This window comes from Balaenoptera borealis, assembly GCF_965194805.1.
Source record: "Balaenoptera borealis genome assembly, chromosome: 1".
Taxonomy (NCBI): Eukaryota; Metazoa; Chordata; class Mammalia; order Artiodactyla; family Balaenopteridae; genus Balaenoptera; species Balaenoptera borealis.
The window spans coordinates 58,045,994-58,190,172 of record NC_138860.1 but is presented as its reverse complement, the minus strand read 5'-3'; the positions used below and the strand labels follow the sequence as shown (position 1 = coordinate 58,190,172).

Below are 144,179 nucleotides of genomic sequence, written 5' to 3'. Positions count from 1 at the left end.
CTAGCGGAGTGAAAGACTGCTGGTCCCAATCCCTTCTTATGTATCCAAAAATATTGGCCTCGCTCGTGACTTTCATTTAGCCAAAGTGGACTGAAGATCCAAGAGCTAAGAGCATCCTGCCAATGAAAGCTGCCCCCCATCTGCCTGCAACCACTTCATTCTCTTGAAGCCTAGGGAACACTGGGTGACAGGCATGTGCAGTTGGTTTCAGGGTTCTCCGTACCAGCCATACATTCAATCTGAGTTCCCCTTAAACCTGAATTTTTTCAGATCTGCCTCACAAAGGATAAAACACACATACACGTGCACACACACTCACACACAATTACATGCCCTTCCCTCAGCAGGAATGTTTATTTTCTGATTCTACAGGACAGTGTGATAAGATGCCTTTCATCAATTTATTAACCCTGGGAGTGTATTTCAATTACCAGTATAAGAACTAGACTCAGTGTACATAGATCAGCACATGATGTTCTGGACAGACCTCGTTCTTGCCCACAGAGTTCATCCAAGGACAGCAGTGTTGGAGGTGGGACTTCAGAGAGAGTGCTTATGGAGCTGAAGCTTGGTAGATCTGCAGTTGATTCCAGTCGCAACCCTTCTGAGCTGAGCTTTGCTCTTGTATGTGCTCTCTGAGGTCAAAGAAAAATCCTAGGAGCAAAGAGACCTGCATTCAGACCCTAGTCTTGCTAGACAGGTTTGGCCGTATTGTTGAAACTATCCGGGTCTCTGTGTTCCCACCTTTAAAACCAGAGAAACATTTTGCCCTCCCCCACCCCCAAGAGCCAGACACTCAATACAAGCAGCCTTCACCTTTGACTGACCCAGAAAACCTGCTGACACTGCCCCAGCCCCACTGGTTTATACAGTTTAGACACGTCCCTGTGCTGCGTAGCCTGTGGACATGCTGCAAATACCAAATGGCTGACTCATCCCAGCGAACATCACTGCCAGTGACTCTAACTCATTCTGTTGGTCATGACAGTAATCTCTAGTATTTTTCTGGATTCAGCTAAACTTGATATGTCCTCGATAATTATTAGTGAGAACTAAGTAAATGGAGAGAGCCTATCTCTATTAAGTGATGGGGTTTCTTCTGGATTTGTTTATCTTGACTTTGGCCTTGAGTCCAGAGTTCCATGAAACTCACAGGCTCTTGTCCATAAACACTGGTAGAGCTGCTAACCACCTGACTTAGGTCTACCACCTGGCCCGGTGCTGAGATATGGCACAGAGGGTTAGGATTAAGGAGATCTGGGTTCTGGTCCTCAGTCCATCATGACCCTGGACCTGTTTCCTCTTCATTACAGCAATGACACTGAACTGGGTCCTAGGTTTGTGATCTTGTGACATCTCTTAGCTCTCATTCAGCTGGACTAAAGAGCTTCTTCCAGAGAATTCAGGACTCCAGTTCCCTTAGTCATTCAGTGATTTCCAATGGGAAGATGCTATTTTATGCACTGATTTACTCTCCTTCACAATGAGTATTCTCGAAGAGTTGAATATTAACCAACTTTTTGTATATAAACTCATATTCAAAGAAGAAGTCAGGATGGTAAGGATTTTAAGGAGCCCTAAAATAAATTATTTCATAAAATGAAGGTTCCTTTTGAAATACAAGTACTTTTCCACTACTGCAGCCTTTCATAAGATCATGTTTGTTTGAAGAGCAGAACCACATACGTGTCCCTGAAAAGTCTTCTGAGAATTGAATCCTCTTTTCCCTTTGACCCATGTTACAACTCCAGACACACTTTATCTTCATTTATAATTTACTTGGCAATGTCTCCAAATATTTGAGTTATGTTTCTAAGCACTCCTTTCTGGCCTCTTTGACAAGATTTGTAAAAGCTTAAGTTGGTGGGGGCTAAGATGGTTCTAGTAAAAGGGATTCTCATGTGAATTTTGAAGCTGTTTTATAAGGTTAAAGAAGTCTTTGGTGACATTGGTTATTTTGAGTAGATTTAAAAAATAGACTCTAAGGAGCCCTTGTCCTTCCTTCTTACACTGTCCTCCAGAGAGCGTTCGCTACAGACTGCCCATTCTGGGCCCCAGAACAGCTGTCTTCCGTGGACTGCTGTCAGGTGCCTACAAAACTCTGCAGGAGATGCAACTCTCTTCCTTGCCCAGAAAGGAACCAGTGGGCAAGACAATGAGGCAGTGAGTGGTCGGAGCTCATCACCTTCCAGACTCTCAGAGAGAAAGCATCCTCACCAAGCCAGTTTCTGACACTAGTGTCTTCTCATCACTTCCTCTTAGCATGAAAAAGATGACTCAGTTTTGCCTTCCTAACTGTTGCTAGAATTCTAGCTCTTGCCATTGTCTTATCACTCATTTCTCCTAAAAACAAAATGGTTTAACATCCATGATTATAAAGATGTGTTGATTAAAATGGAACATATTGAGTGTCATTCATTTTATTTTGCTAAAGCTTCTTTATAATAGACAACATCTTTCTGTTTCTAAGACATGAATTTTCTGTGAAAATTATTTCTTCCTTCAGGGCAGGGGGCCAGAGATGGCCCCAGGAGGTCCCTCATGAATTCAGCCTAATAAGAATAAAAGAGAGAAATGGAGGTCACCCTTCTGTCCTTATCTCTGTCAGTTAACTCTGATAGATGGCAGAGGATACTGGGATGCAGTAACTGGAAAATGACCGGTGATTAGCTGTTGCCACCCTTGAGGACAGGAACAGTGTCTGTCTTGCCTTCCTCATGTCGCCTTCTTTAGTGCCTTGCATATAACAGATGTTCGTCTAATCTGTGTTCAGTCGAATTCAAAACAAATACTTGTATTTTGTAGTTTGGTTACTTTAGTTTGAGGATATATATCTCCAACTCTGTTGTAGTCCATGTGTGTGAGGGAGACAAAGGAAGAGTCTAGGCTTGTAACTATTATATTTATGGGCACACATGCTCCATGCCCAGCTGTAGGAGGGCTCGTATCAAAAAAAAGGTCCAGGACTTCCCTGGTGGCGCAGTGGTTAAGAATCTGCCTGCCAATGCAGGGGACACAGGTTCGAGCCCTGGTCCGGGAAGATCCCACATGCTGCAGAGCAACTAAGCCCGTGCGTCACAACTACTGATCCCGCGTGCCACAATTACTGAAGCCCGCGCGCCCAGAGCCTGAGCTCCGCAGAAAGAGAAGTTACCGCAATGAGAAGCCCGCGCACCTCAACAGAAGAGTAGCCCCCTTTTGCTGCAGGTAGAGAAAGCCTGCACACAGCAACAAAGACCCAACGCAGCCAAAAATAAATAAATAAATTTATTAAAAAAACAAAAAGGTCCCTTCCATTGCTTAGGAGGCAGTGGCCTTATGGAATCTCTAGTTCCTGACTAAATGGGCACTGGGCCAACATGTGAGAACCAACCTCTGTGCTGACTGTGTTTGAAGAATGGGATTCAGAAATATCTAACAAATGGCCTGGCGACCAAATTGACCTCATTTCTTGTGCGCACGTGGGCACACACAGGCACACAGACACACACACAAACTCCCAAACCAGAAAAACTTGCTTGATTGCCCTATATTCCTGGTAGGCTATGGATTCTTGGTTTCAGTTCATTTAGAGTTCAAGAATTCCAAAAATAGCACGCACTGCCTTTCAAGGTGAAGGCTATATGCATGAATTATGATCCCATTTCAGATGATTGTCAAAGGACAGACAAATCACAGATAAAAATGTTTCCTTCTCTTTTTTTTTTTTTTTGCAAATTAACATATCCAGTAAAAGGATTTGGGGCACCTATACCCATATGTTAGGGGAGGATACAAGCCCCTGGCACAATTATTTAGAGCTTTTGAGGTAATCTGAATATTATGTACCTAGAGAGATAGAATGCTTCCTAAATCTCCTTAAGAAGTCTTCATCTAGAATATTTGGGTGTTTCCAAACTCTCATCAAAAAGCATAACATTATGGTGTTTCCTAGTGTTCTAGCATGGTGACTGAGAATGATGGTCTATATCAGCAGTCCCCAACCTTTTTGGCACCAGGGACCAGTCTTGTGGAAGGCAATTTTTCCACGGACCGGGGCAGTGGGGCGGAGGGAGGGATGGTTCAGGCGGTAATGTGAGGGATGGGGAGCGGCGGATGACGCTTTGCTCGCTAGCCTGCCACTCACCTCCTGCTGTGCGACCCGGTTCCGAACAGGACACAGACCGGTACCAGTCCACATCCTGGGGGCTGGGGACTCCTGGTCTGTATCATGGTTCTTAAAATTTTTGATCTTAGGAACATTTTGCACTCCTAAATAGTGGGTTATATCCACTGACAATTATCATATTATAAATTAAAATGGAGAAATTTTAAAACGCAGAAATACACAAGTACACCTTCCAGTTTCTGTCAGAGTGATAACATCATCACATGTCATGTAGCCTCTGGAAAACTCCACCATACCCTTGGGAGGCAAGAAAAGTAAGAAAGGTAAATAACATCTCAGTGTTATTATGAAAATAATTTTGCCCTCACAGAAATCCCAAAAAGGATTTCAGAGACTCCAGGGGTCCCCAGACCATGCTTTGAGAACATCTAGTATACAGCATATACCCTTGCATCTTCAGCCTTCCAGGGAAAGGGATGCCAGGATGCTTTAACTCACCTACCTGAGAAATCTGGTCCCTTGGCAGAGATTAGAGAGAAGGCAGCAGCAGGTTTTCAAAATTTCATGGTATTGACTTTTTTTTTTAATTAATTAATTAATTAATTAATTTGGCTGCATTGGGTCTTTGTTGCTGCACACAGGCTTTTTCTCTAGTTGCGGCGAGCAGGGGCTACTGTTCCTTGTGTTGTGCGGGCTTCTCATTGCGGTAGGCTTCTCTTGTCGTGGAGCACAGGCTCTAGGTGCGTGGGCTTCAGTAGTTGTGGCACGCTGGCTCAGTAGTTGTGGCTCACGGGCTCTAGAGCACAGGTTCAGTAGTTGTGGCGCATGGGCTTAGTTGCTCTGCAGTGTGTGGGATCTTCCTGCACCAGGGCTCGAACCTGTGTCCCCTGCATTGGCAGGCAGATTCTTAACCACTGCACCATCAGGGAAGCCCTTCAGATTTATTTTTTAACATGGATAATCTTGGGTAGACTTGTTTATTTCAAGGCTAAAGCCAGATTTTGCTGTTATAAAAATAAATGACGCTTGTTATAATAAAAATCTACAGACATGAGTCAGACTTACTCCTACTTTTTAACTTCTTTCACCCCAACAGGGAACTTAAAAAGCAAACAATCAGCACAGTTCTTTTACTGCCAGAAATGGAGAGAAATTCTGTATTTAGGAGAATCCATGCAAAAAATCAAGTATGTAACACAAAGCCATTGTCACCTCCAGTCCCCAGTTTAACCTTGGGAAATCCCACAGGCCTTTACTGCCTCTGCCCTCATCAGGGTCCCTCATCTTTTCCCTGGCCCCTGACTGTCAAAGCTCATGGGAGGCCTGTCAAGGGTCTGTTGGCTCCTGGGCCCTGTGGTATTACACATTAGAGCTGCCCATCTACCTGAAAATGTGCAAGAATCATATAACTCCAAGGAGCAGAATTGTAACAGGGTTGGAAGAATGACCTTGTCTCCTCCTAAGGAAGCCCCGTCTAGAATGTCCCGTGTGGATGTAGCTACTCCAGTTGGAGGAGGTCTGAAGGATGAGGACGGCCCTGCCCAACAGAATACAGAAGATTTCCAAGAAGAAGAGGAAGCACAGACTTGTTTCTGTTAATAAATCTATAAACTACAGTCTTAAGAATCAAGATTGAAGACATGGATAAAACTTAACTAATCTCTAGAAAAAACTGAAATGATCCATCACGTTTCAACCATGTGCCCCTCAAGCCCATCTTAATTTCGTACCTTAGTAAGTACTGTCCCTGTTTCATACGTATAATTCTTGCCTCTCTAGAAGAATGTGTCACTTCATGAGGATGAGGACAATATCTCATGCTCCCACCATATCCCCATGGGAGCTACCCAGCCACATACGCAAGAGATACTTCGAAGGAAGAAAAGTCCATTTCTCAGTTGCTAAGCAATATGAAAAAATAAGAGGTGAGATCCTTGTATTTGGGGATCTGAGGATACAAAGGGTTTAGGTATTAGGACCCTGTCTTTGACTAACTTATCATTGGAGACATAGCACACATATACACAAATGAAGAGCATGTGTACAGGCCAGTATGGGAATAAGCATGAGTTACTCTCCACTATAAACTGAACCCTGGTGATTGCAGCAATAACGTTCTCATAGCACCAACCGTCCAGCCCTCTGGACAGGAACAAAGTTGCAATTGTGTGACCTCGTCAGGAAAGTTGGTCAAAGGAGAAATAGACATATTCACCCAGGCACGATGTTACCTCTTGTTCTTTGCAGAGTCTTTGGCAAGAGGTTTAACTGCCTGGCCAGTGGAGTGCAGAATGGTGAAATAAGGTATTGGCAAATGTTTGCAGTTTCGAGGAAAACTTGTTCCGAAACCTCTTGGGATTGGCCTCCCCTGGGTCCTGTGTAACAGTGAGTATCCTATGGGATGTCACATGGCCAGAGAGTCAGTGACTTTCAGATCCCTTGCTGAGAGTCTGAGAGGAGCAAGGAGGAGGACGGAGAGGAAGACTCTCTCCTTGCTTCCCAGATTCTCACATGGAGAAAATTACATGAAGAGTAAGAGTGTCTAAAAAACAAGAAAGATGCTGGGTAACATTAGTTGGCTCTTAGGAGTGGAACTGAACGGCTAGAGGACACAAATTGGCAGAAGGAGATTTTTCATAGTACACCCTTCTTTACTCTTTGAGTTTTAAACCACATGAATGTTTCATTGACGCAAAAACAAAAATAAGAGGAAATGAGAAAAAGAAAAAAAAAAATCCCTTCAAAAGTTGCCAGGGGGATTTCTAGCTTTGGAATTGGAAATCTGATAAACTATCAACATAATTACTCATCTTCCTGACAAACAGACAAAGGAGTCCTACAAGGTTCAGGCAAGCATCCAGGTCAAAGATAAATTTTATCTCTGGCCCTTGGAAGTTTTGCTACTGAAATGCTAGTTCTGGCAAGTAGTAACAAATGTCTCAAGCTTATGTAGCATTTTAAGCTTTTCAAAGCACTTTCACTTATTTTTCCTCTCTCTTTGCATCAGTTCCCCAGTGTTCTCCTTACATTAAACAGGAGCAGTAATGATCCACCCAAGCTGTCCATTTAACAAACACAGTCCTTTCCTGGGCACTGCTACTAAAATGCTTCATTTTATTGTAACAAGTGCACCTGCTTCTTTTTTATGGCACTGCCTACATGGGACTAGTCTCTTGCACAAAACCCTTGAAATATTTGGTGGCATGACCATGTTCTCCTTAGTCTTTTTTAAAGTAAATGAATAATTAATTATGTAATTGAAGTATAGTTGATTTACAGCATTTTGTTAGTTTCAGGTGTACAGCAAAGTGATTCAGTTATGTATACACTTTTTTCCCAATTCTTTTCCTTCATAGGTTACTACTGTGCTATACAGTAGGTCCTTGTTGTTTACTTATTTTACATACAGTAGTGTGTACCTGTTAATCCCAAACTCCTAGTTTATCCCTTCCCCCACCTCCCCCTTGGTAACCTTAGGTTTGTTTTCTATGTCTTTGAGTCTATTTCTGTTTTGTAAATAAGTTCATTTGTATCATTTTTTTAGATTCCACATATAAGTGATATATAATATTTGTCTTTGTCTGTCTGACCTACTTCACTTAGTATTATAATCTAGGTCCATCCATGTTGCTGCAGATGGCATTATTTCATTCCTTTTTAATGGGTGAGTAGTATTCCATTGTACATTTGTACCACATCTTCTTTATCCATTCATCTGTCAATGGAGATTCACTTTGCTTCCATGACCTGACTATTGTAAATAGTGCTACAGTGAACATTGGGGTGCATGTGTCTTTTCGAATTAGAGTTTTTGTCTTTTCCAGATATATGCCTAGGAATGGAATTGTTGGGTCATATGGTAGTTCTATTTTTAGTTTTTTAAGGAAACTCCATACTGTTTTCCATAGCAGTACACCAATTTACATTCACACCAACAGCATACAAATGTTCCCTTTTCTCCACATCCTCTCTAGCATTTATTATTTGTGGACTTTTTGACCCTTAGTCTTTTTTAAACTTATGATCCCCAGGTTCTTTGGCTAGTATGATGTGGCCCAGTCTTCCTCTCTGGACCTACCCCAGTGCCACTCAAAACAAGGGACCTAGAGTGGAATCTAAAACTCCAGATGTGACCTGGCCGGATGTGGCTGTGTGACCATCACTCTCCCTTGTTCTGGATCTCCTGCTTCCAGAAATGAGACTAAAAGGGCATTAGTTGTCCTAGCAGCTGCATCACTTCATTCTCTCACATTGACTTGCCACCAACTAAAGCCTTTTTGTCCTTTTAGTGAGAATAGCTGTTCTGACTGCTTTCCTCAGGCTGCTAATATTTAAAAAAACCTATATACATGACTGTATTCTTCCTTATTAAGGTTCCCCTGGCTAGATTCCAGCCATTTTCAAATCTAGATTCCATCAATCATTAGTCCTCCCAAGTTTGACTCTCTGGTCCTGTGTCTTCCTCTCAGTCTTTGATACAAGCCTTGTCAGGAGCCAAACCCCATGGCATGACTCTAAAGCCCTCCCTTTAGACCAGTGATTTTCAAGGGCCTTTTCTTAAATCTCTATTCTATTATGAAAACATTAAAATATACAGAGAAGTAGGACTCGTAGCACAAAGAACACCTATGTATCCTCACCTAGGGTCTACAATTGTCAATATTTTGTCACATTTCCTCTACTTACATATTGTTTAGCTCAATCATTTAAAAATAAAGACACAGGACATTTTACCACTAATAGTTCATTTTACCACTTGCAGTTCTGTACCCCACCCCCGCAAAATTCTCCTTCAAAGGATAACACCTTCATCAAAAGTAACAAAAAATGAACAATAATTCCTGCTTGTTTTCTCCACTTCATCCATATTCAAATTCCCCAATTTGTTGCCAACATGTCTATCATGGCTTTGAACAAAGCCAAATCAAATCAAGGTGACACATTGCATTTTGGGCTCTTTTAATCTAAAAAAAAGATACCTCAACTTCTTTTTTTCAATGAATTGCCTGTCAAAGAGACCAAGATAATTGTGTTTTAGAATGCCAAAGACCTCTTTAAATACTGTTTGTCTTCATGTTGGTAATCTCAAATGCTTGCTACCAAGTACGGGCCATTTATTGAAAAATTACTAATTTTTCTTGTCTATTAATCAAATCCCTATGTAACTACCAATAAGAACTTCAGATAAGCATGAGATAACACTCTGACCATATCAGGTTGATAGAATCACAGGGATAAACTCGGAATTGTGATACTTTATAATTGTGTAACTTTGGCCGAGTTACTTAACCCCTGTGAATCTTGGTCTCCTGTGTTCTATAATGAAGATAAAAGTATCTGTCTCAATAATAAGAGCAGCATGTACACTAAAATTGGAAGGATACAGAGAAGATTAGCATGGCCCCTGCACAAGAGTGACATGCAAATTTGCAAAGCGTTCCATATTTTTTAAGCTAAGCTCATATGTGTATTTATTAGATATTGCAAAATATCCCTTTATGAGAGTTTTCTAATTTATATTATCACCAGAAATGTATGCAAGTGCCTGTTTCCCTCAGCTTCGACAACAGTGGTAGTAGTTTTTATTTTTAAATCAATTTTAGAGAAATTATGTAATTTCTCTGTGTAATTGAAATTTGTATTTCTCAAATTATGAGATCAGACGTGTTTGCAATATGTTTAAGGGTCATTTTTATATATTTTTTTGGTAAATTGTTCAGCTTTTAAACTTATTTTACTATCATGACCCATTAATTTTTTTAAATTAATTAATTTATTTTTATTTATTTTTGGCTGCATTGGATCTTTGTTGAGTATGTGGGCTTCTCATTGCGGTGGCTTATCTTGTTGCGGAGCATGGGCTCTAGGCGCACGGGCTTCGTTGTGGCGCACAGGCTCTAGAGCGCAGGCTCAGTAGTTGTGGCGCACGGGCTTAGTTGCTCTGCAGCACTTGGGATCTTCCCGGACCAGGGATTGAACCCGTGTCCCCTGCATTGCAGGCAGGTTCTTAACCAATGCACCACAAGGGAAGTCCATGACCCATTAATTTTTAAAGAATAAAATATTTAATTAGCCAAATGGCACAAAAGAAAAAATCCTGCAAGGATTGATGCAATAGCACTCATGGTTTCCATTTAGAGTCTCTGACCGCAGGAGCAAACAAATTTTCATTTAACATTTGGAAAGCTGACTTTTTAAACTAACATTTATCAAACTCTTACTGTATGCTCATAAATGATCAGCTGAGCACTTATTGTGTCCTCTACTACATGCGGGACACTGTGAATTCACATTTCATCTTTACAGCAACCCTACAAAATAGGTAGAGTTATTATCCCCATTATATGAATGAAGAAATTGAACTCACAAATGTTAATAAGTTTGCCAAGTTCACACCAAGCTGGGAATTGAACTGAGGTCTTTCTGAGCATGTAGTTGGAGCTCTTTCCACTACCCTACTCTGCCTCTTTGATTGTAAGCAGTGCCCAGTTCTTATTCAACACAGTATATCTAATATTTCCTTGCAATCAATCACATCAACCTTGTTAGAGTTAAGTTCAAAGTAGCAATTCCTCTGTGGAATCTTCTACCTTCTGAGGGATAAAAATGGCTCCAAGCCAAGCCAAGCCAAGCCTCATCTTGGGTTTTCCCAGGGTAGGGAATGCCATGTGCTTGCTCCAGGCAGAGACCTCTGTTCTCTCAGCCTGTTGTTGGCGTGTGTCATGTGCTTGGAATGGGAAGCAGGCCCTGGCATGAAACTCGCCCACAAGGATAGACAAGGCTTGGGCGGTGGATGATAGAGGGTAGGAAGGCAGACTAGACCCAAGAGTGTGGCAAAGTCAGTGAACGAGTCTTACAGCAGTCAGCCCTGGTGTTCTAGTCCACAGCTGGAGCCCAAAGTGGAGCACAGCAGCCGTGGGGAGGGAGGCGGAGGAGTGTGTGTGGAGGAGAAAGGAGGCACTTGAAAATGTCAAGGGCAGGAGTTCATCATCTTGGAAGTCTGGTTACCTATGGCAAAGCCCCATAGTGGAACAAGGTTTGAAGGGCTGCCCATAGAAGGGAGTCTGGCTAGAGCAAAACTAGAAAGCCCAGGGATTCCCAGGAGGAACATATCATGATCTATGGGGGAGGAGTGCAGTTAGAAAGTGCATGCAATATTTCAGTATTTTGCATATACACATATTTAAAATAAAATATTCTTATTGTGTTAAAATAGAACATAATGAAAGTAAATCTGAACAAAGTCTTTTTAGCTGGTGAGGATATTCAGAAACTTAAGACTCTAGCCAAAAACTATTAGTTAACTTTTGCATATTAGTGACTTTCGAGGAGGTTGTGAAATTTTTATGCTAAAAGAGAGGGCATCAGTTTCAATATTGAGAAACCTTTGGAAAGTAGAAGAGAAATAAGGAGTCCAGTTCTGGGGGCAGGCTTTGTTGCCCCCAACGGCAATGAGTTAGCCTAGGGCTTCCCTGCATTTGCTTTATTTAATTAATTAATTTATTTATTTTATTCTATCTACTTTTTGGTGCAGTGATAATTTCTTCTTATACCCATTCCAAAGTGGAATTAAAGGAATATGTGTGTATGGCCAAATAATCTTACTAATAATCAGACCTGATCTTTAAAATCTTGTTATTGTAATTAAACCTCTTGGTCTAGGATCCAGGGGGAATTGACAATGCTGTTCTTTGATGCCCTTTGTGAAGTTCCTGGAAGGGAGTTATTCTTTTAATATGCATATTAAAATTTATTCTCTAACTTGTGTTCTCTAACTTGGCTGAGAACCAAACAAAAGAAAATAAGCTTGCTTCTATTTTAGCAGAGACATTTGAATTACAAGAAATGTAAAAATCATTTTTCTCAGTAGGAAAAGAAAGACGATTTTCTCCACTCAATGGACTATTAAATTTTAGAATCTCATTCCCTGAAGAGGTTTAAGAATCTGGTAGATGGGCTAGATCTGTGCAGTCCATGAGTTCAGTGGGGACCAGATGATCTTTGGTAACAGGGAACAGTTGGGGTCACTCTTTCAGTCTTTGGGTTCCACACTGAAATGAAGATTCACCAGCACTATTTCTAGATTATTTAAAACTAACAATACATAAATTATTATAATATATAAATATAAAAACTCCTATAAAGGTAAATGTGCAACATTTTGAGCATTTTATATTATATTAAGACTTTATTGCTTAAAGGACTTTAAATAAGGTAAAATGAGATTTTTTTCCTTAAATTGAAAGAAAAAGGAAAAAGTGAGAAAGGAGTGAGGAAATGGAGGTAGAAAAGACCCAGCAATCCCACTACTGGGAATATACCCTGAGAAAACCATAATTCAAAAAGAGTCATGTACCACAATGTTCATTGCAGCTCTATTTACAATAGCTAGGACATGGAAGCAACCTAAGTGTCCATCAACAGATGAATAGATAAAGAAGATGTGGCACATATATACAATGGAATATTACTCAGCCATAAAAATGAACGGAATTGAGTTGTTTTGTAGTGAGGTGGATGGACCTAGAGTCTGTCATACAGAGTGAAGTAAGTCAGAAAGAGAAAAACAAATACAGTATGCTAATACATATATATGGAATCTTAAAAAAGAAAAAATGGTTCTGAAGAACCTAGGGGCAGGACAGGAATAAAGACGCAGACGTAGAGAATAGACTTGAGGACACGGGTAGGGGGAAGGGTAAGCTGGGACAAAGTGAGAGAGTGGCATGGACATATATACACTACCAAATGTAAAATAGATAGCTAGTGGGAAGCAGCTGCATAGCACAGGGAGATCAGCTCTGTGCTTTGTGTCCACTTAGAGGGGTGGGATAGGGAGGGTGGGAGGGAGACACAAGAGAGAGGGGATATAGGGATATATGTATACATATAGCTGATTCACTTTGTTATACAGCAGAAACTAACACAACAAAGTAAAGCAATTATACTTCAATAAAGATGTTAAAAAAAAGAAGTGAGGGGTTCTCTGCTTATATAGCTGCACAAAGGACAGGAGCAATTTTTCCATTGATTTAAAACATTTCTTTTTGATTTTGTTCATTCTAGCAGTCATTACCGATTATGAAGATAACCCAAATGAATGAATCTGTAACCAGTTCATAGATATGGTCATTTAAAAATTTTTAAATCCAATTTATTTAAGCTGAAATAAAATTCACCTATTTTTTCTACTCCCCATCACCCCTTGCCTCTTTTAGCCATCAATCTGTTCTCTGTATCTATGAGTTTGAGTTTTGTTTTGTTTTGTTTTTTCAGATTCCACTTAAAAAAATGAGATCATATGGTATTTGTCTTTGTCTGATTTATTTCACATAGCATAATTGCCTTGTGGTCCATCCATGTTGTTGGCAAGATTTCATTCTTTTCATGGCCGAATAATATTTGTGTGTGTGTGTATGTAATTTCTTTATCCATTCATCCATTGGTGGACACTTAGGTTGTTTCCATATCTTGGCTATTGTAAATAATGCTGCAATGAACATGGCTGTGCAGATATATTTTCAAGTTGGTGTTTTTATTTTCTTCAGATCAATATCCAAAAGTAGAATTACTGGATCTTATGGTAGTTCTATTTTCAGTTTTTTGAGGAAACTCCATACTGTTTTTCATAGTGTTTGCACCAATTTACATTTCTACTAAGAGTGCACAAGAGTTTCCTTTTCTTCACATCCTTGCCAACACTTGTTATTTCTTGTTTTTTTGACAGTAGCCATTCTGACAGGTGTGAGGTTTATCACATTGTGGTTTTGACTTGCATTTCCCTGGTGATTAATGATGTTGAACATCTTTTCATCTACCTGTTAGTCATCTGTATGTCTTCTTAGGAAAAATGTCTTCTCAGACACAGATTTTTAATTGGGTTGTTGGGGTTTTTTTTTTTTTTGAGTTGTATGAGTTTTTTTTTTTTTTTTTTTTTTAACATATTTTGGGTATTAGCTCCTTATTGAATATATGATTTGCAATTATTTCTCCTATTCAGTAGGTTGCCTTTCCGTTTTGATTATGGTTTCCTTTGCTGTGCAGAAGCTTTTTAGTTTGATGTAATCCCACTTGTTTAATTTGCTTTTATTACTTTTGCTTTTGGTATCAGATTCAAAAAATCATCACCAAGCCAGGTGTCAAGGAGCTCACTGCCTATGTTTTCTTCCAGGAGTTTTATGGTTTCAGGCCTTACGTTCAAATCTTAGTTAATGTTTGGTATGGTGTAAGATAGTGGTCCAAGTGTCATTCTTTTGCATGTGGCTGCCCAGTTTTCTCAGTACCAATTCTTGAAGAGGCTGTCCTTTTCCCATTGTATATTCTTGGCTCCTTTGTTGTAAATTAATTGACCATGTATGCGTGGATTTTTTTCTGGGCTCTCTGTTCTGTTCCATTGACCTGTGTCATTTACTTTAATTTAATTAAATGAACATTCTGTGAAAACCTACTGAGCAATAGGCATCGTGTTGGGTGCTGTAGATCCAACAGTGAAGTTTTCTGCTCCTGAGAAGTTTGTGATCTAATTGGGCAGTAGAGGTAGGTTGATAGATAATCACAATGAAACGTTAGAAGTGCTGTGATAGAGGTATGCACAGGGTAGTAGGAGGGGTGGGGAAGGGAAGAAAGAGTTTCCTAGGAGAATTGTCCATAAGCTAATTTTAAAGAGCACTCGATATTGGATCTAGTGCAAAAGGACAGCCTCTCAGGGGGTGAGGAACAATAGTGGATATATGCTTGGGCTCTGTACTCACGCTGGCTGAGTTTCCTCATCTGTAACACCAAGATAGTAATATACCTTATAGGGTTACCATACATTTAAAGGAAGTAATTATGTACAGCACCTTAGCACCTAGCTCTCAGTAAACATAAATTATTAATTCACTTTAAATGCAGTATTACCTGATGGATCTGAAATTGTGTTTGGAGGGCTCTTATTTTAGGGTTAATTATGTGCTTAGAAGTTTTTTTTTTTCCTTGTAGAATATTACACAAGAGTCAACAGGGGTGATGTATTAAGGAATTGATAAATTAATTAGAAATGTGGCAGTGTTGGGTTTTTTTTTGGCTGCTTTGGGTCTTTGTTGCTGCGCGTGGGCTTTCTCTAGTTGCATAAGCGGAGGCTACTCTTTGTTGCGGTCCACGGGCTTCTCATTGCGGTGGCTTCTCTTGTTGCAGAGCACGGGCTCTAGGGCGTGTAGGCTTCAGTAGTTGTGGCACACAGGCTCAGTAGTTGTGGTGCATGGGCTTAGTTGCTCCACAGCATGTGGGATCTTCCCAAACCAGGGATCGAACTCGTGTCCCCTGCGTTGGTAGGCAGATTCCTAACCACTGCACCACCAGGGAAGTCCCACAGTGTTGGTTTTAAAAGGAGTTAATAATGTTTAACAAGAAGGTACCTCAGCCCAATCCAGCATTTGCTCTCATTCATTCATTCAGTACTTGAGTTCCTATTGTGTACTCTATGGAAGGCTTACAAAAAGCTTCCAACATAATACTTTTCTGTAGAAACTCACAGTCCAATGAGAAAGACAACGTGGAAACAAAGCATTAAAACACCATATGATAAGTGTGATCATAAAGTCATGTGCAAAATACTGGTTATGACATTATTTGGATTATTTGGCTGTGTAGTACTTAACTGAATAAGCTGGAGAAAAGCATTGTCAGAACTGAGTCTGAGAAAGAACAATGGCAGCTGAGTGGAAGGAGGAAACACCAGTTGGAAAGAGATCAGTTAGAGGCTTTTGCAATAATCCGGCAAGGTTGGTAAACCTTGGTAGTTTCTAACTGAATATATGGTCTGGCCCTAGGAAGAGAGATCTGGACTGGGGGGTCATGTCTAGGAGTCATCACTCTAAAGATGGTATTTGAAGCTACAGGTACCAATGAGATAATTCAAGGACATGGTGTTGTGGTGTAGTGTGAAAAGAGAGGGATTCCAAGCGGGCAGGCCTGGAGAATGTTAATAAAGGACAAGAAAGAGAAAGAAGAAAGTTAAATTGAGAAGAAACTGGGAGTAGGTGTCCCAGAAACCAAGGGCAGAAAATTTTAGCAAACAGAAGGTTATCAATGGTTGCAAATGCCACAGGGAAGTCAAGCAGGAAAGGAATGAAAAGAAGTCACCAGATTCCATAATTAAGGTATTGGGGATAACCTTAGTTCATGTATTACTTGTTCAACTGGATTGCAGTGAGTCAAAGAAAACAGGAGTTTGGTGATGAGGATGAGAGTTACAAAACACTCTACTGCTTTGTTTCTATGAGTTGCTCTGAAGATAAGAAATTTTGTAAAATATTGTTATGGTTTAGGGATCTCACTGATAGCATTTTTCAAAATGCATCTCTTAGTGTTATCTGAACCCTCTGGGCTCACTCCAGGAAGGCTCTCCTCCCTGCCCTCAGCGCACCCACACCAGAAGCTCAGGACTGCAAAGAGAAATGAAGAGGAACCTGCTCTCCAGCTCAGGGCCCTCCTCAAGCATCCGGCCCTCTGCCTGCTTCCAGTCCTCTTCACTGGAGATGATGTCATCTCCCCTCCTCGCTGACCCATCTGCCTTCCCAACTTTGCTCCCACCTCTAGTATCTCTGAACCTCAGACTGTTTGCTCTGGGCCTGGTAACTGGACCTCCTCAGCGCTGCAAACTCAGGCCTGAGCCCCGAGAACACCCCTGGCAGTGCCAATAGTGGCCCATCCCCTATTTATTCATTGCAGATATATTTGTTAAGCCCCTGGTAGGAGTCAGGTACTATGCTAGGTACTGGAAGACATTGCTGAAGAAGGAAGGCAAAGTTCCTGCCCTTAGTGAAATTTACATTTAGTAGGGGAGATAAAGAATAAAGAAATGTTGGGCAAGGGCCCTCCGGGCCCCCTCCCTTCCAGGGAAAGAACTTGGACCTACACATTTTGAACTGTAGTTACACTTTGTAAACTCTTGGAGCCACTCTCCTAGCTATGCTTGGGCCTTTGACATCTATCCTAAAGTACAAGGTCTCACTAGTATCATATCTCTTCCCCAAGCATTTAGTCTCCCAGTCAATAGTTATAATAATGGTACTGTATCAGTCAAGTCAGATTCTTATTCTTTTCTGACTGACTGTAGAAAATGAAGTACTATTTTCATTTGTTCCTGCATCCCTTTTCAGTGGCTTTCTCCCCTGCTGTGGCACCCTCATTCCGCATACCATCTCACATTCCATTTACAAAGTGCTAGACTTTCTAATTAATCACTGTATGTTACCCTATCTAAGATGCCATCAATGAAAAGATGCACCATTATTTTATATACCAATAAAGAAGGGACTTCCCTGGTGGTCCAGTGGTTAAGAATCTGCCTTCCAATGCAGGGGATGTGGGTTCCATCCCTGGTCGGGAAACTAAGATCCCACGTGCCATGGGGCAACTAAGCCCGTGTGCCGCAACTACTGAGTCCGTGTGACGCAACTAAGACGCAACACAGCCAAATAAATACATAATTTTTTTTTTTAATGCACAAGATGAAGAATCTAATGGGAGACCCCTACATAAAGCTGAGACACCAAAGGGCCACACTTTCCATACAGAAGTAAACAAGAAGTAAACTCACCACACAGAGAGAGAGCAAAATATCTTGCGTGCCTCGGTCTCGGCACCAATGGAGACAGGGTGAATAACATCTCATCTGAGAAATGAAACTACAAGCTGGCACTCATACAAGTGGTCTAAGTTCACACTGCTAGTGTGGCCCAAATAGTCTCAACCTCAGAATTTAATTTGTAGTCGTGTCACAGTGACCAGCAGAAGAAAAAGTAAATCCTCACAACCAAGGTTCTCAATGCCCATATGATGGTCCACCAACTCTAGCAGTAATCAAAATCAGTACATTCTACTGAAACCAAAGGACACTGAGCATCTGGTAGACTTCCTTGTGTAAGGATTTGGACTATAGTCTCTTTCCTGTGAGTTTAAATTATGAAGGTAATATTTCATCTATTGCGACCACTCCAAAATTACAGATGGAGAAACCAAGGTTTATATATAACCGTGGCACTGGGGCACTCATTTAGTGCTCCCCAAAGCTACTTCTTTTTCTCTGAAAGATCATAACTTGTCCATGTCTGGAATCTTAGGCTCTTCCTGGAATGAGGGGGGGCTAGATGGTAGCTTTTAATAAGTATCATGTTGGCATTTACAGACATGAACATAAGTTGCTGGAGCCATGAGTCGTAATGTTGACAGAACCTCACTAGAGACTAATTCTGGGCTCCACATCTGGAAGTTACAGATGCTGGTAAAGGTTTTGAGAGGAAACATAAAAACTGTTGTAAAACAGGAACTAGGTAGGAAGGGTAAAATTCTGGGCTTTTTTTTTTTTTAACCAGAAGGAATTCCAGAGACCATCTAGTGCAGTTCCTCAGGCCATCTGGCAAGGCTGCTATGTAGATCAGATTTTTGCATGGCTCAACCTTTTTCATAAACTCTGTTTAAATGCCACCTTTTCAGAGAAAACCCCCTTGATTATCTCATCTATAATAGCCTACCTACAATCCAGGACGCTGAATACTTTATTCTGCCTCTTTTAATCACGGCAGTTATCACTATCTGATACTGTCTGAAATGATTAGTTAATTGTTAACTTGCTTTTTTTCTCTCTTCTCCCACTAGAATGTAGAAACCTGGTTCAACCAACTCCGTAAACCCAGAGCCAGAACAATACCCCTAAAATAGAAACTCAGAAATATTTGTTGAATGACTGAACAGTGAATGAATCAATGAAGAAAATAAGGACAGAAGCTGTGATTACTTCAGTCAGACAGATAAAATTCCATATCAGGTTTAGACTAGGTTTTAGGTGATTCATTTTCTATGAGCAACTAGCTATAATGTTTCTGTATCACAGCTCTTAGCATAGTGCCTGCCACATACAAGGCTCTCAGGAAATATTTGCTGGATACAAGAATGTGTATCGTATACCCCTTAATGGTGAGCTGCTATAATTACCAGGAAGAGTAATCAGGGAACAACATATAATCTTATTAACCAAAAAAAATATTGGGAAATACAAATAGATTTTATATGACATGAAGATTGAAAGAGATGAAAGATTTAAAGATTTAAAATAACATTTCTAGAATAAGAAGTGGAAAATCATTAAGACTGAGAATGGAATGCAGGGGACTTTTAAGGAAGAAGGAGAAATTCAAGATGTCATGATTGTCCATGTTCCTCTCATCTCCTTTGTTAAGTAACCCGGGGAGGTTATAAAATCTTCTTCCAGGAGGGCTTTAAAAATAAGAGCACTTTCTCCTTGACTGGAGTGCCCCCAGAATGAGGGATAAACCAAGCAGCCTTTCCAACATCTTCCAGCCTCATATACTCTGAATTTGGACCCTGAGAAACTACTCATTTGTAATCCAGCAAACACTTACAAAGTGCCTCTAAGTGCCAGAGAAGAGTCAGGATCCTTTGGCTGCAAGTGACAGAAACTCAATTCATACAATTTAAAGAAAAAAAAAAAAAAGGACGTACGCTTGAAGGATACTGGATTTTCTCCCAGAGCCATAAACCCACGAAAAGGGCAGGGATGTAGCAGACCCTAGGAACCATTGGAGCCAGGAACTTAATATGGTGTGGATTCTTTCTCTACCTTTTCCCTTCTTCCTGGTGTTAGCTTTTTCCTTCCCCTGCTGCAGACTGCCTGTTTCCCAGTGGCGGAAAACCTGACAACAGGCATCTTTTAAGATTTATGCCTTATAGCTTTTGGCCACTGTGGTTCCAAGCTGAAAAATCTAAAAGAAGGCACATAGCCCAACTTGAAAACGCACCCTATCAAATCAAGCAATCAATTATGACCATTGCAATGGGATTAGATTAGAAGTCCATAAAGATAAAGTGGTGGGGAGAGAGAGACAGTTTCTAAAGGAAGTGGGTGGGGCTGAGCAGGCAATACCACATACACTCATTATGATCTGGCACCGTGCTGGACACTGGTTAAAGGTGACTGAGGCTTTATACCCGTAAAACCAAGGTGTCATCAACTACTGAATCACACAAAAATGCTGGCAACGATATCACCGGGAAGTCTGACGCGGTGCTGTGTTTGGGAGCAGCTGAGTCTGGTATCTCTCTCTGAGAAGGCAGCCTCCAATTTCTTTGTAAAAGGTGCATCCTTGTGTCTCCAGCTCAGAAGTTTGACCTGTCCCTTGGAGCTAGTGATGACCGTGGAGGTACAGGTGATGGTTAAGGAACTGGTTTGTCAACACTTGGGAACCTGCAAAAGAGGTCACTATGACACTCTTGGGGGTGAGCATGATGATCAAGTAGAGTAGATGGAGAGAAAGAGAGAGAGAAAACAGGAGAAGAGTGTTGTTAATGGGGTTAATGTCAAATTAACCCCAAACCTCACTTCCTCATAGCTCTGCAAAATCTTCCTCCATTGAGGAATGAGAAAGTTAGGCTCTCCTGGAAAATATTAAGAGGGTAAAGCTTTCTGATCTGGGAATCTCTGATCACAGACTGTCCCTTCTACTCTGTGGCTGTGTCTCCTCAGCTCCTCCCCCCTCCCACTCCCCCCACTGCCCCCCCAGCAGTGCCTAGTTGGAAAGGGGGTATGGGACTGAATGAGCTATTTATGTCCTAGCTTTGTTTCCATGACAACTGATCCTCAAGCATTGCATTTAGGCCCTTATAAGTCACACCTTCCCAAGGAGGACACTGTAGGTTTGCGGAAGGGATGGAGTTGGCTTCTGGTCACATAGCTGGGCTTTTCAGAGATTCTCCAAAGGGCTGATGTATCTTTTAGAAATATTTCTGTTTTCAATGCTTAAAGTAATAGTAATTCTTTCCTAAATGACTTGAAATCAAAATTCTTCACTTTTCCCTTTAGACAATGGACGCAGCCCACTAACTCCCAAATAGGCCTATAAGAACAGCACGGGCTAGAGGATGCCTGCTCATTTGTCAGTCAAATGGGAAAGTAGGAGGAAGTAATGCATTGGTGACAATTGACTCAGCCAGTCAGCCCAAGTCAGGAAGCACCTCTCTTTTCCCTGAACTAGAGTGACTGTCCAGAACTGGAGCATTTCAGGGGAAGAAGTGTGTTAAGATTTCTTGCAAGTTAAGAGACACATGTGGCAAGCATCACAGAGGAGATGGAGGTGTTCAGGGAGATGAAGCTGATAAATATCCGTATTGTAAGAATTTCAGTGACTAACTCTGAGTTCCTCCTTTAGGCTTGAAGGAAGAAACCATGACTTAACCATTTCCCTGTATCTAGCCAGCATGGTGCCTGGTTCTGAGCCGGTACTCAGTAAGTTTTGGTTGATGGATTGATTAAAAGTAACATTTGATATTTGCAAGCATATCTCAGGAACTATGCAGAATCTGGGGCTTCCTAAAAGCACCAAACTTGCTCTCTAGAAGTGAAAGTCATCCTTTTTAAATTTTTAAATTATCACTCATTTAACTCTGATTGATTTTTCTTAATCGTGCTCCATGTTAACTAGGAATTTGATTCCCAAAAACTGGTTCCGAGTGAAATAGAGGAAATTAATTTTCTCTCTCATAATCCTCTAAAGGAGGAGCAACTCATTCTGAGATCCAGAAACTGAGCTGAGGATAAGAATGCCTGTGGATTCCCAGCAAAACTCAAGATTGAAATAAAGTGAAATGCCTTGCGGAGTTATCTTCACTGAGGGACCACGAAACCACCACAGAAACGTAGAAACAGAGTCTAGTCAGCATGGAATTCTCTTTGGTTTCCTTTCAATTTGTAACCCCCCTAGACCTTAGATAATTGAAATCTGGAGTTTTTCACAGTTAGACCTCTTCTTTGTGCATGAGAATTGCTGAAGTAAACTGACTTAAAATTGAAAAACAACAAGGAAAAGATAAGCAATGAGAATAGACATTTGTTAATGAAGAACAACCACGTAAGATGTTTATATTTTAGTGGCTGAGAGCAGGGCCGCTGGTGGCAGCCTGTCTGGGTCTGTGTCCTGACACTACACTTTCTTGCTGCCATGTGGCTTTGGGCAAGACTGTTGTGAGACTGAAATGTATTATATCAAGAAAAGTGCTCAAAATATGCCTGGCACATAATAAGTGCTCAATAAATATCAACGAATCTTACCATTTTGATATTATTTTTAAATGCTTTCTAAGCCACAATTTTAATAAGGCTATTCTCCTGCTTAAAATACTTCAATGGTTTCTTGTTTTCCCCCTAAACTGCAAGTTCTTGAGCATGGCCAACAGATTATTCCAGGGCTGGCCTCTACCTTCTCATCCCCTGCCTCTCCTCTCTGATCAAATCCTAAGCTCTGTTCTTAGGATTCGAGTTCTTTGAGGTGTCTTGTCCTCTTATGTCTCTACACATGTTCTCTTTCTTCTGCTTGAAACACCGTCTCCCTACTGCTCACCTGGCTAATAGCTATTTGTCCTTAAACTAGCCTAGATATCTCCTCTTCCAGGAAGCTCCCTCTAACATAACTAGTTTGGCTTAAGGACCCCTCCCACAAGCTCTTCCATCCCCTTGTTCTACTGCTTTGCATTCCCTAACATACTCTGCTCACATCTTTCCTTCTCTTTCTCTCCCATGTGCTCCTTTGTGGAAAGAAACGACATCTTGTTGTCCAGTGTATCCTCAGCATGTATCACAGAGCAGGTGTTCCAAAAAATGCTTGGTCTCTTAAGAATAGAGGAGGCTTACAAATGAAATCTTCTAGAAAAATCAGCAAGGGTAAAGAACTGAAGCCCACAAGAAAGAGAAATAGAGAAAATCTGTAATTCCCTCACATCTCAACCCACTCCTTCACCCTCACATTTGCAGGCCTGGGATTTGCTCCTTTACTGTCTTCCGTTCTCAAGTTGCCCTGAAGAGAATGCCAGGAGTTACATTCTCATGACCCATGCCTTTGAGGGCTACCTGATCCTGCTTTATTTCCTGTTGTGCAACCACAACAGGCTGTGCACGGGAATTAGGGGGGTTACAAATTGAAAGGAAAGCACAGAGAATTCCATGCTGACTGCACTCTGTTTCTACCTTTCTGTGGTGGTTTCGTGGTCCCTCAGTGAAGATAACTCCGCAAGGCATTTCACTTTATTTTCTTGATCCTCAATGGAAAATCCGAGCAGCCACGGTTTCAGATCCTTCTAAGCTGATTATGGTTCTTAGAGGTAAGGGAACCAAGGCTTTCCATAATCTAGGCAATGCAGAGCTTGTCTTTTGGACTACCAGTACTGGATAAATACTAATCAACTGCTTTTCCCTTTTCTAAGAATCCTAGAGGGCCACAGTTAATCCTTTAAAGGCTCCTGTGGGTGGAAACACCACTCTGTTACACATTGATTAGGCAAGTGATAGCTCAAGGTCATTCAGCAGTTAAGGGGCAGAACTAGGTGGTACTGGGGGTCATATAACGCAAGTCAGTTTCTTTTTCCCTTTGGCATTTTCAATTCTGGACACAGAGCTACAGAATTAAAACCAGAGCAGGGGGCAGGCTAATGAGAAAATTACATATTTGAACAAGATTTAAAAATAAATAAATGATAAATAGAATTTATGGAATCCCTATGAACCTATTCCCAGCAATCTGGAAAGCATTAGCAAAAGCAAATACCCCAAGTTATCCCAGGGAATTACCCTACTATATTCATTTCTTTGGCATGAAAAAACCCCCAAGGATCCGGAGTAAGGGTTAGAAGAGAAAGAGGAAGAAAAATATTTCTAAAGAATCAGGGGTTTGATTTTTCTGCCATTTAGTAAAGATTTTATTTTGAGAAGAATTGGTTACAAGCTTCTGAAATCTCTTTCTTGGGATATTTGATCATGGAAAGTGGAAGAGACTTCAGACTATTTCAATCTCAAGTGTGAATAGATCCAAAGCTTTTCACCTGTCTCTGAAGTAGACAGGAAAATAGTCGGGGAGCTTCTCCAAGTTAATGAAGTCTCTTCTGGCCCAGAGATCATATATCACCTATCATTATGGCTCTTATTCTAGTAATTCTAGTATAAGGTCTGTCATTTAGCAGATGTGCAACAAATTTTGCTGAAAACAATTGTGAATGCATAGCATGTTTGGTGAAGGGATAGTGGTCTCTTATTTTTAGTTCTCAAAGAAAGAAAAGCCCCGATTTATAGCATTTGCCAATTACTGTGGTATAAATACTCCCAGCCAGGCCACTTTCAAGTTACCCATGGCTTAACAACAAGCTCACAAAGTTTCTAGAAATTTAACAACTGGCTCTCGTGATGGGCAGGAGTCAATCCAGCACACCCATGCTTGTGGCAGTATATTCTTGGCTCCCCGTGTATACAAAGGCAGAGCAGTACCAAATGTTTTCAGTATATTTAGCCTTCAGAAGGAAAAGGGGGCTCTAGATAAAGCCAGAGGTAGCTTGGGAACAGAAATTCTGCAGCATGATGAGGCCTCCCACGTAGAAAAGCACATCAGTCGTGTCCTGGGGGGACTGCCAAGGACCAGAATAATTTTCTGTCTTTAGCTTAGTGTGAAACATTGAAGAAGTGCATGTCAAACACGCCTCTGCATTCTGCATGCCTCTTCCTCTAAGCAAAGAACAAAAAAAAAAAACCCTCGGAATTCCCAAACCCTCTTTAATAGAGCTGAGGTTTGTGTGAACAATTAAAAAACACTAATCCAGGTCTGAGTGTACTCAAATCACAGTTACCAATGTAAGATGTCTTTGTAATGTGGGGATTAGACCAAAGAGGGTTATTTCTAATTATCGAAACCAGGAATATTTTTTGTGTGTGATTGGCAATAAGCATTCTTCATCACGATAAATAGATCATTATTTCCATTCTTTCACAGTTTACATCATTCATATAGTTTTTGTTCAAAGTTTCTCCATTTGTCATGCTGCTGAATTAACAGGGTTTCCAGCTCATGAGTGCTTAGGATGAGTGCTTGGTGACAGGTGTTTCTCAGAAACACGTGTATGTAGCCAGTATGACTTCTTTCAGCCAATTCATCCTCTCCACTCTAAGCTCTGGACAGATCTGTAGCCTGACACGGGGGTTCTGGTTATGGATCTCAGGAAAGTAGCTGGGACCAGGTCCCACATGAAGCACACGTCCCTCCTCCCCAGTTCTGCCCTGTCCGTGAGGTGGGAGCCTTGAGTAGAGCCCGGGAAGGTGAGAGCCAGGCCGGCAGGGCTCTTTCAAAACACACACTTCCCTCACCACCTAAACGGGCATTATGTGAAAGATGAGCCCTAGCCTGCTCTCCTATACACAGATTCAGTTAAACATTACTCACCGCAATCTACTTTTTACTCGTCCCTTGATCCTACTCTTGGTCTTTCTGACGTTCACTCTGCTATTGTTCTCTTCCTCCTTTCCTAAGATCATTCTTTGGAATTACCCTGTGTGCTTGGGTTGGCTCCACTCGGTTTAGCCTAAGAGATAACACAGAATCTGAGAAGTCAAGTGGTCTGGGTTTGTGCCTTGACCCCTTCACTTGCTGGCGGTGTGACCTTGGGAAAGTGACTTGACCTCTTTAAGCCTCAGCTTCCCCATACGCAAAACCAGGTCACTACAAGTCCCTATTTTATGAGTGTCGTGAGGTGAAAATGAGGACATACGTGCCAAATTCCCATCAAATATCTCGGTGGTAGACACTTAAATAGGTTAGCTCTCGTGAACATTACTTCCGTCCTTGTTATTATTGTTGTCATCAGTAGAAGTGATGTTTCCATGGCACAACGCTGCCCCAAGTGCCTTGTGGGAGGCCCACACTGCAGCCCCAGAGGTTCCCATGGCCAAGGTCCCTGAGCAAAGTCTTTTTTATTTATTTATTTATTTATTGGCTTCATTGGGTCTTCGTAGCTGTGCGCGGGCTTTCTCTAGTTGCGGCCAGCGGGGGCTACTCTTTGTTGCGGTGCGCGGGCTTCTCACTGTGGTGGCTTCTCTTGTTGCGGAGCACAGGCTCTAGGCGTGCGGGCTCAGTAGCTGTGGCTCGCGGGCTCTAGAGCTCAGGCTCAGTAGTTGTGGGGCACGGGCTTAGCTGCTCCGCAGCATGTGGGATCTTCCCGGACCAGGGCTCGAACCCGTGTCCCCTGCATTGGCAGACGGATTCTTAACCACTGCGCCACCAGGGAAGTCCCCTGAGAGAAGTCTTGATAAACGCTTACTGTGGAGAGATGCTTGTGAAAGTGATGCCTACCTCCAAGCACAGAGCCGGGTGATAATCTGTCCCTTGACATGCCCTGCAAGTTTGTCTTGGATAAGAAAATCCTTAATGACTTTCTGATTTTGCTTGCCATGTGCTTTGTTATTGCTGACACAAAATTACGTCTAGAAAACATACATCTTTTCAAAAATTTAATTTGATAAACACTGACTTCTTAACCTTTAAAATGAATAATGATCAGTGTAACAATGTCAGCAATGAAATGGTTTTATTGTTTGTTCCCCCTCTAAGAAGCTGAACCAGGGATGCGTAAGATGGCCTCTTATACCTCCTGTAATTAAAGATCAGTCTGGAGTCCTGCTTGAAAGCCCCACCTTTTTTCACTTCCCTCCATTTATTCTGGGGAAATAGCCAAGCTCCTGAAATAGGACAGATGCTGCCTGGATTTGTCAGGTCTGGAAGCCCTTGAAACTGCAGTTGAACTCATCTGTCAGGATCAGCGGTTTGAGCTTACCTTCAAGGTCAAAAGTACCTTTGAATTTTCCAAGATACATGAAAAGAGATTCCATATATGCAGTCATGTGCCACCCTATATGTCAGGGAATGAAACCATGCCTTCTAGATACTCCAACAACAGACTTTACAAGAGTCTGAGAAAACTGGAGAAGACAGGAGATGGCCGGGAATAAAGGCCAAGAGGAGCACTTGGGCTTTTCCAATGGGCAGGAAAGGTCACTGCCCAGGGTCGGCAGTGTTAGGACTCCCAGCGTTTCCTGACAGCACCATGACCATTGCATTCCACTCTACCCGAAGCCTGTCTCCACCCTCCCCCCCAAACCCCTTCCTCTAATTCTTGGCCTCCTCCCCACCAGCCTGCAGTCCTGTTCCAATCTTCAGTTTCAAAATGGTGGTGGTGGGGGGAGCTACATTTGACAAAAAGGTTCCTACAAGCTTTGCACAGGGGTCTATATTCCATTTCCCTCAGAGAGTTCTTTTATCACATATTGGAACCTGCCTGTTGCCGTAAGGGGGGCTCAGAGCCCATCCAATACTTCCACTGTCAAGTCGCAAGTCCTCAGCCCTGTCCTTGAGCAGTGAATTTGTATTTTACAAATTCAAATTCAATTTTCTGAAGAACCTTAAGTATTATGACCAGCAAATCTAAGAGACGGAAGGTCGTCAGAGGTCATCTTGCCCAATGCCAGAAACTACAGCCCATTTACAGTGTTCCTCACAGAGTTGTCTGGCCTTTGATTAAACACCAGATGACAGAGGTTGCCTCTTCAGAAGAAAAAGGAATGTCTGAGAAACAGGGGTGGGAAGGGGACTAACTTTTCATAATATATTTTTTTGTTCCTTTAAAATTTCGTCCTGTTGCATTGGTTGCCTATTCAAAAAAAGTAAGCTAGGTATTTTGAAAATACCTTTAGTGTGAGGAAACCCATTACACCACAAAGCAGATAGATCATTCCATTTCAGATGGTTGGAATTGGCAGACAGTTGTTTCTCCTGCTGAGCTGAAATTACTCTTTGTGTGGCTTCTACTTTTCTACCCATCCCTCATAGTGAGTCGTACAGAACCCGCCAACCCCTCTTTCGCATCAAAAATAAAAAAGTCAAATATATGAAGACAATCATTCTACTTTCTTTTAGTCATTTCTTCTTGAAGGACAGAAAGGTCACCCACTTTGCTACATCAGATCTCTCAGCTAGAAGGACTGGAGGAAAAGAAAACTAATTTTAGTATTTATGGGAAAAAAAAAGAAATTGGTCCAGGGATGAGTTTCCCTCATGCTGTCTTGTTGAATCTGGCCTCCACTGCTCACTGAAGGGTAAGGATTGGTAGAGCCAAATTTTACTCCACAATAAAGAGGTAGCTCTGGCTTTACCTTTGCAGCCTGAGGGGAGGGAAAGAGAGGCTCCCTTTGACCGTGGACATTTCCTAGCAGCCTCAGAAAAGTTTCATGAGCTTCTGTAATAGATTGCAAAGCATTTGGGGGCAGGGGAATGCCCGTTTCCACAACACAGAAGTTTTGCACAGGATTTCATCCAGAAGTTTATAAAGCCAATACAATCAGGGGACTAAATTTAAGGGCACTGTTCTTGGATTGGAAAGACAATGGATAGACCTGGAGCTTTGTACCCAATGCCTTTCTTGATTTTTATTATCATTTCAACAAGTATTGTCTCTCCTCCCCACTCCATCCCAAGTCCCCAGAACTGTGCTAAAATACAAAGGAAGCACCAGGATATGTACCCTGCCCTCCAAGAGCATATATTCGTCCTGAGAAGGCTATATGCACACAAAAGCAATGAAGTAAGAATACAAGACCGATTAGACTTGGCCAGAGAGGAACTAGTCACTGGGGCAGCATTCAGCCCATGGAGTCTTTCTGTAGGAAAGGAACCCCTCACAGATTATATGCCTTCCCAGACCTGAATACTGTTCTCATTTCCTCTCTCCTACAGAAAAAGGACCCTACTCACCTATTAGGAAATGACCTTCGAGGTATCTGTCCAGTTGCAAAAGAGGTACGCCCCCCACCTACCCAAATACCTTTTCATCCTGGTTTCCCTTATGGCCAAGGGTACACATTGGGGACCTCCTGACTGGAGTAGAAGAGAAAGTCTGCAATTATGAGGTTTGAGGAGTAGGCGCAGAGAGATTTGTCTGCCAGAGGGATATCTTTAAGGCTCAGATTCAGGCCAGAATAATGTTCACCCCTGTGAGATGGCAAATCCTATAATGTCTCCCTTAGCCCACCTGTGGCACTCCTGAGCCCCTCAACAGCACGGTAAAGCCTCTCTGGAAAGCTGGTGTTCCAGAGCCTTGGCTTACCTTATCAGCCCTGTAACCACGGGAGGAACTAGGTATCTAGAAAGGCATGAAACTGGACAGTGAGGGCTTCTGTTTAAGCCCGTGTTCTTTCGTCTCAGTGCAGGCACACGTCTCGTTCATCTGTCTGCTCTGGCCCGGTTCACACGCTGGCAACATCTCTCTTTGCCCAGCTCAGTCAATTCAGCCCGGCTTTAAGCTGGAGCAGGTCAAATGTGTTCTCACCCCAGTGTTTACCACTAACCAAGCTGAACGACTCAGCAAGTGTTTCCTGCCTTTTATTGTTCTCTTTGAGGGTAGGAATCAGGCCTTCCCCTTGAGGAGGGCCCACAGCAGGCACTGAGCCTGGCGAGGAGAGGGTGGGCATGCCCAAAACACCACTCAGTGAATATTCAGTGATTACCCCCCATCAACCTGGTGCTGTGCTTGGCACTGGGAGATCAGGGATGAATGAGATGCTTCTGCCTTCACGTTGAGAGAGGGAAGCAGACAAGCTAGCAAGCCGCGTGCGGTACCAAGAACCGCGATGAGAACCGGGGCCGGGAGGGCACTGAGATGGGCACCGAATCCAGCCTTGGTGAGCAGAGGGGCTGGGGAAGGGAGTCTAGGAACCGTCGAGGGGAGTCAGGTCCCACCTGTTGAGTAGGCGCTAGGTGACCCAAAGACAGGGCCGGGTGTGCGCTCAGAGAGGAAGTTCAGGAGCCAGTGGAGCCACTGGGAGGTGAGAGAGAGCATAGGTGAGAACTGAATGATGAATCCTTGTATCTCAGAATAGCTTCTTATAGCTGGAAAGTTCTGAAGGTTTAATCATCCGCTTTTCACCCAGTTTAGTGATGGTGATTGATACCAATTCATATTCATATTCAGCCTAGGTTTAACAAAAGCCCTCTGTCCTGATCTGTGAAAGGACAGCTTAAAATGTGCGGAGGTCAGGAAAAGCAAAGGCCCGGTCTCTAACCCCGCCCCTCGAGCTCTGGTAGAAAAACAAAGGCCACTAGCAAGTGTCTGTCATGCTGGAATGCGCTGGCGCAGCTCAGGGTTTGGGGAGCTCTTTCTCCTCTCTCTTTCTCTCCTCTTTTGGTCTGGTGAGCTTGAAAACAGTCTGCATTCTCAGAGCTGCCCCGTCAGGTCGCATACATGACTCCCTGCTTAATCAGGCGCACACACCCGACTGCTTTCCTGCACACATCCTCTTGCAGCCCTCCCCATGCCCACCTCCCCACCGCGCGTGCCCTGGGGCCCTCAGAACTGTGACCGCTCTCGCTCTCCGGAGACAGAAGGTCTGCAAGAGGGGAGCCCGATCTCCTGTGGGAGGACCTAAACACACGGGAGGAGATGTGCACGTGATCTGTAGGTCTTCTCCTTAGGACCCAGGAGGAAGTGGGATGGTTCATCCTCTTAGGCAAATCCTTAAAAATCTCAAAAGAAGGAAAAGGACCTTCAAATCTTTGTTTACACATTACAAGTAATTAACATTCTTACATCTTCAAATGAAAGCTTAACATGGATTATCTCACTCAATCCAAATAATAATCTTATTTATTTATTTATTTATTTTTTTATTTATGGCTGTGTTGGGTCTTCGTTTCTGTGCGAGGGCTTTCTCTAGTTGCGGCAGGCGGGGGCCACTCTTCATCGCGGTGCGCGGGCCTCTCACTATCGCGGCCTCTCTTGTTGCGGAGCACAGGCTCCAGACGCGCAGGCTCAGTAGTTGTGGCTCACGGGCCTAGTTGCTCCTCAGCATGTGGGATCTTCCCAGACCAGGGCTCGAACCCGTGTCCCCTGCATCAGCAGGCAGACTCTCATCCACTGCGCCACCAGGGAAGACCCCAAATGATAATCTTACGAGTGTTTGCTATTATTATCTCTCTCTGTGCCTCAGTGTCTTCATTAGGGATACAATGGCACCTACCTCATAGTCTTGGAAGAATTTAACAAACAAATAATAAATACATTAGAACTGTGCCAACTCTCAGAAAATGTGAGTATTTATCATTGTGAGGTATCTGGGGCACAGAGGCTAAGTACTTTGGCCAGGATCACACAGCTGATAAAATGAGGCCAAGATTCAAATCCAGCCCGTCTGACCCCCAAGCCTGACCTCCTAATGGCAGCGCTATCCACCCAGCGGCTCTGCTCCAAAGAAGGATTAAGGATGACAAGGAACCGGTGACTCTGGGTTTTGCTAGAGAGAAGCTGGAAAACCCCCTTGGTTGGGTAAAATCAGTGGTTCTCAGAATCTGTTCCCAAGCGGCGTCCTCAGCATTTCCTAGGGACTTGTTAGAGATGCATGTTCTCAGGCCCCATCCCAGCTACTGAATCTGAAGCTCTGGGGTGAGACCAGCACGCTCTGCTTTCAGGAGCTCTCCCGGTGATTCCGCGGCACACTAGAACCCCAGAAGCACCGGTGTGGACTCTCAACTCTCAGTTATCTCATACGTAACGTGCTCTTAGGCTCCACAGATGCACGTGGCCCTCAACCACATTATGATGAACTGTCCCTCACCCAACCCCAGGCGGAGGTTTAGAAAAGGCTTAGTGAGGGCTGGCCACAGAGGGCTCGTGAAGCCCCAGCTGCCCTCGGTCTTTTGTCAGAGAGCAGATGGCAGTGGGACTTTCTCACCTTCTCTGATATTCCCTCCAGCAGTTAAAGAAACAATCCTCTGAAGAAACAGACCTCTAAAAATGTGGATTAATTTGGCCCCATGGCCACAGCACATGGAGGCCTCAGTTTTGGGAAACACTAGGTCTCGCAGTGGAGAAAACAGATTTGGTACCCAGGTTTTGGTGGTGGTTATTGATTTCCCCCTAAAATTGACTGAAAGTGGAATTTAAGGGCCAGAAAGGCTAAAAAGTGACCAAATGAATTCTTCCCCTTGGGGAGTGTATCTATGGGGCGTAAGGGTGGGCAGAGGTATAACCGAGCTCTAGGCTCTATAGCATTAAAATCTGGGTGAGAGTTCATAAAATTTACAAAAGTAGCACAATTTCCCCAAGGATCAGGGCAGGAGAAGGGTTGGCCCATGGGTGGGCATGGGGGTCAGGCTCCATCACGTTCTTTGGCAACTTAATATTCTTGAATGTCTTCTACCTGGCTTAGTCTGCAGCAGCAGCTTCTAGAGGGCTGTAAGGAGCATTATCGTGATTCCTTAATACTGTCCTTTTCGAGCACGTACCCTGTGGCAGGCACTAGTCATTTCGCATGTGTTATTAACTCTTTTAATTCTCATAAGTCTTGAAGTAGGTATCATTTTTTCATCCCCCTATTACAGATGGATTTAAAATACTGAAGCACAGAGATATAAAGTAATTTACCTAGGGACAAACAGCTACCCAGTGGTGGAGTTCAGGTTAGAACCCAGGCACTGTTGGAATAGAGCAGGCCCTGCGATGTGATTCCTCCTCTGCAGGAGAGTTTGTGCCCATGCCAGGGGACAAGGTAAAGAAGGAGAGTGGGGAGGAGAGCAGGTCAGAAACACGAGGCCCTCAGCTGATCCCTGAGCCAGATTCCCTCCCTGACACTGCCTCAGCCAACCGCTGCCAAACCAGTCCTCCGGACTGGAGTACGACACCCACACCCTGTTCATCAGAGTCAGGTGGCAATGACACATGCAGTCCTTTGCCGGGAGCCTCCTGAGACAGGTGTCAAAGTCCACCTCCAGCGCTGGAATACACCTACCCCCACTGAGACCAGAGCTCAGGAGGGCACCCGGCAGGGCTTCCCTGGCCCTGGGGAGTTTTGCTCAGGCCCTGCCTGCCTCTCTGCTCAATAGGAAATGGGCTCTGCGCAGGATGTCCTGGCCCAAGGGAAAGGCCTGTCACTCCATGGCGGCTATTTCAGCTGAGGAAGCCGGGCTGACAGACGTAACCAGGTGTTCCCTCACCTGCCCAACTTTCCTAGAAGACAGTTACAGGTTTCTCACTGTGAGTCTTTCTTCCTGGGCATTTTCACAGGGAGGGAGGACTGCCTGCAGGTTTTCTCTGGGGGAAAGGAATTCAAAGCCGACAGGCCTCTCCCTGGGAGACTGCAGCCACATGCCAAAGTTCCCAGGAAATGGCCAGCTCACCAGGTCTGACAAGTGACCTCTCCTGACAAGTGGCCAATCGAGTTTCAAAAGAGCAGTGCCACTGACTAAGAGCAAATTGCCTCTTTTTAAGGAACACAACGTGTTTTTGATAGGTGGGAGCAGACCCCCTTCACTCCTCAGATGCAGGACCACGGAGGACTCTCAAGCCTACTTCTCAGAGCAGGGTATTTGGATCACCCCTTCACAGAGGGGCTGACACATTAAATGGCCCTGCTGACGCGTGAGGGGATTGGCAGCTGGAGGTGGGCGCAGACCCGTGATACTGCTGATGCTTTCTGAACACGGGAATGCCTACCATGGACCACTCCATCGCCGGGCAATGAGTGCTCAGACTTGTAACTCCTGGCCTCCGAACAGTGTGTGTTTTGTTTCCTTGTTTGAAGCCAATTTTAAACTTAAATTGTAGGTAGGGGAAAAAAATCATGTTTTTGCTATTGGACAGTCTAAAAAAACTGGCAAGGATACAAGGAGCCCTTGTTACCTGGACCAGGATCTGAGGAAATGCTTCTTACCCAGAAGAGGACTCTGGAATAAACTGTTCCTTTCACCAGGGCTGGCACAGCCCCCAGTGAGAACTGAGGGAACAGATGAATAAAACCTGAGGGCTGGAAGAGCCAGTGGGGCCTCCCAAAGTTGTCAAGCTCCACCAGGGCCCTCATCTTCCTGCCTAAACCATTCTGGATCATTTAGCCTAAAATCCATCAGTCCTTAAATATCTTTTCCCACTTCCTCAGGGAAGATGTCTTCCTCCGTCCCCAGTTCCCAGAAGTTTCTGCCTTTCATTTTTGAGAGCTTGCTTTTCACCTGGTGTTAAAGATCATCCGTTCGAGAAGCAGGCTGGCAGGCTTCCCTCCACAGTCCGGCTGTGGGCCCAGGGATCCCTGAGCCTACACTGGAAGCACCCCACGTTAACCCTGAAACTGCTGGTGGACTCATTCACTGAGCAAATCTTTAGAGAGCACCTTCTACACACCAGGCCTGATCTAGGCCCTAGAGATAAAGCAATGAACCACACCCTTATCCCTGCTCTCACAGAGCCTACGTTCTATTGGGCGGGCCAAAAAGTTTGTTCGGGTTTTCCATAACATCTTATGAACTTTTTGGCCAATCCAGTAGTACATATAAATAAATAAAACACAAATTTTAAATATGATATATTAGGAAGTGATGATGGCTGTAGAAAAAAGCACAACGGGGTAGGAAATAACCAAGGAGACTGAGAGAGACATGAGGACCCAAGGGGACCCAAATCAGGAGTAAGTCACTGGGTAGGGTTGTCTTTTGGCCTGAATGCCACTGCTCCCCTCACCCCAGCTCCTGCCCTTTTACCAAGAGCTCCTTCTAATGCCTGCCTCTCTTCTTTTGATCCTTCTGTCCCTATCCCTTCCTCCACCACCAAATACCTTGGCTCTTTCTCTATCTTTCAAATTCTCCTGGTTTTCAAGGTCCAGCTCAAGTCCAGCCTTATCGCAGCTCCTCTGAAGTGTACAGATCTGTCCCTTCTCTGAGCTCTGTAAAAACAGTAAGCCATGCAAGTGCTACTTTTTTTTTTTTGGCTGTGTTGGGTCTTTGCCAACTTTCTCTAGTTGTGGCGAGCGGGGGCTACTCTTTGTTGCGGTGCGCATGCTTCTCATTACGGTGGCTTCTCTAGGTGCGCAGGCTTCAGTAGTTGTGGCACGTGGGCTCAGTTGTTGTGGCTCGCAGGCTCCAGAGCGCAGGCTCAGTAGTTGTGGCTCACGGGCTTAGTTGCCCCGCGGCATGTGAGATCTTCCCAGACCAGGGATCGAACCCTTGTTCCCTGCATTAGTAGGCGTATTCTTAACCACTGCACCACCAGGGAAGTCCCAAGTGCTACTTGATCTTGTCTTCTGTAAGTGTCTCTCTTTTTTTTTTATAATTTTAGCAATTTCATGTATCTTTATTTATTTATTTTATTTATTTATGGCTGTGCTGGGTCTTCGTTTCTGTGCGAGGGCTTTCTCTAGTTGCGGCAAGCGGGGGCCACTCCTCATCGCGGTGCGCGGGCCTCTCGCTATCGCGGCCTCTCTTGTTGTGGAGCACAGGCTCCAGACGCGCAGGCTCAGTAGCTGCGGCTCACAGGCCTAGTTGCTCCGCGGCATGTGGGATCTTCCCAGACCAGGGCTCGAACCCGTGTCCCCTGCACCGGCAGGCAGATTCTCAACCACTGCGCCACCAGGGAAGCCCTGTAAGTGTCTCTTTAGTAGCATTCTCAACTTGTGCAAAGCTATAAAAGAAGGAGGCTGAGCTCTCAGCATATGGCCTTGAATATAGGATGCCTTTAGTCATCATACTAAGTGGCTTCAGTGCAGTTTGCTAGGGGAGGACTTCTCTCTCCCTTCCAGGAAGCTGCAGCTTTTTCTCCTCAAGCCTTAACCACTCCCCCAAGCTCTCTCAGCAGAATCTCCATCTGATATGAATTCCCTCAGTTTTCCCTCTCCTCAAAATGTAATTTATATTTTCATCATCTTCCTATTTAAGAAAAATTAGTGCTGACTTTGTTCAAGACTAACAGTTTCATCTACACTTTCCCACCGTGGCTGCTCATGACTCTGGCGTCTTGTTCTTTTCATTATCCAGAAATTCTTGTTCATTCTCTTAAAGGACTGGCTCCTTCTTAGCCTCCCAGCGAGCTGAAGTCTTCCCCATGAAAAATAAGAAAAAGTCCTGATACTTCTTCCTCAAGCTACTACCAAATCATTCCAGAGGGAAAAGTGACTTAGAACATGGACTCTTGAACCAGATTGCCTATAGTTTAAATAATACCAGTTCTATTGTTGCTAACTGTGGGTTTTGGGCAACTTACTTAACCATTCCATGCCTCAGTCTCCTCATCTGTAAGAATGGGGATAATCATAGTAACAGCTATCTCATCATGCAAAGTTGACAATAAAATAAATTAATTGTCAACCACTTAGAACAGTGTCTGACACATTATAAATGCTATGCAATTGTTAATTAAAATATATAATTGTTAAGCACTAGCTATTACTACTTCTTTCATTTCTTTGGTCTTATTTCTTCCTAAAGCTACCATCCAATCTCTTTGTTGCCTTTCATCACCAAATTTCTCAAAAGGATGGCTTACGTTGCAGATTCCCCACTAATTGCCTCCTTTTCCTCATGTCTTTCATTCCTCGATCCACTCCCATATTGAAACCACCCTCTTCAAAGACGCCAATGGCCTCTTAAGCTGCGAATCCAAAGTCTCTTTTCCTTCCATTTGCCTTCTAATATCTGACTTAGAATCTCTTCCTCCCTTTGGAGAAGGCACTCCAGCTTCCCCTCAGCCATCACCTCTCCATACACTCCAGCCCTTAATGCAGGCCTTCCCACAGGTTCTTCTTGGCCTCTTGTGCTACCCTCCCTACCTGGTGATGTAATCCACACTGCTGTCTTCAGTTACTGCCTACATGCCATTGCCTCTTACACCTACTAGGCCTGACATTTCCCCCCTGGGCACCAGCCCAAAAGCCTGACTGGCCAGACAGATAGATAGCCTATCAAATATTCAGTTACAACATGTAAATCTTCTCCCTCTCAGGTGTTGCTGCAAGTCTTTGTTTTGATATTTAGCCTCAAAAGCTTGAAATCTTAGAGTCTTTGCTGTTCTCTACCCCTACATGCCTTTGCATTTTACAAATCAGTTGTCGCCTCCCTTAGCTCAGTTGCTCCCCACGATGACCCTAAGAGCATTATTTGATTAGTGATTTAGTAAGTCTTACTTTAGATGAGTCTTCTTTTCCCAGACCGACAAAATGAGCGTATTTGCCAATTCTTTTAAGAAAGGCTGGTATAACTCTGATTTACAAAGGAAGAAAATGAGGCTCATGAAGGTTAGGTAACTTGTTCAAGGTGTTGGAAGGGTCAAGTACAATAGTATGTGTAAAGGAAGCTTCATAGACCATAAAACATCATGTAAATACAAGGGTTTCATAATTACTAATAAAATATTAAATTATTCCTGATACAACAAATTTGGTAAATGTCATAAGAGAAGTACTAAGTGTACAGAACTACAGAGGGGAGGGAAATCCATTTAGTTCGGGGTAATAAGGATCTTAGAAAAAGATCTGTCAAAATCAGGTGAAGAACATATGGGTTAGATTTCAGTTTGATTATCTTCTAAATGACCAGAGGTGACGTCTAGCAGTTGCCAACCTAATTAGGCCTGGATGGGATGCATTCAGAGACTTTGTCCCTTTCTCCTCAATCTTCCAAGTACTACACTGTCACTAATGATGACCCCCCATTATTTAAGTGATTGAGACAGTCTTAACTTGCAATACTGCTTTCCCCAGACTGGCAAAATGGACATTTTGCCAATTCTTTTAAAGGACTCTTGTGAGGATTAGTGAGATTATGCTTGTACAGGGCTTGAGTTCCTACTAAGTAGAATGCTGAACAAATACTGAACACAGTCATTATTTAACCCAACTGACATTTCTTTTAATAGTTACTCATGAATAGTGATATCTTGAGAACTAGGCCTGAATCTGGACCAGCTATGAGCTGTCTAGCCACAAAAATCAGGGGGTACACCTTTACCTAAAAAGGTAGTCACAGAATGAGATATTGCCAGTCTGCTCTGACAGCTGTAAATAAGTTATGTCACATTTATGTTCAGATCACTAAGAGGTCCTGTTCCTGGTGGGCTGGGGAGAGGCCACTTTCTCTGCCTGAGTGGTCATCAGATGGTGTTCAGTCAGTGCCCCAGCCAGGGCCGCTTTGTCCCAAGATGGCGGACAAAAAAACTAGAAAGAATAGAGCCAATCCCAGCTCACCAACAACTTCACAATCTGTTGAAGATGTAAGAAAGCTTTGTTTCACAAATTGCAGTGCCTGAATTAAAAAGTGAGGATAGGCCTCTCCTAGGTCCCAAAATCTTCCCTGTGGGTTGCAGTGGATGTAAAGGACAGGGAGTGGAGGAAGAGAACTGAGTCACTAACCAGGGAATAATTCATTTAAGTCTCTGGGTTTGGGGCTGTAAGTACTCACTGGTGCCGGCAGCTTTTCTCAAGGTTCTCCTGTTACCTACTTTCTTGAGCACCCCACCCCTGAAGAACACTAACCTGGAACGACAGTATCAAAAGAAACTCCTAAAGCTTAGCCCATAGCAGGACAGCTAGATGGTGGGAGGGTCAGCTGGAGAGGGCCTCATCTCTACAGACAAAGGGGGTGTGAGGAAAGAACCTACAACAAAGTACAGTTGTAAAGTGACATGCTTAACTAGAATTTTTTACTACTTGCTTCCAGTTGAAAAGGAAAACCTAGCCTATGATGTCAAAACTAATGTCACTCACACAAGTATGTAGGCAGCATAACTGACTGACAACCTCACTGCTCCTCTGGACCCTCCACCGTGGTCCTGCTGAGGCCACACTTCCTACGGGTTGCTCCCAGCCGCTGACAAAGCACACAGGGCATAATGAGGCAGGCCCTTTCCTGCAAGACTCTGCCAGTAGGTGACTCTGGCTCAGGGACATCCTATCAGGTTGGCCAAACCCTTCTTGTAACTGTGCTGTAGTCCATGATTCTTCCTACCCATTTCCCCTTCCTTCCGCCTCCCCTTCACAGTTGCCGGAGCTGCCTCCTGGTCTGAAAGCTCTTCCCAGCTTCTCTTCCTTCCCCCTTTAACCTTCACAGGCACCGACCCTGTGAATCTCCTTCACATCTAATCCTCTCTTGGCTCTGTTAAGAGGACCTGAATTAGCACAATCATTAACAATAATATATCTATTGCATTCTCTGTGGAGGGCACTCTACCAAGACTGAGGGATGCAGGAAGCATACAAAGAGATACAGGCCACAGTCCCTACTCTCAGGGAGCCTTTCACTGAATAGGTATCCCACAGATAACAATGGTGAACAGTAAAAAGAAGTATATGCTTCTAACACAATACTGTAGTCACCTATTTACATGACTGTTTCCCTTTCTATATCTCAGTGGGACCAGTGTTTTTTAAACTGTAAGTCAAGACTTATTAGGGGGCTATAAAATCATAACAGCGGGTCACAACCAGCATCGTTTAAAACAAAATAGAAGATACAGAAGGCAGCATACATAATAAATATTATATTGTGAAACTCTTGTGTCTATATATGTATGTGTACACACAAATATATGTGTGTAATGGGCTGTGATGTAAAATATATTTCTTACTGGAACACCATTAAGAAATTTTGGAAGTGAGTAAACTGGACCATAAGCTTCCTGAGGACAAGGACAGTGTCCTTACTCAGGGCCACAGTCCCAGGGTCTGAGCACTCAATATTATATGTAGGCATTCAATAAATATTTGTTGACTGTGTGTGCTTTTGATGGTGAACTTTAGAAGTCAGCTTGACAGGGCTTAGTGGTGCCCAGATAGCTGGTAAAACATTATTTCTGGATGTGTCTGTGAGGGTGTTTCTGGAAGGGATTAGCATTTGAATCAGTAAAGCTGAGTAAAGAAGATCACCCTCACCAATGCAAGTGGGTACCATCCCATCCCTTGAGGGTTTGAATAGAATAAAAAGGATGAGGAAGGGTGAATTTGATTTCTCATTGAGCTAGAACATCCATTTTCTCCTACCTTCAGACTTTGGTGCTCTGGTTCTCGGGCCTTTGGACTTGGACTTGGAATTATACCATTGGCTCCCCTGGTTCACAGGCCTTTGGCTGTGACTCCACCCCTTGCTTTCCTGGGCACCCAACTGGCAGATGATAGATTGTGGGACTTCTCAGCCTCTATAATCACATGAGCCAATCCCTTATAATAAATCTCTTTTACAATATCTATGTGTATATTCTATTGGTTCTATTTCTCTGGAGAAGCCTGCCTAATACAGTGCTGAATAAGACAAAGAGAGTCACTTCACAGAGGAGAGGAAACCTGAGTTAGATGTTGAAAAAAAGGACTGGATTTAGAAAACTGGAGAGGAAAAGCAAGAATAGGCGGGGGCATGATATGAGCAGAGAATCAAAGGTCAAGATGCTCATAATATACTGGGGAGATTGAGTAGACCAGTTATTTTGGCTTAATGCCCATTAGTGTGGAAAGAAATAAGGGAGGAAAAAGAAGTTGGCCTGAAATTTATGTCAAAATGGCCAACACAGTTCTCCAAGCATGTGTTTTTGCAACGATAAGGTGATAAAGTAATCATGATAATGACAAAATCATACCCAGAACTTATACAAGGCATCTTTCAAAGGTCTCAAAGCATGTTACTATGCTGCATTATTCATCTTCTTGATAATTCTGTGAGACAGGTTCAGGGAAGTTATCAATCACCTCTATTATACAGGTAGGGAAACGCGGATAGAGGCAGTGAGAGTGTCTTAATTCCACATCCCTCTAGTGAGCCGGCTGGAGTTCTTTGAAATGCAGTCGCCCCATTTCAGCTACATTTTCTAGGGCCAATCTCCCTTGTTAATGTGTGTCCCAATTCCCATTCTGTATAAGTCTGTAGATGTTTATCTCTTCCAGGCAATTAACTGAACTTAAAGCCACTTCTCCACCTTGTCGCTTGGAAAGGTGGACTGGTTACATCTTCTCTTTTCGTGGCATACAGATATTTCTCACTGACACGTAAAATGAAATCTTTGTGTCTAAAGCTAATAGAGCCAAATGACACAGGGGTTTTAGAGTGAATTTCCAGTCTAATATACATTCATTCTGTTAGTCTACTGGAGTCTTCTGCCTTTGAATTCCATCAATTTCTCACTCTTTAGGCTGTTCTTTTGCCCCTCTCCCCTCTTTCACCAGTGATAAGACATGATACATAATCTCAGATACTGATTACCAAATCTAGTGAAAAAATTGAATGGTCCACAACCTCCTCAGCCTCCAGTTACTGCCTTTTATTCTTCATGGCCCACAGTAACTGATTGAATCTCCGACCCAAGAGCTCCTAGAGACTATTTTACTTACCCTAGGGCAGATGCAAGGGTCAGTTATGGCTTCTCCTGGTTTTCCTGGAACTCTGTTGAATAGCAGCCTACCTTTGACCTCTTCAAGGTCACCTGAGCTTGCCAAGAGTTTCCCAGTAAAATTTTACTTCTTCCTGCTTTACAAAGCCAATCAATATTCCTCCCATTGATTGAATGTAGACCTCTATTGTGTCAGGCTCATTCAGGTTATGTCAACAAGATGTGCAATGACATGACTGGCCATGGCTTGTACTTTATTTCCTAGCTGTCCCCAAGCTAAATTGGCCATACTTAATGCCAAAAGAGCAGCAGAATGTATCAGGAAGGTCATGAACTCTGGAGTCCTGCTAGGTTTCTGGTTCTGCTGCACCTACTTGCTTGTAACCTTTAGATAACCCCTTTGAGTCTCAGTACACTGCTTTAGTCTTTCTCTTCAGTGCCTAGCAGAGTCCTAGACACAAAGTACATCCTTTGTTAGTTCCTGTGGACTTGGTGTAACTGACCTGCCTATAGGACATCGTAGCAAGTTTAAAGCTTCACCTCCCAAACTGTAGCTAGGTCAAAGTCATCAGGGAGCAAAAGAGACAGTGGTCATAGGAATGGTTTTGGCAGCAGCTGAACACTAGTTGATACTTTCTTTCCTCTTCCCGTTCTCCCAGAACTTCTTCCTACCTGATGGAGAACTCTCTGTTCTGGTATTGGAGGGTGGGTCACACTCTCAGGGAAACTCCTGAAGATTATACCAGAGCCCTGTTGCTCCCTTATGACATCAACAGTGACTGGAATAGGAAGAAATGGAAAACTGAAAGAAACACTCCTATCTCTAAAGCTAAGACCATGTGAGAAGGCTGCTAAGGGACGGCACCATCTGGTATTTATATGGGGGCAGTGATGGAAGAGCAGCAAAGATGTTGCAAGGATAATGGCATGGCCCCTCCCTTCCTTACTAGCTCTCCCACAACTTCCCCACATATGTGCCAAGATCCAGGCATACTGAACTACTTGCAATTTCCTGAAAGTGCCTTTTTTTTTTTTTGCCTCTAGGCTTTTCTTTATGCTATTATTCTGTCTTCCTAGATGCCCTTCCCATGTCTGACTTCCTGCTACTTATCTTTCTGGGTGCAGCTAGGTATTAATTTCCCTTCTCTTGTTAGCCTTCTTTCTCATCACCATCCCAGACTATGCTCTTATAAGACCTCCTCCCTATCTTCATATGTCACAAGGGATGTTGTAATTGTTAATTTAAGATCATAATTGACCGTCCCCAGGATGATGATGACAGTGAAATCATAGATGCCATCTACTGTGCTCTGTCCATATTCCAGGTACTATATTTTAAGCCACTAATTCTCACTCCAACCTCATGAAGTAGGACTGTTATTCCCACTTTAGAGATGGGGAAAGGAAGCTTAGAAAGGCTTTGTCTGCCTTTGTACAGTTAATAAGAGGCAGGGTCAGGACGAGAACATGTCTGGTTTTCACCTGTTGGGCTGTGTACAACCTGAAGGCGGGGCCACACCCTTCATCTCTGTATCCTCAGCGTCCAGCACAGTGCCTGGAACAAAGCAGCTGCTAGTAGGCACCCAATAATGTGTTTGATAAATCAGTGAATGAATGGTGATGAACTGCCATCATAGTCAGCCTTGGCTCAGACCTGATAATCTCGATATGTATTTCTTGGCCCTGGATACCCATTTTAGAGAAACAGTTAAGTCCGAAGTAAAAAGATACTTCAAGGACAGCAGCAAGGGAGTATTTTGTAATTTGGCTCTGAGTACATTAGGCATGATTAGACTGGGCTGAGTTACTGGGCTCGATAGCTACACAAAGCAGGTCAAGTATCCAATGAGGAAATGAATATAGATAAACTGTATTTACTCCTAGGAACTCCTACAAAGGATTTAACAGAGTCTAACATTCTGCTGAGGCAGGGCTTTGGGCAAATAGCTTGGCTTTATTTGCACAATAAACAAGTGGTCCCCTGTATGAGCTAAATTTCTCAGCCAGGAAGGCTGCTTGGAAAGCAGATCTGGGCTCAGAACAAGTTTGAAGCGGCTTCTTTTTGTAGGAGAATGAAAGAACAGGTCACTTTTGGTGGAAATAATACACCTGAAGAGAAGAGGCTTAGAAAGGCTTTGTCCACATTCATACATTTAATAAGAGGCAGGGTCAGGATGAGAACACAGGTCTGCCTGACACTAAGCCCAATTTTCACCACTATGTCATTCAGCCGTCCCTGGTTAACCCATCCTTGGCCACCAGCTGATTAGTGGCAGAATGTGGGCTAGAATCTGCCAACTCCTCAGAATTCTTGCTTCTCAAGCAATGGTCCTCCTCTGTAGAGGGCAGACCTCGAGTAACCAGTATATTCTTTAAGCTTCCTTGCGGAACAGTCAAATACAAGCAATTTTCTTCTTCCTTGGGGAAATTCCTCCTATAAAAAAGAAATATATCTTTGTCAATTTTTCATGGAATTTGAATTTCCCATCCTGGCTGGGTCCCAAGCCTCCTTTTTAGAACTGACTTCCAACAAAATTAAGCACAAATGGGTCCTAATACAACAAATAAAAATCCACTTTTCCCCACTTGGGCAAAATAAGAGGTAATATACCAACTGAAACTTCCTATTCTTATCAAGCAGAAAATAAATAGCAATCTCAGAGCATACCAGTTGCCATAATGCTTGTCTTTTCTTTCCAGTCTTCTATGACAGTGGGAATTTCATGTGATTGGATATGAATCTGGAGACCTGACCAATCAGCCACTAAGAATAATAATTTGGAATTTTCTTGACCTTTTAAGCTTTAGACTTTTTTGCTTATGAAATATGGTTATAGCTAATCTACCTACATCACTGGTTGGAACTGATGAACAAATGAGATCATGAGAATTAAAGATGTAGACACCATCTTTTCCCCTTACCCAGTAATCAACATCACAAGTCCACTTTCAAGGGAAGGAAGTGAAGGAACGGGGACTGCTTTTTCCTGGTGAAACCCTGTGAAGAGAGAGGAAGAAGAGGTATATAATGTGGTTTCTTGGCTCACCATCTCCCTGAGTATGAGTCTCAGTGAATCACTAGCCTTTGATACAAGAGAAGCAGGTTTTTTCGGAAACCCTGTAGCATATTTCCCTGCTTCTGCCTGGAACATCAAACATTTATTGTGTCTACCTCATGAAAGACAATGGGCTTCAAAGATGAAAAAGATATAGTCCCTGCTCTCAGAGAAAATTGAAATGGGAAGTGACCCCTAGAAGCTTCAGGGCAGAATGGTTCACAAACAGACAATGGAAAGGGAGATCTTTATTAGTTAATTTTATCAGGGTCAAGATTAATTCTGAAACTTTAGAAGATATGCTTAAACAAAAGCTGAATAATTATTCTCATAACTGGACAAGATGCATCAGATCTCATTTGCTTGAGTGAAACAACAGATCACCCAGAATAATGGAGCTTCTTGCTTGCTTTGGAGGTACCTTCGATTTCATTCCCAAACTTTCTCAGATGTGAGGTTTTGAGAATAATCAAGGTGGAGTAAGACATTGAAAAGCAACAAAATGATAGAACACTGGAAAATAAGAGAAATGGGTAGGCAGCTTCAGGGGAATTTGTAATGGAAGAGGGATGGCAGATCATGGCATGAACTCAACAAACTGTGTATTCACTTTGCAGCAATTATGTTACTAATTAGTGTAAAGGTAATCTAAATGAAAGATTTTAAAAAGCTGACATCTAGATTCATTTCAAGTTTTTTATTAATGTGTTATTAAGTTTGTTTAAATCTTCTTTTATAGTGTCTAAGTATAACCTGGGCCAAGACTAAGTCTGGTAACATTGAATATTGAATGGATAAAGACTTGTCCTTGATCTTCTTCTTCTAAAACCCCTTTTAGTCCTTTATTTCCCTGCATCTTGGGGCACCAGACAAAACCTGCCTACCTAGGTGAGAACCCTGCTGTCTAAACCTCTCCCTGACCTACACACACCATCAGCACTTGCGTTCTGGATCTAATTTCAACATGACCCTACTCTCCACTGAGGAAAAAAACCAGTGAATCAATAGGAGTGTAGAGCCTCCATTAAAGGAGAAAATGGAGCTGGTCCAGAGACAGAGATGGATTTAGAGAGCTAGGAAGGGAAGCAGGGAAGCCAAAGGAGGAATGAGATTAAAAAAGGGGATGGTGAACCATTAGGCCAAATGCTGAAGAGTGGTCTTGGACAACTGAGAAGAGTTGGATTTAGCGATTAGAACTGATGAGCTGAGTAGAATGAGAGGAGAAAAGACAGAATGCAACATGTTAAGGAAAAAAATCAGCCCGTGAAGAAATGGAGACAGGGTTATAAAAACAATGATGATAACCAATGTTTATTGGGGAGCTTAGCTGTGTGTCTAGAATTCCACAAAACACTTGGCATGTATTATCTCCTTACAGAGACCCTATTAAGTAGGCACTATCATTTTCCCCATTTTAGATGAGCAAATTGCAACACAGACTGGACAGTAATTTATGCAAGTTAATTTACTACAATACATTACCCATAATCTGGAGCTGATGAAGCTCAGATCAAACTCAGAACTGTTCAACTCTTGACTGCCAGCTTACTGTACCTCTCAGTCTAGATTTGTTTGATTCAGAGGAAGGAAATAGTTTTATCTGTATCTCATGAGGAGAATGTGCTTTGGGGGAACTTTTTGTTAAGACAGGGAAGCTGTAAGGATATGTGTGAGCAGATGGGAGAGGAGCACTGGAGATGGAGGTTGAAGATATAAAAAGATGAGTCTACTAAATAGAAACTTGCAATTGATGGGATAGAATTTCCCAAGGATAGAAAGGGCTCTGATTACAAACAGCTGGAAAAGTTAACTTACGACATAAGAAAAGGAAGAAAATGCTTACTGGGTTTGATGATCAGGAAATAATTTTGTTTGCAAGAGCTTTAAAACTTAGATTTTACAGAGGAAGTCAGTTGTTAACAAATATTCAGTTATTTCTCAGATGAGTTATGCACGCTGTCAAGTAGAGTCAACAACAGCATTGCCCGTCATTTCTAATTATTTTCTAGACACTGATTATGATGATGTAAAATAATTTATCAGTACTCCATCGTGTAAAATATTTACGTTGCTCCATTCATCTGAGAAATTATATTCCTCAGGTAGTCTCTGGATAGGTAGGGCATGTCAATTGGAATTCCTTTGATTTCAAGGGTCAGGAACCCAACTGGAACTAAGGTAAAAGAGGATTGCCTTGTCTCACACAGCCAGACCCCAGGAAGGACAGGGATGTAGCCAGCCTTGGGAGAACGGGAACATGGGGCTTGAATAGCAGCAGGATTCTCTATCCCTTATCTCCGTTTCTCTCTGCTGCTGACTTCATTCACTCCTACTCCAGGCTACAAGCTGTCCCTGGGTTCAATCTCCATCCCTTCCCTACCAGAAAGAAAGAAAGGCACTTTTCCCAAACTCCAGTGTGAAAATCCCAGGGAAAGGCTCAGAGTGCATTAACCTGGGTCATGTTCCCAACTCATGGGGCCAATCACTGACCAGAGGAGTGAGGTCAGCTCCCGTCCAGACCACTCGAGGCCAGGTGCAAGGTGGGGAAGTTCAGTTCTTCTAAAATAAGGAAATGCTGTTTCCAGAAGAAAGAAACGGTGATGGTCAGAAACAAATAATAAAAATCTACTGCCTAAGTGTAGTCAGTTCTTTTACTGATGGGGAAAGTGAAGCACAGAGGCATTAGAAAATCAACTCAGAGTCTTCTTGAGTAAGAACGGACAATAGATGCGGTTCTTTTTATTAATCTTGCTGCTAAATTATTCTGGCTATCGTGTTAAAAGTTGGATTTGGTTTTGGTCGTAATGATTGCTGTTCCCCAGTTGTATTCTTTGTAAGCAAAGAGCAGTATGTGACTAGGAGTATGTATTTCTGGATATATCCTCAAGAATCAGCTTCCCTCTTCTCCACAGAAAGTAGTAGGAAAATACTGATAAAAAATTTACCTTGGGCCACCAAGACTCTGCTTGATTCAGGCCTGTCTTCACCTGAGTTATTCATGGTGCTCTCAGAAAGAGCCCCACCTGCAGAGTCATAATGAATGAGCTAAGAAATAGGAAACTTCAGCTCCATCTGGTCTGCTGACACAAGCCTTTGAGCTATCATTTCATTTGTCACAGTTCATTTAAAGTGAGGACTTGCTTCCTTCCCAGTCCTGAGAATATAGACATTTAGGCATTCTAGAATATGGACGACATATGTCCAATTTGTATCTCTTCACTTTAAATATTTTAAAGGAATTGGCATATTTCACACAGCTTAAGGATAGTTTTCTCCTCATTAATGAAAGGAATTTGCAAAAGTAATTATTGAATACTTAGAAGTAAAGCAGAACATAAGGATTATCACTGTAGGCAGAGCTCTTGGAAATATATATACATGAAAAGAAGGCAACGTGAACTTGAATAATGCTTATGCCTAATTTATTGTGTGCAGATCTTTGGCTGGAATGCTGAAAGATTCATTGAGAAAAACTCAATTCATTGTTTCATTGTTGAGAAAATAAAAGGAACTTTTCTATTAACCTCCAGATTAGTAAGTACAATACACAAAACATGTTTCTTAACTAGCAGAATGGCTTTTAGGACTAAAATTAGTCCTAATGGATATTTTTCAAGTATTTCCTGTTCTCTGCCACCCACTCATTCAGATTCAGATTCAACTAACTGTTCGTGATTGACTGCTCTGTTCTGGCACTTTGCTACATGCTCCTATTACCTCGTTTGATTCTCACTTCAACTTCGGAGGAGTCTCAGAATTCTCATTTTACAGAGACTTAGGGAAATTAAGAGCCTTAAGTAAGGCCTGATCAGTGTTGAGTGAGGAGCTGGGGTTCTGGCATCAGAATCTGGTTTTTTCCAGATACCATGACCTGTGCTCCTTCCTCTGACCCTTGTCTCCATTTTATCAGAGTCAGTGAGTTGTATCAACATTTAGATATCAAACAGCAAAAGGAATGGGAGTGAGAAGAAAAATATTCTTTCTTTGCTAATTTCAATTTTATGAACAAAAAAATCAAGCCGTTTGCAGATAAATAACAAAGAATAGAGCAACCATAGTTTGAGTAGTCATGAGGCATGATCTAAAACCATCTGTTCTTTCCCATGTCTTTTGCGCGTGTGTCTGTTTGCTTTCTGTAGTGTCAACAAGTTCTCTGTGTGGCAGAAAGGCGTGAAAGATGAAACACAGCAGGTTTGAATTACAGGGTTGTGTGGGTAGGGGCTATCCCCCCAACTCATGGAATTTTATTTACTGATTAAAAGCCTTGTGTAGCATGTGTTCAAAGACAGCTGTGTCTTGGAAGAAGCGATATCACACTGGTGTTATCAGAGGGTCATGTAGCCATGTGGGACCTTAAGATAAACAGTCCTGCACAGTCTGTCCCAGTCAATACACAATTTGCCAACTTCACATGAAATGTCCTTTGGCAAATAAAAAGGTTCTCTTAGGGAAACGTAGGATGGATACATGCTGGTATTTTTACCTCAAATTAAAATAGAGTTATCAAGTGGATTATTAAGGAACAAAAATTAATTATTCCTGAACACATCACCCTAATAATAAAACTAATTTCATATTCTGTGTATTCCCTTCCTGGGGACATCACTGTCTTTAGGATGCATCACTTTGGCTCCTGTAATCTCTTTTGAAGAATGACAATTTGCAAGAGTTGGAATGCCTGACCTTGTGTTTTATTGTGCAAGGTCATGGCCCTCAGCAGTATGGTTGCATGGTGTTTGTTTGTCTTTTTGTGCATTCCCTGGTGGTGTCTAGATGTTCAAACCAACATACTAAGAACAAAATAAGTGTGCTAAGGAAGACCCATTTCTCTGCAGCTGGCTCTCCCCAGTCATTTCTGGTACAAAAGGCAGACCCCAGGGACTGCTTCCTGATCATGCATTTTCAGTTTCTTAAGTAACTGCAACAGGAAGCCATGAGGCTAGGCGTTATTTCCTCAGATGCATTGTTTTTGTCAGCCCATTGCTCCTATCACTATTCAGCTTCTAGCTTTTTACATTTTTAAATAAATCCCTTTTTTTTCTTTAAAAAAAAAAGAAAGGTCATGCTCAAAACGCAACACTCATTGCTGCCAGTAAAAGCAATGAAAAATGAAAAAGATATAGGAGCTCTTCCACTGTTCACTAGGCTTCCTTCGACTGTAGGTCAACCCTTCCGAGCTTGTTTTTCTGGGAACAAGCAGGAGGACAGAGAAATAGCTTCAGGAGGGTCACCTCGATGCACACAAGGTTGCATGACTCACCCCATTTTAATCACTCTTCTCTCCCCCAGCTCCCCGCTCTCTCCTCTTTTTCTCTCTCCCTGTCCCTTGTCCATATTCTCCCTCCTCCCTTTTCTCCCTTATATCATTTTATCTGGTCAGGTTTTTAATATTGTTAGAATATTAAGATTAATGAAATAATACTTGAGTGTTCTGATGACCTCCGAGGAAGGTTCTTTGGATTTCCTCGTTCTCTCATAACTAATGTCTTCTCTGGGAGTAAACTGTTCATCCATCAAGCATATTAGCTCTTCTCCAGCAAGTTAACCATTCATTAGACGATTTTTTTTTTTTTTCAAGATTAAGGCCAAGGATCTGTATTGGCTCCTCGCGGGAAGGAAATGGAAACAATTCCAAGGGCTGCTGTCCTTGGGTAAAGAGGAGAGCAGTACCATTGCGGGGAGGTTGGGGGGGCATTCAAGGCCATCTATAATCTGCCCCAAACTACCTTTTCAGCCTTGCCTCCTACAATCCCCTGACAAGTCTGTAGCCTTCTCTCAAGGTAAACTGAACTTCTTTCTTTTCCCTTAGTATATGAAGCAGGCCCCAGACCTTAGCTTATATGCTCTTCCCACTGCCTGGAAAGCACCATCCCATACCTGAAACATGACAGGCACACACGCAGTGCCTCACATGCTCCTTCTGTCAGGGAAAGTGCATCTATCCTTGAAGGCCCAGTCCTAGGCCCATCTCTTCCTCTGCCTTCCTTGAGTAGCTCACCTTGCTCCATCCCTTCTTTTTTTCTCTGAACACCTACAGCACTTACCTGTGTCAGGCAAAAGTTAATCTCCATGATGAAAACACGCTGGCACTGAAACTGAATATGATGTTCTTGATAAAATTTATCAGGCTTTGAAAAAGTGATGTGTGTGTGTGTGTGTGTGTGTGTGTGTGCATGTGTGTGTCTTAGTGAAGAAGCTGAAGGCTGAGAGGGTGAGAAGAAGAGATGATGAATACAGAGAGAATAACTAGAGAGAAGTGATGAAAATAAAATATCACCTCCTGGTCCTGATCACTTATCTTACAGAACCCATTTTTGCTAGTCCTCTCCCATAGCTGTGCTAATTCTCTCTCTCTCTCTCTCTACTTTGGCCTTCATCCTGCAGCTGCCAGTCTTATAGATGGTAGAAACTCACCAAGGCTTCTCAAACACCAGTTCAATATTTAAAAAAACATCTTTTCAATTTGGAGAGACCACTACACACACAACAACACACACACACACACACACACACACTCCATACCCCAAATGCCAAAATGTCCACTAAATTGCACTTAACCTCCTAAGTGCTGCTCCTTCTGCATCCTGTTGGCCAAAACTAAAAACTGAATAGTTTATATTCTTCTCCCTTCCCTTCTCCAGCCTTTTCCTGAAAGTTCTAATGGTATTAGACCAGCTTCAGGTAGTCTCCATCTCGCCCTGTAGTCTAGTCTGCACATACGCTGAAGCCTTTGACACGTCAAACAAAACCTCCTGGTACTTTTGTTTTCTAGTGTGTACACACATACCCTTATAATGTCGGAATAACATGCTCTGTAAATAAAATGTGAACATTAAAACGTGTTTTTAAGTACCCAATTTTGCTTCTATACTAAAGACATATTTGTGAAAGGTAATGGAAAAGTTGTAGACTTTGTAATACCTTTTTCAGATAAAATCCTAAAGGTATTCATATATATTCATATATATGTATATATATATATATATATATATATATATATATATATATATATACACACATAGCTGTAGCCATACACATGTCAAACTTATGATAATTAATAACTCATGTGGTTTTGAGATGAAAGAACAATGAAACAAACATGGAAAGTATTAGAGATGAAACTTTCCTTCCTTCCTTCCTTTCTCCCCATCTTTTCCTTTCTTTCAATAAATATTTAGTATCTGCTACATATGTGTTTGGTGCTGTAGGGAATAGAAAGATTAAAACACTGACCTTTGCCCTGAAGTCACTTTCAGTCTTGTTAGGAAGATAAGGTATGATGGAAAAGATTATATGATATAGACATTAAAAGATTAATACAGGGCTTCCCTGGTGGCGCAGCGGTTGAGAATCTGCCTGCTAATGCAGGGGACACGGGTTCGAGCCCTGGTCTGGGAAGATCCCACATGCCGCGGAGCAACTAGGCCCGTGAGCCACAACTACTGAGCCTGCGCGTCTGGAGCCTGTGCTCCGCAACAAGAGAGGCCACGATAGTGAGAGGCCCATGCACCGCGATCAAGAGTGGCCCCCGCTTGCTGCAACTAGAGAAAGCCCTCGCACAGAAATGAAGACCCAACACAGCCATAAATAAATAAATAAGTAAATAAAGTGAAACCTTTAACAAAACAAAACAAAACAAAAAACAAATACGAGACCTTTACTTGAAGCAGCCTTCATTTAAAAAAAAAAAAGATTAATACATAAAATGTCATGAAGTAATATGTGATTATATAGCAAGTAAGTGGTGTTGGCAATTAGTGCTACAGTTTTGAGGTAGACATCTTTGTGGGTTGGGTGGTCCCAGCAGACTTCCTAGACGAGGAAGAGCTTCAGATGGGCAGAAAAGAGAAGCACAGGACAATTCTGATGGAGGGAACTAAACTAAGCGGTGGATTAAAAGACTGTACGTGGGATTAAAATGTTGTATTGATAATATGATCTCGATGATGTTTTAAAAACAGATGCTTAGAAAAAGAAAAGACAAGAAATATGGAAAAATACAGTGGTTGACTTTGAGCGGTGGGACTATGGTTTTCTTGGTATCTGTCTATTTTCCAAATTATCTATCATGAACCTAAAAAAAAGAAAATAGCGTAATGGAACCTTAGAAAAGTCATGCATCAATTTCTGTTGACCTTTTGCTCACAAATCTTCTAGTGACAATACAGGATTATCTCTCCTAGCTCATGTTTATAACAGGCTATTCAATTATTTTTCTCACAGAAATGTAGGGGCAATTTCCATGATTAATGTTTTATTTGATATGTTAGGTAACTTTCGTGTTCTCTTCCGTTCCGCATATTAGCCATTGTTCCAGTTATCTTCTGTGTAATAAAATCACCCCAAAACTTAGTGGAGTAAAACAAGGTTTTATTGTGCTTATGGATTCCATGGATCAGATATAAGGACAGGGCACACAGGGAGAATTTGTCTTTGCTCCATGATGTCTGGGCCCTCCACTGGAAGATTAAAAAGTTTGGGGTGATGACTGCCGGAGGCTGGAATTATCTGAAGGCTCATTCACTCAGACATCTGGCAGGGGATGCTGGCTGTTGACTGGAATATAAGCTGAGGCTATTGGCCAGAACACATACATGTGACCTCTTTGTGTCACTGGGCTTCCTTATAATATGGAGGTTGTTTTCTAAGGGTGTGTCCAAGTAAGAGAGAGAACCAGGCAGAATCCATATCCCCTTTTACGATCTTCTATGACATAGCCTTGGAAATCACACGGCCTCACTTTCACCACAGTCTATTGGTCGAGGCAGTCACAAAGCCCACCTCCCCCTCTCATTTCAAGGGGAGGAGAGACAGTCTCTGCCTCTTGATGGAGAAGTAACAAGGTTCCAGAAGAACATGGGGAACTAGACAAATTTCTGTGACAATTTTTAGAGAACATAATCTACCACAGTCATTGTCATGCTTTCTCTTGCAGTTAAGTCAGTTGTACCCAATTATTGCTGAAAAAGCCAGATGAGCCACAGATTTTCAGGCCCAGAGCTATGTTCAATGGCAGAGAGACTCCTTAGTTCAGTGATACCAAGTATCTGTTGCAAGTTGCCTTTCCACTGGAGAAAGGAAGGTCCCACCTTCATCACTGAAATGGTTTCGTTTATAGTCCTGGAAATGCTGTTTATGTTATTAATATGCTGACCAAGACCAGAAAGTTCTGCTGAGAGAGTCCCTGTCTCATTGAAGTTTACATTCTATGTTATATTTACATTCTATGTTATATTTATAAATACATAAAGCCATTACTTGAGTGTGGAAGGACAAAACAGACTCAACAGAGGGAGTTTGGAAAAAGAGCAGAGAAAGAAGGAAAGTGAGTACATGAGAGAGAGAGGACCGGTGGAAGGAGATTTTCTTAATATCTTCCATTCATCGTTGCCAAGTGGGAAATCTTAGTTGATAGCAGTTGGGTCTTGGTCGGCAGAAGATTAGCAGAATGATCTCCAAATCATTCTGCTTAGGCCTGTGAGAAGCATAGGTAAAATAAAAAATGAGACTCTAGCCTTAGGAAGTTTATTTGTCAGGGTGAGGGGTGTCAAAGGAAAATCACATACATATATATTTCACTTTTTCACTCTACAGTGAGAATGTGAGTTGTCATTTAATCAGAGTGGTGCAACTTAAAAACTGAATGAAATTAGAATAGAAATAAAATTTACCAAGTTTCCCTGCAGCCACACTTTTAGTCCAATACAACAGAGATGCTTTATTTAGTCCTGTAAAGGTAATGGCTCAAGGAGCCAAGGGAAGAATGTCTTAGAACAGTGTTTCCAAACTTATTTGACAACAAAAGCCACGGATTAGGTACAGATTTCAGGGCCAGCCTCCTGGAGATTCTGATTGTGTTTCTCGGGTGGGCTTAGGAAACTACATTTTTTATAGAAGATTCTATTATAAGGAAAATTTGGAAAATGGAGATCTAGAAAAAATTGCAATTGACCAAAGAGGAGTGAAAACACAAAGAACTGCTTGTGCAAATAAAAAAAACAGAAGCACAGTTAATTAAATGCTTTGTGCACCTTTCACAAGTTGACTGAATCTATGTCGGCAACACTATAGATAAATACAATAAAAATAAATTCATAATACATTTGTCAAGATATTTCCAGCAAATGTGAGTCTCTAAAAAGTAAGTATAGTTACTCACAATTGTGCAAATAAATGCATCACATTGATGTTTTTAGCCTATAAGTAGGTTCTGAATAAAGGTAAAATTAAAAACATACAATGTTTAAAATTAATCAAAATCATTTTAAAGGATTCAAATTTTAAATCCTCCTCATAATGATCAAAAGTCCCTTTCAGGACTTCCCTGGTGGCACAGTGGTTAGGAATCCACCTGCCAATGCAGGGGACAGAGGTTCAAGCCCTGGTCCAGGAAGATCCTACATGCCAAAGAAGCAGCAGCAAGTGGAGTGAAGACAAACAGTAAGAAATTTCTGTACTGTATCTATATGTAGTTAAAAATTTAAGTGCTGATCACCACATTCACCCTTCTTTCCATCTGGTTTAGTCCCTTTTCTTGTCTCTGTATACGTCTTTTCTCAGTTCTCTGGCCTTTCTTTCACTGATTTCAGGGAACTTTTGTCCTAAATGGCTTTTACTCTAGAAGCATCTAATTTCATTGAGCCTCAGCTGTTCCTCTCTAAGACACATAGTATCTCAGTGTTTTATAACATTGAAAAGAACAAATAACTTTTCAACAAATTCAAAATAAGTCAGAGCTTGCTCATCAAATATCACCAACTTAAATTAGACAAATATTTCTTCTCTTGTGCTTTGAAAGTATGATTTATATATGAGATAAATGACAAAGGAGATGGCCAGAGGGGTTGGCTTCTTTTCTGAGATCTGCTTCTTCTTCTTCACCATCAGCAAACAGAGTATCTGATCTCTATCAGGGCAGGGACAACCTGTCCAGAGTTTCTGTGTCTTTAACCTTTTAGGAATGGGAGAGCTCCTCTTCATCATGCATTTTAGTCCTTGGTGACTTCCTAAATAATCCAAGGATCTGCAAGTCACGTGAGTTATCATGTGCATTGTCAGTGCTTTATAGATTTTATTGAATTGTGAGATTCTGCTATAGCACGGTTTCTCAAGCTGGGTACTTTCAGCTTTTCAGGCCAAATAATTTTTTTGTTATGTAAAGCTGTCTTCTGCATTGTAGGATGTAGCATCCTTGAACTCTACCCACTAGATGTAGCATTACCTCAGTTGTGACAACCAAAAAATTTCCAGACATTGCCAATTTTCCCCCAAGGGAAAAAAAATTGTCCCTGGTTGAGAATCACTGTAGTGTAGTTAAGAGGTGGTAAATGGTGATTACTTAGTGTGAGCCTTAAAGATTATACACACATTTTGATTTTTCTATATATTTTCTTGCCATTCTTTGGCATATGTTATACTTTTGAGTATGGTGGCATTTATCTATACTCTATTTTATATAATTCTTATTCATTTTCTTTTTTATCTATTTCATTATAATATAATTTTTTCCATTATTTTTTCTCATTATATTTACCAACCAAGCAGAAAAATGTCTACCAGTTTTTCAAACGTCACCTCCATGGAACTTCTCTTATTCTCACTATCTGAAGCCTTAAAACAAAGAAGAATTAACACAAATAGAAACTCAAGTGAAGAAGTTAATTTATGGGGAAACAAGTTCTATTTTATGCAGGTAAAATTTGAAGTGATGGTAGAATTAGTGTTATGTCCAGCACCTACTTGAAGAGAAGTTGGGATATAGACCTGGGAGTCAACAGTATAGATGAGAACTGAAATTATGAAATATCGCAAAGAGCGGCGAGGCGCGAACTGGGCGGCGGGCCGGGTCTGCTCGAGCATGTATTCTAACAGAACTTTCTTTGCTGTGATCTACTGAGGATCAGCTCAGGAGCACCTGTTCCTTGCCCTGAATAACCTATTTCCTGGAGTGAAAGGAAAAGGGTGCCTCACATGGGGAAGAATGTAAAATAGTCCCCATCCTTCTGTTGCCCCTACCTTCCTTTTAATTTACGTATTAATCATTTGATACTGCTCTTGGGCGAGTTAAGTGCTTGCCTACTGCAGTGAGAGAGATGAAGTGATTTTATTGTCATATACTAAAAGTGCCATGAACAGATCATTAGAACTGTTACCTAATTATTGCCAGAAAAATTAGTTTAGGATGAATTCTTCTAAAACCAAATCATCCTATGTAGAATTTTTCTAATATCCAGTTGACTTATAGTAAGAATTTTAGAATGAGTCAAAACATTCTGTTCCCTGGGAATACAATTAACAACTAATTCAACTTAGAAGGTTTACAAGGAAATTACGTGGTTCAAAATTGTGTTAGATGGGCACTTTACTGAGTCCTTTTTCCTTCGACCACATGAGTACCAAGTGGCCCACGCTTTAATAACACCTGCTTTGAACATTTCTTACACTAGACATTGTGCCATGTTCCAAGGCACAGACAACTGGAGTCTCCATTCTCCCATATGTCTGGCTGCTTTCTGGAGAAGGTAGTTCTGAGTTTCTGACAGCCAAGACAAAAAGGGAAACACCATTGAGTTATACTTTTATATTTCTTATTTTATAAAAGAAATATCCCTCCGTAGAGACTAACTTCCCTCTTAGTGTCAAGAGTCAAATACATCACCAGAGACAGAAGAAGGAACACATGAGGCCAGAGGCCAGACGTCTCCCGAGCAAAAGCTCGTGCGTCTTCCTCTATACCACCTCATAGAAGAGAACTACGTCAAGAGGCGCTTGGGAAGAAAAGCGGTCAAGCATTGTGGACTTTCAGGCAGAGGGTCCCTAAACTAGCTTCTGAGACATCTTTAGGGGCATCAGTGGCATAAAAATCTCGAGGGGGGCACACTGCTCGTTTTAAAGATTGAGAAGCGGTCACTTTTTGTCTCAGACTGTAGCAACAGACTTGTGTACACGACCACCTTCCCCGCTTTCGGTGAACCTCAGAACTTGGAGCTCCCCCATAAGGAGCCGCAGTTTTCCCTTCCGGCACCACCGCAGCGAACCCAAAGCACGAATCCAAGAGACTGAAGACCAATCGAGCCGATCCCAGTGGAGGAGTCTGGCGGGGAGCGAAATTCTCCCAGAGGCGGAAAAGATGCGGAAGACTTCTCATTCCAACCAATCAGATGAGAGGAACTCTTGGCACACCCCTTTCCGCTAACCAATCAGCACCTAGCTCGATGGGCCCGGCCCACTGACACCCGGAAAACGTCTTTTAAATTTTATTAGTATAGCTTTTCCCCCACCGTCATTCTAGGCCTTCCCACAAACTGTGGTCAAAAAAGGAAAACTGGATGTAACAATTCCAAAGCTGGCCAGTCTTGCAGTGAGAAGCGAAACCACAGACCTCTTCATCAAAACAGTGATACTGGGAAGGATAGGGAAAGGGAAGGGTTCCGGAGAGAAAACTACAGCTCCCAAGGGCCCTTGCACGGACTCGGCGCGCCCTGGGCTAGAGGGCGGGACATCGTACGAAGAAGGCTGAGGGTCACGAGGCTCCTCTCGGACTTCCTGAAGTGGGCGGGACTTGAGATGGGCGGGGCGGTGGCCACCCCCGCCTCTCTCGCTTTGTGTCCTCCTCCCTCTGGCTCAGCTGCCTGAGACGTCGGAGGGGGCGTGGCCCGCGCGGAGGCTCGTGGGGGGTGCGAGCGCCGCGGGATGTGGGTGACGCGTCTTCTTCCAGCTCAGCGGTGTGTGAGGTGTCGCGGCCCCGCCGGTGATTGGTTGTTGAGAGGCTAGTACGCAGCGGCCGTTGGTCGCCGGCAGCACGGAGCGAGAACCGGGGAGGGCGGGGGGGATATGGGGCGGCAGCGGCGGCGGCGGCTGGAGGAGGCGGGCGCGGACGAGCCGGCGGCTGCGGCAGCAACGGCGGTCCCCGGAAGCCCCCTGTGAAGCGCACCCGTCGGCGCCGCTGTGGGCCCCTGGGAGAGAGCGGCCAGCGCGCGAGCCGCTCAGGAGCCGCTCCTCCAGCGCCGCAGCCCTTCGGACTCTCGGTCTCATCCTCGCTCTCCTGCTCCGGCTCCTCCATCTTGGCCTCGGCGGTAGCAGCTGCCGAGAGGATGTGCCGCCTTCTGGCAGGGGGAAGAAGGAGGAGAAGATGAAGAAGTACCGGCGGGCCTTGGCCCTAGTCTCCTGCCTGTCTCTGTGTTCCCTGGTCTGGTGAGTAGCCGCGACCACACGGGAGTTTCCCGTGAGGGGAGAGGGGGGCAGGGAGCGGCCCAGGTCACACCCCCAAATCATCCCAGCTTTTAGGGTGCGGGTCTCCAAGGCTCCGATGAAGCGACAAACCGATTACTCCGTGACTCTCCGGCGGGCTGGCCTGGTAACCCTCTCTGCGGAGGTTTTCGTGGTGCGTTTTGGAATTTACAGAGACTAAGTGGGAGAGGGAGGCGCCTGGGTGCCTTTGTACCCGGTTACCCTGGCCCTTGGTGATGGTGGGATGTGTGGGAAGTGTTCACATAGAGGCTGGGTAAGTTGCTCGGGCTTAGTAGCAGCCACTTGTTTTCATGGTTTGGGAAGGGCATAAGGTATGTCGGATGTGATGTGTTCCCGACAGGCGATTTTAAAAACGTGACTTGTCGTGAAGGTGACTAATGTACGAGCACTGGTTCTCCTGGCCCTTTCTCTCCTAGTCTTTGGCCTCGGGTACACTTGGGGTTGCTGTTCTTGGAGACTTTCGGGAGGCGTTATGAAGCACTTTTTCAAGGGGTAGATGATAAGCTGTTTAGCAGAGAGTGTCTTAGGGTGTAGTGTGTACAGGGGTTTCTGGAAGTGTGGCTTGGATAATGTCCCGTAGTAATGGAAGGATAAGTCCTGCATTTTGGAGGCGGGAAGAGTGCTTTGTCTATAAGTTTGTGGAGTTTCTGTTAGTCCCTGGCACATTTGGGGTTTTTTGAAGGGGAAGAGAAAGCTTGTCAGTCAAAGGATCGCTACCACTGTACTTGGAAAATCCATTCTGCCCTCCGAGGGAGTTTGTTCAGAGATGTGTGACATTTGCTGACTGTAAAGATGCTTCTTCAGTCAGAGTGATTTGCTGTTATATTAAAATCTAGACAAACTAAGTTTCTTGTTTAGCTTATTTCTGCAAAACACCAACAATTTTTTTCATTTATGTGGGTGCCTAATGGATTCCAAAGACACTGAAGTTGTAGAGTTGTTGCTCACAGAAAATAATACGTAAATAAGAAAAGAAAACACTTGCCTGGCTGAAGAATTTTGATTGGCAGGTTGATAGACGTTTTAGAGAACAAGAAATTTGGCCTCTTGACGTTCATTCCGAACCCTTTAATGAGACCAATGTTATCTCACCTTCTGCTTTTTAGTAGCATGTTGGTTACCAAGAAATGCATGTAGGAGATGAGTCCGCTCACCTCATTTTAAATTTAAATTTGTACATGAGATACGGAAACCTTGTGTGTTCATATACACTTCTTTCTGGGGGCTGTTTAGTTGTTTGTAGGTTATATATGTTTTTTCTTTCCTCTTTCTACTTGATCTTGCCCATCTTTAGGCCGTGTATTCTTCATCACTTTCTGAAATGGTTGAGAGGGCAAAGAGGTTACACTTTTCATTCAAGTTTAAAACACACCAGGATCTCTGGTTTTTTTTTTTTTTTAGTTGAAATATACTTGACATATAACATTGTGTAAATTTCAGGTGTACAACATGTTGAATTGATACATTTACATAATGTAATATGGTTACCATTGTAGCAATAGTTAGCATCTCTATCACATCACATAATCATTTCTTTTTGTGGTGGGAATAGTTAAGATCTGGTCTCTTAGCAAGTTGATAATTATAGTACAATAGTGTTGTCTACACCCACTATACTGTGATCTCCAGGACTAACTTATCTACCAGCTGCAAGTTTCTACCCTTAAACATGATTTTAAAAAAATTAATTGGCTGGTGGCAGTGAAATCAAGCATTACGGTGTGGTTTTTAAAATCATTTGCAGATTTAAATTATCCATGCTTCTATTTGTTTAATTTTGGGTTGTCTTTTGCTTAAGCTGACCTCAATATGGTTTCTCAACTTTATTCATTGGAGGTAGTGAGGAGATCATGACCTGTTAGGGGAAAAAAAAAAAATCAGTTAGCTTAGTATTGAAAATAATAGTCATAAAGTTCTGTAAAGTTTGTTGACTTTCACAGTGAAAAATGGTTGTTGAGGGATTAAGTAAATAGTGCAAAATTTAAGAAACTTTTGTTTAAGAAACAGTTGGGTTTGTTTTGAGATTTGTTTGCACTGCCAAATTTTAAGATATTTTAATTGTTCTTTACTGAGGCCGTGGAAAGGCATTATAGGATATTAAGGCTTGAGAATTTTTTGGAAGGGTGGTGATGACATCAGGGAAGAGAAGTGATGTGTAGTGTGATTGGCAAAGGGTATGTTGTGTCTTTTGAGGCTGTTCTTCCTTGGGAAATTGGAATAATGAAATTATGTCACTGACTCAGCTGGAGATCTAACTCTTGCTACAAGATGGTCTGTTAGGTCATTTCTCGACATCTCCATTCTCCCTTATCGTAATGCTCTTGTAGGGTTTGACAAGTTTTGCAAGAGTCATTTTTGTTTCTGTCATTTATAAAGTGTTCCAAGATTTTGTGATCCATTTCTTTTTTAAGCCATACCATTTTGTAGATTTATGAGTGCTATATGTTTATACTACAATACTCTATAGTTTCTAAGTTCCTAAACTCCTCATCCTACCAAAATTACTGAATCTTATAATCACTTTATTTATACTGTCACATATTTATAGATCTTGCTTATGTCTCCCCTCTCCTTTTGTCTTTCCAGCCTGGAGTCCTAACCTTAGATTACTTTCACAAAAGACTCATCCTATCCTTCTTATTATTTATTCTGGTTGCTATTTTTTCCTTTTGCATACTTCATGTGATTCTTTATCAAATAGTACAGTGTATTTTAGGCATAAATGTACTATAGCTGTGGCAAGAATAATTATGATAGCTATTATTTATTGTCAACTATCTCTGACAAACCTGTGGTGTGTACTTTGCACATTTTAGCACCTTTAATCTTCACAACAACCCTATTAGTATTATTGATAATTTACTTTTACATTTTATAGTTAAGGAAGTAGAGAAGTTAAATAACTTGGCTAAAGTAAAGCAGCTATTAAGTTTTGGAGCTTAGATTTGAACCTAGGCCGCCTGATTCATGGGATCCTGACTGCTGTAATCCTTTGTAGGTCAGGAAAACTATATTGTAGATACGGCTCCATCACTTACTAGATCTGCATCCTTGGACATGTTTTGTAATTTCTTTGAACCTTAGTCCTTATATCCTAAAAGTGGGAAAACTAATTCATTCACACCCCACAGGGTTGTTAGGAGGATAACATGAGATAATATATATGGTACATCTTTGTAAAATAGTAAGGGTACATTATCTATATGTTTTATCATAAAATCATTCAACAAAGGTTTTTCTCTTGTTCATTAAGTACCAGATGTTGTTATGGGCATTGAAAATGTGAAAATAGGGTGACCAACTTATCCTGGTTTTAGCAGTGAAAGTCCTAAGTCCCAGGAATCCCTATGTTAGTTTCCTATTGCTGCTGTAACAAGTTACCAAAAATTTAGTGACTTAAAACAACACACATTTATTATCTTACAGTTTTGGGGGTCAGAAGTCCAAAATAAGTCTTAACTGGGCTAAAGTCAGGGTGTCAGCAGGCCTGGTTCCTTCTTGAGACTAAGGGAAGAATCTGCTTCTTGACTTTTTCACCTTCTAGGGGCTGCTTATATTCTGTGGCTCCTTCCTCGGATTATTCCAACCTCTTGCTTCAGTCTTCACATCTACTAATGAGAGATCCTCCTGCCTCCTTTTACAAGGACTCTTGTGATTACATTGGGCCCACCCAGACAATCCAGGATTATCTCCCCATCTCAAATTCCTTAACTTAATCACTTCTGCAAAGACCTTTTTACCATGTAAGGCAATATATTCAGGGATTAGGACTCAGACATCTCTGGAGGGGCCATTATGCAGCCTAGCCTACCCACCTTGGTCCTGGCAAACTAGGAAGATTGATGACCACCCTAAAGAGGAAAAAAAAAGACTTGGTCAGTGCCTTAAGTGGTGGATATTCAAATTTTTTTGTATTCCCCCCATCAGAAAAGCATTGTGCATGAACCTTTAATATGTAATTAATTGTTTATAAGATTTATACATGTGTAAATATGGTATTAGTATATTAGTATACTAATAGCATATTGGTATACATAATAAATTACACAAATTAGATGGTTAAGAAAGATGAGAAAGAAAATAAACAGTCTAATACTTTGTTAACAGACCTTTTTGTTCTTATTTAAAAAGTAGTATGGTGAGAGGTGTGTGATTGACTGACTAGATTATTTTACATCATAATGTGGATGAATAATAGCTTGTACTTAGCGGTGCTATTTTCTTGTTGGCTTGTGCTTGCATTATTATTATCTTTGCAGTCTTTGCAGGAATTTTTTCAAAGCTACTTCTCCATGTTGTGAGAGTCAGTTTAGTTAAAACTAAATAATATAATCCCTAAATTTGGTTCATTGAGCACACATAAACTGCAGTGCCTCACAATGTGCTGGAAGTAAAGCCCCACTGTCTGTGGAACTTCTGTTCTTTCCTCAGATTTCTGACTATATAGTCTCTGCTGTTAATGACCAGCTGACCTTCAGATCAAGTGTGAATCCTTATATTAATCTTGATAAAGCTAAATTAATTAAAAAATAGCCTTTATTTTTTAGAGCAGTTTTAGGTTCATGGCAGAATTGAGTGGAAGGTACAGTTTACCTTTAGTACTTGCTCTCTGCGCCCACACGTGCACGGCTTCCTCCATTATCAGCATCCCCCACCAGAGTGGTTTAATTTATTTTTTACGACTAAAAAAATCTAGTTTTTTCTCCCTGAACCCGAAAGGATCATCTTGGAGAAGCTCATATATAGAGCTAATGAGAAGAGCCTGACATTCAAACAATTCTCATACATTTCACAAATAGTTACCAAAAATAGTTTAAAAGGTCTTTAGAAACTCGAAGGGAAGACTTTGTATTCTAGATAACGGTCTATTATCACTAGCTGTGTGTCCTTGGACAGATTATTTCTATGAGCCTCAGTTCTCATCCATAAAATGCTTTGCAGAATCAAGATGGGAGAATTTTGTTTCAGGCAGAGGAAAGATTCCTGTTGGTGGAGAGAGATGGGAAGGGAGGTTAGAGCCAGCTTTTGAAGGGACTTGATTATTGTGCAGGTGAACTCTGATTTTAACCTGACTGAGAGGATGAGCCAATGAATTAGTTTAAATAGGAGAAACCGGAGAGTGAGGTCAGATTGATCTTTTAGTTAGATCACTAGGGGGATAGAGTGGATTGGAAAGGACAGACTTTGGAGACAGGGAGCCCTAAAGTGGCAGTCATACTAGGAGAGAGTTGATAGATATCCACAATATCTTGTGGATAGATATCCACAAACATTTTGTTAGGTAGAAACATTTATATGTTTAAAATACTTTAGTAAGAAACTAAATACTCTTTTTTGAAAACGTACATGTTGCAGATTGTACTTTAGTGCCAGGTGTGTGTTAACCTGTTTTGTTTTCAAGACCATATTTTAAAGTAGATTCAAAAAATAAAATTGTACCTGTCTCAGGGGAATGGAAATTGCTTTTGAGTATTTGTAGTATTGGAATGTCAATCCTTTGCGACAGACTAGTTTCATAAATGCCGAGTTTTTTGAAAGAAAATTTGATTTTATTTTAGGACTTTGTTTTTGTAATGAATCACTAGTTAAAATTATTTTATATTTTCCGTAAAAGTAACGCCTAGCTTTGGTAGAAAATGTTTTGTCGCATTAACATGGCTCATAAGTACTAAGCTCATTTTATATTTCTTGTTATGGAGTATTTGAAATCGATAACAGGAGAAAATGTGAAAAGTGCTTAAAACAGTGCTTTGCTCATAGTAAGCCCTATTATGTAAGTTCTTATTATTCATTCATCCTGGATACTTTGGCAGAAGTAGGATCCTAGGCTGAGGTATCAGAGTTCAGAAGTAGGAATCCATACATCTGTTCAAAATATCAATATTATTTTGTTGCCAACAATGTATTTGGTGTGGTGGGGGTGGCTGAAGAAGCAGGAGACTTGAGCTCTGCCCTCAGGAGTATACAAGCTGCTTGTCAAAATATAGGTAGGTACTGGTGTAGTGGTGTAGGTACATGAAACTAAGTTAGAGCTTGGCTGTAATCCTTTATTTCCAGTATTAACAGTGAACATTTATTGGGCACTTATTTCTTTTTTTAAATTTTTTTGTACAGCAGGTTCTTATTAGTTATCCATTTTATACACATCAGTGTATACATGTCAATCCCAATTGCCCAATTCATCCCACCACCACCCCCACCCCTGGCCACTTTCCCCCCTTGGTGTCCATACGTTTGTTCTCTACATCTGTGTCTCTATTTCTGCCCTGCAAACCGGTTCATCTGTACCATTCTTCTAGGTTCCACATACATGCGTTAATATACGGTATTTGTTTTTCTCTTTCTGACTTATTTCGCTCTGTATGACAGTCTCCAGATCCATCCATGTCTCTACAAATGAGCCAATTTCGTTTCTCTTTATGGCTGAGTAATATTCCATCGTATATATGTACCACATCTTCTTTATCCATTCGTCTGTCGATGGGCATTTAGGTTGCTCCCATGACCTGGCTGTTGTAAATTGTGCTGCAATGAACATTGGGGTGCGTGTGTCTTTTTGAATTATGGTTTTCTCAGGGTGTATGCCCAGTAGTGGGACTGCTGGGTCGTATGGTAGTTATATTTTTAGTTTTTTAGGGAACCTCCATACTGTTCTCCATAGTGGCTGTATCAATTGACATTCCCACCAGCAGTGCAAGAGAGTTCCCTTTTCTCCACACCCTCTCCAGCATTTGTTGTTTGTAGATTTTCTGATGATGCCCATTCTAACCAGTGTGAGGTGATACCTCATTGTAGTTTTGATTTGCATTTCTCTAATAATTAGTGATGTTGAGCGGCTTTTCTGGGCACTTATTTCTGTTCTAAGTGCTTTATATACACTAACTCATTTTGTTCTAATTAAACTCTTTTGAGATAGACATACCATTTTAAAGAGATTAAGAAAGATACAAAGAAATTAACCAACTTGCCTAAATTCTCAGTAAGCAGTGAGCTGGAATTTAAGTAGCCTGAGTCTGAGCCTGTGCTCTTAACCACTACTCTCTGCTGCCTGTAGGCTGGGAGGTGGCCTTAGGCAAGTTTCTCTACCTTTTCTTTGTTTGTCAATTTTCTTATCTAAAAAATGGGGCTGACTGGATTGGCTCTGCAAGGAATGAATAATAGAATTATTCATGAAGCTTTAAAAAAAAAATACATGCCTACTGCACTTACCTTGGACTTGTGGTTAAGTTTGGGATACTCTTGTGCATTCCAGTCATTACTGCTAAATTAAATGAATTCTGAGATTTTTCTTTTGCACTTTTAACATTCTAAGATATCTGATTTGAACATTAGTGAACAATACAAAGAGCTGAATTGTTTAGTAGTTGCTTAAAAAAGGGAAAAAACTGGACTGGAGTTGTCAAGGAAGACTTGGTTTTAAGAGAAATGACGTGTGGTTCATATACTTTACTTCTGTGGAATACAGGTGCTTCATGAACTGAAATAAGATACACTGGTGCTGCTAATATGAATAGTGACCTTTCCCTAGTTTGTGTGTGTGTGTCTGCTTGCCTGCCTGCGGTGGGCAGATAGTACTTAATTGTCAGGAGAAATGAGAAAGGTTATGAGTAAAAGAAGACGATGTACTTGATATGGGTGGAAGTGATAGTAAGCAGCCAAGCCTGAGTAGAAAATAAAAGCTAAAGTCATCCCTTGGTATCCGTGGGGGATTGGTTCCAGGACCCAACCTTGGATGCTCAAGTCTGTTATGTAAAATGGCATAGTACACTCAGCCCTCCCTCTACCCAGATGTGGAACCCGTGGATGCGGAGGGCTGAGTGTATTCTGGAAATTGTGATGGGTTTTGCAAGCTAAACCAAGGAGTAAGGCAGTAAAGATCAGCAAGAGAAGTGGTGTTTGGAGAGTGTTATTTTGACATCATTGTGTTACAGGAGAAAGGCTGGAGGGATGAATACTAAATGAAAAGCAATTGGAATAGTTGAAGTTTTTCATAACAAGGACTTAACTTGGCAGTAGAAATGAAGAGGGTTCATTGAGCAGAGATTTTCAGGAAGTAAATGATCTGGTTTGGTGATAGGTTGGCAAGTTGGCAATGCAGTACAGAAGAACTGGGTTTTAGTTCGCCTCTAACCAGCTCTTGGTCTTCAACACCGCCTTTCTGTTGTCCATCTCAATGTCAAGAGATGTTTACTGAGGCTTTTCTGTGTGCTGCTTTCTGTGCAAGATTCTGGTGGACAAAATAGAAAAAGTAGCTGCTTTCTTGGAGCCTACTGTGGTTGAGAAAATAAATTCTGGGATCTAAAATGATGAATCTGTGAAGTAAAGTTCAAAGAGAGAAGAGGAGTTAATTTTTTTTCTTTTAACTTGGGCAACTAGAGGAATTGGAGGTGTTAAAAAAGAACTGGAAGAGTTGCAAAGAGTTTTAAAGGAGAAGGAGATGTTAGTTGAGGCGAATAGAATATCCTAGTGGAAACGTTATATAGGCACTTAAATGCAGGCTTCAGTGAAAATGAGATTTGGCTGGAGCTGTCCTCATAGAGGGGATCATTTTTGAAACAGAACCTTTGAACATGGAGTTTCTGCAGATACTTAGAACAAACAAAGGTGACAAGCAAAGTAAAGCTCTGAGAGCGGAAACTAGGGAAGGTGGAAAGAGGTTTAAGGAGGTCATTTGAATGGTCAGCAATATAAAAGTCTCAGATAGCCTGAAAAGCTTGAAAATTGAGAAAAAGGCCTTGTTTTCAAAAGAGAGAGGTGATTGATAAGTTTTTGTGAGTGGAAATAGAAGGTATTTGGAGAGTGGTAAGTGTGAGCTCGTACACATTTGTTTCGCAGCCAGAAGGGATACAGGAAGCTGGAGTAGCCTCATACTTGCATGTTTCAAACCATTCAACCCATTTTGATTTGAGGAGGGATACTGAGGGCCTACTGCAAGGGACTTGAGCATCTGTGGATTTTGCTATCTGCAGGGGGTCCTGGAACCAAGATACCTAGGGACAACTGTTTACACTACTCTGGAATTTGATAAATGAAAGAAGATAAAGATAGTAGCTGATAACAACTGCTAACATTTGAGTGCATATTCTATGCCAGGCTAAGCATTGCACATGCATTATTTCATTTTCCCATTTTACAGTGGAGACATACAGGTTTTGTAATTTGTCCAAGAGAATGCACCTGGGATTAACACTTGGGTCTTTTGACTCTGAAGTCCATGCCCTAGCCACTACACTACAAAGCTTTGTATTTATCTCTTGTGGCTGCTTTCTAAATCAAGAGGTAAATATTGCCCCTCCCTTGTAATAGTTCTTATATTTTTATGTTCTGCTGTAACTAGCCATGACTAACATCATCAGTTCTTAAGGGAATGGATTAGTGTTATTTTCTCACCTTTCTTTTCATTTATCTATTGACCAGAGAGTATTAAATAAGAAATGTAGCACTACAGAAAGATCATAGGCTTTGGAGAGGTAGATCTAGATTTGTAGTCACAAATTGAGTGACTTTGGGCCAGTTAACTTCTGAGCTTTAGTTTACTTGTAAAAGTTAGATTAATATTTTAATCTAAACTGCCTGGCACACTAAAAAAAAGACTGTGTTTTCTTCTAGAGACATCAGATATTTAGGATTGGATTGATCATACTCTGTTTATGCTACCTTCTGTATGGATCCCCCTTTTTCCTCCATTTTACATCATTACTCTTTTATCTTCTATCTTCATTTTCACTCCTATCTCCCCCATGTTGGGCATTTACCCTAGAGTATATTTGATGTGTTTTTCCAGTCGACCTTCATGTATTTACCTCGTATACTTGTGTTTTCTTCCAAAATAATGTTTTGTTTATATGTTTTAAAATTTACATACAGGGTATAATGCTATTAATCTCATTCTTTTTCCTACTTTTTTCCACTGAACACTTTTTTAGAAGCTTGTTTTAGTTACTAGAATCATCATTAAGTGAATTCTACGTAGTTAATGATGTGGCAGATGCCTCAGGAAGGCCTGATGTCGTTTATTCATTCATTCAATGGGTATTTATTGAGCCCTTTGTGTGCAGGCTGCTTCTAATGAGAGACTTTATGCCAACAAATGCATTTGGGAGTATTTGTTCCAGTTGCTTGTCTTTTGCGATCCCAGTACTATAGACGAATTAGGGTGGTTTTGTAGTAAATCTTAATTATCTGGCAAGGTGAAACACTTGTCTTTGCTTTTTTTGTTAATATAGTTATTCTTAGACTGGTTTTTCCATATCATATTTAGAACATTAGGAGCCTTCAGGTTTTTTTGTTTGTTTGTTTTTGTCTTTAGGATTCTCTTTTAATTTTTATTTTATATTGGAGTATAGTAGATTTACAATGTTGCGTTAGTTTCAGGTGTACAGCAAAGTGATTCAGTTATACATATACATATATCTATTCTTTTTCAGATTCTTTTCCCATATGGGTTATTTCAGAGTGTTGAGTAGAGTTTCCTGTCCTATACAGTAAGGATCCTTCAGGTTTTTTTGTTGTCGTTTTTTTTTTTTTTTTTTTTTTGGCTGCGTTGGGTCTTAGTTGCAGCACGCAGGATCTTTAGTTCCAGCGTGCGGGCTCAGTAGTTGCAGCATGCGGGCTTAGTTGCCCCGTGGCATGTAGGATCTTAGTTCCCCGACCAGGGATTGAACCCGCGTCTCCTTCATTGGAAGGCGGATTCTCAACCACTGGACCACCAGGGAAGTCCCCCTTCAGGTATTTTGATAGGAGTTATATTTGAGTGATGAATTACTTTGGGGAGAATTGCTGTCTTTACTCTGCTGTCAGTAGCATTCCATCCATGAACATATTAGATCTTCATTTATTTGTCTCTTCATTTTATGGTCATTATTAGAGTTAACATTTTTTCTCTATAAGTGGTTGTGTAATTTTAAGGTTAATTTCTGTAAATTATTTTATAATTTTTGTTATTGCTAATAGTTTATTTTCTATTTTGTTATTGCTGGGGAGGAAAATATTGACTTTTTTGCTTCTTATATTTTTAAATTGAAATAATTGACATACAGTGAAATGCACATATGGTATCAACTGTATAGTTGGATCAGTTTTGGCAAATGTATACATCTGTATAACTCATACCCCATCAAGGTATGGAACATTTCCATCACTCCAGAATGTTTTTTCATGTCCCATTCTACAGAATTCCCTGAAGCAACCAGTGATTTGATTTCTATCACCACGGATAGTTTTGCTAATTCTGGAACTTTATTTAAATGGAATTATACAGTATTTATTCTGGTGTCTGGCTTCTTTCACTCAGTGTAATGCTTCCAAGATTTATCTATCTTTTTTCATTCATTAGTAATTCATTCCTTTTTATTCTGAGAAGTAGTACATTGTATGAATGTACTACAGTTTGTTTACATTTTCCTGTTGAACATCTGGGCTGCTTCCAGTTTTTGGCTATTAGGAGTGAAAGCTACAGGGGACATTTTTGTACACATAGTTTTAATTTCCCTTAAGAAGTACCTAAAAGTGGAATTGCAAGTGCCGAAACAGATGGATATCGTATGCTTCTGGATATAATACCCTGAGAAAGATACAACATCGCTTATGAAGGCTTCCAGCCAGGAATACATAACCTGAATCTGCTCATGATGAAACATCAGACAAACCTCAAAAAAGGACCATATTATTTCAAAATAAAAGGACTATGTCCTTCAAAATGTCAGTGCCACATAAGGTAAAAGCCAAGAACTATTACAGGTTAAAGGAGGCTGAAGGCACATGAAAAATGCAGGATATGATCTTACACTCGATTCTGTACTTGAGGTGGGGAGAGGGGGAATGCTGTAAGGACACTACTGGGGACATAGATTATTGTGTCAATGTAACATTTACTGAGGTTGATAATTGTGGCATGGTTGTGTAAGAGAATATCCTTATTCTGAAGAAATACATACAGAAGATATTTAGAGATAAATTACGTGGAGTGGGGAGAGAGGGAGGGCTATGTGCTTGCCAGGAGCAAATGGCAAATGATGGAACCAGTGGGTCAAAATGTTAACAATAGGTTGATATGGGCAAAGGGTTTGTGGATGTTCTTTGTGCTATGTTGGCATTTCTTCTGAAAGTTTGAAATTATTTCCCAATAAAAAGTGGGAAAAGAAAGAGTGAGATTTCCTTTTTCTCTGTGTATGGTGTTGATTAATCCACTCAAATTTCTTTAATTATCATCAATTAATTCCAATTTTTGTATACTTTGTGCCAATTTTGTTATTTTTCTAGAAACATCTATTTTTTCTGAGTTTTCAAATATATTAGTATATATAGCTGGTAATATTTTATAATTTTAAAAAATCTGTTTTGTTTGTGGTTATTTCATGCTTTTAGAACATATTTTGTTAATTCACATCACCAACTCTCCTTTATCGGTTTTTCCAGAGGTTTATCTTTTTAATATTTTCGTCGAAAGACTAACTTTTGGTTTTCTTAATCTTCTTTGCTTTTTTTGGTTTTGTTTTTTATTTCAGTGATTTCTGTCCTTATAGTCTTCCATTTTTCTTTAGATTTACAGTTCTTTATCTTCTTGAGTTGAAAGATTAGCTCTTTTGTATTCAGTGTCTCCAAATGTGCTCAGAAGCATAGTTTTCCTGCTGCTGTCTTACCGGCATCCCACCAATTTCGACCTGTAGTCTTCTGCTATGTTTTGTAATGTTCCCTATTATTTCCTCTTTTACCAAAGGATTATTCTGCTGCATAATTTTGTTTCCAGGCTTTAGAATGTTGTTAGCTGTTGCTATCCTAAATGACACTCAAATGTGAATTTTACAAGACTTTTAATTACATTTACTCTGAAAGTTAATACCTTTCTGTATGAATGGTGAATCCATGCCACGTTATTGGGGAGGAATTGGCAAAAAGGGATAAATGTCCTCTTAGTTTCCAGATTCTGTTTTTTGAGTTTGTTTGTGTGTGAGGGGGTGGTGGGTGGGTGGGTGAGTTGGGGAGTAGTAGTGGTGGAGGTGATGGGGCTGATGGGAAGAGGAATGAAAAGTGACCTAATTTCCTATCTGCTACTTGCTACAAAACAGTTCCCCTCAGAACCCTTATTCATTTAATAAATATTTATTAAGCACATAATGTTTGCAGGTTTGGGCTTTGTAGGGAGGGGCTAAAGTATCAATAGTTAGGAATATGGAATTGATTCTCAAAGAGTTTAAGTGTAAGAGAGGATATACATGGCACAGAATCAACTTACAAATAGTAGTGGGGAGTACTCACTTTGAACTGAGGGAGAGTGTCAGGCTCACAGACTGCCATTTATCTTGATGTGATTTGTGGTGCTGAACTTCTTAAAAGTTTTGAAACTCATCAGGCTTGGGGTTTTCATAGTACAGTTTTTGAAACTTGCTTAAGTAGTATGGAATGAGACCCATTTAATCATGCAACAAAGTGCCCTCAGCCATTGTAATGTGACCCACTGATTCTTAATGAGGGGGCATGCATATCTAATTCACCTGGGGGAACTTGTTGAAAGTAAAGACCCCATTATAGTGATTCATTCTTCTTCAGTAGAGTTGGAGTGGGTTTGGGGTATTTCATTTTACTTTGGTGATTTAAAATTTCTTTCTTTTTAAAAAAAATTAATTAATTAATTAATTTATGGCTGTGTTGGGTCTTCGTTTCTGTGCGAGGGCTTTCTCCAGTTGCGGCAAGCGGGGGCCACTCTTCATCGCGGTGCGCGGGCCTCTTACTATCGCGGCCTCTCTTGTTGCGGAGCACAGACTCCAGATGCGCAGGCTCAGTAATTGCGGCTCACGGGCCTAGTGGCTCCGCGGCATGTGGGATCTTCCCAGACCAGGGCTCGAACCTGTGTCCCCTGCATTGGCAGGCAGATTCTCAACCACTGCGCCACCAGGGAAGCCCTAAAATTTCTTGACAGTTATTACTTGGTGATAAATTTTATCTATTTTAGGCTTTTTTTATACACAAAATTAAGGTTATCTTTACAGGTCTGTCCTTAATTAATATCTGTCCTTAAATAGGGACTGATATGTTAGAGGTATTTAAGTGATACTGTTGATAAAGCTGTAATTAAGAGGAATAGGGTAGATAGGTAAAGAATGTAGTCTATATTAATGTCAGGTGTATTCACGTTCTTCAGAGAAATAGAACCAACCATATATATATATATATATATATATATATATATATATAAAATGAGGCGTTGGGTCACCCGATTATGGGAGCTGAGAAGACCCACAGTCTGCGATCTGAAAGCTGGAGACCGAGGAAAACCAGTGGTTAATTCAGGCCAAGTCTGAAGGCCTATTAACCAGTAGAGCTGAAGATATAAATCCCAGTTAAAGGGCAGGAGAAGATGAGATGCCTCAGCTCAAATAGTGAGGCAGAGGAAAAAAGGGCAAATTCTTCTGATTTTTGTTCAGTTCAGGCCCTCAGAGGATTAGATGATGCCCACTCACATTGGGGAGGGCAGTCTACTGAGTCCACTGATTCAAATGCCAGTCTCACCCAAAAACTCCTAACTTTGGATAATGGGATTTGATTATATGATAGTAAAAATTAGGATCATGAGATTTAATGTCTTTTGGCCATCTTCACATTAACTGTGAATATTAGGATTTATACACACATATACACATACACATGCAGAATTCTTGATGATAAAACTAGTATGTGCTCATGGTAGAAATTTAGAAAGTATAGAAAGGAATATAGAAAATAAGGGGGCATAATCTCCAAAATTCTAACACCCACAGTTTTGAATATCTGAAACTTTTTGCCGTCCCAAATATGTGTATATATACACTCACAAATGCACCTACAAACACACATGTGTACACACACACAGCTGAGAAACAATGCAAAAGTCTATCAATAAAGAAATATTTAATAAATAGTGATATATCTATATGAAATTTTGAATAAGTAATATATTCTTGTGGTTCAAAAGACATAGAGTATTGTAGAGTGAAGAATATCCACCTATTATCCTGTCACCCAGTCAGTCACTCAGTTTTCCACCCTGGAGGCAACCAAGGTGGTGCTTTTTTTTCTTTTCTTTTTAATTCTTCCAGAGAAATTTATGCACATACAGGTGCCTTTAGTACACATATGCACACATGGTAGCATACTATATGTATATATTATTATGTACTTTGCTCTTCTCTTTTTGTTTTTTTTTGGTTTTAATTTTTATCAAAATGATGTATTCATATCAAAAAGTCAGATAGCTCTAAAAGGATTTTGTTTGCTTTTGCAAATAAGCCATTCCCTCATCCCTCTTTCCCCATTATATCTTTCAAGGAAACCACTTTCACCTCTTAGCTGATGAATTTTATGTTTACCTCTTTGTCTCTAAAATAATTGCTTTAATGTCAGTTTTAGGTATTTTACTACAGATGATCAGATTCTCTTAAGCACATGCTAGTAATACAGTTTAGTCATAATTTGGGTTAGATCAGTATTCAGTGTTTATATTATTACTATAAATGATACAACTGAGCTGTGTAGTAAAACATGATTACTTTTCCCTTTTCTGTTCTGCTTTTCCTTTTTCATGGTACTAATATTTGACTTGTTATGTTTGCTTATTTTTCTATTTAATTACAAATTATCTACCAGTTATGTAAATCTGTTCTTGAGATTTTCAGACTCATCAGTTGTGCTGTTAATTTCATCCTCCTAAAGAAGACCTCTTCCAGAGCTTCTGATGACCTCCCATTTAGTGTGGTTGCCCTCTGTTCTTTGTGTACGTACAGCTGTCATCCTAGGAATTCTCTTTCCAGTCACCCTGGGGATTCCCTTTTCCTCTCTCATCTCACTACCATATTGTTGTGATTATTGTGGTTTCTTAGATGTCTAGTTTCCCCACATTAAAATCTTCTTGACTATTCTATTTATATAAAGTTTAGAGTCAGTCTGTCTAATTTTTTAAGTTTCCTTTTTTGCCACTTCAGTATGTGGTTTTCAGATCTACCATACATATTACCTTAAATTACCTTAAATGTTTTGAAATATCAATAGTTTAGGTAGCTTTACAGTTATCTGTTCTTAAATATTTGGTAGAATTTAGAATATCATTGGCATCTGATGCTTTCTGAGGAGGTTAGCTCTTTGACAACTTTCTCTGTTCCTTTTGTGATAATTATCAGATACTCCTTTTGTGAAGTTTTTCCTGTTTTACCTTCATGAGATTCATGATGCCTTACTTGGAGTGCTGATAACACTGTTTATGGTTTTCTTAGGGCATTAAATAAAAAATCTTTGTCTTACGTACATTTGTCTTCATCATTAAATTGTTAAGTTCTCAAGAGCATTAGGATAAGAACCATCTGTTTGTTTATTGCCTCAAATTCTAGTCCAGGTATGGAATATGTTGGCTTAACAACTTTTTTTTCTTCTTTCTTTCTTCTTTTTTTTTTTTTGGTGGTGGTGACGGTGGATGTTTTACAGGCTTCCCAGTTGGCATGTATGTTGCAAAGAGAGTTCTTCAGCTTCATCATACTACTCTCAAGATGACAATTGTGCACTAGAAAATGAAGATGTACAATTCCAGAAAAAGGTACCTTAAATGAAGTTGAAGTTGTAATTTGTGTATTAGCTTTCTAAGACTTCCTCAAAACATTTGGAATAAAAGTATTTCAAAAATACTATGACATAATTTTTGGTGGAGATTTGTAATTTTCTTTGCTATAATATGAGGAGTTACTCAGGTAATTCTGAAATTAATGTGACTCTGAGATATTTATATATTTATTCTTATTGCTTATATTTGGAATGTTGTAATAACATCCTTAGTCCTACAGTAAGGAGAAAAAATAGTGCCTATTCAGAGAGAAAACCAGGGTTCTCTTTTTAATGCTTTAACTAGTTAAAGGGTTTCTAAAGAAACCCCAGTCTTATGAATTAAAAACTATTAGAAATGAGTATTATAGGGAAAGTCTGCAATTAGTGGCTATGTACTTTGTTTTATATAATTGTGTGGAGTGAATAGACAGAGTCCAAAAAATCTGATGGTGTCTAAATAATTTATTATTTTATCATTTTAAATGATGAAAGGTGAGCTATCATTTTAAATGATGAAAGGTGAGTATTGACTTTAGCTAGATTTGGCTCCCCCCTGCCCCCAAATCAATATACTTATTTTAAATTACAGATGTAATTTATACCCACTATAAGATATTCATATTTATATCTCATTCCCCTCCTCAAAGGAACCACAATTTACTGTTTCTTGTGAAAACATTCAGACCGTTTTCTGTGGTTATAGATATATCATTTTGTAGCATACAAATTAATGTTTTAATTTTTATTAAAAAAAATATTGTACAAATTTATTTCCCCTCTTCCCCAGTAATATCTCATGGATACCTTTGCATGTTACTGTATTCTTCTGAATAGCTACATTTTTATTCTGTCATATGGGTGTATCACAATTTATTAAGCATTTATTTATTGACAGACTTTTGCATTGTTTCTCAGCTGTGTGTGTGCATGCATGTTTGTGTGTACGTTTGTGTGTGTGTGTGAATGCACAAACTTATAATTACATGCTTGGGCTGTTTTTTTTTTTTGGCATGATATTGTGTTTAGAGTAGATTATTTAAATTTCTGAGTTATACAGGATATATTTCTGGGATGGAGCAGTTAAAATTTTGAAGACTATTGCTGGGTATCTCTCCGAATAAAGTATAATTGTGTGCTTCTATCTACAGTCTATAAGATTTAGAGTTGATATCTTCTTTGATGAGAAATTTGAAAACTTAAATGTTGTAAGAATGAGTTTAAGCAAAGCATTAAGGAAGGGGAAACATTCTTTCAGCAAACATTCGGGTACCTAGTATATGCTATACAGGCTTAGATAATGATGAATATGAACTTTGCTTTTATGAAGCTTATATGCCAGAAGATAAATTTAAGGACAATATATCTGAAATTCTAATTTGAAAGTGAGTGTCAAGAGAGGTGACACAAAAACTATAAGTACATTCATTTATCAAGTACTTACTGACACATAGTGCTGGGTAGTAGGACTAAAGTGTTTATTAAGAAATCAGATGTAGTGTATATTTGGAAGGCAGCTATGCTCATTATACCACCAGCGCACACATGTAGTATACATTTGAAGTGAAGCAGTAAGGAGGGTAATGCTGGAAGGTAGACAATAAGCATGGAAACAAAAGACATTAAAGTCACAGTAAAGTGTTTTGGTTGTAAAGTATAGAAAGATGGTCTTTAATGTTGCTTCAGGACTGTTTTGTGAAACAATTTTATCAGTTGGCCTTTTCTTTGTTGCAATATAGGATGAAAGAGAGGGACCTATCAATGCCGAATTATCGGGAAAGGTGGGTTCAAGCTTACCTGTTCCTCCAGAAGAACACAAAGTAAAAGATGACTACGTTGTGAATGTACAAGTAAGCTTTGTTGCTTTGATTTTTAATGATATGCCTTTTCAAACCACTTCACAAAATAGAAAACCTGTTTGGTCACCATATTGTGTATTTTTATTTTTTTCTTTTTGTAGTACCATGCAGCTGGCCTTAATACTAGTCACCTGCTAAGAGTACTACTTTTGAGAAAATTCGGAATTACAGGTTTAATAGTAAATGTGACTGTTTTCTCTGTGGTATAGGTTTGGTTGTAAGTCCTCCTTTCTTCTAGATTCCATTTTGACTCTCTATAGTTTATCTTGTCTCTTCAGTTTTTCAGATGTCAGGGGAAATTATTTTCTGACTTAATGTATTTATATGTAGAACACAGAGCATTTTGATACCAAAATTTTACCACTTAGTGTGGAATACGGATTAATAAATAATAGGTTGAGTGTATTTTTTCCTTTTAATCTCATATTACATCCTAAATGTTATTTTCCATTTTGTATACCAGATTTTATGAAAGATATTAAAAACTAGACCAGAATGTAAGCTGATCAGAATGCTGAAGCATTTGGAAACCATTTAGTATCAGGAATGACTGAAGGAACTGGGGATATTTGATCTGGAGGGAAGAAGGACTAAGGAAAAACTAAATATCTCAAATATTAACAAAAACAAATTTCAGCTTAAAAGGAGGGAGAATTCTCTTAAAAAAATGCAGCCAGTGTTATTTTATGAGTTAATTGGGTTATCTAAGGAGATATAGTAAGTTTCATTTTATTGGATTCTGGAGGACATTTGGAAAAGATTTGTGCATAAGAGTAAGAAAAGTGATCTCTGTAACCCTTCAATTTTATGAGTATCCTGAACAGTCCAGCCTTTGTTCATTTTCCTGAATTTTTATTACGGTATTCTCTTGTTCAAATACTTTGAAGTGCTTACTGCATCTTAGAGACCTGTGCTGTTCAATATAGTAGCCACTAGCTACCTGTGGAAATGTGGATAGTCCAAGTTGAGATTTGCTGTAAGTATAAGATACACATCGATTTTGGAGACTTAGTAACTAAGAAAAAAAAAGTGTAAAATATCTTACTAATTTTTTTATATTGCATGCATATTGAATGATAATGCAGTATTTGATAATATTGTAATGGTTCTTTTCTCAAAGCCTCCATCATAAAATGTAAAGTATTTGTATTCTTTTGTGAATTTTTCGTTCCAGTGTAAATAATTCCCCAGACGATCACATTCTATTTTGTACTCTTCTGACTCTGCCTCGTGTTTTCTTTCTGCTGCTGTCCTGGCTGCCCTGTTCTTCAGAGTCCTAGTTCTTCTAGTCCAGAGTAGTCCTTCGCTTCTCTTTACCTTGAACTGAGCACGAGTACCTCTCACTTGATATTCATTTAGTAACTATTAAATGTCTACTGTGTGCTAGATACTGTGCTAGGCACTAGGAACATGAAGATCAGGAAAATATAGTCCTTACTCAAGACATTTATAGTGTAGTTGAAGAAGAGAAAGAAATAAATAAGGGCAATTGAGGTGTTATAGATCCTGTGATTAAAGTCTGTACAGAGAACAGTGGAGGCATAGAGGAAGGGGAATGGCTCATTCTATTTAGGGTTAGTTGTGGGGGAGGAGGTACTGATAAGAGGTTTTCAAACATGAGTAGGTATTAAGTACGTTTCAGTTTGTGTTTTGGAGGAGTGAATGGCCCAGAGCATACGGGCCTTGAAGGAGCAGCAAGAATCATGTATTGCTTTGTAATGTTATTTATACATGCCTTGTGTTGTTATTTGTTGATACGCATTGTCTTCTTAACTGCTCAGGGGCAAAAACTATGCTTTGTACTATTTTATATATTTATATAGGATTTCTGTGTTGCTATTAGCATTAATTAATTACAGTAAGAGGGAGATTTTGTGGGTCCTGATATAAAATAGGAAATAGGAAAGAAGAAAGACAAGCTGCTTTGTCCTAGTTTATGAAATGCCATGAAAAATGTGTAGAGCCTGTATTTTAATATGAAATATATTCCTTAGGGTGGTAATGTTGGAAGAAAGGATTTTTATAAAACTACTTTTTTAGTGAACATTATTTATTTATATTGTTACTTTTGAGACATAGTTTTTATAATACCCTTTTCAGCTAAAGACATAGTTTATTAATCCCAACATTAAATATAACTGACTTTTTTAAAAACAGAATACGGAGTCAAAAAAGTTAAGTCCATCTGTGATTGAAACACTCTCTACAGTTGATCTGCCTGAAGATCCTTCCAGTGTAGTTGTGGACAGTGAAAACGTGGAAAATACTTCCAGCTCATCTACCTCAGAGATCACTCCAATCTCAAAGCTTGAGTAAGTCATTACAAAGAGAAAAAAATATGATTAGATAATGACAGAAAAATTTCTTTGATACTCAAATTCGACATTAAGGCTTTATAGCAGACCTAAGTAATAATGTCTGTTTTATTTTTATATATTGTTTAAAGTTTACTTTCCATTTATAGTTATTACAAAATATTGGCTATATTCCCCATGTTGTACAATACATCCTTGAGCCTGTCTTACACCCAGTACTTTGTACCTTCCACCCTGCCACCCCTATATTGCCCCTTCCCACCCTCCCCATTGGTAACCACTAGTTTGGTCTCTGTATCTGTGAGTCTGCTACTTTTATTATATTTACTAGTTTGTTGTATTTTTTAGATTCCACATATTAGCTATATCATACAGTATTTATCTTTCTCTGACTTATTTCACTTAGCATAATGCCCTCCAAGTCCATCCATGTTGCTGCAAATGGCATATCCATATATATATACACACACCACAGCTTCTTTATCCATTTATCTGTTGATGGACACTTAAGTTGTTTCCATGTCTTAGAAATTGTAAATAATGCTGCTGTGAACATTGGGTACATGTATCTTTCCAAATTAGTGTTTTTGTTTTTTTCAGGTATATACCCAGGAGTGGAATTGCTGGGTCATAGTTTTAGTTTTTTGAGAAACCTCCCTACTGTTTTCCACAGTGGCTGCACTAATATACATTCCCACCAACAGTCTACAAGGGTTCCCTTTTCTCCACATCCTTGCCAACATTTGTTATTTGTAAACTTTTTGATAATAGCCATTCTGACAGGTGTGAGGTGGTATCTCATTGTGGTTTTGATTTGTGTTTCCCTGATGATTAGTGATGTTGAAGGTTTCCTTAATTTAGAAAATCTCTTTTATACTCCTAGCTCCAGCAACACTACAAAGAACAAAACAAAATTCCCTTCTCTTAATACTACATTAAACATATCTATCAAATGAGTTAATTTATATAAAATGTATAGGACAATATCTGGCACATAGTAAGAATATATGTGTCAGTTAATATCATCATTTTTATCATCACTACTTTTTTTTTTTTTTTTTTACCACAAGCACTTTTTAGACACCTATTCTCTTCAAGAATGTAAGGGACTGGGTTGAAGGAGTTGTACACAAAGATGTTACAGTTACCATTTAGGAGTTTGCCCTGGTAAGGGACAAGGTAACAGAAGACGTGCTTAGAAATAATGATAGTATTTAAAATTTTTAAATATTAAATTCTTAGAAAGAATTTAAGGTTAGATACTATGTATCTGAACAGTATATCTTATTTTCTCATTATATTGAACATGACTGTCTAGTGAAATGGGAGTGAGGTAAAGAAAAATATTAAGGTATATATTTTTTAAATGAAATTACAGAAGTGCTTTAAGAATTTTAGTGAAGCGTTTTGAGATAATAGATGATTTCTTGATACTATAGGCAACAATTCTAATATTGGTAGAATGTACTAATAGAAATGAAACATTAGAGAAGATGCATTTAGAATAAATAATTTAAAAATCTTATTTTTGGCAAGATCAGGTATTAACCTATAATATTTTGTTTTAAAATTTGGTAATTAGCTATTGGGTTGGCCAAAAGGTTCGTTCATTTTTTTCCGTAAGATGACTCTAGTAGCACTTAGTTGTCTTTAACTTCATTCGAAGCAGTTTTGTTAGATTGTATGTGACCGCTGTCATATCAGCATGCATTTAAAAAAAGACATCAAAATTGGTGAATTTTTGTGTAGCCATTTTAATATTGAAGATGGAAGAAAAACAACATTTTTGGTCTGTTATGCTTTATTATTTCAAGAAAGGTAAAAAAACAACTGAAATGCACAAAAAGATTTGTGCAGTGTATGGAGAAGGTGCTGTGACTGATCGAACATGTCAAAAGTGGTTTGTGAAGTTTCATGCTGGAGATTTCTCGCTGGACGATGCTCCATGGTCGGGTAGACCAGCTGAAGTTGATAACGATCAAATTGAGACATTAACTGAGAACAATCAACATTATATACCACGAGGGAGATAGCCAACATACTCAAAATATCCAAATCAAGCACTGAAAATCATTTGCACCAGCTTGGTTATGTTAATCGCTTTGATGTTTGGGTTCCATATAAATTAAGCGGAAAAAACCTTCTTGACTGTATTTCCGTATGCGATTCTCTACTTAAATGTAATGAAAACATTCTGTTTTTAAAACAAATTGTGACGGGCGATGAAAAGTGGATACTTGTACAATAATGTGGAATGGAAGAGATCATGGGGCAAGCGAAATGAACCAGCACCAACCACACCAAAGGCCGGTCTTCATCCAAAGAAGGTGATGTTGTGTATATGTGTATATGGTGGGATTGGAAGTGAGCCCTCTATTATGAGCTCCTTCCAGAAAACCAAATGATTAATTCCAACAAGTACTGCTCCCAGTTAGACCAACTGAAAGCAGCACTCGACAAAAAGCATCCAGAATTAGTCAACAGAAAACACATAATCTTCTATCAGGATAGCGCAAGACTGCATGTTTCTTTGATGACCAGGCAAAAACTGTTACAGCTTGGCTGGGAAGTTCTGATTCATCTGCCGTATTCACCAGGCGTTGCACCTTTGGATTTCCATTTACTTCGGTCTTCACAAAATTCTCTTAATGGAAAAAATTTCAATTCCCTGGAAGACTGTAAAAGGTACCTGAACAGTTCTTTGCTCAAAAAGCTAAAAAGTTTTGGGAAAATGGAATTATGAAGTTGCCTGAAAAATGGCAGAAGGTAGTGGAACAAAAGGGTGAATATGTTGTTCAATAACGTTCTTGGTGAAAATGAAAAATGTGTCTTTTATTTTTACTTAAAAACCCAAGGCACTTTTTGGCCAACCCAATATTTAAAGGCCAAGCAAGGGCACTAACAGATCGAGTCAACGGTTTACATAATTTAAATCTTTACACGATTTAAAATATCTGAATTCTTGAAAATCGTCTGCAGAGCTGTAAAGCATTCTTTTCTGGCTTAGATTTGTTTTGGAAATCAGTAATATCACTTTTAACTTATGGTTCATTATATCCATTAAATTGTCAGATTGTCTTTTTTGTTTCTATTTTAGTGAAATAGAAAAATCTGGTACTGTTCCTATAGCCAAGCCAAGTGAAACTGAGCAATCTGAAACTGATTGTGATGTTGGTGAGGCCCTTGATGCAAATGCTCCAGTTGACCAGCCTTCCTTTGTCAGTCCACCTGAAAGGTGGGTGTGAGCACTTGTTTGCCCTTTGTATGGTTCTGTAATAAACAGCAGTGTCACGTTTGAGTAGACTTTGGTGCATGCTTAATTCCACTTTATGACTAAGAGAAAACTGATCCCTCTGTACTCCGTTCTTGGTTTGCTTTGTACTCATGTACACTTACAATAGTTTAGATTGCATATACTCGTTATTCAGCTAAAATTTGTTTATTTAATATGCCTTTTGCTTTCAAATAGCCTTGTTGGCCAGCATATAGAAAATGTGTCATCTTCGCATGGCAAAGGAAAGATAACAAAATCGGAATTTGAATCAAAAGTTTCATCAAGTGATCAGGGTGGTGGTGATCCAAAATCTGCATTGAATGCTTCAGATAATTTAAAAAGTGAGGTAGGTAAATAACTTGCACTGTTTCCTACTTTATTATACAATGCATTTTTGTTATTAGCTAATCTTGTAATTTGCTATCCGTATTTGCCATAAAGCCAGGGGATTAGTAGTTAGTGATGAACGTGGAACTGAGGTGAACTGTGCTCCCAGAGAGCAAGTGGTTGCTTCACAGAACTATTGCCAGGATACTGTTTATACATAGTGTTGTCCCAAGTATGAACTCTTGGGTTATATTTAATTATAAATGTTTTTTTGCCACCATTGATTATTTGATAACCAGATACATAAAGTCCTTATTTAAGCAGGTAAGAGAGCTATATAGAAGAAGTTATGATTGTTAAATTTAAGTATCTTCAGAATAAAAATTTAACTCAATAATACAAGATTAAATTTAGTCTCTTCAACCAGAATTATGTTAAAGGGACATTTTACCCTTTGTTATTTGTGTGCAGAATACAACTAGACTAGCTTATATTAAAGAATATGATTCTTAAAATAAAGACAGGGCTCATTCCTGTGTAGCAGTTTTACTTTCTTTTCTTCTTTTGAGTTCTACTTTGACTTCATGTAGAGGCCAGTACAGAATTTCCTGAAGAAATGTTGACAGAGAAGTGTGCTCCCTTCAGCTAAGAAATAGCTGAATAAAAGAGATGAAGGCCACTCTGTGCACTTCAGAACACTTGGAATCAGAGTATTTTAAAATACTGAGTACCACATCCACATTTGTTTCTTTATAATTTGGATCTTCTGTTCTCCGCCTTTTCTTTCACATATTTTCTGTGAATCTGCACTCATAACTAACTAAACTTCATTCTGGAGACTTTAGTGTCGTTGGGCCAGCTGTTTATTTGATGCTTTTTATAAATATAGGAGGTCCCCATTTCATAGTCCAACATCTTGAAGGAACTAATTTTCCCAGTGAAACCAAATCAAGCATATGTTACAGTTCAGTTGTCAAATACCACAGGCATAAATAAAATTAGACAAACATTACAAAAATGTCTTCTTTGAGCTATTTAAGTATCAAATGTAAAATTCAACCATGGCAGCCAGTTTTGTCCAAGATTTGCTTGTTCTCCTTAACCATTTACAGCAATGTCTTGCAGATCCTTGAGATAACGGGGATAAACTCTCTCCCACTCACACAAACTTAACAGGGCAGAATTATCCTGAACTGGATAGTATACAAAACTACTGGACACTTTATAATATGCTCATTATCTGACAATTTTTCTGGAATATTAAGTTATTTAGGAGGTAATTAATACAGTTAAAAATTCCACTCTTCTGCCTGTTATAATGCTTTACAAAGTAATTTTATTGTATTGTTTAGTTCTCTTATTTGTTGCTAAGAGGCAATAGTGATTGCTCTGCCTGGGTCTCAAAGAGTGTGTGTATGTTCTTACTTCTTATGTATTTCTTTTAGTATTTGGGCTTTACTCTTAAATATCTCAACTATATTAATTTTTATAAATATTTGTTTATTTTCTCATTCAAACTAGATTTTTGTTATTTAATTTTTAAATTAAATTAGTATAATGCTACTTCTTTAATTTTATTTTCTGCTGTGTATTTTTTTAATAGCCACATACTTTATTTGATAAATTAGTGTGTTCTGCAAAACACTCCGACGTGGAGGTTGTATAGGAACCAATTTGCTAATAAGTCTTCCTAAAAGGAGGTAATAGGTATTTGTATTGATGTATTACACTAATACACTAATTAGTATTAGTACTCGAAAATGTGCCCTAATATAGCAAATATATACTGTATGAGATTTGTGCTATTTACCAAAGTAAGCTGTCTAAATAGATGTTTTGTACACTTCTCAAGGTACTGTTAATAAGTATGTGTTGTTTTAGGAATACAGAAGTAATTTAAAAATGGAATGAACATCCTTGCATACATTCTTCCAATTAAGAAAAAAATTACAGATTGAATTGTATGCCCTTCCCAGTTACATTTCTTCTCTCCACTTCAGATATAACCACTATCTTGAATTTGGTGTTTTTTACATTGGTAGAGCATGTTTTTTAACTTTTACCAAATATGCATTGCTACAAACAATACATACTATTATTTGGCATATTTTGAAACAATGTAAAATGGTATCATTCTTGTCTTAAGTATCATTTTACTCAACATTGTTTATGAGTTTTGTCTATGCATTGTTCGAGTCTACCACAATTTATTCTTCAATTAATGGATATTTAGATTGTTCCTAATTTTTTGATGTTATCAATAGTGCTGCAGTAAGTATCCTTATGCATATTTTCTTAGGCACATATGTGTGTTTTCACTGATATTTATACATAGGAGTGGAATTATTGGGTCATAGGGTATGCATATCTTTATTTAATATTCCTAAATGTCAAACTCACTTTAGCAGTCTAATAGATGTTGCATGGCTCAATAGGCTGTCACACTTTAACCTCAATCAGATTGGTATAATTTATTTAGTATCTTTAGTTTTCGTTTGCATTCCCTGATTATACTGAGAGTGAACATTTTGTATTTTCTCTTTGCTTAGTTTATTGTTCCTCCTTTACTCTCCCCCATTATTGATTTGTAGGCAGTCTTTATAGTTGGTAATAATTCTTTGTTGGCTGAATGTGTTGCAGATATTTATTTCTGTCTCTGGCTATTTGAACCATGTGGTTTATGGTCTTTTGATATATTTAATTTTTAAATTATAATCTATCCAAATGTATCATTTTTAAAAATGATCTCTTTCTTCGTCTTGTTGAATCCTTTTATAGCCTGAATCATGAAGATGTTTTTCTGTACTTTTCTTTAAGCTTTGCTTTTCACATTTAGGTTTTTACATCCACCGTAAAATTTTTATATAAATGGTACTTCTTTTTTTTTTTAATTTTTATTGGAGTATAATTGACTTACAATGTTGTATTACATTCTGCTGTACAGCAAAGTGAATCAATTATACATATATCAACTCTTTTTTAGATTCTTTTCCCATATAGGTCATTACAGAGTATTTAGATTTCCCTCTGCTATACACTAGGTCGTTATTCATTATGTAAATGGCACTTCTTGTTAAGGATTTTGTAGAAACAATATACGACATCTAAAATTAGTTAGCTTCCTTTAATGTGTATATTATTTTAATGTAGATTTTAAGATGGATGCATTAAAATTATAGTATTTATTTGTACAGTTTTTGTATGGGTAATTTTTGGCTTACGATATTATATAGGTTTTTTTACAACCTATGCTAATATTGCTAACATGTGAAGGGATTCATCCTGTGGTGCTTAGGTAGAAGATTTTAATTCTTCGAAGAGAAACTCAACTTTTAAGTTAAACCAGAACTTTTCTTTTTACATTTTTTGGTTTTTTTTTCAAAATACTATCATTCCTTATAAAATTGGACTTTTATTTAATTTGACAGGAACATTTGTATTTACTATTATAATTTATTAATCTGTTTTCTCTATATTCTTTGAAATCTGAAATCTGTTTATTTTTGACATTTCTGTCAGAGTTCTGATTATACAAAACCAGGAGAAATTGACCCTGCATCTATAACAAATCCCAAAGATCCAGAAGATATACCAACATTTGATGAATGGAAGAAGAAAGTTATGGAAGTAGAAAAAGAAAAAAGTAAGGAAGCACTGTGATTCTTTTTTCTTTTTTTTAAAGGGCCTGGTTTAAATATGTAGTTCTCTTTTTAATTGGTAAAACAAAGTAACAGTTCTGAAAACTTTTTAAAGGTGAAACTTACCAAGATGCTTTTGATTACCCACATGCAATTTAGCTGTGCATATGCCTTAATCTTGATTAAAATCCATTATTGTAAATTATTAAATGAGGCTAAAATAAAGTAGGCAGAGCAGTGATTTTTCATCTCAGTTTATGAGGAAAGTTGAGGCATGGAAAGTTCTGAGTCATAAAGCTTTAAACTGTAAACAGAATTGGACTAAATTATCATACTTTCTTTTTGTTGTTGTAAAATAACTCTCAGAGTTAAAAATTATGATTAGGATTAGAGATAGAAGGATAGCATTCATCCTTAATAGAATAAAATGTGTATGCAGAAGTTTTGATTTTCATGGATAAGCTTCATTTTGTGACTTGTACTAGGCATAAATCAAGTAATGTGGATTTTTGTAGTTAATTTGTTTATTAGGGATATTTTAAAGTTATTGAGCTGAAGCATTTTGATTTTCATGTGGGTTTTTAAAATATTCTCTTAAGCATTAAAACCTGTTCTCTAGATGGCAGCCTGTTGCTCTTGAGATTGTTTGCTCTGGGTATTTTCAGTCGTAATCATCATATATATATGTTCATAATAAGGTTTGTCTGCAGGTCAGTCAATGCATCCATCTTCTAATGGAGGTCTGCATGCCACAAAAAAGGTCCAGAAAAATCGAAATAATTATGCTTCAGTAGAATGTGGTGCCAAAATTTTGGCAGCTAACCCAGAAGCCAAGGTACTGCAGTGTAAAATTCTTCTGTGCATATAGAAAACTAGTGACTTTATTAAATATAAGCAGTGGTTTCCTGGGAACTGTATTTTAACATGAGCTATTTTCCTAATCCACTAATAAATGCAGGATTATGCTTTTAAAGACATTTTCTTGCATGAATTCTTAGTGTATTGGTTGATACATTGCACCCTATTTTTGTTTTTTCTTTTTAAAGACAATTTTTTTAGAGCAGTTAGAGGTTCACAGCAAAATTGAGAGGAAGGTACAGAGATTTCTCATATACCCCCTGTCCCCACGCGTGTTAGCCTCCTCCATTATCAACATCTCCCACCAGAATGGTACATTTGTTACAGTTAATGAACTTATATTGACACATTGTTATCACCTGAAGTCCGTAGTTTACATTAGAGTTCACTCTTAAACGTTCTGTGGGTTTGGACAAATGTATAATGACATGGATCTGCCATTATAGTATCATACAGAGTATTTTTACTGCTCTAAAAATCCTCTGCGCTCTACCTATTCACTGCTTCCTTCCCCCAACTTTTGGGAACCACTGATCTTTTTACTATCTCCCTAGTGTTATCTGAATGTCATATAGCTGGAATCATACCATACGCAGCTTTTTCAGATTGGCTTCTTTCACTTATTAATATGCATTTAAGATTCATCCATGTCTTTTCATGGCTTGATACCTCATTTCTTTTTAGTGTTGAATAATATTCCATTGTCTGGATGTACCACAGTTTATCCATTCACCTACTGAAGGGCATACACTCTGTTTTTAAACTTTTAAAACCTGTGTGAAATTTACAGAAGGAAATAGCTAATAGAAAAATAATTTTTCCCCTATAGTAACAGACATTTAATTTTAAATGTCTTGTTATAAGGCTAACTTAGCACAGTATAGACAAAACTTGTAAATTTTAGCCACTTTTATGCTTTCTTCCCAAAGTGAATGTTTCAGAGTCTTAGGTGTATTTTAAGATCTAAAAATATAGAAAACCTAGAAAGCTTGATAGTTGAAATAAAATCTTTTTCTTTAAGTAATTTATTCCCTTCCCCCTTTCTAAAAATAGAGCACATCTGCTATTCTTATAGAAAATATGGATCTTTATATGTTGAATCCTTGCAGCACTAAAATTTGGTAAGTAATATAAAATTTAATAAAGTGTACTCTATACATGTATTATATTAAGCTTTTATTTTGGGATTAGATTGATTTGTTCATATAGTCACTTAATAAGCATTTATGATTGGTTGGTGGTGGTACTGTACTTACCTTAGGTCCTGGGGTACAGAATTGAAGACAAAAATGCCTTTCCTTTTAAGGACATCACACAAAAAAATTGACAGATCTAGTTAAACAGTTACCAAATGGTATAAAAAGTACTGCTGAAAAGGTATTATAGGATAAGGGATGATATATAACTGCAGAAGAGGATGAGCTTGCTAGAAGAGGTAGTTCATGAGCTGAATCTTGAAGGATGAATTCCTTGAATTCATAGGAAGTCACAGATGAGGGAGGCAGAGGTATTCAGGAACTATAAGAATAAGGGGATAGCGCTAAAAGGAGCATATTTATCTTCTGGGCAACTATAAGTAGAAGCAACCTGAAGAAGTTATTTTAGTGATTACAAGAATAGAGGTACAATTAGAGTCATCATGGAAGATGAGACAGCAGAGTCAGTTTAGCAATAACCAGGCCATTCCATGCTACGCATACCCAGCTTAAAAGTTTCTGAAGTTTATCTTAAAGACCGTGGAGGGTAGTGTTTGTTTTAAGTAAGGAAATGACATGACCTCACTGGCGTTTTAGGAAGGCTTATCCTTAAAAGGTGGCCTACAGCATAATGCAGTTGGAAGCAGGGAAACCAGTTAGGAACCTGTTGTCATAGATCAGGTGAGAAATGAGGGCTTTAATTAAGACATTGGCAATTTGGATAAAGAAGAGAGGGGAATCTGAAAAATGTGTATAGCAGATAAAATTGACAGCTCTGGGTTAGTAACTGGATGTGAAGAAGAGAGAGGCATCTGTTAATCTCCCTTGATTTTGGCTTCCCTGCTTGCATCTGTGATTCTGCCACTAACTAAGAATATAGGCAAAGGAACCGATTTACGTGGGAAATCAATTGATATACCAACAATTTTATTAGATTACTTGATTTCATTGATCAAAAGCAGCTGTTTTAAAAAAGAATTGAGATAAATCACCACCATCAAATTGAGTAATACATATATATAATTTTTTTAATTTAAAGAGAAACTCTTTAAAGATAATGCTTATTCTTTTCTACTTTTGGTTTTCACTCCTTTTGTTAATATACATATTTAAGTTCAGTTTGAAAATTAACACCAAGCTATTTAAGGGCATTAAGGGATAATATTAAAAAACTTAATTTTCCCATATGCCATTTGGTCTGGAAACTGAATTTGAGGAAATAGTTATCTGAGATCATAATCAAAATGTTATTTTTGGGTTTTTGTTTTTGTTTGTAAAAGCCCCTGTAGTCAGTAACAACTCAGTTTTTATGCTCTAAAATTTTGTATTTTAAGCAAAGACATGCTGGGATGAAGTTATATGAAGCAATCCTTTTGTTTTATTCTGGTTTACAGAATAAGTGATCATAGCTACCCGTTTGTATTTTAACGTTTTTGCAGACAGCATGTATTCGCGTATGTGTGTTTACTGTATATTTTACTTTTTGCTCATCCATTTATGCATCTTTTCATTGTATAATTAAAGAACCTCAGAACACCTTTACTGATTTAACCTGATTTGATTGGGTTGACCCACCTAAGGTATATTAAGATCACACAGTCTCATTATAGCTTTATAAATCCTAATATCTGGTAGAATAAGTTTATACCTCATCTTCAGATGTATCTTCACTACTTTTGTCCCTTTGTTTTTTCTTTTAAATTTTAGAATCTTGTTGAATTCTAAAAAAAAAATCATGCTGGCATTTTTATTGAAATTGTATCAAATGTCTAGATGAATTTCAGGATAATTGACATTTTAGGATTTTGAGCCTTCTTGTTCATTTGATAGTTTGTCCATTTGTTCATTCATTCGTTTGTTCCTTCTTTCATTCTTTCTATGTTTATTGAGCACCTGTTATGTGAGGTTGCTGATACTAGAAATAACATTGTTTCACAAATTAGGCTGAGATCCTAGGAAGGTGTCAATCCCTAATCACTAATGAGACTGAACATATTTTCATGCACCAGTTTTTCCTGTAAATAATGGTGCTATGAACATTGGGGTGCACGTATTGTATCTTTACAAATTCATGTTCTCATTTTCTTCAGTTTTATACCCAGCAGTGGAATTGCTGGATCGTATGGTAGTTTTATTTTTAGTGTTTTGAAGAACCTCCATACTGTTTTACATAGTGGCTGCACCATTTTACAGTGTACTAGGGTTCCCACCAACAGTGTACTAGGGTTCCCTTTTATCCACATCCTTGCCAACGTTATTTGTAGACTTTTCAGGGGTGGCCATTCTGACATATGTGAGGTGATATCTCATCGTGGTTTTGATCTGCATTTTTTGATGATTAGCTATGTTGATCATTTTTCATCTGCCTGTTGGCCATCTGTATATCTTCTTGGAAAAATGTCTATTCAAGTCTTCTGCCCATTTTTAACACATTTTTGACCAGAGATGTATTATGGCCACAGGCATTAGTTTCTGCAAAAATCCCCCAGTCAGTAATGTGTTGGGCTTCCCTGGTGGCACAGTGGTTAAGAGTCCACGTGCCAATGCAGGGGACACGGGTTCGAGCCCTGGTCCGGGAAGATCCCACCTGCCACGGAGCAACTGAGCCCTTGCTCCACAACTACTGAGCCTGAGCTCTAGAGCCCATGCTCTGCAACAAGAGAAGCCACCGCAATGAGAAGCCTGCGCACCACAACGAGGAGTAGCCCCCACTCACCACAACTAGAGAAAGCCTGCTCGCAGCAACAAAGACCCAACACAGCCAAAAAATAAAAATAAAAATAAATAAATAAAATAATGTGTTAAACTGGGTTCTTTGTTTTCTTTGATATTGAGTGGTATGAATTGTTTATAAATTCTGGATATTAACCCCTTATCAGTCATCATTTGCAAATGTTTTCTCCCATTTAGTAGGTTGTCTTTTTGTTTTGTTGATGGTTTCCTTTGCTGTGCTAAAGTTTTTAAGTTTACTTTTGCTTTTATTTCTTTTGCCTTAGGAGACAGATCCAAAAAAATAGTGCTATGATTTGTCAGAGTGTTCTGCCTATGCTCTTTTCTAGGAGGTCTGTGGTTTCAGGTCTTACATTTAGGTCTTTAATCCATTTTGAGTTTACTTTTGTATATGGTGTGAGGAAATGTTCTGATCTCATTTTTTTTACATTTAGCTGTCCAGTTTTTCCAGCACCACTTATTGAAGAGACTGTCTTTTCTCCATTGTATATTCTTGTCTTCATTGTCATGGATTAACTGACCATAAGTACATGGGTTTATTTCTGGGCTCTCCATCCTATTCCATTGATCTGTTGTCTGTTTTTGTGTCAGTACCATGCTGTTTTGATTACTGTTGGTTTGTAGTATAATCTGAAGTCAGGGAGCATGATATCTCCAGCTTTGTTCGTTTTTCTCAAGATTCAATGTTCTAAATTTGGAACTCAACTGTAAAACCTTCCAGGCCTCTGGGAAGATGTTAATTTTAAATTAAGTATGTGATTTCAAAAATAAATATTTAGTATAGTCACATGGCTCAAACCCAAAAAGGTATTTAAAAGAGGTAGGGGAGTTACAGTGAGAAATATACTTCCAATCTGTCATCTATCTTCCTATTCAGTGTTAAATTTTTAGGTATCTTTTTAGTTTCTTTATGCAAAAAATTAGAGATTTTTATTTATCTCTCACTTTTCACAGTAGTATATTATACTTACTATGTCACCTTGAATTAAGTTTTAACTTAAAAATATCTGGTCATGTTTCTGTTTCACTCATATAAAACTTTCTCATTTTTTTTTTGATAGCTGCATGAAAATCCATTATATGATTGTACCAAGATTTAACTAGTCTTCTGTTGATGGTGTTTGGGTTGTTTATAATCTTTTGCCATGACAGCCAGTTATTATAAATAAGCTTGTGCATACACTGTTTTATACTTGTGTGAATAGATGGGAAGTTTTAAAAATTATATTTAAAAGAAATAATTATGAGACTATATAGGTTTTCTATTTCTTCTTTTTTTTTTTTAATTAATTAATTTATTTATTTATGGCTGTGTTGGGTCTTCGTTTCTGTGCGAGGGCTTTCTCTAGTTGTGGCAAGCGGGGGCCAATCTTCATCGCGGTGCGCGGGCCTCTAACTATCGCGGCCTCTCTTGTTGCGGAGCACAGGCTCCAGACGCGCAGCCTCAGTAATTGTGGCTCACGGGCCTAGTTGCTCCACGGCATGTGGGATCTTCCCAGACCAGGGCTCGAACCCGTGTCCCCTGCGTTGGCAGTCAGACTCCCAACCACTGCGCCACCAGGGAAGCCCTCTATTTCTTCTTGAGTTAGTTTTGGTAAATTACATTTTTCTAGGAATTTGTCTTTAATCCATTTTGAAAGTTTTTGTAGTAAAGCTGTTTATGGTATTCTCTTATTGTTTAAAGATCTTTTCTTTGTAGCTTTGCAGTATAGTCTGAAGTCAGGGAATGTGATTCCACCAGCTCTGTTCTTTCTCAAGATTGTTTTGACTATTCGGGGTATTTTGTGTTTCCATATAAATTTTAAAGTTATGTGTTCTTGTTTTGTGAAAAATGCCATTGGATTGCATTGAATTTGTAGATTGCCTTGGGTAGTATGTTCATATCATCTGAATTTTGACACATGGTATTTTATCAAACTATTCTTATGTTTAGATCTGCTACTTTACTGATCTTTTAAAATTCCTGACCTTTTAAAATTCCTGACCTATAAATATTTAAGGGAAGTATGTTGAAATTAGATTTGTCAGCTTTTTATGTAGTTCTATTAATTTACAAAGTGTTGTCTGCTTCTAAGAAAATATAAAAGATGAGGCAGTAAGATAAGAAAGCATTTTAAAATCAACTTTCATGTGAAATAATTACATATGTACTAATGTTTTATGAGTCTGTTAGTTTCATACAAGTTTTAGAATTGTTAAATCTGCCCGGTGAATTGACTCTTTACACCTGGAAATACATTTGTCCAAAAGTTTATTTTAACTGTTAGTAATATAGCTCCTATTTTCTTAGAAATTGAGAACATTGTATGCAAAAAAAGGAGGTAGAGGAGAATTTGCTTTTTCTTCTTAGTGCTCTTTTAGATTTATTTTCTCCGTTGTAAATAAAAAGCAAAGTCTTGAGTCTGATTTTCTTTAGTTTCCTCTCCCCAGGGTGTTGTGGTGGTATGGACAATGTTTAGGCTTTGGAGCCAGATAGATGTTTATTTTGACTTTTAGCTTTACTATTTATTGGCTAAATGACTATTAGTTAGGGCTCTTGATTCTGCTGCTTTAACAGAGACCAGGTAACTGTGGTTTAAAAAAGATAGATATTTAATTTTCTCTGACATAAAAACCTCAAGCTGGTAGGTGGTGCAGGGAACAGAGAACAATTAAAGGACCCACACACCTTCTGTCATGTTTTTCTACCACCCCTGAGATGTTGTCTCTGCTTGCATTGCTGAGATGATTTCTTCCTACCACATCCTCATTCTAGCCTGCAAGGTAGGAAAAAGCAAATGGAGAGGTAGCAGCTTCTTTTTAAAGCCTTGACCTGGAAGTTGCACTGGACATGCCGCTCACATCCCATGACCCATAACTAAGCAACATTGCCAAGACTGGGAAAAACAGTCTTTGATGGGTGGCCGTATGGTTGGCTACATCTCTGGAGGGGGGGACAGGTTCTGTTACTAAAAAGGCAGAAAGGACAAATGTAAAGTAACCAATTAGTGATTATTGAATGGTTCTATAAAATGGAGATAGTGTCCTATGCAGTTTGGTTGTAAGAATTAAATCAAAGGATGGATATAAATCATCTACCATGGTATCTGACCCAGAGTAAGCATTCAGCTAATGTTAGTTTCCTTTTTTTCATGAGCTTTTCTCTGAATCATGGCTGTTTTTACCATCTCCTGGAACTCAGTTCTGTTGCTTTCCAGGATTAACACAATATGTTAATTTCAATGCCTTTAATTTATTTAACATTTAATTGTCAGTGTATGTAATCTCATTTGATATAATAATTAGTTTATTAAAGTATTGGAGTGCTAGATGTCATGAGTATTTCTTTTCCCGAAGTGCCATGCTTTATGCAGTTTTATTTTACACATGTAGAACCATACTTTTAATTTTTTCCTAAACAGCAATATTTTGTGGCATCTTTTCCATGTCCATAAATATATATATCTCAATTATCATTTTTTTCAAAAAGTTTCATACACATGATTTCATATAATCCTATAATAACCCTTTTTTTCCCCTTCCCTACCCCTATTTCCCCTCCTCCTTTCCCTCTCCCTCTCCCCACTGGTAACCACCAGTTTGTTCTCTATATCTGTGAGTCTGCTTCTTTTGTGTTTTATATACTAGTTTGTTGTATTTTTAAAAACAGCTTTATTGAGGAATAATTGGCATAAAAAACTGCATGTAAAATAAATTGCAAAATGTTAAAGTGTACGATTTGATAAGTTTTGACATTTATACATCTATGAAACCATCACCACAATGAAGATAACAAGCATGTCTCCCCCAAAAGTCCTCATGCCCCTTTATAATTTTTCCCTCCCAGCCTTAACCCCATAGCAATTAAAGATCTGTTTTCTATCACTATACATTAGTTTATATTTTCTAGATTTTTATATAAATGGAATGTATAGTTTTTAATACCATTTTTAATAGCTGTTTGGTATTTCATTGTCTGGGTGGGGCCATAATTTGTTAATCAATGCTCTGTGCTAAACATTTAGGTTGACTTCTCCCCCCCCCCCCCCGCCCCCGCTCTTATAAACTGTGCTTTGTTATGTTTATTAAGATGTATATTCAAGGGTGATCATTTGGAGCCGTGTATCCATAGATTAAATTTCTAAAAGTATATTGCTGAATCAAAGGCTGTGGTACCTTTTGAGACAATATGGCCAAACTGCCCTCTAGACTGGTCAGGTTACACTCTTACTAGCTGTTCTTAGTCAAGTCATTCCTTCTCCAAGAATGAGGTTTGTCATTAGAAAAGAATCTTCTAAAAAAATATTATAGGACAAAATCAGTATCTTTTTTTCCCACTAATGATATGCTTGGGAAATACTTAAGGGTGTTCCTTATTTATAACCAAGGTTGCAAATCCTCTTCCTTCCTTACATTTTTTTAATGAGTAACTTCATGGAGGTCTAGTTTATGTAAGCCATTAATGTCATGTTTAATATGAACTGTTATTTTGATTGGTTTATCTAAATAATTGTCTTGTGTTCTTTTTAAAGGTTTGTTATTGAACTCTGTGAACCAATTCAAGTAAAACAGTTTGATATTGCAAATTATGAATTATTTTCTTCTACTCCTAAAGACTTTCTGGTTTCTATCAGTGACAGGTAAATTCTAAAGCTGGTTTCTACAGAGTTTATATTGGATTTTCAGAATAAAAATTTAAAAACAGGTCACATTTTAAAACTTTAATTATTTTATTTTTTATTTTAATCAACTTGTATCAATTTGTAAGAACAGTAGTAATACTATTGTAGGAAAGGCACTTGTTAGTTTACTTTCATTAACTTATATAGTGCGTATAACAACCCTCTGATATTATTCCCTTATGAGATGAGGAAACAGACAAGGAGAGATTAAGTAGCTTGCCTAGGTCACATGACTTGTGGCTTGGACAACCAAGATTCAAATGTAGATCTGTATGACTTTAAAGTCCTTACTTTTAATATATTATGCCCTATTGCTTCCAGATATTCTTTAAAAAGTTATTAAAAACATACATGAGCATTTTATATCATGAGGTATATTTTTGTTAAAGTATATTTTAAAAACTTTGGTATATATGTGTGATTATAAGAGAAATAAACATACATTGTAAGGAATTTGGTAGAGAACCCCAATCCTATCAACCATAGATAACTGTATTAGCATTTTAATACATTCCTTCCAGTCTTTTCTACACATTTATTCTACCAAAAAAGTCAGTTTTTAATGCTTACATCTTGAGAATATCCTTTTGTGTTTTAAACACATCATTTTTAATGAATACTTGATATTTTCCTCCCAGTGGAGGTGTTTATTCCTTCCATAAATCCTTTTTCAGTGCCCATAATATACCATGTAGGATGCTGTTTTTTATTTTACCATTCTTTTATCATTGATCATTAAGGGTTTTCTGTGGTGTTTCTTCCCCCACCCCACACTTAGCATTGCCTAATACAGTTTTTGAAATGAATTCTCAAGATCTCTCATTCATTTTTCTTTTACTAATCTTGCTCAAATCATTTCCTTTTCTCTAAGCTGTAATTTTCTTATATGTCAAATGAATATTCAGCTTTGACAACTAAAGTGTTTTTTTTTAATGTGATGAGAGAACACTCGTTACTTTGAGGGATTCTTTAAATGCTGTAGTAAACAAAAATAATAGTTTTGGGCTATTACATTAGATTTCCTTTTAAAGGGGGAAAAGCTATATAAGCTGTGAAATTCAAATATTATAGTAAAGGATTTTTTCTTTTTCCCTTTCCACCAGTACTTATACTTCATATCATCACACACTTATTGGTACATGAAGAGTAGTACCTCTTTCTTCCAAAACAATCTCTTGGCTACTTTCTGTTTTAAAACCTCCAGTTTACTTGGAAGCCCTCCCAAACCCCAAGAAGCAGTCCTGGTCCTACTTTTGTCTTCCTCTGTCTTCTATTTGATAATGGTGTAATTTTTCAAGACCATCTTTCCTCATAAGGAGGAACCTGTCAGAGTTTAGCTGGAAGAAAAAATGTATTTATTCAACTCGATGCTTAACTCATATTTAAACTATGTTAAGTGAGTATGTTTACCTGGAGAGGGGGAAAATAATGCATAGGATCTCTTTTGAAAATGTGATGGAACCTCTCAATATGTGATTTATGATTTTCTAAAAAGGAATATTTATATTTTATATTTTCTAGATACCCCACAAATAAATGGATTAAGCTGGGTACTTTCCATGGTAGAGATGAGAGGACTGTCCAGAGTTTCCCTTTAGATGAACAGATGTATGCAAAATATGTGAAGGTATGTTTATATTTGCAGAACTATGTTCTATAATGAAACATACCTGTTATTCATACTTTGTACCTCACCTGTTTAGAAATAAGAAAAATTAAGAGGAAATTTACTGCAATATTCCTTTTAATAAAACAATTCTTACTTGGATATATTATTTTATGGGACAAATACTAATAAAGTCCCTTTTGTATAACTGGAAACCTAGGCTAGTTTTTTGATATCTGTGGCTCTGATGAAATTCCAAATTATAACTCGTAATATTTTTGGAGTCTTGATATAAAATGTCATCTTTATAGTATTATATTTCTTTATATTTTAAAACCCAAATCAGTCAGTCACTGCAGTCTTTAAAGCAGGTCTGATTATTGGAATCTAAGATCATTTCCATTTTCATATCTAGTTATTTATCATTATGGCTTTTTGCCTTTTGTATACTCAAATGAAATATTATGTCTAAGTAACAATTTCAAATAAAGTTTTAACCATTTAAATTCCTGCTGCAACCTAAATGTCCATCAACAGAGGAATTGATAAAGAAGTTGTAGTACATATATACAAAGGAATATTACTCAGCCATAAAAAAGAATGAAATAATGCCATTTGCAGCAACATGGATGGACCTCCAGATTGTCACACTGAGTGAAATAAGTCAGACAGAGAAAGATAAATATCATATGATATCACTTATATGTGGAATCTAAAAAAAAAAAAATGGTACAGATGAACTTATTTACAAAACAGAAATGCTACAGATGAAATTATTTACAAAACGGAAACAAAACACAAACTTTTGGTTACTGGGGAGAAAGTGGAGGGTGGGGGGAGGGAAAAATTGGGAGACTGGAATTGACACATATACATTACTATATATAAAATAGATAACTAATAAGGACCTACTGTATAGCATAGGGAACTCTTCTATAATACTCTGTAATGACCGATATGGGAAAAGAATCTAAAAAAGAACGGATGTATGTATAACTGATAACACTTTGCTGTACAGCAGAAACTAACGCAACATTGTAAATCAACTATACTCCAATAAAAATAAAAAATAAATTAATAAATAAATTCCTGCTGCTTCCTCCCCCAATGTAGAGGTGGAATTATCTACCAAAGTAGAATTAATCACTCTTGAATTGAATTTAGACAAAATATGGGAATTTCTTACTCCTCTTATTTCTTCTTTTTTTTCTTTAAAATAATACAGCCATACCTTAAAGTACAACTGTGTTAATAATAAGACCTTTTGGAATGACAGCAGCTCTAATTTTCTTTCTAATCTTTTCTTCTTTAAATGTGAAAACTTATAGCTACCTACTTGTCTTTTGGGATTTTACTGTCTATGTCTTTTTTAAGCATGTATTAAATTGGCTTCTGTAAATGGGTAAACTTGTAGTATTCCTAGTCTCCGTATAAAAATGCTTTTATAAAAATGCTGTTTTTAAAGTACAGTTGATACTCTCAGTTAATGATTCAGCTGTGTTCAGAAAGGTCGAAGGTACATTTTTAGTTTCTTTTAAAGTGAATACTGAAACAGTTGTTTAATGACTTTTTTATATAACACAGTTTCTACACTGTGATGAGGAAAAAAAATTAAAAATAATTTGGCAGGTGATAACAAGTATACCTAATTTTACAATTAAGACAACTGACATGTTATGAAATAGTTCCAAGAATCATTCTTTATATCATCTACCTTGTTAATAATGGAAGAACATTTTATTGGTGATACAAAAAATGCCATATAAAACTCCCTACTTTGTCCTTTTTATGATGGGAGACTATAGAGCATTTTGATGATTGGTTTTCTTAAAAGCCCTTTTTGGTAGAATTAAGTTTAAAAGCAAAAAATATTTACTTCTGATTCTCATTTTATACTGGTAAATGTTATATAAGTTTACCTGGGTTTTCCTCATCCCAAAAGAGCTAAATCCAAATTTACAAAATACTTTTTAATAATTTATATTTTAAAAATTTATTGATAAATATCTTCTACAAGTTATACTTGAAATAGCATAGCATATCAAAAATTCATGTTTTCCCTAAAACAATTTGTATACAGTACTGTGCAAGAATAAATATTTCATATTATGCTAGTTAATTTTTTTATCAATATGACTGTTCATAGATATGTGTAGCTGCATATGTATCAATATATAAATTCATATGTGGGTATATACATGATAACATATCTATAATATTTAAAGTAATATAAAACAGGTTATTTCTAGATACTCTTTACTAATTACTTTTAGAGTGCTTTCATATCTAATGGATAAATAAAACAGCAGCAATGAATTTTAGGTTAAAGTTAATTTATTTCATTACAGTTAGACTATACTTTCTAGTTGTGTTGGTAAAAATTTAAATCATTGCTTTGGTTTCTGCAAAGAAATAAGAGTACTACAATGTTATCCATCACAGTACATTGCTTTCTATTCCTTAATTATACAATAATTTACAAATATTAAATGTTGCTTATGGTATGTTATCCAGACTTTGGAACTGATTTCTTTTTCTTTTCCTTTCTCTTGCTTCAGATGTTCATCAAGTACATAAAGGTTAGCAACCTTCTCTTTTGCAATATTGAATAACAGGGCATGGCATATTATTCATGGCAAAAAGCAAAACTTTACAAGTATTGATTTTTGGGGAAACGAGGACTTTATTTTTAGAAATGTTATAATGAAAAAATGAATATATTGTTAGATAATCTCACATGCACTGTACTGGTTTCCCATTTCATGTGCTTTTATTCTTTAGGTGGAGTTGGTATCACATTTTGGATCAGAGCACTTTTGTCCATTAAGCCTTATAAGGTAATACAGAACAAAAAAATTTACTGAGTGGTTTAAAAAGAAAAAAAGGGATACATAAAAATCCCACTATATTTAAAGTGGAGAAATAATGTTCTACTATGTGAAGAGAACACCATAGAAATATAAGCTACTATACCTTTCTTACTCTTGAATACCGTTTAGAAAAATGTAAAAATTTCCTTTAAGAAAAAAGAACCTTCATTTTATGTGTTCGATTTAGCTTGCTTGATATGATGACAATATATGGAAACATTTTAGACCGATACAAAACTTAGTCATTGTATTTTTAAATGCCTTAAATAGATCAACATTTTAATGGAAACAGTGGATTGAGAAACAGTGGTCATTATTTTTGAGTCCAGAAGTTAATGGCCCTCAAAACATAACCAAAGTTATTATATTTTGTCATTTATTATGAAGAGGTGAGTCTTAACAACTGTTTAGTTTTGAAAGACTTTAATGAAATTGTTGTTAATAGGGTATTTGGCACTAGCATGGTGGAAGAATATGAAGAGATTGCTGATTCCCAGTACCAGTCAGAACGTCAAGAACTATTTGATGAAGACTATGGTAAGTGACTTTAAAACAGTGACTATTTATGTATTATTTTTTGCTTTTTAAAATCTAATGGTAATGGGTAAATGTAGGTCACTTAAAAAAATCAATATGATGGTTGTCTTTAGTTTTTTCCTTGTTTTTAACCCTAGTAACTAATTTTTTCTTAAACGTATTTTCTAAAATAATTTTCTGCTTTGTAAATTGAGCTGTTTTCCAAGCTTAACAATCAGTTATTTGTGACTGGAACTCCCTTCAATAACATCAGTGCTATAAATTATGGTTATATCCCTATGCCAGCCCCAAAAACCTGTTACTCATAAGGCAACTGAAATAGTAGAATTGAAAATTAATTTCTTTGATTTGCCTTTAGCCTCAGAGCAAGCATATTGAGGCCTGAGTTTTTGAGAAACTCCCATGAACTTGCAGAGGTCGGAGAAGGTTTTATGATACCCTCCGTTTCTACTTTATCCAGTTCTTGTTTTAAGATGTCTTAAACTGTAGTCTGAAAAATCTAATTTTTCCCTTCCCTAGTTTTCCCGTAAGTGAAGTGAAGACATTTACTAGGGGTTGGTAAACTACATTGAAAGCTTGAATAAAAGTCTTATAAATGTGATTAAAATTTTGGTAAGCAGTGGAAATATTTTCCTTGGTTTATATCTGTTTGATAAATGGCTTGTGAATTTCATTTTCTTTTTGTGAATGTGTTTTAGATGTATAATAAAAATTATAAAATTGTTTTAAATGTCAGCTGACTTTGACGGGATATAATTTGAGCTTTTAAACATATTGGAGATAGTTCTTAGCATAAGTACCTTCATTTTCTCTTTGAACAGATTACCCACTGGATTATAATACTGGGGAGGATAAATCCTCAAAAAATCTTCTTGGTTCTGCTACAAGTGAGTATTTTGGGTTTTGCTAGTCACTACAATTAAAGTATTTCTCAACTTTTTTTTCCTGGCATATGTGAACATTTTGTTGTGGTATAGTTTAGGGGGCTCCTACTCTCCCAGTGTTAAACTTTGAGTTGAAATCAAAGAAAATACTTTTGAAAAGTATTTCCATGGAAATAAAACAGGAAGAATATATGAAAACAAAGAAGAGAGGGAAAAATGCGAGCACAAGTTGGTTCTTCTACTAAAATTAAGCAGCTATATTTTTAGGCAAATTCCTTACAGTGAAGAATGGGCTATGAATTTACTTGGGGAAAGAATTATTAAAGAGGTCCTAGACCATATGAGTAAGAGCGTCTGGGTAATCATACTGGATGGGAAAGGAATTAGTTTTAGAGGTGGTACTCATCAGTGAAATCCTACCAAATGAGGATTTGTTAATATATGGGTATGGTTTCCTACTTAATTATAAAACATAAAGGCTGTTTCTTATTCATAATAATGATGATTCCCAACCAGTAACAATAATAGCAATAACAATATACTCTTTGTAAACTAAAAAGAACAATGACTAACATACTAGTTGTTTAATTTCTTGTCATGCCAACCTATTATCCGAACTTAGTGGTAGGCTAACTAAGTAGACTCCTTGAAAGACCATTACCGACTGACACTTTAGCTTTACTGTTAGAATGCAGGTAGGTATATTTAATGTTTGTTATCTTTGGTTGTTCCTGAATAATATGGAACTTACTGGAAGGAGTTTTCTTTTTATTTGGAGATTAATAATTGAATTTAATGAAAGTAAGTCTTAGTAAAATAGAAAACTATTTGTGCATTTCTCTTTTAGTGAGTTGAATTGCTTGAATCCCAATCTCACTGTGTACATTGTCCTTATACCTTTTTAAGATACTCAACCAGTAGTACATATACTTTAGGTAGATATTTGGGTGGCTACAGTATATGGAGTTGAGTCACTTCTCTTTCTTTTCATCTTTTTTTCCCTTTCTTCTCTTCGTGTCCTCTTCCTCTCCACAGAAGACTATAGATTTCAGTGGGCTTTTTAGGGAATAGGAAGAAGAGTGTTAAAAATACCTGCATAAAGGGAATGCTTTTATGTTATATTTAGCCTTGTTACAGATTAGCTCAATATATTTTGTTTTACTCTATTGCCAGTCAACTGACATTTTAGATATTATAGACTACTTTTAAGTAGGTTCCTTACCTATATCTAGCTGATGATAGCATTAAAACAGGTGCCTCATTCACTGCTATGGTGTATAGTTTTTTAGGAGTGAAAAAATGATGCTATTTTATTTATCTGGATATTGATATTATTGTTCATGTCCTTAAATTTGTAATAAAAAACTATGTTATATAATAGTCATCATATCATAGCTCAGTAATGCTGACTTAGCTGTGAGGAGGAATTATTATTTTATGGGGTCAGAAAATAGCCCCAGACTAAAAGCTCTCTAGTATCCAATGGTTACTGGGAAGGAAGAGGCACCTTCCAGAAGTAATGACTTAGAAGTTTTAGATAAGGGAAAACTCTGTTGATATTCTTGCTTTCTTTTTCTACCTTCCTATGGAATTAACTCCAAGACACCATTAAAACGTTTTCAGTGGAGGACATTTCCCTATTTGTAATCACTTCTCTGACTAATGTATTATTTTAATTAATGAGACATAGAATTTTTTTAGATCCTACTCTTTGGATCTTTTTCCTTGAAGGTGTGTTTCTTGGTAACACATCATTTTTCTTTTTTGTGGCTTTCTGGAAGGACAGTCCATTTACCTTCCAGTGTTTAGATGTTGAAAGATTTTGTGTAGTGAGACAAGATGGGTGGGAGGATGTCAGCTGAGCCTAAGCATGAAAAATGGGGTTTGAAAAGATCTCTATTTCTTGAAGTTTCAGAACAAGAGAGGCAGTAGTAACCGAGTGATAAGACTGCTGTCATAAAGTTTATAGGCATGACCTAACACTGCTGCCTTCTATACCTGTATCCTTCTAGTTTTCTCTGAACAGTCTAGGACTGGTTTTGAGCCTGACCTAGTTACTGCCTCCAATGTAGTATAACTTTAAGGCGTAAATAACAATGTGGAATCAGGCCAAAGAGCTAGTCTCTGGCACTGCAATGTCTGAATTTGACTATAATCATCACCACTTTCTAAATTAGCTTGAAATTGGCCAATTTTGCACCTAATTTATTTTCAATATTTATGTAATGTCTTCAAAACAGAATCCTGTGGCTTTAATCTAAAGAGAAACTCTTTTTTTCTTTTTGTTGTTGAGCAATTAGTAGTCATAGGAAATATATGTCACCAGAGTATGTTGCTTCTGATGGGACTTGGTTGTCAAAGAGCATGCATGCTGCATATTTAGACATATTTGATACTACATAATTTACTGAGCTGCCAGAAAGGGAGAAACTACTATTTTAGAGCAGCATTCTTGGCTTTTACATATGCCAGTTCTGGCAACTCTTCTGCCTGAATCTTTTGTTTACATTCTTGAACCAGAACATTTAAATATTTTATATCACCAGAAATTCTTTGTATCACTCTGCTCTACTTGTGCTTGGTCATGTGGATCTTCCTGACCACTCTCTACTTTGATATTCTTGCAAGTCTGCCTTTACTCCTATATATGGTCTGCATTTTATTAGAATCATCAGATTTGCTAAAGTCCAGGTTTCTGTTTACGTTTCTGTATATGTTTAAGACAAAGTATAGTTTTTGTTTTAAGTCAGAGTATTTTTTATATTTTAAGGTCCTAGAAGGAAAAGAGAATGAAGGTAGGCATGCTCAGTACACATGGGAGGAAGTAGTTTCTTCGTTGGTTTGTCTTGTGTTGTAGCATAGGCAGTTTGTTTTCTGTCTCAAAAAGAGCCATTGGTGTGCTGGAGACTGAGTATAACATGTTGATATTTGGTCCCTAGGGAATTTCATCCCTAAAGAAATGGGATGGGATGAATAGTTGCCCAACTCAAAGAGAAAGGAGTTGGCTAATCCATAAGAAATTAAGGACGGGTATCTCGTTTGGCACTATATTCCAAATTATACTTTTACCCTTTAGCCTTTCTGAAGGCTTTTTAGTGGCCAGATTATCATCATGATAAGCAGTTGGACGCAAAGTGAGAATGGTTAAGAAAATTCACAAAGCTGCTTTCTCTCAAAAGACAAAAGAAAAACATTATATTTGTCAGTGTCCTGTGAACATAGGAAGATTCTTTCTTACAGGTTAGATGGGCTGAGAAAGAAGAAATTTGCCAGGTTTTGCTTTTGTTACCAAGTGGCCCCCTGAAATGATGATAATAATATATTTAAATGATGGGTAGTATAAATCTTCCTTATTGTAGGTACTAGTATTAAAATTTAGGTTAAAAAGTAATACTCTAAAGCTTCTTTCTCTACACAGATTAATAGATAACAGATTTTTTTTAATTGTTAATAATAATACCAGAAAATTTAAAGGCAGAAAGTTTGAAATCTGTGGTACGATTGCCCTTTGAAGCACAAGGGTCTTAGAATATAGACTTGGTTACAAGATTTGGGTTCTGTGAAGCCGTCAGTTTTGACTGAACTTCAGCTGTCAAGCTAAGTAGAGGATCACATACTACTATTGCAGTATTGGGTGACATTGTATTTATGAGGAAATGACAGAGTTTCCTTTGCTACTTTATCTTAGTTTGTAAGAAAATAGAGTTTCCATTCCTGTTTTTATCTCATGCTGAGGCATCTCTTTAGCCTAAGATCCAAGACTGCTTCTCTGTTTAACAATTTGCCAGGTCAAAGGGCAAGGTTGACCTGTAATCCTAGATATTTAAAAAGCAAATATAAAGCTTTTATGTGTCTAACTGATGATTGGAAACAAAGTACCACTGCTTGTTGTCTTTCAGAATATAGAATCATAGTTAAAGATTAAAATTAATAACTGTCTACCAGATATCACTTTTAAAAGTCTAAAATATACTATTTTTACCTGCCATAAAGCATATCTTTACAGTATCAGCGCCAGGTGACAGTGCTTGGCTTGTTCCCAGCCTTCCTGATGTGCTAGCTTTTCCTTCTTTAGATCCTTTCGTACTTCTCACATCTATGGTTTTCATGAAAGTGTGATGAAAACTCTATGGATCTCTTTTAGGAAAGGAAACTAAAATGGAAAAAACTGATGAGGCTTAATATGTAGCCCCTGCCAGATCTTAGTATTTTAATAGGATAAATACCTGGTGAATTAACTTCTAATAGAATTTCAGAGATTAGATTGGAGTTGGAAGTTAATTTCCCTTGAAATTACATTATATTACTAGAAGGAAGTCTTCTGTTCCCAGCCAGCTAAGTTTTATGACTTTGACTTTCAATTCATCTGCCCTTGCCCATGCTCATCCAGTTCACTAAAGAATTTATGTCATTTATTGGCCATAAAACATTGTTAAAAGTCATCAAATACATGATTCTATGCAGTGTCATTTTGGATTTAAGCATATTACCTAGGTATTTTATGTTCATAGTTGAAAATGAAGTCGTTCTGCTGCTCTTTGGATAATAATCTTCCCATTTCATTTATTTTTACCTATGATAGTCACATGTTTAGGAACAACTTTTATTTCTTCAGGCTTTTTTGTTTTTGATTTAAACTGTAGAACCCCTTTCTAAAGAAAAAAAGACTTTTCTATAAAATACAAATTTTGGTTATCACATTTCTTTCCTATCTCAGTACAGGCTATATGTTGAATTATACTTGAATTTTATAATATGCTGAAGGTAGTGTTTGCTAAAAGGTTTGGGGAAGTTTTACAAAAAAGTGTAATTAAATTTTATGAACATAAAAATTCAGATTTATGCTTAATACTTTTTGCCTGAAATTTGTGTCCTATATTGGACTTACATAGTAAGGCGAGCAAAAAGGTAATTAGTCCAAAAAATGAAAAAAGACCATTACAAATGGTTTTTGACTATCTGATATTGAGTTATGTGAAAATATTTAGGTGTATTGTTATTTTTCTCTGATTGAATTTTGTTTTAGATGCCATTCTAAATATGGTGAATATTGCCGCTAATATTCTGGGAGCAAAAACTGAAGACCTGACAGAAGGTACCTAATCATTTTATGGGTCTTTTAAATATATGATACTCCAGGGATCTTCCTAGTTAGTAAAATTAATTAATAAGCCAAGCAATTTGATTTTTCATTTAGAAATACAGAAACCATTCAAAGGAACTTACCAGTCTTCCTTTATTCATTGTTTATTTGAATTTCACAAGTTCTCTTTAGTAAATAGGATCCTGTCTATATAAAATCATGAATTTGTTTTTTAATTCTTCCCTGCCGTAGAAGTAATGATTTTATCCCTTATCTCTTTCCTGAGGTTTTGGTGCTCTAGAGGTACTTAAAGTGTATGCTTTTATTTATCAAACAGCTGTTCAATTAAGAAAGCAATTATTTCCTTAAAGAATGTCAAATAAGAATATTATTAGCAAGGAGAAACAATCTTGCCTTTTTTGTTTTCAAAAATACTTCGTCCCAGTTATAAAATAAGTAAGTCATGGGGTTGTAATGTACAACATGTGGAGTACAATATGGTGACAGATGGTAACTAGACTTATTGTGGTGGTCATTTTGCAGTGTATACAAATGTCAAATCACTGTGTTGTACACATGAAATGAATATAATATTGTATGTCAAATATACTTCAATAAAAAAAATTCAGTTCCAAGTGCAAACTTAAAATGACCCATTTATTTCTTCTCATTCTCTTTTAGTAACTCAGGTGTCTTATTAATCATGTAAGATTACACAAAATTCATAGTCATCTTACTTGCTTTAATTATCTGAGAAGCTGAGAAAGAATATGCACTACTTGTAGTTGTGACTTTCTACGATTATTTCTTTCCAAAAGAACTTTGATGAAAAAAACCCACAAAGTCTGCAGTAGTAAACCTATTTGACTTTTTTCTTCTCTCTCGAGAAACTAAAGTCCTTTATTCGTTATAGTGAAATATTTTCATGGTATAGCTTTTTAAAATTAAACTCAATATGGACATCTTTCTTAAAATAGGAAATAAAAGTATATCTGAGAATGCCACTGCCTCAACTGCACCTAAAATGCCTGAATCAGCTCCTGTTTCAACTCCTGTTCCATCACATGAGTAAGTTATATTGTGATATTAGAGTTCTATTAAAATGGAAAGCTAAGTATACTTGTACATAAAAAGGTACTTGTAACTTGTGGGAAATTATTATCTATAGAAAGCTCTGGATCATGGGACAGACATTCCACAGCCACTTAAAACATCTTTGAGTTGCTTTTTGGGTACTAGGAATTCACTTCACTCCAGACCAAATGTTTGTTGTTTTGATTTTGTGTGTTACTTTTATTATTTACAATACTTAATCTTTTCTTTGTTGCACATAATTAACCTAACTCTGCAGGTATAAGTTTGAGGACAAATATTAAAGGTCTGTTTTTATTAAGTTCAAATTTAAAAGCATTGATTAACTATCTGTGCTATGCCTAGAAAGCTATAAAGGGTACCTGAAATACTTAGAGCAGTGATTTTTAAATGATTTGTTTGCCACACAGCATACTCTTACAGTGTTCAGTTTCTGAAATCGAATGATATAGGTCTTTTCCCAGGTTGCAGTGGGTACTTTGGGCAGGGATGTATATATGTAGGTAACATATGAAATAACCTCATTTGGTCCTTTCTACCAGAGGTGATTAAGGTTTGTCGGTACCTCAACTTCTGATCTATAATAGATAGGCTCATTAATGATTTGGGTTATTGGGACAATAATTGGGATAATTTGGATATAGTTATTACAAATGTAGCTTCCGTATATTTCGTTGGATATACTCCCTATAAACTTTGACAGCCCTTTCTTTCAGAGGAACTCTACTTAATGGGATAAGATATTTGAACAAGAAGCAGTTAGTTCAAGGTTATAACTAATGAAACCTCCAGTGGGTGTGCTTCAAGCTGTAATTCCTAAGTACAATCTTAATTAAAAAATGAGATTTTTGTGCTTTGAAGCGCACAGTGTCAAATTTGTATTTTCCTGTATTAATCCTGAAAGTGACTAAAGATATTTATTGGGTGATCTGAGTGAAATATATAACATTATGTGCTATTGATCCCTAGAAGGTCCTGAGAAATCTCTTTGGGATAGAGATTCTTGTTGTTTCTAATTATGTGGAGCTGTCCCGGTTTTGTAACTAAATTCTTTAGTTAATAACATATATCAATAGTATGTCTTATTTTTCAAAACTAAATGAAATTAATTTCATTTTGCACATATATACACACACGCACATATATACATATACACATTCACCCCTCATACATATGTATGAATATTTGTTGAAAGGTATCACATCAGGCTAATGTAGCAGTTTTTACTTTTCTATATTAGAGTTTGTTTTTTAGTAGATATTCTTGCATAATTGTTTGTTTCTTTACTTAATGTTTCTTCATGTATGTTTGTCTTAAATTCTTTTTGATGGTTATATGGCAGTCCTCTGAAGAAAATAAAAGAATCCATGATAGGGTATCACTCTTAAAGTTATTATGAAAAGATGACTTACTTTCTTTTCCCAGGTTTGAGTTTTTTAAAGTGTAACTGATTAGGGTGTATATATATATGGTATATAACTTAATTTTTACCAAATTAATTCAGTTTAGTTTTTTTCCCTCCCCTTCTTCAGACATTCCTCCTTTTTACTGTTATAATTTATTTGGTAGATAATAAACAGTATACCACCTGAGTATGTAAGAAATGTTGTATAGTGACTATATATTGATATCTGTATCTATATCATCTACTTAGGGAAGCATAGCCTAATTATGTTTTAGTTTAGTTCATTTACTATTTTATTATCAACAAGATGAAAGTCCAGCTTTTAGATATTGTCTTTTTTATTCCTACTTTTGCTGTTGTGATATTAGGCTTTCTTTGAAGACATTTCCTGGCATTCTTAGTAGTGTTTCACAGTAGGAAAATTTGCATATGAAGGGTTTTTTTTGGTATTGAAATTACTTTGTTTTCTCAAATTATACCTTTGGTGCTGCAAGGGCTGCACCCGGAAATTCATTATCTTTATCTTGGAAGGGACCACAGATATTATAATTTATAACACTGTTCCCACCAGCTCCATTTCCCACTCTCCCTACCCTACACACATACTCCAGAGCCCAAAGATAGGACTGAGTTAGTGGCACTACTAGTTTATTATTAGGCAGGATTTTCATTAAAATGGTTAAGTATTTAGCTTTCAACAATTGAAAATTAGCCAAGGTGATACTGAGATTATTTGGGGGGAGTGGGGATATGTTTCTTCTTCCTTGGCAGATAATCGTTTGTGTGTGTGTGTGTGTGTAATGCCATGTTGAAATTCCTCAAATCATCCATAGATGATTTCCTCAATAATAATATATAAATTTATAAATTTATAAATATATTATAAATATAAATTTATAAATTTATGTTTATAAATTTATAAACATAAATTCCTCAAATAATAATCCATAGAGAAATTTCAACTGAGAAATCTGCAGTTGACCCTTGAATAACATGGGTTTGAACTGCACGGATCCACTTATACATGGCATTTTTTCATTAGTAAATACTACAGTACAGATGATCTTGGTTGGTTGAATCTGTGGATGAGGAACCATGGATATAGAGGAACTGTGGATATGGAGGGCTGACTATAAGTTATACCGCATGGAGGCCAGCAATTCTAACTCCCCACGTACGGTTCAAGGGTCAACAGTAGTTGCCTTTTGAAAGTAGGATATTCAAGCACAAAGTGCATTCATAATAAGAGTCCTGCCTTCTGGTTCTAGCTCTGGGACTAGCTCTGGGTAGCTCAATTTCTGATATAAGGGGTGATGAGGCTTGTAATATTGGTGAATATTTATGGGAGGAAAGTTACATGAAACGTTCAGTAAATGGAAATATTCACATACAAACAACTCTTAAACAGAGTTTAAAGAAAAATTTGATTTGGTAAATATGGTGATTTGAATTATCTGGCTGGTCACTTGATAAATTATCTTTCTGTTACCATTTCTGAATAATACTGTTTTTATAATGAAAGTGATTTGAAGGGAAATAACTCATCCAAAGTAAATTGAGTGTTTTCTGTATTTCCAGCCTTCCTTTTATCTTATGTATGATACATTTATTTTCCTTAAACATAATTATGGATATGTATTTCTAGGTTTGTAACTACTGAAGGACTTGTACATGACACAGAGCCATCATCACCAGATACTACAAAAGAGGGTCCCATTGTACAGCTAGTTCAAGAAGAGGAAGAGGAGGCAAGTCCTTCTACAGTGACCCTTCTGGGTAGTGGTGAACAAGAGGATGAAACGTCACCTTGGTTTGAGTCAGAGACACAAATATTTTGCAGTGAACTGACCACAATTTGTTGTATTTCTAGTTTTTCGGAGTACATATATAAATGGTGTTCAGTTAGAGTTGCTCATTATCGGCAACGCAGCAGAACTGCTATGAGCAAAGAAAAGGAGTATCTTGTGTCAGCTCAATCACCATTAGTACTTCCTGAAGAATCAGTAGATGTTTCAGTATTGCAACCTCCAGGTGGAGAACCAGACAGTAAGAGTAAGGAAAAGAAAGCTGAAACTATTGTTCTAGGTGACTTAAGTAGTGTGCACCAGGGAGGTTTGATTAATCACACTTTAGATGCAATTAAACTTGAACCAAGCCATCCTCAAACTCTTTCTCAGTCTCTTCTCTTAGATGTTACTCCAGAAATCAATTCATTATCTAAAATAGAAGTATCTGAGCCTATTAAATATGAGGCAGGGCGTACGCCATCACAAGTGATTCCCCAAGAGAGTTCTGTTGAGGTTGATAATGAAACAGAAAAAAGGTCTGAGAGTTTTAGTTCTATAGAGAAACCAACTGTGACCTATGAAACAAAAAACCTTGATGAAGTAATGGATAATATTGTAAAAGAAGACTCCATGCAAATTATCACAAAGCTATCCGAAACAATAGTGTCACCTGTAAACACAGCTACTGTGCCAGACAGTGAAGATGGGGAAGCCAAAATGAACATAGCTGACACACCAAAGCAAATTTTGACTCCTGTTGTGGATTCTTCTTCATTACCTGAAGCAAAAGAGGAAGAACAGTCTCCAGAAGATGCCCTTTTAAGAGGGTTACAGAGGACAGCTACAGATTTTTATGCTGAATTGCAAAATTCTTCAGATCTAGGATATGCTAATGGAAATCTTGTACATGGATCAAACCAAAAGGAATCAGTATTTATGAGACTTAATAACCGTATTAAAGCCTTAGAAGTTAACATGTCTCTCAGTGGTCGCTATCTGGAGGAACTTAGCCAAAGGTAAGCTTTATTATGAATTAGCACAATCCACTTTGCACAGTGAGTTAAGTAGTAAAGTATAATCTGTGACTAGAGAAGGAGAGGATTTAATTATCTCATGGTATAATAGTAATAAGCACCATTTTAACTGGAGAGAGAAAGAAAGTTATCTGGCTGTTGATCAGTGATCTTAAGAATTGATTTCCTTTTCTAGAAGTATTACTAAGTGACTATTATTAGGCTGATAAGTTTGAATTATCTATAATCAGGTTCTCCTTTCTTCTGTTGCTTAACTTTAGCCACTTTTGCTGTTTGATTCCCAGAGCACTCATGGGAAAAATTAGTCTGTAGACTTTAAAGCTCTATGTGGAACTTGACCAGATACTATTTAAGAGTTTAAATAAGTGAAGATTAGAAAAATGCCAGAGGCCACATCCCAGTTTGCTTATGCAGTGATGAAGGTCTCAGGCACAGTTCTCCACTTTTTAAGCCTATTTACCTTTTTTTTTTATTCCTTAAGTATCCAGCATCCTTAGGGCTTTTCCAACATTTTGTAACCACCTAGGCACTCAATGCCCAGAATTTCTGAAACGGCTACCTTTTCGTAATCTTCTTAAATTAAAATGCTGCTAATGAAATGTCACTAAGGTCGTCATTATATCCTGAAAGGGGTTTCTTCTTAATTCATACATATAATTTATTGGCAAATTTTCTGTGGGTGTGTGTGCATGCCTACATCATACCTGTTCTTGCCTCTCCCCACCCCCACCCTATTTGCCCCACTAAAGGAACCACAGAAATCACTAATAAGTCTTTAATTGAGATGTAATTGACATATAACATTGTATTAGTTTCAGGCATATAACATAATGATTTGATATTTGTATATATTGCTAAATGATTACCACAATAAGTCTGGTTAATATTATCACCACATACAACTTTTCTTTTTTCCTTGTGGTAAGAAATTTGAAGATCTACTCTGTTAGCAACTTTCAAATATACAATCCAATATTATCAACTATAGTCAACATGCTGTACATTATATTCCTGTTACTTATTCATTTAAAGTTTTACCTTTTGACCTGCTTCATCAGTTTTGCCCACCCCCACCCCCCGCCTTGGCAATCACCAATCTGTTCTCTGTATCTATGAGTTCAAGATTTTTTTTCCTTTTATTTAGATTGCACATGTAAGTGAGATCATATGATATTTGTCCTTCTCTGTCTAACTTATTTCAGTTAGAGTAATGCCCTCAAGGTCCATCCATGTTGTTGCGAATGGCAAGACTTCCTTCTTTTTTATGGCTGAATAATGTTCCTTGGTATACACATACCACATTTTCTTTATCTATTCTTCTATTGATGGATACTTAGTTTGCTTCCAGGTCATGACTATTGTATATAATGCTGCACTGAACATGGGGGTGCAGATATCTTTTCAAGTTAGTGGTTTTTTTCCTTCAGATAAATACTCAAAAGTGGAATTGCTAAATCATATGGCAGTTCTATTTTTGATTTTTTGAGAAACCTCCATACTGTTTTTCATAGTGGCTGCACCAATTTACATTCCCACCAACAGTGTACAAGGGTTCCCTTTTCTCTGTATCCTCGCCAACATGTTATTTTTTCTCTTTTTGATAATAGCAATTTTAACAGATGTGAGGTGATAACTCATTGTGATTTTGATTTGCATGTCCCTGATGATTAATGATGTTGAGCATCTTTTCATCTTTCACCTGTTAGCCATCTATCTGTTTTCTTTGGAAAAATATCTATTGAGATTCTCTGCCAATGTTCTTTTTTTAATGTTTTATTTATTTTTGGCTGCATTGGGTCTTTGTTGCTGCACGCGGGCTTGCTCTAGTTGTGGCAAGCGGGGCTACTCTTCGTTGCGGTGCGCGGGCTTCTCGTTGCAGTGGCTTCTCTTGTTGCGGAGCACGGGCTCTAGGTGTGCGGCCTCAGTAGTTGCAAGCGCGCGGGCTTCAGTAGTTGTGGTGCGTGGGCTCTAGAGCGCAGGTCTCTAGGTAACCTTTTCATTAAGTTGATGGTTTCTTTTGCTTTGTAAGAAGTTTTTCAGTTTGATGTAGTCCCACTTGGTTTTTTTGCATTTATTGCCTTTGCTTTTGGTGTTAAATCCAAAAAACATTTCCAAGACTCATGTCAAGGAGCTTACCGCCTGTGTTTTCTTTTAGGAGTTCTGTTGTTTCAGGTTTTACGTTCAAGTCTTTAATACATTTTGAGTTAATTTTTGTGTATGGTATAAGATAGGGGTCCAGTTTCATTTTGTTGCATGTGGCTGTTCAGTTTTCCCAGCACCATTTATTGAAGTGACTGTCCTTTCCCCATTGTATATTCATGGGTCCTTTGTCATAAATTATTGACTATATATGCGACTAGTAAATCTTTTATAGCAGTGAGGAACATAGAATTGATTTTGAGGTAGCAAATACCTCAAGGGACCTCTTTATTTTACCTTTGTAAGTTTTCCTGTGTTGCACAGGGTTCAGTAAGAGTCATTTTCAGAAATATGGATTTATCTTACATATTGAAATCAGAAGTGTGTTTCCAGTAATAAGTTAATAAATAAGAAATTAAAACCAATTTAAATCAATTCTTACTCCATAGGTACCGAAAACAAATGGAAGAAATGCAAAAGGCTTTCAATAAGACAATAGTAAAACTTCAGAATACTTCAAGAATAGCAGAGGAGCAGGTTGGTCATCTTCATATCTTATTTACTTTTTATATAAATTTCCATTGAATTTTGTAAGATCTCTCTGGTAAGAAGGATAAGTAGTGTTGGTTCACTTTTTCCCTGATGGCTGATGATTAAGCTGTAATATGATGTTTTCTAGCTGTTAGCATCCGTATCTCCTCAAGAGAAAATTTTCTTGAGCATTATTTGTATTACATTTCAAGATCTGTATGTATCTGTATGTGTGTAGAAGTGCAGTGGACTTTTTGGCAACTTTGTTAAACTCTAAAATCATTTGTGGTTTTCTGTGTAGACAGTTTTATTGGTTGCAAATAAACAGCTCTATTTCTTTTTAATCCTTATACCTTTTTATTTCTTCTTTTTTCCTCTTATCTCTTGCCTAGAGCTGTACAGTGATGCAATAGGACTGATAGTGGCCATTCCCCTGTCTTGTTGATTTTAAGGGATTGATTTCAGTATTGCAGCATTAAATGTGATGTTCATTAATAAGTTTTTATAGTGTGTTACCATCATGAAGAAATTTTATATTTAACTTTTTTAAAAGGTTATTTGGGACTAAGGGAAGGTAAGGTGAGGTGAGGAGGCCTCAGGTTGCAGAGTTTAGTTGCATCTTACTCCCAGTTTGTGACACGTTATAATTGTGGTTCCACACAAAGTTTTTCCCCACCCCTCTTTTTTTTTTTTTTTTCTAAAATTGAGGTTTGAAAGTTGTTTACATATTCTTAGTATGAGTCCTTTATCAGAGACAGGCTTTGCAAATATTTTCTCCCAATCCATTACTTGTTTTGTCATTCTCTTAAACATATCTTTTGAAGAGCCGAATTTAATTCATTGAAGCCCAATTTACCTGTTTTCTCTTTGCCTAACCCAAAGTCACAAAGATTGTTTTCCTGTTTTCTTTTAGAATTTGCATAGTTTTAGTTTTACATTTGGTTTATGATCCATTTTAATTTTTACATGTTACAGACTATGGATCAAAGTTCTTTTTTTGTGAGGGAGGGGATTGAGAAACATGAATATTCCTTTCTTCCAGCATCATTTGTGGAAAGGACTATCTTTTCTCCACTGGATTTCCTTTGCACTTTTGATGAAAATCAATTCACCATATACATGTGGATTTGTTTCTGGAATTCTCTTCTGCTTTGTTCATCTATGTCTGTCTTTTTGCTTATACTGCACTGTTGTGATTACTGTAGCTTTATAGGAACTCTTGAAATCAGGTAGAGTGAATCCTCCAACTTTGCACTTGTCCAAAATTGTTTCGGCTAATCTGGATTTGACTAATACAGATTTTAGAATCAGCTTGTCAGTTGCTACCAAAAACAAACAAACAAACAAAAACCTGTTTGGATCTTGATTGGGTTTGTGTTGAACTTATAGATCAGTTTGGAGAATTGACATGTTAATAGTATTAAGTCCTCTGACCCATGAACACAGTATTTATTTAGTTCTTCATTAACATTTTCCCTCTATATTTTCCCTTTATATTTAACATCTATGCTTTATGAAAGACTTGTTTAAGTACTTTTAAATAATCTTGTGTATCATTAACACTATTGGAAGTAAATCTTGATTAGAAGTGTTAACCAATTTAATAACTGTAATAACTTGTCCTTTAAAACTGTCTAGAATTTCTCAGTGTTTGTCAAAAGTGAGTCAAAAGAAACAGTTTAATGAATCACATTCAGCATTTTAAAAAGATGAAGTAGGATAGAAAGTACCACAGTGGATCACAGTGAGGGAAGTAAGTGAAACTTCTTGTTACAGTTTTATACATCCGCCTACTCACCCCCACATACACCGTGGAGACTTAAAGATTATTTAAATCTAAATTTCAAAAACTTAGGTTTAGAATAATAAATGGTTATGTAGCTATTTCATAGAGGGTCCTAAATTAGAGTGTTAGATTTCCTTGACTTCTTTCTGCCCTCTTTTCCTTCTTCCTAAATTCACTAGTTAGTTGAAATTTTCAGTATAGTCTACCTAACGTAGGTTCATGACCATGAGTATATTGCATAAGTCTCTAAAATATGCATGCAAGTGATATTTTAAATAAAGACATGTCTGTTGATTATAAAAGTTTCTGAAATTCAGAGCTGGAAAGATGGGTGTTTTTGATGAATTTCTTTTCACTGGTTGACTAGAGGATCTGTTGTAGTTTTTTGACTGTGACATCCTAAGTTCCATCCTAATATGCTGTGAAACAGAACTTTTAAAACCTTCTTGGTATGAGCCTGCTTGATATCCAGAAACATTCTTCAACAATTTTTCAACATGTCTTTGTATTGACTGCTTTGGTTTAAAAAAAAAAAAAGCATGCTTGACAAAGTGACTATTTTGTGTATAGCTGGTTATATACTGGTTTATACATATGGAGCCCATATTAACTTGAAAAGCAGTTTATTAGCGTCTGTTAGACAATATTCTACATGGTAGCAGTGAATGGCAAAAGGTTTTTTGGTTTTTGGGTTTTGGGTTTTTTTGGCTTGGGGCAGGGGAGGAAGGTTGAATAGTCTTAGATTCTTGAAGTGTTTTATGTCTTTTTTAAAAATTTCTGGTCCAAGTTTACAGTATTCATTCATTAAGAGCTTCCTATTAATATGTCCCCCCCCCCGCCCTGAGGAATTTAACAGTTTTTCCAGATTTTTTATTTGAATTTATAATGTAGTTAAAGTACACATGAAACACAAAGGAAAATAATATTTATTTCCTCCTTTATTATAGGATCAGCGGCAAACTGAAGCCATCCAGTTGCTACAAGCACAACTGACCAACATGACACAGCTTGTTTCAAATTTATCAACAACAGTAGCAGAATTAAAACATGAGGTAATTGTTATTGATGGTATTGTAGGAAACGGTGTCATAAAGGCAGGCTTCATATCTAAGAACTTTAATCGAGGAAGATTGTCATTTATAAAGAACTTTTTCAGAACACCAGAATGTGGCATTTTAAAGTTTTGGAAATATATTAATTGTCATAATCTTTTGGAAAACACAGCTTTCATAGTTTAGGTCTTAACCTAAATTACAGTTATAAAGCAATTCTGTTAGGCCTTTTGTAAACCATTGGTAGTTGCAATATATACTTCATTTTCAGTTCAAATAGGCTTATTAATTGCTTAATGAAACAATTTTTTCATTGATTTAAGCAGTATTTATTGAGCTACCAGTGTGTGTGAAGCATGAGCTGTCCAGTTCTAGGTTGAGGCATACAGCAGTGAAGAGTCCCTAGCCTCAACAGGGCCCTCTCACCTGGGGGAGAGAGGGAATACATACAGTAAATATATATGAAGGACAGTGGGGTAGAGAGTGAAACTTGTGTGTGTGGACTGGTGGTGCTTTAAGTGTTGCTGCTTTAGCTACGGTGATGTTGGAAGGCTTGCCTGAGGAGGTGGCATTAGAACTGAGTGCTCAAGAGGAGTTAGCGTCCACACAGAGCCTGGGGTCAGAACAAATCTGTTAGTAGCAGAAGTAGGGCAAAGGGCCTGTGACTAGAAACAGTGTGGTGTGGCTGGAGCAGAGTGAATGAGAGAAGTAAGGGTAAGAAATGAGTTTAGGAAATTGGCAGAGACCTGGTCATGTAGGCCTTTGTAGGCAATATAGAGTTTGAATTTTATTCTAATCACTGCAAGTCATTGGAAAGTATTCAGTAAAGAAGTAACATGGATCATCTCATTGAAAACACTTTGAGAAACTCCCTGTCTGTTGCTCTATAGAGAATTGCCTCTTAGAGACCAGCAAGAGTGGAAGTGGGGAGGAAACCAATTAAGGAGGCAATTGCAGTAGCCTGGGTGAGGTGATGTTGGCTTGGACTAGCATTTTAGAAGTGGAGAACATTGTGAAGTTGCTGAATTCAGGATATATTTTAGAGGTAGAAAGACAAGCCTTGCTGAAAGATTGGATGTGGGACATGAGGAATTAAGGGTGATCCCCAGGCTTAAATCACTGGGCCATTGGTGGTTTAGTTTTATAAGATGGGAAAGATAGGTAAGCATGGTTTTTTTTTTCTCACCAAGGAGAAGATAGTACAAATGAAAAAATGGAACATATGTGGCAAAATGATTGGAGAACATGTTAATGATTGGTGAAAGGCATATTATGTTATATTCATTGTATTATACTATTTTTAAAACTTTTCCATAGGTTTGAAAATTTTTAAAGAATGGAGCGGGGGAGAAGAAAAAGTAAAACATCGCCTTCGTAGTACATTTTCAAAGAGCAGGCCCTGCATTTACAGTTTTGAAGCACTCTGAAAAAAAATGTTTAAAATGATTTGTCCTTTGAACTTTAGATCCCATTGTATTTTTTTCTAATATAGTTTTCAAATTATTATTATTATTAAGCCCTCTTCTCATCTCAGGTTTCAGATCGACAAAGCTATCTTGTCATATCTTTGGTTCTCTGTGTTGTCTTGGGACTGATGCTTTGTATGCAGCGTTGTCGAAACACTTCTCAATTTGATGGAGATTATATTTCAAAACTTCCTAAAAGTAATCAGTATCCAAGCCCTAAAAGGTAAGGCAGCATTATATTTCAGTTTTCCTCTTATTTTTATTTTTTATTTTTTGGCCACACTGCGCAGCATGTGGGATCTTACTTCCCCGACCAGGGATTGAACCCATGCCCCTTGCATTGGAAGCACGCTGTCTTAACCACTGGACTGCCAGGGAAGTCCAGTTCCTCTTATACCTTTGAGAAATTTGAGCAAATAAAGGATACTGAGATAATTTCTTTCCCCGTATGATTATCTTGAAACCAAAATGTTAAAAACATCATTGGAACTAGTGAGATGGTCCTATGCCTGGAAGGTTCTATAGACTCTAATAGAGAAAACACTGATAGTAAGTGCATAAAAACCCTTGAAATGGTTGTGAAAGATGCTTCAATGTGGAATTTAAAGGGGGAGAAGGAGAATAGGTATTCTAATACAACACCTTTTAGAGAATGATCCTTAAATTTTTTTTACATGTGTTATCAATAACTGGAGTGTTACTTTAGAGATTAGTCCTATGTGGCATGAACAGTTCTCTAACGTCTGTCTAGCCCCAACTACAGAGTAAATTACATGTATTTTACTCATTGTGCCCAATGTTGTTTTTTCTTAATGTTAGGTGTTTCTCTTCCTATGATGATATGAGTTTGAAAAGGAGAACGTCATTCCCACTCATCAGATCCAAGTCTCTACAATTAACTGGGAAAGAAGGTAGATTTTTGTGGATATGTAATACGTGTATAGAAACATGAATCTAGCTTCCTTCTAGCAGAAGCATAATGTCAGTGTTGTGTTCGAGACCATCTGCAACAGAACAGTGGGTATAAGTAGGCTTTGTTTGTGCAGTGTCAAAGCCACTTTACCATTTCCACACTTTAAATCTATCTTTGTTCCTAAAAGCCCAGAGGGTGGGGTGGGGGGCTTAGTGAAATTAGCCATTGGTAGCCTTATTTGCACATGCTCCTGTTTAGAAGTATTTCTTTTTAGAAAGGGGTGTTTGAGAAAGTTCAGCAGATATGGAAAACCTGAATGTGCTCCCATAGTATCCTGTGCTTATCTGCCTTCTCTTCCTGTACAGGTAGGACCCCTTTTGTCTCTAGTTTAGGTCTGTGAGGCACTTTCTGAAAAATAAATCAGGTCTTTCTCCTTTTCATAGCCCAGGGTCTATAATAGTATTCCATTGTCTAACACTTAATGAATACTTAAATTTAAATGAATGGGTGTGTGCTGAGTGGTTGTTTTCCTGTATCAGTACTTTTTATAATTAGTACTGTAATTAGTGCTTATCTTCATAGCAATATTAAAGTAGCCAAATTAATGATATATTTCAACTAGTGCTTTCTTAATAATCATTGGATTCTCTTTCTTTAGGATTTAGTAACTGAGCAGCATGTTTCAATTGATTCAATCATTTAAGCAATCATTCCTGAGAGTCTCTGGTTTACTGTTATCACAAAACTTTACAGACTTAATCCATTACATGTGTGTTTACTTACGACTAGTAAATTTCATCCGAGTTCCTGCCTTTTTCTCTTTCTTTCTTCTTTTGGCTGATGTATCTTTTTATAACTGAGTTTTTTAAGTGAAGTATAACTTGTACAGGAAAGTGTACTTATCGTATGTGAAGCTTGGTGGATTTTCACAAACTGAACATACCTGTGTGACCAACACCCAGATTAAGAAGCAGAACATTATCCAGCACCCCAGAAACTTCCTGTGCTCTACACTGCCCATCCCCTCTCAGTACAGCCACTACATATTTTGATATTGTGAGATTCACCATGTCATTGAGTATAGTTGTAGTTTGTTTACTCTTATTCCTGTATAGTATTCCATTATACAAACATACATTATTCATTTACGTTGGATTATTTCAGTTTGAGGCTATTACATATCTTTTGGCGAACACATGAACACACATCTGTTGGGTATATACCTAGAAATGGGATTGCTCTATCATAAGATTGTGTATATTCCACCTTAGTAAATACTGCCACACAGTTTTGCAGAGTGTTGTATGAATTTGCCCTCCCATCAGCTCTTTTTGAGAGTTCCATTTGTTCCATATCCCTATTAACATTTAGTATTGTTGGTCTTTTAGCCGTTGTGGTGGGTGTATGTACATTACTTATTTGAGCTGCGTTCGTGTGATTAGGAAATATGTTGAGATGTTTTTCCTTCTCAGCATTTCTAGTCTCATTTTAAGTTAGTTGAAATCCTATTTTACTATTTCTTTTCTCTATGTAACTCTTCAAAGCCAGATAGAATAGCCTTTTGTACCTGATAATAGAAATACTTCTGTTTTAAACAACTGTGTCATCTTGGTTCATCTTTACAGTTAAAACAGTTGAGTACAGTAGGCAGGAAGCTGGCTTTAATTCTGATTCCGCTGTTTGTTAATTCATTTATTTATTCTCCTGTTTGAATTAAATCTCTTCTTAAGGCATTTATTATAGCCTACTTTGATTTTAGCCATCCTGTACTTGCCTTATTTTTAATTCTAAGCTCAGTGAGAAGGGTCCATGTCTTATTTTGTTTTCTTACTGTAGTAAAAGACATGTAAAATTTACCATCTTGAAATTTAATTTGCTCTTAAAAATTTACTTTTTAAGTGTATAGTTCAGTAATGTTAAGTATATTCACAGTCATGTGAAACAGATCTCCAGAACTTTTCCATTTTGTAAATCTGAAACTCTATATCCATTAAACCAATCCCTTTTTTCCTCTCCTCCCAGCCCCTGATAACCTTCGCTGTGTTTTCTGTTTCTGTGAATTTGAATATTTTAGATAAATAATATAAGATTCCTCTTACATGAGTTGTCTTTCTCTGACTGACTTATTTCACTTAGCTTAGTGTCCTCAAGTTTCATCCATGTTGTAGCATGTGACAGGATTTTCTTCTTTTTTAAGACTGAATATCCTGTTGTACAGATATAATCATGTTTTGTTTATTCATCTGTTGATGGGCATTTGGGTTGCTTCTACCTCTTGGCTATTGTGAAATAACGCTGCTGTGAACATGAGTGTGCAAATATATCTTTAAGACCTTGCTTTCAGTTCTTCTGGATATATAGTTGACCCTTGAACAGTGCTGGAGTTAGGGGCACTGAGTCTCTGTGCAGTTGAAAATCCATGTATAATTTATAGTTGGCCCTCCATATCTGGTTCCTCCGTATCTGAGGTTCTGGATCCGCAGATTCAGCCAACCACATATTGTGTAGTACTGTAGTATTTACTGTTGAAAAAAATCCATGTTTAAGTTGACTCATGCAGTTCAAATCCATGTTTTTCAAGGGTCAACTATGTACTCAAATGGGATTGCTGGATCATATGGTAGTTCTTTTTTTGAAGAAACTTTACAGTGTCATAGTGGTTGCACCATTTTACAGTTCCACCAACAGTGCACAGTGGTTCCAGATTTCTCCACATCCTCACCAGTCCTTGTTTTCTATTTTGATAGTAGCCATCCTAATGGATGTGAGGTGACATCTCATTTTGCTTTTGATTTGTGTTTCTCTGATGATTAGTGATGTTGAGCATCTTTTCATGTGCTTGTTGGCCATTTGTAAATCATCTTTGAAGAAATGTCTATTCAAGTCCTTTGCTCATTTTTAAATCAGGTTATTTTTTATTGTTTAATTGTAAGAGTTCTATATATTCTGGATATCAGTCCCTTATCAGATATATGATTTGCAGCTATATTCTCCCATTTTGTAGGTTGAGTTTTCACTCTGTTGATTGTGTCCTTTGATGGACAAAAATTTTTTAAGTTTGATGTAGTCCCATTTGTCTATTTTTGCTTTTGTTGCTTGTACTTTAAATGTCACATCCAAGAAATCACTGCCAAGGCCAATGTCATGAAGTTTTCCTTCTGTGTTTTCTTCTAGGAATTTTATAGTTTAAGGTTTTATGTTTAGGTTCTTAATCCATTTTCAGTTAATTTTTGTATGATGTATGTTTTCAGTTAATTATGTATGATGTAAGATAAGGGTTCAACTTCATTCTTTTGCATGTGGATATCCAGTTTTCCCAGCACTATTTGTTGAAGAGACTGTTCATTCCCCATTGAGTGGTCTTGCCACCCTTGTTGAAGATTATTTGACCATTTGTGAGAGGATTTATTTCTGGGCTTTTTTTTTATTCCATTGGTCTGTATGCCTCTTTATACCAGTACCACACTGTTTTGATTACTGTAGCTTTGTGATGTGTTTTGAAATCAGGCAGTGTGAGTCCTCTATTTTTATTTTTTAAAAATTGTTTTGCATATTTAAGATCACTTGGAATTTGATATGAATTTTAGGATGCATTTCAGCAAAAGAATGCTATTAGGATTTTGATAGGGATTATGCTTAATCTATAGATCGTTTTGGTAGTATGGACATCTTGACAATATGAAGTCTTCCAGTCATGAACGTGAGATGTCTTTACATTTTTTTGTACCTTCTTTAATTTCTTTCATCAGTGTTTTGTAGTTTATACTTTGATTTGCGTCTCTCACTTTTGTTGACCAGCCAGGTGGACCAAAATTGTTTTGATTTTTGTAAGACATTTTTATTATAAAATAAGTGAAATACAAAAAAGTGCACAAAACTGAAATGCACAACATGCAAAGTAATTATAAAGTGAACACCTGTGTAACTAACACCCAGATCAAGAAATAGAACAAGGCCAGCACTTTTGGTATTGCTCCTGTAGAGGTAGCTGTCTTGACTTTTGAAATAGTCATATTCTTCATTTTCTTAATAGTTTTACCATTAGTGTTTGGATTCCTCAACAATATAATTTGATTTTTGCCTGGTTTTGAGCTTTTGATAAATGGAATCATACCATATATATTCTTTTTTGTCTTCTTTCTTTCAGCTTTCTATATGTAAGGTTCATATACATGATTATACTTCATTTTCAATATTGTATAGTATTTCAGTAACTGACTAAATCACAGTGTAGTTATCCATTCTACTGTGTTGTTTACAGTTTGGGGCTATTACAGATAATGCTGCTGTAAACATTCCCTTTGTTTGTATACCGGCACATAGTTGCATGAGTTTCTCTAGGAATATTACCTAGATGTAAAATTGCTGGGTTGTAGGGTATGCTTATCTACAAGTTATAAGATAATGGCAAACTTTTCCAAAGCGGTCATATCAGTTTATCCTTCCACCAGTACCATGAGAATTCCCATTATTCTATGTTTTTACCAGCACGCACTTAGAATTGTCAAATTTTAAAGTGTTTAACCTCATTGCAATTGTAATTTGCATTACCTGATTACTAGTGGGGTTGAGCATGTTCACTTATGCCTTTTATTCATTTGACGTTCCTGGGCATTAAAGGTTTTTGCCTGTTCTTTTACTGAGTGAGTTGTTTCTCTCTTTCATACTGGTTTATAGTTATTTTTAAGATTTGGATTCTAATTATTGGTTGGTTAAATGTTGCAGATATCTTATTTCATGCAGGTATCTATTTCACTCTTGAGACAACCTATTTTACATGGAGTCTTTTTTTTTAAATATTTATTTACTTCTGGCTGCATTGGGTCTTAGTTGTGGCATGTGGGATCTTTTGTGGCTGCGCATAGGCTTTGTCTAGTTGCAGCAAGCGGGGGCTGCTCTTCGTTGTGGTGTGCGGGCTTCTCATTGCGGTGGCTTCTCGTTGCAGAGCACGGGCTCTAGGCACGCGGGCTTCAGTAGTTGCAGCATGCGGGCTCAGTAGTTGTGGCTCACGGGGTTAGTTGCTCCGCGGCCTGTGGGATCTTCCCGGACCAGGGATCAAACCCATGTCCCCTGCATTGGCAGGAGGATTCTTAACCACTGCGCCACCAGGGAAGTCCCACAAGTCCCCTTTCAAATCACACTGTACTACTTTACAGGTAATATGAATATTTTATAATAACAAAATATTCCTAATTCCTCCCTTCAATCCCTTATATCATTTCTGTCATTCTTTTTACTTCTATATAAGCATGTATAGTTACATAAGCATACTCAAATACGTTGTTGCTATTATTGTTTTGAACAAGTTGTTACGTTATGGGTTAAGAATAAGAAAAGTTTTTATCTTACCTTCACTTACTCGTTCTCTGATACTCTTCCTTTTTTTATGCAGATCGGAGTTTCTGACCTGTATTATTTTCCTTTCTGAAGAACTACTTTTAACATTTCTTGCAAAAGCAGGTCTATTGGCAACAATTCCTCAGTTTTAGCTTGTATCTTTGATTTTTTGAAGTTTGTATATGAAATGCCTGGGTGTAGTAATTTTGGCACTTGTCCTTCTTGGTATTCTGAGTTTCCTGGATCTGTGGTTGCTGTCAGACATTAATTTGGGGAAATTCTGTCATTATTACTTACAATATTGCTTCTGTTCCATTCTCCCACTCTTGTCTTTCTGTATTCTCGTTACTCGTATGTTACACCTTTTGTAGTTGTCCCGCAGTTTTTCGGTATTCTGTTCATTTTTTTAAAATTCGTTTTTCTCTTTACTTTTTAGTTTTGGAAATTTCTATTGTCATATCCTCAGCCTCAGTTATTCTTTGCTCAGCTGTGTTCAGTCTACAAATGAACCCATCAGAGGCATTCTTCATTTCTGTTACTGTGTTTAATCTCTAGCATTTCTTTTTAATTCCTTTTTAGAATTTTTCTGCTTACATTATCCACCTGTTCTTGCATGTTGTCTACTTTTTTCCACTTAAGTCCTTAGTATATTAATCATGGTTTTTAAAAATTCCTGGTCTAATAATTTCAGCATTCCTTCCATATCTAACTCTGGTTCTAATGCACGTTTAGTCTTTTCAAACTGTGTTTGCCCCGTTTTAAATGCCTTGTAATTTTTTGTTGAAAGGGGACTATAATGTACAGGTGGTCCCCAACTTATGATGGTTTGACTTAATTTTTCAACTTCACGACAGACTTAATTTTTCAACTTCATGACGTGTGAAAGCAATATGCATTCAGTTAAAATTGTACTTTGAATTTTGACCTTTCCCAGGCTAGTAATATGTAGTATGATTCTCTCTCATGATGCTGGGCAGTGGCAGCAAGCTCTCAGGACAAAAATGACTTTTGTGTTCCACTTGACTGTCTGGGTTCCTACTTTTCCTTCAATTGTGGCCTGGGATTACTTACTTAGTCTTGACAGCCCTTCAGTGCTGTTAGTGATTTTTTTTAAAATTCATACTTAATTGCTTGTGGTTGATCTGAAAACCATTAACAACCATTCCTAGAAGTAGACATCATGTTTTTTAAAAAAGCAATTTGAATGAGATTAGTAATCTGATAGAAATGACTATTTAAAGGAATCTTGGATACTTTTATGTATTTGGTGACTTTCTCAACAAATTTCTAAGACAATGAAAAAATTATAATTCGTTGAATCATGTTGTTAGTAAATTTCCGGTACATGAACTTTTATAGTGAGTTTACTACTTATAAACTTCTGCCTGCATCAGACTATAAATCATTTACTTTTAGTGGATTGAATAGGACTGAAGTCTCAGAGCGCCTCTTTTATATACGTGTTTATCTTGTCAGGGTGGGGGTGGCATAGAGCTGTCGTGAACGTGCTAAAGTAATGAAATCTCAGCAACCTAAGACTAGTATTTCTAATTTACTCACCACGCCAGAGTGTTTATTCATTATTGCTTGATCGCTGATATTGCATATTCAAGCTATTTTAAGATTTTGGAGTTCATAGTTTTGATCACAATAAATCATAGTTTTGATCACAGTAAATCATAGTAATAAACAATTAGAAAAAACTTCTTAGACCTCTTTTTGTATGTTCCTTTAACTGGCTTTCATAGACAGTCACAACTGCTTGTTGCACATAGTTAACCCATATTTGCAACACAGTATAGAGTTTAGTCTTCTGGAAAAATATTCAGATGATCTGTAGGTTTGGTATTAGCTTACCTGGAATGTGATTTTTCTCACCACGTAAGAGGGTAGAGCTGGCCCAAACAAGGATCCTTACTGTGTTGGCTGATAGCTGATAGCCAACACACAGTAAGTTAAAAACTTAAGTTATTTGATGATGATCAATCAAGCCCAAAATAAGAATGGTGCCCTCTCCTAACTTATTGCTTTTGGCTTACTAATTTCAAGTGCATAAATATATGATATAAATATAAATTCACTGGTTCTGTTAAGAAAATAATCATAAAGGGATAATATATTTATAGTATTTAATCATAGTATAATCTGCATTTTACGTCTGCTTTTTTTCTTACTTACAGTAGACCCAAATGATCTGTACATTGTAGAACCCCTCAAGTTCTCTCCAGAAAAAAAGGTAATGTTTTGTTTCCTTTTAAGTATATTGGTGTGTTATGTGGGTGTAGATGAAAAAATAGGTTGAAAGTTTTAATATAACCTTTAAGTGGTCCTTAAACTTACTGTTTATTTTCAATCATGATGATAATGATGTAAATGTTTACAGGGGTCAGCAAACTATGACCCATAGGCTATATATGGCCTGTGGCCTGTTTTATACGGGCCTGAAGCCATTTTTAAAGGGTTGTAAAATAAAAAAGAATATGCAAGAGAGAATGTGACCTGAAAAGCCTAAAATATTTACTACCTGGCTTTTACAGAAAAAACTTACTGACCCCTGGCTGCTTGCCTGACATGCAGTGATAATAAAGAATGACTCAGTGTGTGCACTATTCCTGTAATCCTCACATCAACCTGAAGACGATACTCTCCCCAGTTTTTAAGTGAGAAAACTGAAACTCAGAGTTTGTATCTTCTTTAAATGACTCATTAAATAGGTGCCAAAAATCAGACTGTACTTAGGCTTTTTTGGTTACAAAGTGTGTGCTTTTTCCCTCTTAAAGTAAGTTGTACTCATTTTGATTAGAGGTAATTGTCTCTAGGTGAAAGAACTTGGCCATTAGAACTTACTACCTTGTAACTTGGCCCAAAAGGTAGTATGTGGCGAAGTTAGGATTGAAATAGCCTAGGATTCAATCCTAACTTCACCACATACTACCTTGTAACTTGGGCAGGGAATCAAACCTGTGAACCTTGGTTTTCTCATTTGGTAACCAGGGACAGAATATTGATACTCACCTTTCAGGGTTAGCAAGTAAGATACACATGAAAGCAACTAGAATGATGTCTGGCACATAATAGGCATTCAGATTTTAGTTATCGCCCCCTAATCTATATTCAGAGGTGGCAGATAAGTAAAGAGTTTGATTGAGTAGTATTTACAAAATGAAAAGGTAATTATGGTATCTGTACAGAACATAACAGTATGTTTTGCTATTTATAATACTCTTTTACTTTCTGCCAGGAGATGGCACTTTACTCCAGTAGCTCAGCTCTCTGAATTTGGTTAGGTAACTATTGGAGGTCTAATTCCTACCCTTTCTTTTCCTTGTGTTATAGAAGAAACGCTGCAAGTACAAAACTGAAAAAATTGAGATCATAAAGCCAGCACATCCATTGCACCCTATAGCCAATGGCGACATAAAAGGAAGAAAGCCTTTTACGAACCAGAGAGATTTTTCTAATATGGGCGAAGTTTATCACTCTTCTTATAAGGGTCCTCCGTCTGAAGGAAGCTCAGAAACTTCATCACAGTCAGAAGAGTCTTATTTTTGTGGCATTTCAGCTTGCACAAGTCTGTGCAATGGACAGTCCCAAAAGACAAAAACTGAGAAGAGGGCTTTGAAACGAAGGCGGTCTAAAGTCCAAGACCAAGGAAAATTGATAAAAACTCTCATACAGACTAAGTCAGGATCATTGCCAAGCCTGCATGACATAATCAAAGGAAACAAAGAGATCACCGTGGGAACACTTGGTGTTACAGCAGTCTCGGGACATATTTAAAATTAATCAACTTTTCATACTGGAGACTTTTGTTGTTCTTTGAAGAACGGTCTGTGGTATTTGAAGGGTTTGGGGAAGGGAGAAAATATTAATGGGAAAAGTATTCAGAAATTATTATTTCTGCCTTTTTAAAAAGTAGGTGGGATTGTGTCAATCTTGGTTAATGAGCTGCAGTTTTACAAGGCTGATCACTTCCTACAAGGACAATGTAGACATTTTATAAAGATTTTTTTCACAGATTAATTACTGGGACAAAAGTAATTCGGAAGCCCAGTTCCTTGGGTGGGATAGGAATGAAAGCCTAAACCTCTTCCTTTAGCTTTGTTCCTATTTCTTGCACCTTCCCATATTTATGTGCCTTTTGTCTATTTATAATGCCACTGGAAGAGGAGGGAGAACTTTTCCTGTCATTTGATTTCTTTTATAACTTTGTTAGTTTTTTGAAGCTGCAAACACTACAAGGCTTTAATGTGATCTGCGCCTGGAGTTCAGTAAAGATCAGTAAAGACAGTGTAAAGATCCTAAAGACTTGGCCAACTAGACCTCTGTTTAGCAAACTCACTTGAAACAGACACTTGATGGAATTTTTACGTCTGTTCTTTTAGGTAAGTGGTGATGCTTTTGATGTTATTTTCATTTAACTTATTCACACTAGTTTTCTTTGGTTACCAATTCAATGAGAAGGGGAAGAAAAAAAAAACCGACAGGATCTTTTCTTGCAAATGATTAGTATTTGCAAATAATTGTTTTATAAACTCACCCTTTAAACTCATTTAGCCACTTTTAAGGGTTTTCCTTAGCTACATTACATTTTAAACATTCACAATAAGCACTAGTCCTCCCAACTTTCAGATCACTGTTTTCTCTTACAAATGGAAAATTCAAAGGTTTGTCAAATGAGTCCAGGTCTCATAATCACTGCCTATGTATGTATGCACAGAACCAGCTCGTGAGTTTGTCAAGCCTTGTCTAATTGGTCAAGTCTAAAGGGATTATTATTCCTTGATGTTTGCTTTGTATTGGCTACAAATGTGCAGAGATATACATGTGTGACGTCAATGTGTTTGTCTTCGTCTTTTTTCTTTAAAAATAATTGGCAGTGACTGTATTTGAATCAAATGATTTCTAAGTATGTGTTTGTACAGTAATGAGTGAAAGTGGAAAGTTTCTTTTTGAAAGGGAGAGAATTGACCGTTTTGTGTTGTAAGATTTAAGTTATTGAGCACTTTTAGTAATAACTGTTTTTAAACTTGTCTAATACCTTTCTGGGGGTATTGGTTGTAATGTGACTTATTTAAAGCCTCTTTTGTTTAAGTTGCTGCTTTAGGTTAACAGTATGTTTTAGATGATTTAAAATTTTTTCCAGTCTGTACAATTAGCCATTCAGAGCAAGAGGGCCTGATTGTATAGAAACCCATTGAAAAGAGGTCCAGATGAGAGCAGAGGTGGAGCAGGAAGTTACCCCGTCTGTGTGCAGCATCCACGGCTGTGGAAAGAAGACTTTCAATATGTAACTACGGAGCTCTAGTGCCATTAGAAACTGTGAATTTCCAAATAAATCTGAACACGTGTCTTTATTAATTACTGGCTCTTCTGTTCTTTGAAGGAGAACTTTTTTACAAACTTGTTACTCTGGACACAGATTTGTTTTTGCCACTTTTAACATTAAATACAGCAGCATCCTGTTAAATAACTGATCACATTTCAGCCAACTACAAACTGATTGATTGAACTTTGACAGAAACATTTTGTTCCCTATACAGTCAGAATTTCACCATTTCAAACACTGAAATGAGAATTTTGAATATTTAATAGACTATGTTTATGTGCTTTTCTCTTATTAGGTGCCATCTTTAAGACTACTAATTGTTAATTTTTTCCATATATAAACATAGCATAACATTTTACAATTTGGGGTTTATTTTTCCTCTCTGAGATTATACTTACATGAGGGGGAAAAAAAATGAAAATTCTTGCCAATAATAGATTTGTGCCTGGTGAGAAGCAAAGCTATACATATATGTGTGTGCGTGTGTGTGTGTGTGTGTGTGTGTGTGTATATATATGTATATATATATATATATTTGTAATAGGCTTTCAATGTTCCTTGGTAGTCAACTTTATTTCTTCTAATATTAAGTAAAGCATTAAAACAGTAAGAAATAAGAAGAAACGAAGGGATCCGTAAGAGCAAGAACACAAAGTAAAGCAGTTCTTTTAATTGGATTTTTAAAAATAGAGTTTTATATAATTTGAGGAATGAAATTGTTTTATAAGGTAAGGTTGGCACAGAAAGACAGCTCTTCTCTATTCTCTGCCACTACACGTCCCCCACACCCCAGCCTTCCCCCCATCGAGGGTTTCTTGCTCTCCAGCAGCAACCATTTTCAACTCTGTATCTCCAGTTACTGTGCTTATTTTGCCACTTACTGATTTGCCAGTGTTTGATGTGTCACCAGTGTGAATATATAAACTTGTCGGCATGAATATGAAGTAGATATAAACTTATATTTGTTAACCTGGTTGAACAAATTTAAGATCACAGTATAATAAGCAACATGTCTATTTAGAAATATGTTTTAACTCTCTATTTCATAGAACAAAGTTACTTAAAAACCTCATGCTTTTCCCCAACTTTTTAACTTGAGAAATTTCAAATCCATAAAAAAGGTGAATTCCCATGCACCGTTACCCAGGTTCAACAGTTAGCATTTGTAGTTTTCTTTTTATACATACATACACATGTATTAAACATATTTTTTGGGTGAGCCGTTTGAAAGTTAAAAGATATCGTGCCCCCTTAACCCCTAAGTACTTACGCGTGTGTTTTCTAAGAATAAGAACATTCACCTACATGACCATAATACTAGTATCACACCAGAGAAAGTCAGTAATTCCCTAATATCTAATACACACTCCATGGTCAGATTTCTCCACAGGTCCACATGCATACTCTTTCCTTCCTTTTCCTTTCCTTCTTTCTTTACCAAGGGCCAGTCAAGTTTCATTTGGTTTCATTGTCTAGTTTCTTTTAAAATGTACAGATTGCTTTATGACTCTGCATGTCTTCCTTGTGTAAGGGCCATACTTATTTTCTCGGAGTCATTCCAGTTTTAGTGTCTGGGCTACCAAAGTGGCTGTTAAGAGCTTTTCTAGTGACGTATCAACACTGTCACTATAAATTTTATCCCAACCCACAAGTGTTCATTTATACGACATGAAGACATTAAAAAAAAAAATCCTATTGGAACATGTATTATACTCCACTGCACTATACCCCACTTAGTCTACTACTTCCAAAATTAATCTTTAGAATATTTGTTTACAACAGAGTTCATCACTTGCATTTGTAAGATCATACACCCTAGACTACCAACTTTGCATTCCATTTTTTTGACAAATCAGATATTGAAAACCCAAACAAATACCTTCTGTTATAAAACTTGCAAAATAAGTCTTTTTGAGCAAACAGAAGCATTTGTGATTTTTACGTTTATAAGGGATAAAAACCAAGTTTTACACCCAGAATGGTTTAAAATAGTTCCCCATGTAGGTGGTGTACTATCCCACTTAAGAGCAGGTGTTTAAATCAGACTGCCTAGTTTCATATTTGTTCTCTTATCTCTTGAGTTTGGCATTAGACAAAAATCACAATCAGTCATAATCTCATTAAGCATCAGATTTCTCACCTGTAAATATGTGTCACAGCACCTATTTCAGATAATTGTTCTGAAGATCAGTCATGCTTATACATGTAAAACTATCATGTGCCTAGCACGTAGTACACACAACGTTAGCTATTAATGTTTTGATGCTCAGAGTGAGATCTCATCCCTTTGTCTCTGAGCATCAACCAGCAGGTGTAAGACTGTCATCTCCAGCCTCAGTCAACAACCACCATCCATTAGCAGGGTCAGCAGGGAGCTTTGAGCCGGATGTGCTCTGTGTAAGATTCCACCCTCAGTGCTTCCATCGCAGGCGTCAGTAAGTCACTCCAGAGCTCTGCAGGGCCCCTGGAAACACCTTGCTACCCCTTGTTATAAGGCCTTGCCACAATTTTATGCCTCAAAACCATTAAGGCCAATTTCATATGCCTTTGATTCCTATTAATTTTATCACCACAAGAAACCCCATATGGCTCTTCACATCCTTCTTTCTGGACCCATATTCCTTCACCAACGCCTAAAAACACTTCCCCTGTGCCCTCTGGAACTCAGAAATCAGTCATCAGTAAAATTTCCTAAATCTTTAACGTCTTTCAACCTTCTCTTCACCTCCTTATTCTAATTGAAACTACTTTCCTTGAATCCTTTCCAGGAGGTCACTTTTTTTCTTCCTGACTGCCTCATACCACTCGACCTAGAGCTAGAATAGATGGTCTCCTTAATCTTCAGTGCCTAAAACGCCTCACTTTGTATCTTATATTGACAAACTCTAGCATCTACTCTTTCTCCTTGTTGCAAGTGAACCCCTGTGTTCTCTCACCCTCTCTCATCCTCATTCATGGGGTCACTGTCATTCTAATACTGCTTCTGTCATAATCCTTGATTTCAATGTCTACATTATTTTTTCTAGTTTCTCACTTCTTTCCCCTAAGATCTTGTTCTCCAGCCAGTATCAGCCACTTACTCCCCTGATTAAACCCTAGTGTTTGCCACTGTCAGTATCCATAATCCTTAATACCAATTTCAAGCACCCAACTCTGACCACCACCATGCCCCCTCACACCCTAACTCTAACAATTCTTCGATTTCACCGAATCCTACAGTCCATTGGTCATACTGATAAGAACAGAGTAAAGGGACAAAGTAGGTGATTAAATAGATAATCCCACTAAGGGAACATAAGTAAAGAAAAAAGTATGGGAGACCCCTGTTAGTTAATGATCACTCAAGAAAGCAGGTTTGCCTAACCACAAAACCAAACAGGCTTCCTTAAAAACAAAACCATGCAACAGTCATGAGACATGCCCTAAAACAATAAAACAATGATGGCTTTCTTAAGCTCCCTTTACACCCTGGTCTTTCTTGTCCCACTCCCAAATCACTTTTCTTTCACTCAAAAGAAAGTTCTCTTTCCTATAGGGGAGGGGAAAAAAATGACACTCTCAAAATATTTTCAAATGAAGCTTATTCTTCATTAGGGCAAAGGCAATGCTTCCTATCTTTATCCTTGACTTCCAAGAATGGCTGAAAGATGGACTTCCCTTTTACCATTTCAACTCAACACCCTTAAAAGTCAACAGCAATGGAAGAGGAATCAAGATGGTGGGTCAGTAGGATGTGGAGCTTACCTCCTCCCACAGATACAGCAAAAACACATCTACAAGTGGAACGATTCACACACAACATCTACTGAATGCTGGCAGAAGACCTCAGACTTCCAAAAGTGCAAGAAAACCTCCATGTAACCGGGTAGGACAAAAGAAAAAAGAAAAAAGAAAAAAAAAAAAAAGGAATTGGGACAGGACCTGCACCCCAGGGAGGGAGATGTGAAGGAGGAAAGGTTCCCCCACCATGGGAAATCCCCTCAGTGGTGGGGAGATCAGCCTGGATGGAGGGGGAGCCTTAGAGCCTCGGAGGAGAGTGCGGCAACCAGTTTGTGGAAGGACCTGCACAGGTGGTCAGTACCTCTGCCCTGTGCTCCCCAGCCTGGGACGCTTGTCTGCTGGTGTGGGCGGGGCTGGGTGCTGAAGCTCGAGCTTCAGATGCCAGACCCAGGGATAGAACCAGGGTTAGCTGCATGGAGACAGCCTGAAAAGGTTGGAGAGTGACAACTGAGTGTGCACTCAGAAGAGGCCTGGGCCCGCCAGAGAGGCAAAACACCACTGTTGGGGGGCACCTGAGAAGACGGGCAGGACCACCATAGGAGCTTCTGTTCCTACCTGTGGGCTCTCAGGCAACAAGACACCACGTACATGAGTTCTGGGGGCAGGTGCAAGCTGCTGCCACCATCATGGGCTCCAGAGAGAGACACGGGCCACTGCCACAGCTAGGGGACCTGCAAGCAGGTGCCACTTGCTGTCCTGGCGGGGGGGGGGGGTGTTGCACAGCCCACCACCACCACTGTGAGGCCCGCGGGTGGGTGCCAATTGCTGCCCCCACCATATGAGGAGCATGCACAGGCCATGAGCAGGCACTAATTGCTGTTCCTACTGTCCTGCAAGTAGGTGGGTTGTTGCTGCCACTAAGAGACACAAGAGCAGGCGCCATCTGCTGCCCCTACTGTCCTGGGACTACATGGGCCACTGCTGCCGCTGGGAGACCCGAGAGCAGGTGCCAATCAATGCCCCCGCCATACCAGTAGTGTGCACAGGCCACCGTGCCTGCACACCTCATATCAAGAGGATAAGAGCCAGCACACACTGTGGAAAGAGGCAACAATCACCCAAACTAAAAGCAGCCCCTCGATTCCAGACAAGATGGCAGGGGTAGAAGGACGTGAACTCACCTCCTCTCACGAAAACACCAAATTCACAACTAACAACTTAATAACCATTGACAAAAAAGACTGGAACCCACCAAAAAAGATACTTCACATCCAAAGACAAAGAAGAAGCCACAACAAGATGGTAGGAGGGGCACTTTCATGATATAAGACAGATTCCATACCCGCCAGCTGGGCAACCCACAAACTGGAGAATAATTATATTGCAGAGGTTCTCCCACAGGAGTGAGTTCTGAGCCCCATGTCAGGCTCCCCAGCCTGAGGGGTCTGGCCACAGTAGGAGGAGCCCCCAAAGCATTTGGCTTTGAAGGCCACTGGGGCTTGAGTGCAGGAGCTCCACAGGACTGGGGGAAACGGAGATTCCACTTTTGGAGGGTGCACACAAGATTTTACGTGCACGGGACCCAACACAAAGCAGTGACTCCATAGGAGCTTGGGCTAGACCTACCTGTGGGTCTTGCAGGGTCTCCTGGTGAGGCGTGGGTCAGCTGTGGCTCACTGAGGGGCAAGGACACTGGTGGTGGAAGTCCCAAGGAATATTAATCAGCATGAGATTTCCTGGAGGTCTCCATTTTGGCACTGAGACCTGACCCCACCCAACAGCCTGCAGGCTCAAGTGCTGGGATGACTACAGGCCAAACAAACAGCAGGGGGGAACACAGCCCCACCCATCCACTGACAGGCACCTAAAGTTGTACTGAGCTCACAGCCACCTCTAAATACACCCTTTGACATGGCTCTGCCCACCAGAGGGACAAAACCCAGCACCACCCACCAGCGGGCAGGCACCAGTCCTTCCCACCAGGAATCCTGCACAAGCCTCTGGATGAACCTCACCCACCAGGGGACAGACACCAGAAGCAAGAGGAAATACAATCCTGCAGCCTGCAGAAAGGAGACCACAAACAGAAAATTAGACAAAGTGAGATGGCAGAGAAATATGTTCCAGACAAAGAAACAAGATAAAACCCCAGAAGAACAACTAAGTGAAGTTGAGATAGGCAATCTACCTGAAAAAGAATTCAGAGTAATGATAGTAAAGATATCCAGTATCTCGGAAAAAGAATGGAGGCACAGACTGAGAAGATACAAGAAATGTATAACAAAGATCTAGAAGATTTAAAGAATAAACAAACAGAGTTGAATAATACAATAATTGAAATGGAAAACACACTGGAAGCAACCAATACCAGAATAAATGAAGCAGAAGAAGGAATAAGTGAGCTGAAAAACATAGTGGTGGAAATCACTGCTGCAGAACAGAAAAAAGAAACTAGAATGAAAAGAAATAAGGACAGTCTTAGAGACCACTGGGACAACATTGAACACACCAACATTAACATTATAGGGGTCCCAGAAGGAAGAGAGAGAGAAAGGGCCCGAGAATATTTGAAGAGATTATAGCCAGAAACTTACCTAACAAACATGAGAAAGGAAACACTCGAGTCTAGGAAGGAGAGAGAGTCCCATGCAGGATAAACCCAAGGAGGAACATATCAAGACACGTATTAATCAAACTGACAAAAATTAAAGACAAAAAATATTGAAAGCAACAAGGGAAAAGCAACAAATTACAAGGGAATCCCCATAACGTTATCAGCTGAATTTTCAGCAGAAACTCTGCAGGCCAGAAAGGAGTGGCACGATATATTTAATGTGATGAAAGGGAAAAACCTAAAACCAAGAATACTCTACCCAGCAAGGCTCTCATTCAGATTTGACGGAGAAATCAAAAGCTTTACAGAAAAGCAAAAGCTAAGAGAATTCAGCACCACCAAACCAGCTTTACAACAAATGCTAAAGGAACTTCTCTAGGAGGAAAAGAAAGGGCTACAACTAGAAACAAGAAAATTACAAATGAAAAAGCTCACCAGTAAAAGCAAACAAAGTAAAGATATGAAGTCATCCCCACACAGATATGATATCGAAACCAGCGATCATGAGAAGAGGAGAGTACAAATGCAGGATATTGGAAATACATTTGAAATTAAGAGACAAGCAACTTAAAACTGTCTTGTATCTATACAGACTGCTATATCAAAACTTTATGGGAACTGCAAACCAAAACTCTACAATAGATACACACACAAAAAAGAAAAACCCATCCAAACACAACACTAGAGATAGTCATCAAATCAAGAGAGTAAGGGAAGAAAAAAGACCTACAAAACACATCCAAAACAATTAACAAAATGGCAATAAGAACATACATATTGATAATTACCTTAAATGTAAATGGATCAAGTGCTCCAACCAAAAGACATAGAATGGCTGAATGGATACAAAAACAAGACCCGTATATTTACTGTCTACAAGAGACCCACTTCAGATCTTAGGGACACATACGGACTGAAAGTATGGGGATGGAAAAAATGTGTTCCATGAAAATGGAAATCAAAAGAAAGCTGGAGTAGCAATACTCATATGTTTACTCATAAAGTAAACAATATTTATTTTTTAAAAATAAAGACTGTTACAAGAGAAAAAGAATAATGATTAAGGGATCAATCCAAGAAGAAGATATAACAAATGTAAATATATATGCACCCAACATAGGAGCACTTCAACGTAAGGCAAATGCTAACAGCCATAAAAGGAGAAAATTGATAGTAACACAATAATAGTGGGGGATTTAACACCCCACTTTCATCAATAGACAGGTCATCCAGACAGAAAAATCAATAAGGAAACACAGGCCTTAAATGACACATAAGACCAGATGGGCTTAATTGATATTTATAGAACATTCCACCTGAAAGCAGCAGAATATGCATTCTTCGCAAGTGCACATGGAACATTCTCCAGAATAGGTCACATCTGGGCTACAAATCAAGCCTCAGTAAACGTAAGAAAATTGAAACCATATCAACTCTCTTTTCCGACAACAACACTGAGATTAGAAATCAATCAGAAGGAAAAAAAATGTAAAAACCACAGACACATGGAGGCTAAACAATATGTTACTAAACAAGCAATGGATCACTGAAGAAATCAAAGAGGAAATCACAAAATACCTAGAGACAAATGGCAATGAAAACATAACAAACCAAAACCTATGGGATGCAGCAAAAGCATTTCTAAGAAGGAAGATTATAGCAGTACAATCTTACCTCAGGAAACAAGAAAAATTTCAAATAAACAACCTAATCTTACACCTAAACCAACCAGAGAAATAAGAACAAACAAAACCCAAAGTTAGTTAAGGAAAGAAATCATAAAGATCAGAGCAGAAATAAATGAAATAGAGACATAGCAAAGATCAATGAAACTAAAAGCTGGTTCTTTGAAAAGATAAACAAAATTGATAAACCTTTAGCCAGACTCATCAAGAAGAAACAGGGGAGAGCTCAAATCAATAAAATTAGAAATGAAAAAGAAGTTACAACTGACACCACAGAAATACAAAGTATCATAAGAGACTTTTACAAACAACTATATGCCAATAAAATGGACAACCTAGAAGAAATGGACAAATTCTTAGAAAGGTACAACTTTCCAAGACTGAACCAGGAAGAAATAGAAAACATGAACAGACCAATCACAAATACTGAAATTAAAACTGATTAAAAAACTTCCAACAAACCAAAGTCCAGGACCAGATGGCTTCACAGGCAAATTCTATCAAACATTTAGAGAACACCTATCCATTTGGAACTCCTCCAAAAGTTGCACAGGAAGGAACACTCCCATTCTATGAGGCCACCAATACCCTGATATCAAAACAAAACAAATATACCACAAAAAAAGAGAATTACAGGCCAATATCACTGACGAACATAGAGGCAAACATCTTCAACTAAATGCCAGCAAACCGACTCCAACAATTTGGTGAAAGGATCATACACCACACTCAACTGGGATTTTTCCCAGTGATGTAAGGATTCTTCAGTATCTGCAAATCAATCAGCGTGATATACCACATTAACAAACTGAAGAATAAAAACCATACGATCATGTCAATTGAGGCAGAAAAAGCTTTTGACAAAATTCAGCATCCATTTATAATAAAAAGTCTCTGGAAAGTGGGCATAGAGGGAATCTAACTCTATGTAATAAAAGGCCATATATGACAAACCCATAGCTAACATCATTCTCAATGTTGAAAAGCTGAATGCATTTTCTCTAAGATCAGGAATGAGACAAGGATGTCTACTCTCACCACTTTTATTCATAGTTTTGGAAGTCCTAGCCATGGAAATTGACAAGAAATAAAAGGAAACCAAATTGGGAAAGAAGAAGTAACACTTTCACTGTTTGCAAATGACATGATACTATACAGAGAAAATCCTAAAGACACTACCATAAAACTACTAGCGCTCAATGAATTTGGTAAAGTTGCAGGATACAAAATTAATACACAGAAATCTCTTGCATTCCTATACATTAACAAGAAAAGATCAGAAAGAGAAATTAAGGAAACAACCCTATTTACCATCACATCAAAAAGAATCAAATACCTAGGAATAAACCTACCTAAGGAGGCAAAAAACCTGTACTTCTGAAACTATAAGACATTGATGAAAGGAACTGAAGGTGACAGAAACAGATGGAAAGATATACCATATTCTTGGATTGGAAGAATCAATATTGTCAAAATGACTATACTACCCAAGGCAATCCATAGATACAATGTTATCCCTATCAAATTACCAATAGCATTTTTCACAGAACTAGAACAAAATTTTAAAATTTGCATGGGAACACAAAAGACCACAAATAGCCAAAACAATCTTAAGCAGAACAGAGTTGGAGGAATCACTCTGACTTCAGGCTATACTACAAAGCTACAGTCATGAGAACAGTATGGTACTGGCACAAAAACAGACACATAGGTTAATGGAATAGGATAGAAAGCCCAGAAATAACCCCCTGCACTTATGGTCAATCAATCTATTACAAAGCCAGCAAGAATATACAGCGGAGAAAAGACAGTCCCTTCAATAAGTGGTGCTGGGAAAACTGGACAGCTACATATAAAAGAATGAATTTAGAATGTTGTCTAACACCATACACAAAACTAAACTCAAAATGGATTGAAGACCTAAATGTAAGACCAGATACTATAAAACTTCTAGAGGAAAACATAGGCAGAACACTCTGACATAAATCACAGCAATATATTTTGAATCCGTCTCCTAGGGTAATGGAAACAAACACAAAAAAACTAATGGGACCTAATTACACTTAAGATCTTTTGCATAGCAAAGGAAACCATAAACAAAATTAAAAGACAACCTAAGGAATGGGAGAAAATATTTGCAAATGTTGCCACCAACACAGGATTAATTTCCAAAATATACAAAACAGCTCATACAGCTCAATATCAAAGAACAAAACGACCTAGTCAAAAAATAGGCAGAAGACCTAAGTAGACATTTTCCAAAGAAGACTCACAGATGGCCAACAGGCACCTGAAAAGATACTCAATATTGCTAATTATTAGAGAAATGTAAATCAAAACCACAATGAGGTATCACCTCACACTGGTCAGAGTGGCCATCATTAAACAGTCAATAAATAATCAATGCTGGAGAGGGTGTGGAGAAATAGGAACCCTCCTACACTGTTGGTGGGACTGTAAATATTTATATATATAATATATATATAATGAAATATTACTCAGCCATAAAGGAGAATGAAATAATGCCATTTGCAGCAACAAGGATGGACCTAGAGATTATCATACTAAGTGAAGGAAGTCAAACAGAGAAAGGCACATGTCATATGATATCACTTAAATGTGAAATGTAAAAAATGATACAAATAAACCTATAGAAAACATAAATAGACTCACAGACGTAGAGAGAGGGATAAACTGTGAATTTGGGATTAAGAGATACACACTACTATACATAAAATAGATCAACAAGGACCTACTTATAACACAGGGAACTATATTCAATATCTTGTAATAACCTATAATGGAAAAGAGTCTGAAAAAGAATATATGTATAACTGAATCACTGGGCTGTACACCTGAAACTAACATAACATTGTAAATCAACTATACTTCAATAAAAAGAAAAAAAAAGGATATATGAGTCCTTTCAAAGAGGTATTTTATTCAACGTGGTAAGATAAGTATTTTGTGATCATCATGTATTAGGGATGGACTGCCACAACCCTTAACTTTAAGGCATAAGGAAGTTTACACAGTCTAATTCTAAGAACCATGCAGCCATTTAGGAGAAATGAACAGTATTTTTATCACTGGTAAAGAAAAGTCTGCTCTCCCCAGGAGCAGGCAATCAGAATTCTTATTTATTGGGGTTTATGGAACTTTAAAAGAGCAAGTACAAAAATGACTCAAAATCCCCACATGAAAAAGAATATTGATTTGAGGGGGCATGAAATGCTAATGTGTATCACATCAAAGAGGCTCTGCTTAAAAATAACAACTAGTAGCACAGCGGAGAACGGAAATTGTGGCTCTTCTTTTCTCCCCCAAGAGTCTCTGATCTCCCCCTACATCCCCATAGCACCCTTCACATGTATTGCATGAGCCCCACTAGGGTTTTGTTAGCTCTGATCGGCATGTTTCTGTGAATCCCAGAGTGACCAAGTTTATCAAGTCACTCAGAAATACCTTAAATATTTACCACAGGGCCATATTGCCTATCCCAGGCTAGACCTGGCCATTGTTTGCCTAATTATAGTTATAGCAAATAAAATAATCCTGGGCATTTCAGAGTGTTTACTCTTTTTTTTTTTTTTTCTGTAGTAAAGATCAGTTTAGAGCTATCTCTAACAGCTGTTTGATTGTAAAAATAGGTAAGCCTCTTTGTATGTTATCAGGAATGAGAGTCTGAACCTGGTACTAACGAGATCACTTTTAGTCAATTCTAGGGTGACTCTGTAAACTAATTCAGAGACTATTATTTACAGTAAAGAAATGATCAATTCATCTGTCTTTGAAAAGTGGCTGTGGGTTTGTATTTCCATTCTGCGATATTCATGAAAGAGGAGTCATAACTAAAAGACAATTAAATGAAATTTAAGGAAATGATTTGCCCTCAAGATTTCTACTGAGGAACATTAATTGCTAATATATTTCATACTTCCTACAAGAGGAATTACAGATGCACAAACTTCCACTGGTAATTAGATGGACTAATTTCCCCCACACCTGTAATCTGCTGACTTTCATCACAAGTTTTATGGGTCTAGGGCTCTTTCTGTGGAATCAAGTAACTTAACTGATTTATTACCCTTAGCTCAAAAAGGACCCATCAGAGGATCCTTTATTGCCTGACCCATTTCAAAGCTTTTCCTGACTAGCACAGCATCCAGTTCTTTAAAATCCTCAGAGTCCAAGAATACACTCTCCTAACATAAGGAACCCTTTGGAAGGGCCAAGCAGACCCTATCCAGGTGCTGCTGGGCTGTGTCAAGTCTTGTTTCATTTTCTTTCATGGTGTGGCCTGAGAAGAAGAGAAGGTCAGGTCTACCTGACCTCCTGCCTTAGTCTGGGCCTGCTCCAGTCTCCCATGGGCACGGCTTGGACAAGTTCACGTGGGTATCCACACACTTGCTTGTGCACATACATGTACCTTCCAGGAATCAAACCTCATAACTTTCAGATGAAGGTTAAGTACACATTTAGAAAAAGACGTTCTAACAACCTTCATCCCTCCACTTATCCCTCTATTCTAACATTTGATCATAATAGCATAATGACAACAATTTACTTAGACATCTATGTCTCCTCTTCCTCACTAGAACTGTGAGGTTTCTGCGATTGAAGTCTTAGAGTAATGCCAAAGGATATGCCTAGTTCAGTTACAGGTCTTAACTAATGTTTTCCTGATTAAGATCTCTGTCTGAAACATCTTCATTTGGGTTACTTTGCAATTATGAAGCTCCCCCAAGAATAAATGCAGAGGCTTCAGGCAGGGCTGTTTTAACACAGCCCCTAATCTTAGGAACCTCATAGTCTAGTGAGCAAGGATAGACAGAGAAATGCAAACAAACAGCCATTAATGTAATATCATGTTTAAGTGCTCTAGGAGTGGCATGATGAAAAGCTACAGGAACACGGAGGGTATACCACTGCCTGGGCAGAGCAGATTTCAGAGAGAAATTGCATTGCCTTTTGAGCTGTGTCTGGAAGAATGAGTAGGAGTTTACCAGGCAACGGAAGCAGTGGCGGTAGACACTGTCGGGGAAGGGTAGGAATTAAGACTGGCCGTCAGGAGGGCATTTCATCCACAAAAAGCCCTAAAAAGCCCAGAGGCATAAAGTGCAATGAGCTTCATAACCACAGCTGGTCACTAATCAGATGGATTTCAATTTCTCTCCCAGGGCAAAGATAATCAGATTCTTACCTCTACTCTTGGCTTTCCTTCATGATATGAAGATGTCTTTACTGAACCATCATTATGAGCTTTTCTGCTCATGGAGATTAATTAGTAGGTGTGGGACCTCCAAATACTGTCTCTCCTCTGTTGTTACCAAACCAAACTTGGGTCCGCTTGCCTGTCACAGTAAAGCCAATCTCCAGACCACAGGTTGCGGTGAAGGAAAATGCAATGTTAATTGCAGGGTGCCACGCAAGGAGTTCAGGGCAGCTAGTGCTCAAAAAACCCAAACTCCCGGATGGGTTTCAGCAAGACAG

General features: G+C 38.4%; 2 protein-coding genes across 9 annotated transcripts in view; both read left to right on the top strand.

Moving 5' to 3' along the window:
- LOC309616831 (uncharacterized protein C1orf105) overlaps window positions 1-27,645 on the top strand; it is a gene marked incomplete at its 5' end in the record, with an annotated part of 46,571 nt that extends 18,926 nt beyond the window's left edge. The window contains one exon of the mRNA XM_082367998.1: window positions 2,022-27,645. Coding sequence (XP_082224124.1) covers window positions 2,022-2,167 — 146 coding nt within the window. The 3' untranslated portion in view covers window positions 2,168-27,645. The remainder of the gene's footprint in view (window positions 1-2,021) is intronic.
- A 29,762-nt stretch (window positions 27,646-57,407) lies between these two features.
- On the top strand, window positions 57,408-130,699 carry SUCO (SUN domain containing ossification factor). Of its 8 annotated transcripts, none has more exons than XM_082371319.1 (24): window positions 57,408-58,338; window positions 74,848-74,956; window positions 76,698-76,808; window positions 78,975-79,129; window positions 82,230-82,367; window positions 82,602-82,752; window positions 86,253-86,376; window positions 87,082-87,206; window positions 88,283-88,350; window positions 95,667-95,774; window positions 97,338-97,443; window positions 99,981-100,001; window positions 100,204-100,259; window positions 100,738-100,829; window positions 101,651-101,716; window positions 106,740-106,808; window positions 107,774-107,864; window positions 110,939-112,096; window positions 114,703-114,790; window positions 117,518-117,622; window positions 119,157-119,311; window positions 119,908-119,999; window positions 127,519-127,574; window positions 128,675-130,699. In XM_082371319.1, the coding sequence occupies exons 1-24, from the start codon at window positions 58,277-58,279 to the stop codon at window positions 129,116-129,118; spliced, it is 3,750 nt and encodes a 1,249-aa protein (XP_082227445.1). In that variant the 5' UTR covers window positions 57,408-58,276; the 3' UTR covers window positions 129,119-130,699. The 8 variants fall into 8 exon arrangements, with proteins under 8 accessions (XP_082227445.1, XP_082227447.1, XP_082227452.1 ...); XM_082371321.1 differs by having other exon boundaries at window positions 57,955-58,338; window positions 87,070-87,206; XM_082371326.1 differs by lacking the exon at window positions 99,981-100,001 and having other exon boundaries at window positions 57,955-58,338.
- The last annotated feature ends 13,480 nt before the right edge of the window (window positions 130,700-144,179 follow it).

What these genes read in the sequence shown, in the direction of transcription:
- SUCO (XM_082371321.1), top strand. Translation starts at nt 58,277, where the DNA reads ATGAAGAAGTACCGGCGGGCCTTGGCCCTAGTCTCCTGCCTGTCTCTG. An exon ending in CTGGTTTCTATCAGTGACAG is followed by an intron (nt 95,775 to 97,337) that starts GTAAATTCTAAA and finishes TATATTTTCTAG; the next exon opens with ATACCCCACAAATAAATGGA. An exon ending in ACTATTTGATGAAGACTATG is followed by an intron (nt 100,830 to 101,650) that starts GTAAGTGACTTT and finishes CTCTTTGAACAG; the next exon opens with ATTACCCACTGGATTATAAT.